The sequence below is a fragment of the Homo sapiens genome, chromosome 4, assembly GCF_000001405.40.
Source record: "Homo sapiens chromosome 4, GRCh38.p14 Primary Assembly".
NCBI lineage: Eukaryota > Metazoa > Chordata > Mammalia > Primates > Hominidae > Homo > Homo sapiens.
In genome coordinates this window covers 164,917,419-165,030,273 of record NC_000004.12, presented here as the reverse complement: position 1 = coordinate 165,030,273, position 112,855 = coordinate 164,917,419, and the positions used below count along the sequence as shown (strand labels likewise).

The 112,855-nt window shown below is 43.0% G+C and overlaps 1 protein-coding gene, 1 long non-coding RNA gene and 9 pseudogenes across 3 annotated transcripts, besides 12 other annotated features; 6 read left to right on the top strand and 5 right to left on the bottom strand.

The window, feature by feature from the left end:
- LOC100420385 (tripartite motif-containing 75 pseudogene) lies at positions 3,324 to 3,926 on the top strand (annotated as a pseudogene).
- Positions 12,771 to 13,385, bottom strand: LOC100420386 (tripartite motif-containing 75 pseudogene; annotated as a pseudogene).
- On the top strand, positions 17,389 to 17,948 carry RPL21P51 (ribosomal protein L21 pseudogene 51; annotated as a pseudogene).
- Positions 18,438 to 19,815, bottom strand: LOC391713 (tripartite motif-containing 75 pseudogene; annotated as a pseudogene).
- Positions 28,185 to 28,939: an enhancer, noted in NCBI's record as "NANOG-H3K27ac hESC enhancer chr4:165922487-165923241 (GRCh37/hg19 assembly coordinates)". NCBI's record gives its function as "activates a minimal SCP1, AML or CMV promoter by ChIP-STARR-seq in naive H9 embryonic stem cells {active_cell/tissue: H9 hESC(naive)}" and the evidence as "EXISTENCE:reporter gene assay evidence [ECO:0000049][PMID:30033119]".
- Positions 32,473 to 33,253: an enhancer, noted in NCBI's record as "H3K27ac hESC enhancer chr4:165918173-165918953 (GRCh37/hg19 assembly coordinates)". NCBI's record gives its function as "activates a minimal SCP1, AML or CMV promoter by ChIP-STARR-seq in naive H9 embryonic stem cells {active_cell/tissue: H9 hESC(naive)}" and the evidence as "EXISTENCE:reporter gene assay evidence [ECO:0000049][PMID:30033119]".
- Positions 33,254 to 34,036: an enhancer, noted in NCBI's record as "H3K27ac hESC enhancer chr4:165917390-165918172 (GRCh37/hg19 assembly coordinates)". NCBI's record gives its function as "activates a minimal SCP1, AML or CMV promoter by ChIP-STARR-seq in naive H9 embryonic stem cells {active_cell/tissue: H9 hESC(naive)}" and the evidence as "EXISTENCE:reporter gene assay evidence [ECO:0000049][PMID:30033119]".
- Positions 34,052 to 34,921: an enhancer, noted in NCBI's record as "NANOG-H3K27ac hESC enhancer chr4:165916505-165917374 (GRCh37/hg19 assembly coordinates)". NCBI's record gives its function as "activates a minimal SCP1, AML or CMV promoter by ChIP-STARR-seq in naive H9 embryonic stem cells {active_cell/tissue: H9 hESC(naive)}" and the evidence as "EXISTENCE:reporter gene assay evidence [ECO:0000049][PMID:30033119]".
- Positions 38,583 to 39,276: an enhancer, noted in NCBI's record as "H3K27ac-H3K4me1 hESC enhancer chr4:165912150-165912843 (GRCh37/hg19 assembly coordinates)". NCBI's record gives its function as "activates a minimal SCP1, AML or CMV promoter by ChIP-STARR-seq in primed H9 embryonic stem cells {active_cell/tissue: H9 hESC(primed)}" and the evidence as "EXISTENCE:reporter gene assay evidence [ECO:0000049][PMID:30033119]".
- Positions 52,339 to 52,398: an enhancer, noted in NCBI's record as "active region_22114". NCBI's record gives its function as "activates an Ori minimal core promoter by ATAC-STARR-seq in GM12878 lymphoblastoid cells {active_cell/tissue: GM12878}" and the evidence as "EXISTENCE:reporter gene assay evidence [ECO:0000049][PMID:35858748]".
- Positions 52,429 to 52,508: an enhancer, noted in NCBI's record as "active region_22113". NCBI's record gives its function as "activates an Ori minimal core promoter by ATAC-STARR-seq in GM12878 lymphoblastoid cells {active_cell/tissue: GM12878}" and the evidence as "EXISTENCE:reporter gene assay evidence [ECO:0000049][PMID:35858748]".
- On the top strand, positions 52,617 to 75,828 carry TRIM61 (tripartite motif containing 61). 2 transcript variants are annotated; one of them, NM_001012414.3, is made up of 5 exons: positions 52,617 to 52,743; positions 53,449 to 53,586; positions 59,935 to 60,796; positions 75,178 to 75,298; positions 75,506 to 75,828. In NM_001012414.3, exons 3-4 carry the CDS (start codon positions 60,272 to 60,274, stop codon positions 75,280 to 75,282), a joined length of 630 nt encoding a protein of 209 aa, NP_001012414.1. In that variant the 5' UTR covers positions 52,617 to 52,743; positions 53,449 to 53,586; positions 59,935 to 60,271; the 3' UTR covers positions 75,283 to 75,298; positions 75,506 to 75,828. The 2 variants fall into 2 exon arrangements, with proteins under 2 accessions (NP_001012414.1, NP_001401833.1); NM_001414904.1 differs by lacking the exons at positions 75,178 to 75,298; positions 75,506 to 75,828 and having other exon boundaries at positions 59,935 to 61,993.
- Positions 71,143 to 73,326, bottom strand: FAM218A (family with sequence similarity 218 member A). The gene has a single exon (NR_160935.1). It is a non-coding gene; the product is annotated as a family with sequence similarity 218 member A (long non-coding RNA).
- Positions 73,067 to 73,226: an enhancer, noted in NCBI's record as "active region_22112". NCBI's record gives its function as "activates an Ori minimal core promoter by ATAC-STARR-seq in GM12878 lymphoblastoid cells {active_cell/tissue: GM12878}" and the evidence as "EXISTENCE:reporter gene assay evidence [ECO:0000049][PMID:35858748]".
- Positions 73,527 to 73,576: an enhancer, noted in NCBI's record as "active region_22111". NCBI's record gives its function as "activates an Ori minimal core promoter by ATAC-STARR-seq in GM12878 lymphoblastoid cells {active_cell/tissue: GM12878}" and the evidence as "EXISTENCE:reporter gene assay evidence [ECO:0000049][PMID:35858748]".
- On the bottom strand, positions 80,881 to 82,180 carry LOC391711 (tripartite motif-containing protein 60-like; annotated as a pseudogene).
- Positions 86,234 to 87,023, bottom strand: NACA3P (NACA family member 3, pseudogene; annotated as a pseudogene).
- Positions 90,284 to 90,941, top strand: LOC391710 (tripartite motif-containing 75 pseudogene; annotated as a pseudogene).
- Positions 93,752 to 93,801: an enhancer, noted in NCBI's record as "active region_22110". NCBI's record gives its function as "activates an Ori minimal core promoter by ATAC-STARR-seq in GM12878 lymphoblastoid cells {active_cell/tissue: GM12878}" and the evidence as "EXISTENCE:reporter gene assay evidence [ECO:0000049][PMID:35858748]".
- Positions 93,842 to 94,151: an enhancer, noted in NCBI's record as "active region_22109". NCBI's record gives its function as "activates an Ori minimal core promoter by ATAC-STARR-seq in GM12878 lymphoblastoid cells {active_cell/tissue: GM12878}" and the evidence as "EXISTENCE:reporter gene assay evidence [ECO:0000049][PMID:35858748]".
- Positions 94,462 to 94,591: an enhancer, noted in NCBI's record as "active region_22108". NCBI's record gives its function as "activates an Ori minimal core promoter by ATAC-STARR-seq in GM12878 lymphoblastoid cells {active_cell/tissue: GM12878}" and the evidence as "EXISTENCE:reporter gene assay evidence [ECO:0000049][PMID:35858748]".
- FAM218BP (family with sequence similarity 218 member B, pseudogene) lies at positions 99,576 to 102,468 on the top strand (annotated as a pseudogene).
- On the top strand, positions 109,169 to 109,697 carry RPL26P16 (ribosomal protein L26 pseudogene 16; annotated as a pseudogene).

Genomic DNA, 112,855 nt, shown 5'->3' with positions numbered 1-112,855 from the left:
AAATGGAGAGGATTGCTTGAGGCCCGGAGTTCAAGACCAGCCTGAGTGACAGAGCGAGACTGACTCAAAACAGAAACAGAAAAGATGGATTGTATTGTGCTCCTGCTCTGGATGGAGGACCACGAATCTGTTCTGCAAGGACATAAGGAGCTCATGGTCCTCTGTGTACCCCTGACTAGTGCACACAGGGCATCTCTGAGCCTCTGCTGGGAACAGAATATCTCAGTGAGAATCACCTTAGGGGTACAGGTGAGGGAGACTCAGTAAAAGGCATGGAGCCTTCAGCAGGACCTAAGCTGGGGGTAGCCACATGGGAAAGAACCTTGCTGACTCATGTATTTTAATTTTTAGCAATACTTATGTACTTTAGAAACACATATATTTTAATATATATTTAAAATTTCATATAATTATAAATATTTTTATTGTATTATAGTAGCATGATATGTATATATTATATGTAAATATTTTACATGATATGTATATATTACCTATAAAAATTACGTATTTTATTTAATGAAAATTAAAATTTTTCTTATGGTATTATGTTAACATATGTATGTACACATAAACATGTGCAGTTCACTTTTTAACTCTTAAATCTTCAATGAGGAAGTTCTTTTATCATATGGGAATTGAAGAATTATACTTCTTGGAAGGAGCTTCACGCCAATTTACTTGTGGTCCCTCTAATTTTGTCAAAGGTGCTCTCTGTAAACAGAATATCTATCATTACAGTCAGCAGAAACATGAGAAACAAAAAAAATCTTTGGAATATCTTGAATTTGTGCCACATAAAACTCCTATTAAAAAATCTATATTCGTATTTATCCTTACATTAAATTAAAAGACATTGAGAGGCACTATTAGCAATCATTTTTGTATAATCATCAGACATCTACCTTTCCAAATTGAATTATAATATTTGATAAAAATATGTGCTTGAAATTAGAACCTAGTTAGGTGACTATTTTGTATTTGATTAGTTTGACTTTTAAATCTACATAGATCCCCAAGTTTCTCCTGCACGTTTTTATTTTCTTGCTTTTCTTGGTTGAAGAAACATGGTGGATATTCCTGTAGTTGCCAAGAGTTTGGATTTTACTAATTGATCTCTTTTTTTTTTTTTTTTTGAGACAGAGTTTCATTCTTGTTGCCCAGGCTGGAGTGCAATCGGCTCACTGCAAACTCCACCTTCTGGGTTCAAGCAATTCTTCTGCCTCAGCCTCCTGAGTAGCTGGGATTACAGGTATGCACCAGCACGCCTGGCTAATATTTTTTGTTTGTTTGTTTGTTTTAGTAGAGAAGGGGTTTCTCCATGTTGGTCAGGCTGGTCTCGAACTCCCGACCTCAGGTGATCCGCCCGCCTTGGCCTCCCAAAGTGCTGGGATTACAGGCATGAGCCACTGCACCCGGCCTGGCTTTTACTAATTGACTGCTGAGATGGTCCTTAGTAGTTTTCTCTGTCCCTGCATATCTTCTAATAGGTTATTTGACAGAGAGGCTTCTTTACATTTGAGTTCAGTTTTTTTTGGTGAAACTATTTCTCAGTGTTGTGTTCTTTCTTCAGGAGGACTATAATGTCTGTTTTACTCACTTTTTATGATGTTAGTTAACACGGTGATTTGCCTAAATCTATTAATAAATTTGGGGTTGCAAAGTTGTGATGGTTTTGTCTTCTAAATCATTTTCATTATTAGTGAAATATAGCTTTAGTAGTAACTTTTCTTATCTTTTGAAAAACCTGAAGTACTGTTCACGTCAGGAAGGAAAAAAATCTGCTTGATTGAACATCCTTTTAAACTGGGACTATCGTCTTGTCCACAGAAACAATAAAGTACCTTGCTCTTGGAGCTCTTTTCTTACCTAAAGTACTCCACAGTCAACCTTCAACTGGGGCGGACTGCTGAATACAGGAGGAGAGGGTGACAGGATGATCAATAATTGGTTGGGGTCAGTGGCTCTTGAAGCTTCTTCAGAGCCTGCAGGGAAGGAGGCAAGAGTAATCTTGAGGAGGCAGTGTCTTTAGATACCTCTAAAGATACTCCCCATCTGCCATTTCATCCATTTCACTTTCCATGATTTCAGTTACATGAGGTCAACCATGGTCTGAAAATATTAAATAGAAAGTTCCTAAATATAAGTTTTAAGTGGCTTGTCTTTTTTTTTTTGTATTTTTAGTAGAGACAGGGTTTCACTATGTTGGCCACACTGGTCTCAAACTCCCAACCTCAGGTGATTCGCCTGCTTTGGCCTCCGAAAGTGCTGGGATTACAGATATGAGCCACCGTGCCCGGCCGGCTTGTCACTTTTGAGTAGCATGATGAAATTTCCTGCCATCCTGCTCCATGCTGCCCAGGACAAAATCACCCCTTCATTCAGTGTATCCATGCTGCAGATGTTCCCCACCCATGAGTCACTTCCTGGCTATCTCAACCTAACCGTCACAATATCACAGTACTTGGATTCAAGTAACCCTTATCTTATTTAATAATGGCCCCAGTGTGCAAAAGTAGTGATGCTGGCAATTGATATATGCCAAAGAGAAGCCTTAAAGTGCTTCCTTTAAATGAAAAGATGAAAGTTCTCCATTTAATAAATGAAGAAAAAATCAAATGCCGAAGTTGCTAAGATTTGCAGTACAATGAGAGATTTGGAGAGAAAGACCACATTCACATAACTTTTATTGAATGTATTGTTATATTGTTCTATTTTATTATTATTGTTGCTAAGCTCTTACTGTGTCCAATTTATAAATTGAACTTTTTTTCTTTCTTTTTGTTTTTTGTTTTTTTGAGTCTCACTCTGTCGCCCAGGCTGGAGTGCAATGGCGCGATCACAGCTTACCGCAACCTCCGCCTCCCAGATCCAAGCGATTCTCCTGCCTCAGCCTCCTGAGTAGCTGGGTTTACAGGTGCCTGCCACCACACCCAACTAATTTTTGTGTTTTTAGTAGAGACGAGGTTTCCCCATGTTGGCCTCAAACTCTGGTCTCAAACTCTGACCTCAGGTGATCCACCTGCCTTGGCCTCCCAAAGTGCTGGGATTACAGGCATGAGCCACCGCGCCCAGCCAAATTTTTTCATAGGTAAGTATGAATAGGGAAAAACATAGTGTGCATATATAGGATTTGATACTATCCTCAGTTTGGGTGTCTTGAGACATATCCTCTGTGGCTAAATGGGGGCTACTGGCTTTCAGGAAGAAGAAGGAGAATTGAGGAGTCATCAGCTTCTAATTTTTTTTGGCTCCTAGAGAACAAGCCTTTCTAAGGGAGATTCCTAAGGCAGAAACTCTCATGGCACAATGGCCTTTGCAGCCTCCCTGGCTGCCCCATCTGCCTGGATTATCTTACAGACCCAGTCTCCACTCACTGTGGGCACCACTTCTGTGGCTCCTGCATCCACCAGGGCTGCAAAGACCTACAGGACGTCCTCCCTTGTCCTGTCTGCCTCCACCACTGCCCTGACAGGAACCTCAAGAGCAACATGCAATTGCACCACATGACTGATATTGTCCAGCAGCTTCCCACCATGAGGAACAAGAGGAAAGGGCAGGAAGAGGAGCCCCTGTCTGAGAAACACAGTCAGGGTCTGGCCCTGTTCCTTGAGAAGGGCCTGGAGCCTTTCTGTCCTTGGTGCAGGGTCTCTGACCACCAGGATCAGCCCCTGATGCCCACTGAGGAAGCTGCAGCTATGCATGGGAGGAAGTTCAAAAGCTACCTTGAGCCTCTGAAAAAGCAAGCTGAAGTTGCTGAAATGGGGTGTGAAATGCACATTTCAGAAACTTTTGAAGTGATGGGGAAGGCGGAAAAGTGGAGGAGGGACATATTCTTTGAATTTGAACAATTAAAGTATTTCTTGAGAAAAGAGCACATTGTAAGTTGTGCCAGGCTTCTTATTGAAGAGAAGGATGTTGGGAAAAACAAAACAGGCCTGGCGTCTGTAATCCCAGCACTTTGGGAGGCCGAGGCGGGCGGATCACCTGAGGTTGGGAGTTCGAGACCAGCCTGACCAACATGGAAAAACCCCGTCTCTACTAAAAATACAAAATTAGCAGGGTGTGGTGGTGCATGCCTGTAATCCCACTGTAATCCCAGCTACTCGGGAGGCCAAGGCAGGAGAATCGCTTGAACCCGGGAGGCGGAGGTTGCAGTGAGCCGAGATCATGCCGTTGCACTCCAGCCTGGGCAAGAAGAGCGAAACTCTGTCTCAAAAAACAAAACAAAACAAAACAAAAAACCCCAACCAACTGAAAACAAAAGCCAAGTTTCAGACCATATTTTCACAGTAAAAAATATGCTTTGTGTCTGGGCAGGATGTTGGGTGACCATAGTCCCAGCTACTCAGAAGGCTGAGGCGGGAGGGTCATTTGAGCACAGGAATTAGAGCCCAGCCTAGGCAATTTAGAAAGACCCTGTCCCCCACCCTCCAAAAATGCTTTATGAAATAACAGGGAAGTATTTGCAAGCTTACCCAGGGTTTCTGAGAGGTACTGAAAGTATCCATAGTAGGTATGAAAATCTGAAGACCCCTGCAGTGTTGTTCTATGACATAATGAATGAGCCGGGCATGGTGGCTCACACCTGTAATCTCAGCACTTTGGGAGGCCGAGGCGGGTGGATCACGTGAGGTCAGGAGTTCAAGACCAGCCTGGCCAACATGGCGAAACCCCGTCTCTACTAAAAATACAAAAAATTAGCCAGGCATGGTGGGGGACACTTGTAGCCCCAGCTACTTGGGAGGCTGAGGCAGGAGAATCGCTTGAACCTGGGAGGCGGAGGTTGCAGTGAGCTGAGATTGCACCATTGCACTCCAGCCTGGGTGACAGAGTGAGACGCTGTTTCAAATAAATAAATAAATAAACAAAATTTACATCTGAGCAAAGACTTGAAGAAAAAGTGAGAGGATTCTAGGCAAAAACTTGAGAGAAACATGGTCCACCCAGAGGGAGCAACGAAGAGCAAAGCTCTTCAGACTGAAGCCTGTGTGGCCTATTAGAGACCTGGGAAGGAGACCTCAAGGCTATTGAAGAGCAATCGAGGGAAAGAGACACAGCTGAGCTGAAGAGGTAGTGGGGACCAAATTGTACTGCCTGGGAGACTGCTGTAGTGAGGTGGACATTTGTTCTGATCCTCTTTTTCTCTTGCATAAATTATACATGTGCTACTTTTATAATTACTAAATCATTGTCATTGTTTACAATCTTTTCATAAGCTAGCACTTATCAAAAATGAACTGTGGGCCGGGCGCGGTTGCTCACGCCTGTAATCCCAGCACTTTGGGAGGCCGAGGCGGGCAGATCATGAGGTCAGAGATGGAGACCATCCTAGCTAACACGGCGAAACCCTGTCTCTACTAAAAATACAAAAAAATTAGACGGGGGTGGTGGCAGATGCCTGTAGTCCCAGCTACTCTGGAGGCTGAGGAAGGAGAATGGAGAATGGCGTGAATCCGGGAAGCGGAGCTTGCAGTGAGCCGAGATCGCGCCACTGCACTCCAGCCTGGGTGACAGAGCTGCACTCCAGCCTGGGTGACAGAGCTACACTCCGTCTCAAAAAAAAAAAAAAAAAAAAAAAAAAAGAACTGTATAATTTAGAAGAGAGGTAAGGTAGGAAAAATTAACATGGCGCAGATGAAAGTTTCCAAGACAACTGTGGTGGTGAACTCCTTTGATGTGTCTTTCCTGATGATAACTGATTTTAAGGATACATTCTCAAAATGATGAAATGTTTAGAGTACCTAAAAATTTACCTTATGCCTTGAATCCCTTCCCACCCCTTTTAGATGTGTGTGGACAAAAAGTGTTGTAACCTGTACTTACCCCATGGGACATGTTCTCTAGACTGTCAGTCATCCTAGAGACCTGCACAGCTACTTACTCACACAGCTACTTTGCTCTAAAAAGAGAAGTCAATGGCAGAGCTCCCAATCATATATACTTGTGGGTTTGAATCTACTACCTGCTAGGTTGATCTCACGCCTGGCTGGAAATGACTAAAATATTAACACTGTGAAGATTAGTGAGCCAATACAGAGTAAGTACTTAAAACAGTGCCTGCCCCAAAGTAAGAACAAAATATATGTTATCGAAACATTTTATTTGTTGGTGTGTGTGTGTGTGGGTGTGTGTGTGTGTGTGTAGAGACAGGGTCTTGCCATCTTGCCTAGGTTGGTCTTGCCATCAGGCGATCCTCCTGACATCAGGCGATCCTCACGCTTCAGCTTCCCAAAGTGTTGGGATTACAGGCATGAGCCATTGCTCCCAGCCCAAAATACACATTAGTTATCACTTTTTTTTTTTTTTTTTTTTGAGACGGAGTCTCACTCTGTCATCCAGGCTGGAGTGCAGTGGTGTGATCTTGGCTCATTGCAGCCTCCGCCTCCTGGGTTCAAGCAATTCTCCTGCCACAGCCTCTTGAGTAGCTGGGATTACAGGCGCCTACCACCACACCCGGCTAATTTTTGCATGTTAGTAGAGATGGGGTTTCATCATGTTGGCCGAGCTGGTCTCAAACTCCTGGCCTCAAGTGATCTGCCTGCCTTGGTCTCGCAAAATCCTGGGATCATAAGTGTGAGCCACTGTGCCCAGCCAAGTTACTACTATTTTGAATGCTGAAAATTTCCTTCGCTTCTATTGTGGCACAGAAAGTAAATCATACAGAAACCTGATTATACTACCCATAACAGTGTGTTAACAAACAAACAAACTTTGTTTGTTAACAAAGAAAAAACAAAAAGTAAGACCACAGTTACTTCCAGATTAAATATATCTTCTGGTCCAAGAAAACGAAATTATTGCCTCTTTCTCCGTCCCTCTCAAAAAGAGATGATTTGTCATTTTCTTCTATCACTGATCTAAAACTATTTTCTACTTTTATAATGATCTGGTGTCCAAGGGCATTGAAACAGTTTGTCTAAATTTAGTTTTCTTGATCTCTCAGCAATTTGATATTGCTGACTGGTCTCAGACTGTACCTTGTCGGTTTGTTTAAGATATTACTACTTTTTCCCCATTCAGTATCCTTAGATGGGAGTGATTCCCAGGTTTCTTTCTCTGGCTCTCCTTTCAGGTGACATCATTGGCTCTTTGTCCTAGACAGAACAGGCTCCACCAGATAGTTCACGCTTCATGACACTGCGCTGATATTCAAGGGAGACTTTGCTGGGGGGAACTCATTTAGGCTTTCCCATGAGTTTAGAGTCCCTGCTATCAGAAAACTGCACCCTGGTGCAATGGCTCATGTCTGTAATCCCAGCACTTTTGGGAGGCCAAGGTGGGAGGATCACTTGAACCCAGGAATTTGAGACCAGCCTGGACAACATGGCCAGACCCCATTTCTACCAAAAATGCAAAAATTAGCCTGATGTGGGGCCGGGCACGGTGGCTCACGCCTGTAATCCCAGCACTTTGGGAGGCCGAGGCAGGCAGATCACGAGATCAGGAGATTGAGACCATCCTGGCTAACACGGTGAAACCTCGTCTCTACTAAAAATACAGAAAAAAATTAGCCGGGCATGGTGGCGGGCACCTGTAGTCCCAGTTACTTGGGAGGCTGAGGCAGGAGAATGGCGTGAACCCAGGAGGTGAAGCTTGCAGTGAGCCAAGATTGTGCCACCGCACTCCAGCCTGGGCAACAGAGCGAGACTCCGTCTCAAAAAAAAAAAAAAAAAAGAAAAGAAAATTAGCCTCGTGTGATCCTGCATGCCTGCAGTCCCAGCTATTTGGGAGGCTGAGATGGGAGGATCACTTGGGCCCAGGAGGTGGAGGTTGCAGTGAGCAGAGATGGTGCTACTGCACTCCAGCCTGGGTGACAGAGTGAGACCTTGTCTCAAAAATAATAATAATAATAATAATAAAGAGAAAACTGACAGTCCAGAGAATAGAGGTAGCAAACTCTATGGTTTTTTGACTAACTACAGGTGTTATATCTGTCCTATAAGGGAGTAGGAAAAAGGTTTTCATCTGGTCAACAACACTAAAATTGGGGTTCTAATGAATATCATCTCATAGAAGTAGAATGGATCCCCATCCAAAATTTGGTTCAGATATTGAGACTGATGATGCCACACACACCCCAAAAGAGTATGTAAAAAAATCTAACTGTCTGATTAGGCTTTTAGGGAGGAGTAGGACAGGTTTTTCTATCTGGCTTGAAATGGCTTGCGAGCAGGGAAACCAGCTGGTGGTTTTTATTTTATTTACAGGGTGGGGGTGAAACTGAGTGTTTCCATGTGTGTGAAGGGGCTTGTGTGGATTGACTGCTCACCTTCACCAAGAGAGAGCACCTGAGTTTTCCTATTATGGTGCTCAGATGTGGGGCAGAAGGGAAAAGACAAAGAGTGGTAAAATTTAAAAGCTGGCAGCAGTCACACATCATAGGATGTATTCAGATTCTTTTTTTTTTTTTGAGACTGAGTCTTGCTCTATCGCCCAGGCTAGAGTGCAGTGGCGCAATCAGTGAATCCTCTGTCTCCTGAGTTCTGATTCTCCTGCCTCAGCCTCCCGAGTAGCTGGGACTACAGGCATGTGCCGCCATGCCTGGCTAATTTTTTTATTTTTAGTAGAGACGGGGTTTCACCACGTTGGCCAGGCTGGTCTCGAACTATTGACCTCAGGTGATCCACCTGCCCCCATCTCTCAATCTGCTGGGATTACAGGCATGAGCCACTGTGCCTGGCTGGGGTTCTCTATTCTAATCATAGAAATGTGTTTGTTGAGACACTAAAACATTATGATATAGATGAACTTGATATAATACACAGTGTCACCATAGGATACTGTGAAAAGCAAATTGCCCTCTCATCCCACACCCAGGTTTCTCTCCAGAGTTGCCATTCATAAGTTTCTTCCATATCATTCCGGGAAAATCTTATGGATATATCAGTATACAAGCAAAGAAACCCTTTTCAGTTTGTTTTCACACCAATGGGAGCAAGTTATATTCAGCGTTCTGCATTTTATTTTACTTCCCACCTGTGCCAGAGGGAGGAATCCTGGCTTATCAGCCAGCCTGGATGTGGAGCAGAAGAAGAGAGAGGGGTGAGGATTAAAAGTTGTCAGCAAACATCAAAAATGGAGTCACACTCTTTATTAGAAGTACCCGCCAAGAATAAAGCAAGAGAATATATCATACTCTACAGTCTTTCAGGTACGATACCATTGATCTTTGACTATTTTGATTGTAAGAGATGTTGAAAAAGGTTGAAAGCAGAAATAAAGCATACATTTTTCTATCAACATGTCAGTCAGTGAAAACAAGTATGATCCATTATTCAAATTAGAAAATAAACTACAAAATGAACCCTCTACTCTCCCTCTCCCTCTCCCGCTCCCCATGGTCTCCCTCTGATGCCGAGCCGAAGCTGGACTGTACTGCTGCCATATCGGCTCACTGCAACCTCCCTGCCTGATTCTCCTGCCTCAGCCTGCCGAGTGCCTGCGACTGCAGGCGCGCGCCGCCACGCCTGACTGGTTTTCGTATTTTTTTGGTGGAGACGAGGTTTCGCTGTGTTGGCCGGGCTGGTCTCCAGCTCCTAACCGCCAGTGATCCGCCAGCCTCGGCCTCCCGAGGTGCCGGGATTGCAGACGGAGTCTCGTTCACGCAGTGCTCAATGGTGCCCAGGCTGGAGTGCAGTGGCGTGATCTCGGCTCGCTACAACCTCCACCTCCCAGCCGCCTGCCTTGGTCTCCCAAAGTGCCGAGATTGCAGCCTCTGCCCGGCCGCTACCCCGTCTGGGAAGTGAGGAGCGTCTCTGCCTGGCCGCCCATCGTCTGGGACGTGAGGAGCCCCTCTGCCTGGCTGCCCAGTCTGGAAAGTGAGTAGCGTCTCTGCCCGGCCGCCATCCCATCTAGGAAGTGAGGAGCGCCTCTTCCCGGCAGCCATCCCATCTAGGAAGTGAGGAGCGCCTCTTCCCGGCCGCCATCCCATCTAGGAAGTGAGGAGTGTCTCTGCCCGGCCGCCCATCGTCTGAGATGTGGGGAGCGCCTCTGCCCCGCCGCCCCGGCTGGGATGTGAGGAGCGCCTCTACCCGGCTGCGACCCCGTCTGGGAGGTGAGGAGCGTCTCTGCCCGGCCGCCCCGTCTGAGAAGAGAGGAGACCCTCCGCCTGGCAGCCACCCCGTCTGGGAAGTGAGGAGTGTCTCCGCCCGGCAGCCACCCCGTCCGGGAGGGAGGTGGGGGTCAGCCCCCGCCAGGCCAGCCGCCCTGTCCGGGAGGTGAGGGGCGCCTCTGCCCGGCAGCCCCTACTGGGAAGTGAGGAGCCCCTCTGCCCGGCCAGCCGCCCCGTCCGGGAGGGAGGTGGGGGTCAGCCCCCGCCAGGCCAGCCGCCCTGTCCGGGAGGTGAGGGGCGCCTCTGCCCGGCAGCCCCTACTGGGAAGTGAGGAGCCCCCCGCCCGGCCAGCCGCCCCGTCCGGGAGGGAGGTGGGGGGGTCAGCCCCCCGCCCGGCCAGCCGCCCCGCCCGGGAGGTGAGGGGCGCCTCTGCCCGGCCGCCCCTACTGGGAAGTGAGGAGCCCCTCTGCCCGGCCACCACCCCGTCTGGGAGGTGTGCCCAGCGGCTCATTGAGAACGGGCCATGATGACAATGGCGGTTTTGTGGAGTAGAAAGGGGGGAAAGGTGGGGAAAAGATTGAGAAATCGGATGGTTGCCGTGTCTGTGTAGAGAGAGGTAGACATGGGAGACTTTTCATTTTGCTCTCTACTAAGAAAAATCTTTATCCTGTTGATCTGTGACCTTACCCCCAACCCTGTGCTCTCTGAAACATGTGCTGTGTCCACTCAGGGTTAAATGGATTAAGGGCGATGCAAGATGTGCTTTGTTAAACAGATGCTTAAAGGCAGCATGCTCGTTAAGAGTCATCACCACTCCCTAATCTCAAGTACCCAGGGACACAAACACTGCGGAAGGCCGCAGGGTCCTCTGCCTAGGAAAACCAGAGACCTTTGTTCACTTGTTTATCTGCTGACCTTCCCCCCACTATTGTCCTATGACCCTGCCAAATCCCCCTCTGCGAGAAACACCCAAGAATGAACAATAAAAAAAAAAAAAAAAAAAAAAAGTTAAAACAGAGGATACTAGAGGCTGGAAAGTATAAGAGGAAGGGAGGGATAGGGAGAGATTTGTTAAAAGATTGAAAATTAAAGCTAGATAGGAGGAATAAGTTCTAATGCTCTATACCATTATGGTATGACAATAGTTAATAATATATAGCTTCAAATAGTTAGCAAAGGATATTGAATGTTCCCAAAACAAAGAAATGATAAATGTTTGCAATGATGGATATGCTAATTACCATCACCTCATCAGGGTAATTAAATATATACACTATGAGTATTGAAACATCACTATGTACCCATAAATATGCACAATTATTATGTGCCAATTAAAAAATAAAATAAAACAAAATTATGATAATAAAAGCTTCATATTTGTGGTGTAGAAAAAAAAAATGAACCCTCTACCAACTCATTGGTCAGAGAAAGCCCAATCTGTTTGCCTGGGGCTAGATCCCATATGCTGCTTGTTTCAGTAAGTTGCTGGAATTGCCAACATCCATTCTTTTTTTTTGTTTTTTTGAGACGGAGTTTCGCTCTTGTTGCCAAGGCTGGAGTGCAGTGGTATGATCTCAGCTCACTGCAACCTCTGTCTCCTGGGTTCAAGCCATTCTCCTGCCTCAGCCTCCCAAGTAGCTGGGACTACAGGCACGCACCACCATGCCTGGCTAATTTTTGTGTTTTTATTAGAGATGGGGTTTTACCATGTTGGTCAGGCCGGTCTGGAACTCCTGACCTCAAAGTGATCCACCCGCCTCAGCCTCCCACGGTGCTGGGATTACAGGTGTGAGCCACTGCACCTGGCGCCAACATCCAATCTTGGTGATGGTGCTGTGTGAGCCTTTCTGAATAAAGACTCTTTACACACACCAAAGGATCATACAGCTGTGCCTCTTTATTCTACCTGCCAGAATTCCTGCCAGTATTAAATCCCTCAGACCCAAGACTGTGGAGAGTAAATAGCTTTGAAATTATTAGTACAGTTAAGATTCCTTGCTGCAGATGTCACACTTTCTCTATTTTCAAGAATAATAAATTTAGGGTGGGCTGGGCATGGTGGCTCATGCCAGTAGTCCCAGCACTTTGAGAGGCTGAGGCAGGAGGAATACTTGAGGCCACGAGTTTGAGACTAACCTGAGCAATGTGGCAAAACCTTATCTCTACGAAGATACATGCACGTGTATATTCACTGCAGCACTATTCACAATAGCAAAGACATGGAACCAACCCAAATGCCCATCCATGGTAGACTGGAGAAAGAAAATGTGGTACATATACACCATGGAATACTATGCAGCCATAAAAAGAACGAGATCATGTTCTTTGCAGGGACATGGATGGAGCAGGAAGCCATTATCCTGAGCAAACCAATGCAGGAACAGAAAACCAAACACCTCATGTTCTCACTTATAAGGGGGAACTGAACAATGAGAACACAGGGACACAGGGAGGGGAACAATACACACTGGGGCCTGGAAGCCAGTGGGGTAGGGAAAGGAAGAGCATTAGGACAAATAGCTAATGCATGCTGGGCTTAATACCTAGGTGATGGGTTGATAGGTGCAGCAAACCACCATGGCACATGTTTACCTATGTAGCAAACCTGCACATTCTGCACATGTACCCTGGAACTTAAAAATAAAAATAAACACTTCTCAGTATTTTTCATAAAGCACATCTTTTCATGAGAAAATGTGGTCTGAAATTTGGCTTTTGTTTTTAATTTTTCTTCAACATCCTCCTCTTCAATAAGAATTGAACTGGCACGAAGTGCAACTTGTTTCTTTGACAAGAAACACTTCACTTGTTCAAATTCAGAGAATACATCCTTGTTTCACTCTTCCCCTTTAACTTCAAGACTCTGAAGTGTGCATTTCACACCCCGTTTTAGCACCTTCGACTTACTTGTTCAGGGATGAATGTAGCTTTCGAGCTTCCTCCTGTGCCTGGCTGCCGCTTGCTCAATGGGCAAGAGAAAGTAACCCCCATAGCCAGAGCTGACTGACACACAGCTCCAGATCCTTCTCACAGAACAGGGCCAGACTCTGACTGTGCTTCCCACACAGGGGCTACTCTTCCTGCCCTTCCCTCTTGCTCCTCATGGGGGCGGAAACTGCTGGACAATATCAGTCATGTGGCACAATTGGGTGTTGCTCCTGAGGTTCTGGTCAGGGAAGTAGTGAGGACAGATGGGACAGGGGAAGATGTCCTGTAAGTCCTCCCAGCACTGTGGATGCAGAAGTGACAGGAGTGACAGAAGCTCTGCCCACAGAGTGGTCACTGTGTCTGTCAGGTAATCCAGGCAGATGTAGCAGCTGACCTTGGCTTGGAGTCGGCCCCAGGACACTGTAGAGACCCCTGTGCTGGGAAGGATGTGTCTGAGGTTTCTTTCTTAAGGAAAGCCTTGTTTTCTTCATGTAAGGAACTTGAGAAACTGATAACTCAACTTTCTCCTTTCTGGAAGTCAGTACCTATGGAGCTGGACCTTCTGAAGGGTCCTTCTGCCTCCTTTCCTTCAATTCCAGAGACAACTTCTAAGAAGAGCCCCTCTGTAGCCAGTTAGTAACTGTCTTCCGCTGTGTTCACTGGTCCTCAGGAATTGAAGGTCCACTGTGAGTCCTCTTGCTCAGGAAAGAGTCACCACTGAAAGTCCTCTATTGCTTATGGGGAGAAGATGATTCTCATTTTAAAAGGATGTTCAATCAGGCGTGTATTCTTCCTTCTAAGTTCTAAGCCTGGCTCCTGAGCTTATAACCCTGTGGAGAGTTTTCTTTCTACTTTCCAACTGGACAGACTCCAGATGCAATTAGTCTCTGGCCAATCACAGGGTCAGATGAGCATTTTCCACCTTCCTCTCTGATTCCATTTTCGGCCTGGGAAAAGGAGTGGGCAGGGCGTGAGGGGATTAGGAGTTGAAGACTGGATTTTTCTCTCATTACTCCGTTGAAACTCCTCTAAGTTAATCAGTGATTTTGTACTGGGTTAATTGAATATTGGGAAAGTTCTCATCATGGTTTTTTTTTTTTTAATTTATTTTATATTTTCAGGGAGGTAGATGCAAAATTTCTTGGCTAGTGTTGGCTTCTTTCTTCTCAGCCATTTTAATTCTTTTTTGCCCCTTGAAAGAAGTATTTTCTTTTTCTTTTTTTTTTGAGACGGAGTCTTGCTCTGTCGCCCAGGCTGGAGTGCAGTGGCGCGATCTCGGCTCACTGCAAGCTCCGCCTCCTGGGTTCACGCCATTCTCCTGCCTCAGCCTCCCAAGTAGCTGGGACTACAGGCACCCGCCACCACGCCCGGCTAATTTTTTTGTATTTTTAGTAGAGACGGGGTTTCACCTTGTCAGCCAGGATGGTCTCGATCTCTTGACTTCGTGATCTGCCCGCCGCGGCCTGTCAAAGTGCTGGGATTGCAGGCGGGAGCCACGGCGCCCGGCCAAAAGAAGTGTTTTCAGAATCAGTCCTTGCCTCTGTTTTGTGGATTCTCAAACTCATTCCAGTAGTTTTCAGCCTCCACAGCCACAGACACATGAACAACCTGCCAGTAGAGACATTTATACTTTATCTGCTCATTCTGTAGGTAGTTGCTTTGTAGAAGTGTGGAGAAAAGATAGGCTATGCCCGGGCAGCGCCAGGCAGGTGTAGGAGCAGGCTTCCCTAGGTGAGATGATTCCAAAGTTACCTTTCAGGTATCTGGGCTGTAGTTTAAAGAAGTCTCCACTGGTGACTCCGGCAGGTTGTGAGATCCTTAGCAAAATCATTCATAGCCCATGGTTTCAGCTACTAGGGACAATGTCCACCTCAGATCCCATCGCAGTCAGGACCTTTACGTTAATACGTACACTGTCTACCTGTTGTCCCATTCCTTGAGAGCTCATTCACTCCTATATCTCTGCAAGAGATTATTTGACTGCCAGCTGTCTGTGGGCTCTGACTACAAGCCTAGAACACAAAGATAACTGCACATTTCTCACCAGCAGGGAGCTGCAGTGCAGGGCAAAGAGAGAAGAGCAATGAAATAAAAGTTTGGCCCCCCCTTCATGAGAAGAGTATCTACTCAGAGAAGAGAATAAGAAAACATATATATATATATATATATATATATATATATATATATATATATAGACACACACATATATATTTGGAATTAAAGTAAAATTATTTAAAGAATAATTAAATAAATAATAAAATTGTTTAAAGAATTAAAATATATATATATATATATATATATATATATTTGTTAGGAACACAAATACCAATCTTTCCACTGCGGAAGGCTCCACTGTAAAAGGTTTCAAGGAGTAAATTTGTGTGCTGTATAGCAGAGAATACCCTACTTGGCACAAAAGTTACACAGTGACCTGCTGTCATCCATTTACCTTCCAAAAGTTAATTGCTGTTATTGGCTTCCTGTAAATGCTCCCAAATGGAGTATGCATGTACAAGGAAACATTTATATGAGTCTCAGGATTATGTACAGAAGAGTCTGCTTTTTAAAAATCTCCAAATAGGAGCTACCTGCATGTTCTTTAACTGCCTATTTATTATTTATTTTGTCCTATGTTAATATATATAAGTATACTTCAGGCTATTTTAAAATGGATTACAAAATTTGAAGAAACTCTTCTATGGGGAATACTATATGTGAGATGGATGGGTCCTGAACATACTGTAGGATATCTTGTCTTCCAGATTAGTGTTTCCCACAGTGTAGTCAGCCCTGTGGTTTTTTCCCATAGAAGAGCTAGCATTTACTGATTTACTAACCATGATACATGCATTGGGCCGAGTGCTTCACCTAAACATTCACTGGAACCGACACATCAGAACTGAAAGGTAGTTATGAGTGTCTCTTCATAAGGAAGAAGAAAGTGAGGCCTAGAATGGGTAATTCATCCAATGTCGCAGATTCTTCTATCATTTCTCCATCTTCCCATAGCACCCTCAATATTTTTTTATGTCACCATCAAATAACTTCTCACATCGTTCATCCTATTAGCCACTGACTCCACAGTTCTTATTTGAGATTACATCTTCAGTTAATATTATAAATCTGGTAGATTTTCTCATGCAATTTCTGGCTTTTGAACATTAGGAAACAAATATAGGCCGGGCATGGTGGCTCATGCCTGTAATCCCAGCACTGTGGGAGGCCAAGGCAGGCAAATCACCTGAGCTCAGAAGTGAGACCAGCTAGGGCAGCATGGTGAAACCTAAAGAAATACAAGAAATTAGCCAGGTGTGTCAGTGTACTTGGGAAACTGAGGTGTACCACATCTCTGTCTCATGAGCCTGCATCATCCACTATCCACTCTGCTGGCCTCAAATCTGCCTCCCAAACCAAACCATTTTCATCCTCATGGACTGTTGTGAGGCACCCTTGCAGGATCACTCCACAGGCCCACTGGTCTGGTGAGGTCACCTCCCACCCCCCAAACCCCACCTAAGGTTCCTGCCCCTTCCCTGAGTCCAGGCTCATCTCTACTCCAGGGGGACCTTGTTATTGATGACCCAGCCCTATATTTCTATGAGATTTACCTCTCAGAAACTCTATCAGGTTCTCGCAGTGAATATCAGAAAAACATCCTTTGTGCTTCTCACAGAGGCAAGTAGAAGTACCCTTTTTACAGCCGGGCGCGGTGGCTCACGCCTGTAATCCCAGCACTTTGGGAGGCCGAGGCGGGTGGATCACGAGGTCAGGAGATCGAGACCATCCTGGCTAACACGGTGAAACCCCGTCTCTACTAAAAATACAAAAAATGAGCCGGGCGTCGTGGCGGGCGCCTGTAGTCCCAGCTACTCCGGAGGCTGAGGCAGGAGAATGGCGTGAACCAAGGAGGCGGAGGTTGCAGTGAGCAGAGATTGCACCACTGCACTCCAGCCTGGGCGACAGAGCGAGACTCCGTCTCAAAGAAAAAAAAGTACCCTTTTTACTTTTTCTTGTATTTTCCATAAATTTTATTTTAAGATAAATTTTAGATGCACAGCAAAATTGGGCAGAATGTACAGATATAGCCCACATGTGCCCTTCCCCTACATAAGCACAGCCTCTGCCACTAACAGCATCCCATCCAGAGTGGCATACTTCTTACAACTGATGAATCTACATTGAATCATCATTATCACACAAGGTCCATAGTTTACACAGGATTTCACTTTTACATTTTGTGGCAGATGAAAAATGTATGGTGTGTATTCACTATCATAGCACCACACAGAGTAATTCACTGCATTTAGCATATCTCTGTGCTCTTCCTGTTCATCTCTCGCACCCTCCAACCCCGTCAACCACTAATTCTTTTACTGTCTTCATAGTTTTTCCATTTTAAGAATTTTATGCCTTTCGGCCAGAGCCACCATCTTCCAGTAATTCACCAAAATGATGAACACAAAGGGAAAGAGGAGAGGCGCCCGATATATGTTCTCTAGGCCCTTTAGAAAACATGGACTTGTTCCTTTGGCCACGTATATGCGAATCTATAAGAAAGATGATATTGTAGACACCAAGGGAATGGGTACTGTTCAAAAGGAATGCCCCACAAGTGTTAGCATGGCAAAACTGGAAGAGTCTACAATGTTACCCAGCATGCTGTTGGCATTGTTGTAAACAAACAAGTTAAGGGCAAGATTCTTGCCAAGAGAATTAATGTGCGTATTGAGCACATTAAACACTGTGAGCCGAGATAGCTTCCTGAAACACATGAAGGAAAATGATCAGAAAAAGAAAGAAGCCAAAGAGAAAGGTACCTGGGTTCAACTAAAGCGCCAGCCTGCTCCACCCAGAGAAGCACACTTTGTGAGAACCAATGGGAAGGAGTCTGAGCTGCTGGAACCTATTCCCTATGAATTCATGGCATAATAGGTGTTAAAACAAAAAATAAATAAAAGACCTCTGGGCTGTAAAAAAAAAAAAAAAGAATGTTACGTTGTAGGAATCATACAATATTAGCCTTTTCATAACATCTACCCACAAAAACCTCTTTGAATACATAGTCTGGAGCAATGAGTGCATTGCTCTCAACACATGCAGAAATGGGAGAGACCTTTAGAGAACTGTCTCCCACAGTCATGTCTTCTCTGCCACCTGAAATTTGTATGATACAGAAAATATTTTATTGTATGCAAAATTGATTAGACTAAAGGGATCACAATTTCATACACTCTAGTTTTAGATTTCCAGAACACTTAATAGTTTATCCTCACATCTGTTAATTTCTACAATATCTCTTGCTATTGAAACAAAATAATTTTTGAAAATAAGATAAAACAAAATGAGAAGACTAAACTTATAAAAGTACTTTATAAAACTTATGGATGCTAAATTCAGTGACAACTGTATAAATTACAGGAAGAAAATGAAGCAATGTCACAGTTCAGCCATCATAATCTGTCATTATGCAGATTCTAAGAGGTTTTGAATCATGCCCCATACAGAAATAAGGCTTCAGTACTTCTGAAAATGTATCAGTGAAGGAATGGATGTGAGACCTGTCATTCAAATTGTAAAAGGAGATCTCGCCCAACTTGTAGTCCAGATAAATGCCAATTCCTCTGGGCTTCTCCTTTAGCGGAAGGATGACAGGAACAGCGCCTCAGGCCACACACTCACCATTCTGCAGCTGGATAGCCCAGCACATGCTCTGTCCTGACAGGGGCCACTTTCCCTTCCTGGGCAGGGATTCCTTACACACCCCCACGGTCCACATTGGCTTGTCATCCACTTGCACCTCCCAGTAATGCCGGCCACACTCAAATCCCTCAGAACCCAGGACCACTGGATGGGACAACAATCTCTTTGGATTCCAGTGAACTCTCTGACTTTCCTTCACAAATGTCACACATTTCTTATCCTCAGAGACACGCAGATGAGGATGTGCACTTTCAGGATCCAGAGTAACTTCTCTAAACTTCTGTATGATTTTCTGAAGAGCCGAGTACTGCAGGGGAAGCCTGTTTCCTTCCTTCTGGAGCTGCATAGAGTGGACAGCTGGGGCCTGCAGGCCTTACACCTGTGCAGGACGGTCCTTACATCCATCAGCAGTTTCACATCTGCCATCACACTCATCTCGGCCACCTGCGTAAGCAGACCTTTCAGGGTGGAAATGTGTTCTGAAAATGCCCTTATGTTTGCACCGAGTTTCTTCTGAATGTCCGTCTTTTCCTCAGCTAATCTACAGAAAGCTGCCTGCTTTTCATGGTCAACAAACTTCGTTAGGTGCTTCAACTGAGAGGATAATTCCTGCCTTTGGCTTTCTGTCTTCTCTCTGAGCTCCAACAACTTTCTGTCCTGGGTGGCTCACAGCTTCCTAACTTCAGGGTCTCAAGGTAACTGTGGAGCCTTTCCCTGTGATGGGAGGCAGCCTCCTCTATGGGGCTCACATGGTGGCCTTGGTGGTCATGGGTCTGAGTGCACAGGGGACACAACACCACCAGGTCCTCCTTGCAGAAAACACTCAGGGGCTGGTTGTGCTTCTCCCACAGGGGCATCTTGTCCTGCCTGACGTCATTGCCTCTGGCTCTCTGGAGTAGCTTGGCAATGTCAATCATCCTTCCCAGCTGGGTGTTGCTCCTGAAGTTTCCCTCTGGGCATTGGTGACTACAGACAGGGCAAGAGAACAATTCCTGTAGATCCAGCCAAGACTGTTGGATGCAGGAATGACAGAAGTTGTGTTCACATTCAATGGGAACGGGATTGCTCAGGTAATCCAGACAGATGGAGCACTTGGCCTCTTCCTGGAGTCCTGCCAGGGCTGCTGCCTCCGCCATCAGGCTGTGAATGAAGGTCTGGACAGAGAAGCTACTCTGCCCTCAGATCTCCCTGACCTTCCTGTCCTGAAGGTCTCCCTGTCTGTTGAAGTCAGTCGTTGACGTCCTCTGGGGTCACCAGCCTCAGCTTCTGAGAGCAGCTCTGCCTTCACCTGTGGCAGGTCATAGAGCAGTTGGGCAAGTAGCTGCGAAGCAATTCTCTTGTTCAGAAAGCAAACACGACTCTAAAGTGCCTGTGAGGTCCTGGGGATGAGAAAATATTTCTTCATTTACAAAAGGCTGCCATTTTCCTGGTACCCACAGAGCCCAACCTGCTGAAGAGGGCCCACCTTAGAGTAGAACTTCCTTCTTTTTGTGCTCTGCTCAATACCACATTTGAGGCAACCACTGATTCTTCCCTTCACTCTCAGCCATCTACCCACATCCAAATAAACCACACAGGGTTGCATGGTTTTGTGGAAATGACATCATATTGTGAACTAGATGCTGTGTCCTTGGGTTAGATTCTAGTCTTAGTCACATCCTCCATGAGGTACCTGAGAAAGTAACTTAACGTATTGGACTCAAGCAGAATCAACTACAGAAGGATAAAAATGCCAACTTCAATCATTGAAATCCTGTGAAAAACCTACAATAGCATCTGGGACTTTTAGGGTTAAACCACAGATATTTCTGATAGTACTAGATTCATAATAGCCCAATGTTTACTTGGTCCATCTGAGCTTTTCATTTGCTGTATATATCAATTGTGCACATATACGGCTAGAAGTTTGGTGAGATTTGACTAACTCTGATGGGTGTCAAGTAAGAAAACTGTGATTTTTCACATAACGCTCAGAATGAAATTGGAAGTCAGGATTTCAGTGTGAAGTAGGATGGGAAACACACATTTAAAGACACACGACTTGTCTTTAAAATAATGTGTGAACTACCGTCTAGTAAAGCATTTGTACAAATGAGACCTTGAGAAGGACTGGCACTTACTCTTAGAAGCAGGTACTGATTCTGAAATGGAAGCTGAGAGCCTGAGAGGCTTACTAGAGCTTTCAGCGGACTGTCAGTGTAGAGGAAAATTCAGAGCACCCCACAGAGAACATGTTATGGTTAAATCCCGATATTTAAATTGGAATGAGTGAACAGCTACATATTAGAAGGAAGAATGAATCAAAATAATGCCAGCACTTAAATACTGTTGATTCAATTATCTCAAAACCCTTGGAGGCATAAGGGCATTCTGGGTTTGACAGCTGGAGGCCAAAAACTAAAGGTGCAGTGTGTCAGGAAGGTTCATACAGAGCTGCTGAGAATGTACATCAGCTGGGCTTGGGCGCTCATGCCTGTAATTCCACCGTTTTGAAAGGCCAAGAAGGACAGATCGCTTGAGCTCAGGAGTTCGAGACTAACCAGGTCAACATAACAAATCCCCGTCTGTATAAAAAATACAAAAGTTGTCTGGGGACCATGACTCAAGCCTGCAATCCCAGCACTTTCAGAGGCTGAGGCGGGTGGATCACCTCAGGTCAGGAGGTCAAGACCAGCATGGCAAACATGGTGAAACCCCGTCTCCACTCAAAATACAACAATTAGCAGGGCATGGTGGTGGGTGCCTGTAATCCCAACTGCTCGGGAGGCTGAGGCAGGAGAATCACTTGGACCTGGGAAGTGGAGGTTGCAGTGAGCCGAGATCGCGCCACTGCACTCCAGCCTGTGTGACAGAGCAAGACTCCGTCTCAAAAAAATAAATAAATAAATAAATAAAAAATAAATAAATAAATAAATTAGCCAGGTGTGGTGGGAAGGCAGAGGTTGCACTGAGTGGAGATCATGCCACTGCACTTCAGCCTGGGCAACAGAGGAAGATTCATTAAAAATAAAAAAATGTAAATCCTAGAAACCAGTACACAATTGGAAAAATAAAGCAGATCATTTTACATAACCCGGACACATCAGAGTGGAGAACAGCAGAGATTTTTCTTTGTGCCTCATCGGATTGGCAAGGTTAAAATGATTGCAGACTCAGGGCAGTGAAGCAGGAAGGAGAGGAAGCCTGGTGGGGTGAGAGCAGAGGCTGAGCTAGGCTTCCTGGGCCAAAATCCTAGCTCCTTTGTTTGTGGCTATGTGATACTTGACTAGCCAGGAAGGATTAATTCAGGAGAGAAGATGTTCCTTGCAGTAGAAAGGTACTCAGTGGTGTCTAATATCATACCCCGGGATGTCCACACTCAGGATCCCACTGACATGGAGCCCACCTTCGGTCATCCCCAATACCACCCTTCACAAACTACCAACTTGTCCCTCGGGATGCCTACACCTGCCCCTGACTGCCCACCCCACCTGCCCCCACTGGGGCTGCCTCTGATCCACTGTCCAGGCACAAGGCTCTGCTCATGCCCCTCTCCCACAGATCTGCTGCTCCCATCTGAGGACAGTGTGCCCCCACCTACGTCTCCTGGCCCCCGCTCTCTGCAGCTCCCACCTTCCCTAACGTTCTCCCAGCAGCTTTGTACAAGCAGATCTCCTGTGCTGTCGCCAGCTCTCAGCTCATCTGTCACTTCCTCCTGACCCAAACATCCCCTGCTCTCCATGAGAACTCACCTCCCTGACACAGTGTTATAGAGCAGCGGGGAGAGTGCCATGAGCTCTCCTACTAACCCTGCGACTGTAGTAAATGTGACCGTTTGGATATCTGCAGTCCCAGTAACTGCGACCTCCATCTTCTCCCGGTCCCGATTCTGTAGTGTCAATCCTTGGGAACCATAATAAACGGCATCTATTTTAAAATAGCCAGATGCCAGTTTGGATTCCTTCACAAGTTGCCGGCTCTCGTTAGGCAGAGCGGGCACCCAGGGAGTCAGGGGTCTTTCTAGGCTCCATCTTCCCCAGGTACTGAGTCCTACTCCCGGCTTACCTGGAGCAGATGATTCAGAATGGTCTTGGACACGGACCTCCAAGAGCGTCGACCGAGGACACTCTTGCACCAGACTGAGGTCAGCGCTGAGACCCAGATTTATATGCACCAGCAGCAAGGTCGCACTTAGGGCCCCGTCCACCGAGGACTTGCGGCCCTGCCCCTGAGGAGCCTGGGCAGGGCCAGGCTGTAAATGAGCTCCTGATGGGTGAGTGGGAATCTGTTGTGATTAAATTTCGGCAGGTAGATGCGGGTGGCGCGAATATACATGATCTAATTTACGCCTTGTTAATCCTCCTTAATTCGCTCAAAGCACTTTAATGCCATCTTTGCAGATTCGGACCCAGGACCTCTGAAAGGCTCAGTGGGGCCTCTCCAAGTGCCACCCAGCTGTGTGCAGGTTTGGAGCACAGCAGTTTCACCCTGTCTCCCTGATGCAATTTCTAGCGCTGCAGGACGAGGAATGAACTTTGGCCTTCAGTTCTGAAGGCCTGGACTGAGTCCACCTCCTGCTCCCTGCCCCTCACAACAAGCTGAACCTACTCCAGTGGCTGCAGAATTCCCCAACTAGCAGGGGGAGATATAGAGAGACCAACTCAGGGCCCTCCTGTATCTAGAAAGAGTAACTGAAAAGCCCCAAGCCAAGGAGTTATGCAGCTGTTGACGGTTTCCGTTCCGGGAATCACTGTCTCCAAGAAATGACCTGGGCACAAGGAAGCCTTGGGAGAAAAAGAGACCCCAGAACACCCGCAATGAAGCAGGAAGTCCCAGGGCCAGGAGGCAGCAGGGCCCGATGCGGAGGCCTGGCCTGACCTGGTAGGTGCGGCCGCCATTAGAATGACCTGCACTCTTTCCCATGCTCCGCCCCACCCCCATCCTGAGGCAGATCCCAGGTCCCATTTGAGTCAATTTTCCACATGACCGTCTCCACCCACCTGCACTGCATGGCCCCTTCAGGGATTTGCTCCACTTCACTCTACCTCACGCCTTTCCACTCCCTGCACGTGATGGTTTCAAATTGCAATTTTAATCATGCTCCTTCATACACTGGAGCAGCTTTTACAGCTCTTGGAAAGAATCAAGCTCTTTACCATGTCCCCAAAGGACCTAACAGTCTGGTACCCCCTAATCTCCATCTCACCCTTCACCTCTATTTCCACACTCAGCACAGGGAACTCTCCTGCCACGGGACCTTTGCATGGGGAGCTTTTGTCCATGAGAATTCTCATGCCCCAAACATTGTTTACTCCCTTATTTCCACCCACTCTTTCTTTATATCCCAACCTAATGTTACTTTCTCTGGAAAGCATTCTCTGCACTCTGAAATCTGTGACATCTTACAGTTTATTTCTGGCAGAATTTTATTAAACAAATTTGGATTCTTAAATGGTTGCTTTTTAGCAATGATTTAGCAATCATTCACACACAACCTTGTAAAAACGAATATTTAATTTTATGCTACAAATGTATAAAAAAGATTAATCTTATATAATATAAATATTTAAATATCAGGTGGGCAGATTACTCAGACTGAGTAAACATCTTGAGCTTGACAAATCTGTAAATGGCTCAATTTTTGTATGGGGCTTCACAAATCTCTCTGCTTTCAACTTTCACTGAGCAGTGAAAATGGTTTGGAAAATCTTTGAAAAGTAAATTTCATTTTTATAAAATAAACCTTCTCACTGGAGTGTAAGAAGATTTTTTTGAATATATTTTGGCTGAGATATGGAGCATTCTACAGGCAGAAGTTTGCAGATCTGCAGCTTCCTAAGAGACTCACATGGCTGAGCATGTCGGATGGAAGCCCACATTGCTGAATCTGGTGTCTTTATAGGTGTTGCTGTAGCCAGAAAGCCAGGCCCATCTGTCCTGTCTGTAAATCCCTATGTGATCAGAGTCAAGAGTTAGGCCCTCAATAAAACACGTACTTACTTTGCCCGATGCTGCATTCTGAGGTCCGGCTCTTCTACTCAACACTCCCCAGCCCATGCCCAGCCTGTTCATGTTAGAGATTCCTGGCAAGGAGAAGTCCTTAAGGTCACAAATCTCAATGAGTGGTGGATGGAAGGTGGCCAGACATGAACTATCTTAGGGGCTTTATCCACACAGTGACGGTTCTTCCCATAGTGAACCTAGAGTGAGAGGCAGGGAGAAAACCTGTTCTGGAAGTCGAGGGTGTTGAAGGAGGCTCATTCAGCGCATGAGATGAATAAGATGTGTGCTCTGCACAGAACTACACATGCTGCTTCATTGCACGCACCCTCACAGCAGTTATGGTTCCAATTCAGAGATGAGAAAATTGATGGCTAGAGATGTTAAGGGATGGAGAGTGAGATTGCAACCTCTTCAAATCCTACTTAGTTCCCAAAAACACAGTCACACTGTGTCCTGCCTCCAGTTCAGGCGCAATGAAGAACTCTGTGGTGGGGCTCTCTCGGAGCACATTGTTTCTGTGAGCAGGAGCCTGAGGTCACGTCCTGCACTCTACCTCTTCTACTTCTTCCAGAACCTGTGATCTTTTTTTTTTTTTTTTTTTGAGACGGAGTCTCCCTGTCGCCCAGGCTGGAGTGCAGTGGCACGATCTCGGCTCACTGCAGGCTCCGCCCCCCGGGGTTCACGCCATTCTCCTGCCTCAGCCTCCTGAGTAGCTGGGACTACAGGCGCCCGCCACCTCGCCCGGCTAATTTTTTGTATTTTTAGTAGGGACGGGGTTTCACTGTGTTAGCCAGGATGGTCTGGATCTCCTGACCTCGTGATCCGCCCACCTCGGCCTCCCAAAGTGTTGGGATTACAGGCGTGAGCCACCGCGCCCGGCACCTGTGATCTTTTGTAGGTCCACACTTGTCCCCATCACTACCTTCACAGGTAGCCCATGTTAAGAGATGGAGAGTGACATTGCAACCTACACAAATCCTACTCAGCTCTCAAAAGTGCAGCCAGAATATTTTCGGCCTCTCACTCAAGGGCAATGAAGAGCTCTGTGATGGGGCTTTCTGGGAGCACCTCTTTTCTGTGAGCAGGAGGCTGAGGTTACATACTGTACCCTCTTCTCCAGAAACTTGTAAATTCTTGCAGTTCCACTTGACTTGCCCCCATCACTACCCACCCAATAGCCTACAATATAAACCTAAAAATGTGTGACAGCTCAGAACACTATTTTCTGGAGAAGACTAGGGCACCTTCTGATCCTCCATCCACAAGGAGGCTGAGAAAAACAATATTTGGTTTTACTAGTCTGCCTTCTATTTTCGTGAAGAAAGGAACCATGGTTTTTATGTTCTTGTTCCAAAGAACTGGTCACAAGCTTAATATCTTGAATTAATAGAAGGTGGTTTAAAATAGTTTTGTATATAAAGTAGATCATTTTCTTCATGTAAACAAAGCGTTCTGTGTAATAGAAACCAGCAGGAATTTAAGAGTTGTTTTAGGCAGTGTTCTGCTGCTACACCAAACAAAAAACATCAAACAACTAAAATGCAATATATTGTTATTGGACAATACTGGCATATTGTAGACAAGCAAAAACAAATAATTTCTGGTCAATCACTTCTAATATACTAGATGTTTAGTACTATAAATGAAAACAACAGTCCTGTCTTTCAGGAATTTAAAAACAATTCTTAACGTGTACTTAAATTATTCACAGATGACATATTGATAAGCCACATAAAGTGGTAAAAAGTGGAGCCATCAAGCACCCATCATGACAGAGAGTAATACTTTATATTTTGCAAGGCTACATACATATTTCATAATTTGTCAAGTACCTTAGTGTGACTACCTGGATAAAACAGAATGGGAGTAAAGAATGCAGATTAAAGGGAAAACTCGAAGTCCAGAAATTAAAGTTGCATAAGCTAATAATAAAAATGGGCCAAGCAAAGTGACCCGTACCTGTAATCCCAGCACTTTGAGAGGCCAAGGCAGGAGGATCATGCTTGAGCCCAGGAGTTCAAGACCAGCCTGGGTAACACAGTGAATCTATCTGTCTATTTATCTATCATCTAATATCTATATATCTGTATGTCTATAAAATATATGGCAGTGCACCATACATTTTCTTTTCATATATAAAATGTTAACATATGGTAAACTGCCAAAGTCGCCAAAACAATCAACCTAGTAAAAATAAACCATGCCAATAAACAAAACCAGTGTGAGTAACTTTTCTGTGAATAGCCACCATGGATATAATATCACATATTGTATGGGAAGTTAGTTTGATAACCTAACATCTTAATTGGTGGTTTACCTACAGATTGCACATTTTAAATGAGTATTTTAAAACTCTGATGATACAGGTATGTACATATGATCAGTTTTTTCTCTATCTCATCCCTGCCTCAGGCAATACCGTTCCTTAAAATTCAATTGCATCACCCTGCCCAGTGTGAACTTTTTAATGTATGTTTCCGAATTATTTCTTAGTTTTTATTTAGAGACACATATAATCTCTTTATATATCTAAGTGAGATAAAATTATTAGCTATATTGTAGGGCAATATAACAATGTGTCAAAATATTCAAAATATATTGCTTTAAAAGAAAAAAAAGAAAAGAAAATATATTGTCTTTAACCCAACAATTACTCATCCAGAAATTCATTATGGAACAAAAATGTATACATAAAATGAAGGGGTGGGTTGCCCCTCCACACCTGTGGGTGTTTCCCGTTAGGTGGAATGAGAGACTTGAAAAAGAAAAAGACACATAGACAAAGTATAGAGAAAGAAATAAGGGGGCCCAGGGGACCAGCATTCAGCAAATAGAGGATCCCACCTCGGCCTCTGAGTTCCCTTAGTATTTATTGATCATTATTGGGTGTTTCTCGGAGAGGGGGATGTGGCAGGGTCATAGGATAATAGTGGTGAGGTCAGCAGATAAACACGTGAACAAAGGTCTCTGCATCATAGACAAGGTAAAGAATTAAGTGCTGTGCTTTAGATATGCATACACATAAACATCTCAATGCCTTACAGAGCAGTATTGCTGCCTGCATGTCCCACCTCCAGCCCTAAGGCAGTTTTCCCCTATCTCAGTAGATGGAACATACAATCGGGTTTTATACCGAGACATTCCATTGCCCAGGGATGGGCAGGAGACAGATGCCTTCCTCTTGTCCCAACTGCAAAGAGGCATTCCTTCCTCTTATACTAATCCTCCTCAGCACAGACCCTTTATGGGTGTCGGGCTGGGGGACGGTCAGGTCTTTCCCTTCCCACGAGGCCATATTTCAGACTATCACATGGGGAGAAACCTTGGACAATACCTGGTTTTCCTAGGCAGAGGTCCCTGCGGCCTTCTGCAGTGTTTTGTGTCCCTGGGTACTTGAGATTAGGGAGTGGTGATGACTCCTAAGGAGCATGCTGCCTTCAAGCATGTTTAACAAAGCACATCTTGCACCGCCCTTAATCCATTTAACCCTGAGTTGACACAGCATGTGTTTCAGAGAGCACAGGGTTGGGGGTAAGGTTACAGATTAACAGCATCTCAAGGCAGAAGAATTTTTCTTAGTACAGAACAAAATGGAGTCTCCTATGTCTACTTCTTTCTACACAGACACAGTAACAATCTGATCTCTTTCTTTTCCCCACATTTCCCCCTTCTCTTTTCAACAAAACCGCCATCATCATCATGGCCCGTTCTCGATGGTCGCTGTCTCTTCGGAGCTGTTGGGTACACCTGCAGACTAACAAGACAAAACAGGCACAAGGATTAATATGAAATTTATAATCGTAGTACATCCGATGGTCTTAACCCAAGTGACAGGGTTAGGATTTGCGAGGCCATCAGCAACTCCTGGGATTGCCTCAGTTCCTGGCACCAAATTTAAATAGGCTTTTGATGTTTCGAAAATTTGTTCTTTTAATTTGGAAATGTCTAAAGTGAGATTATTTTCTCTCCCCTGTAGATGGCGTCTAACCATGTCCCAGTGATGCTCTAACCATGTCCCAGTGATGCTCAGACTCATTATAAATTTGGGGTGTAATACAAAACTCTGACATATTCCAGTCACATTGTAACTGGAAACGATGTTCTAAGCTCATGAGCCTGTCTCCCATCCAAATGACAGTTTGTCTAAGATCATTAATTTGATTTGCCAATTTTTGATCAATACCAGATTGTGAATTCCACAATCTTGTAGAATTTTTTGCCAATCATGAACAAAGTTTACTGACTGAACAGAAGAGTGCAATGCAACTCCTGCCACAGCAGCCGTAGCTGTGACTGCAATTAATCCCATAATCACTGTAATTAAAGTAAAAGTGAATATTTTAGATCTATTTAAAAACACATTTTAATACTTCAGTCAAAATATGGACGGATGGTGAGGCCTCTCACGGTAGGTCCATGGACACAGGGATCCACACGCCTTCTCTTGCTCTCATCAGCAGAATATGGTGCTGCCAATTAAAAGTCAAATCAATGCAAGTAAACAATCTGCAATTTTCAGAGGTTATAGTTTGAGTCTGGTTTAATAACTATATTTCCTACAACTAGCATATAAGGGGGCTTTACACAACTTTGTAAAGGAACTGTTAGACTGGAATTTAGGTCGATAGTATAAAATGGCTTACAATCTCGTTTCTAAAGTTTGATTTCCAGACCAAATTCTATGAGGTATGAGGCCACAGTAAGCCTCCCTAATTCTGGATGTTCAGGACCAGAAACAGGACTTATTATTTTTGGTCTTGGGGTAGAGATTCCTTCTTCTCCCCATTCCCAAGGGTAGAAAGACTGTTATTTTTTATGCTTATGTTTGTCTAAACTTTCTGTTAAGTCGCTGTCAACAGCTGGACTCAACTTGTGCACTTGGACACGACTGAGTTTGTCCTGTGCAATTGTGGTAGAATTGACCTCGAGGTGCCCAATCTATAATAGTTCCGAATTCATTGTTTTGTAATATCACGGCACTATTGGCCACACATTCTTCCCAAACTAAAACTTCTGTGTCTTTTGATCCTTTGGGAATTTCCTTGCGGCAAGGTTTCCCTTTAGGTCTAAATTTTAATGATCTTTGATAAGAAAAGTCTTGTAAATAATTTACCTGAGTGGCATCCCGCTTACCATGTGTTAAGTGAATCTACTGACGGGACTGACAGTAGGTACTTCTACCAACCAACTTTGGACTGCAGGCATTAAACATCCTGGTGCTCTCCCTAGGCAAATATAGGAGAATAACGATACCCAGTGGAAATATTTATCATCATCCCTTCTTCCTCAGGTTTGGCAGGGCAACAATCATCTGTGGGGCCAGGTACCCATACTCTATCATTAACATATACTTCAATAGGATTATCCATCCATGTGGCTGGTGTTTCCATCTCCGTGGAGGCGATTTTCTTTGCATCTCTGATGGGTTCATTGTAGAACTTCAAATGTCTAGTGGGTATCCAAACAGGAAGCTGATTTTCTCCTGGTGAAATACAAGCAAAACCTCTCCCCCACATCACCACCTTCCCTATTTCCCATGTCTTATGTTTATTATCTTTCCACCAAATCAGTTTTTCTTCATGTGGGCTGTTCTTTTTACCAGTAAGATGTTGTCCTGCAGAAGTAGTAGTCTGATTTCTATAAATGTTTAAAAAATTTAAAGTATAGAGTGCTAGATTAAGTTGCATCTGAGGAGTGGTACATTCCTTACTGTCTCCCCCTTCTTTTTGTTTAACTAATTGAGTTTTGAGTGTTCTATTAGTTCTTTCAACTATGGGCTGTCCTTGGGAATTATAGAGAATTCTTGTTGTATGTGAAATTTTCCACTGATTTAAGAATTTTTGGAAAGCTTTACTACAATATCCTGGTCCATTGTCAGTTTTTTTTTTTTTTTTTTTTTTTTTTTTTGAGATGGAGTTTCGCTCTTGTTGCCCAGGCTGGAGTGCAATGGCGCGAGCTTGGCTCACTGCAACCTCCACCTCCCAGGTTCAAGCAATTCTCCTGCCTCAGCCTCCTGAGTAGCTAGGATTACAGGCATGCACCACCATGCCTGTCTAATTTTGTATTTTTAGTAGAGACGGGGTTTCTCCACGTTGAGGCTGGTCTCGAACTCCTGACCTCAGGTGATCTGCCTGCCTCAGCCTCCCAAAGTGCTGGGATTACAGGCGTGAGCCACCACACCCGGCCATTGTCAGTTTTGATTTTTTCTGGAACTCCCATTACAGCGAGACAAGATAATAAATGTTTTTTTAACATGTGAAGTACTTTCTTGATTATCTGGCCCTGAACAATGTAAAATCATAGTACTGTGATACACTTCTGAGGCTGTGCCTATGCTGACAAGTCCTGTAACAGCCTTTTGTTTAGGCCAATTTTTTGGCCACTGATTTAAAGCAATGATGGAGACATCTGCTCCAGTGTTTACTAACCCTTCAAACTGTTTTCCTTGAATAATGGCCTTACGCACAGGTCTGTTCTCTGAGACCCGACTTGCCCAATATGCAGCCTTTCCTGTCAGATCTGTGTTTCCAAACCCTGCTGTTCTTTTTATCTCACTATTTCCAACCTTAACATAAGGCAGGAGTAATAAATGAGCATTCCTGTCTCCTGGACTAGCACTCCAAGGAATTGAAGAGCTAATAACCAATTGAATTTTGCCTTTATAGTCTGAATCAACCATACCAGTATGAATTTGAATGCCCTTTAGATTTAGACTTGATCTTCCTAAGATTAGTCCTATAGTCCCCTCAGGCAGTGGGCCATATACCCCTGTGGGGATTTTTTGTGGGGGCTACCCTGGAAACAGACAAACTGCTTGCATAGTACATAAATCTACTGCTGCACTGCTGCTTGTGGCAGGGGACAATTGTTGTATTGTGGTAACTGGCTTATTTCCTGAGGTGCTTGGGACAGTGGGTGTTGTTGTCCCTGAAAACCCTGAGGAACAAAGGGCTGAATTGGGAATGCCCCAGTTTGTTGCAGGGCCTGAGGCTGGCCCCTTTGCTCGTGCCCATTTCTATCAAATTTAGAACGACATTGACTAGCCCAGTGTTTTCCTTTTTTACATCTTGGACATAAGTCAGGTGGCTCTTTACCTGTTGTTGTAGTAGCTTGAATAGTTATATTCTGTTTATTTGAGACTGGGCAATTCTTTTTTAAATGGCCAATTTGACCACAATTATAACATTTCCCTCCAAATGTTCTAACTTGCCCTCCTAAAGCAACTCCCGCTATTGCTTGAGCCATAAGCATAGCTTTATGCATAGCTCCTCCAATTCCATGACAGACTTTTACATAGTCTGAGATTACATCTGATTCGGCGGGAAACTTTCCTTTTAATGGCTTAATGGCTGATTGACACTCAGGATTGGCGTTTTCGTATGCCATCAATTCCACTATGACTTTTTGGGCATTTTCATCGGCAATTGACTTTTGAGCAGCATCTTGGAGCCTTGCCACAAATCAGGGTAGGGCTCTTTAGAGCCTTGTCTTATTGTATTAAATGAGGGGTAGGCGGTTCCTGGGTCTTGGAATTTTTCCCAGTCTCTAAGGCAAATAGCTCTAACTTGCTCAATGGCCTCATTTTGCATTACTGCTTGTTGATTAACAGTGCTCCAATTGTGACCTGTTCCTAATAGTTGATCTGCATCTATGTTAACTGGAGGATTGGCAGCCCTATTTCTTCGGACCTGTTCTTGTGTCCTATCAATCCACCAAGTCTTAAATTGTACAAATTGAGAGGGTGAGAAAGACGATTTTGCCAGAATCTCCCAATCATAAGGAATGAGTCTATGTCCATGAGCAATGGAATCTAATAATGTCCTCATGTAAGGGGAGTTGGGTCCATACTGTTTGACTCCGTCTTTCCTATCTTTTAGCATTTTTATAGAAAAAGACTTGTATCTGGCCTCAACTGTGGGAGGCTCTCCCTCTTGGGCCCCTTCTCCAGGTGGCATCAGTTCCAACATTACTGGGAATTGCCACACCTCAGTATCTCCTTGCTTTCTTGACTATAATTTTCTTGACAATAATTTTATGTAATGCACTACCCTGTCTACTAGGTGGTGCCATAGGATTAAGTCTCAAAGTGGGCGGCTGAGGGTGTGGCACCCTATTCTGTAGTGCTGGCAGCATTCCTGGATGTCCATACTGACTTTCTGGGGGTGGCTGATACTGAAGTTCAGCCAGTGGCCAGTATTGATAAGCTACTGGTGGTTGGGTCTTATTTTCTCTAACCTGCGTTTGAGGTTGTAATGTTATGGGCATCTGACCTGCTAGAAAAGGACTTGGCTCTCGTGGTTTGGACTCTGATGGCCTCACTAATTCTGGACCTTTTTCTTCTAATTTTAACGTTTCAGGATATATCACCTCCTGTAATTGTTTATAGTCAACATTTTGCATTGACTGAGCCATTACCGGCTCTGCTACATATTCGCACAATGTAAACTTTCCATTTTTTTCTGGGATTTTCTCCCTGTCTCTTCTTTACAATCTATTACACCACTTCCAGGGGCATCAGAAACTGAAATGCTATCTTCTTCTGTTTGAAATGGTTCTAAAAATGCTTTAATAATGGCCCAATCATTCCATAATGTAAGTGGGATGATTTTACCCTCCCTACCTGCTCGTTTTAGTTCTTTGCCAATTTTTTTCCAGTCTTTTAGATCTAAAGTTCCTTGTTCTGGAAACCATGGGCAAAATTGTTCTATTGTTTGAAATAGCTTGATTAGATTTTTTGTAGATACTCTAACTCCCCCTCTTTTTAAAAGAATTTTAATAAAGCTGGGATAAGAGGCATATTTACTTTTAGTTTGCCCCATTGTTACCCTGGCTTCTTCCGAGTGCACAAGCTTACCGTAAGGCTGACTGTAGACGTACTCAGGATCTCTTCGTCGACTTGTCCTCAATGACCACACTCGAGCGTACCTTCACCCTAGAGAAAAGCCTTGGGCACCAGATGAAGGGGTAGGTTGCCCCTCCACACCTGTGGGTGTTTCTCGTTAGGTGGAATGAGAGACTTGAAAAAGAAAAAGACACATAGACAAAGTATAGAGAAAGAAATAAGGGGGCCCAGGGGACCAGCATTCAGCATATAGAGGATCCCACCTCGGCCTCTGAGTTCCGTTAGTATTTATTGATCATTCTTGGGTGTTTCTCGGAGAGGGTGATGTGGCAGGGTCATAGGATAATAGTGGAGAGAAGGTCAGCAGATAAACACATGAACAAAGGTCTCTGCATCTTGAACAAGGTAAAGAATTAAGTGCTGTGCTTTAGATATGTATACACATAAACATCTCAATGCCTTAAAGAGTAGTATTGCTGCCCGCATGTCCCACCTCCAGCCCTAAGGCAGTTTCCCCCTATCTCAGTAGATGGAACATACAATCGGGTTTTATACCGAGACATTCCATTGCCCAGGGATGGGCAGGAGACAGATGCCTTCCTCTTGTCTCAACTGCAAAGAGGCATTCCTTCCTCTTTTACTAATCCTCCTCAGCACAGACCCTTTACGGGTGTCGGACTGGGGGATGGTCAGGTCTTTCCCTTCCCAGAGGCCATATTTCAGACTATCTCATGGGGAGAAACCTTGGACAATACCTGGCTTTCCTAGGCAGAGGTCCCTGCGGCCTTCCGCAGTGTTTTGTGTCCCTGGGTACTTGAGAGTAGGGAGTGGTGATGACTCTTAAGGAGCATGCTGCCCTCAAGCAGCTGTTTAACAAAGCACATCTTGCACCGCCCTTGATCCATTTAACCCTGAGTTGACACAGCACATGTTTCAGAGAGCAAGGGGTTGGGGGTAAGGTTACAGATTAACAGCATCTCAAGGCAGAAGAGTTTCTCTTAGTACAGAACAAAATGGAGTCTCCTATGTCTACTTCTTTCTACACAGACACAGTAACAATCTGATCTCTTTCTTTTCCCCACAAGAAAGCCCTACCTGGCACAACAGTTACAAAGTAACTTGCTGTCACTCATTTTCCTTCTAAAGGATAATTGCTGTTAATGGCTTTTTGTAAGTATTCCCAAATGGTCTATGCATATACAAAAATAAAACATTTATATGAATATAGGTTATGTATAGAATGGTCCCCTTTGTTTATCTCCAAATGGGAGCTACTTGCATATGCTGCAACTGCCTACTTATCATTTATTTTTGTCCTATATCACTATATATACTTCAGGCTCTTTTTTTTTTTTTTTTTTTTTTTTTTAGACGGAATCTTGCTCTGTCACCCAGGCTGGAGTGCAGTGGCGCAATCTCGGCTCACTGCAACCTCTTCCTCCTGGGTTCAAGCAATTCTCCTACCTCAGCCACTCCAGTAGCTGAGATTACAGGTGCCCACCAGGCCAGGCCAATTTTTGTATTTTTAGTAGAGACGAAGTTTCACCATGTTGGCCAGGCTGGTCTTGAACTCCTGACCTCAGGTGATCCGCCTACCTCGGCCTGTCAAAGTGCTGGTATTACAAGTGTGAGCCACCGCGCCCAGCCTTCGGGCTATTTTTTAATGGATTACCCAATTTGAGAAAAATTCTCTCTGGGAAATACTATAAATGAAATAGATGTGTTCTGAACAATCTGTAGGGTATCCAGTCTTCTAGATTAATGTTTCTCGCAATGTACTTGGCCCTCCGGTTTGTTCCCAGAGAACAGCTAGCATTTACTGAGTTATTCATCATGATACATGCACTGGATTGAGTGCTTCACCCAAACTTTCAATGGAATCTGTGTATCAGAACTGACAGGTAGTGACGATTGCATTCTCTACAAAGAAGAGGAAAGTGAGTCCTAGAATGGGTAATTCATCCAAAGTCGTAGCTTCCGCTAGCACCTTTCCATCCTCTCATAGCATCCTCTGTACCCTTTTATATCACCATCAAATCACTTTTGACATCTTTCATCCTATTAGCCACTGACTCCACAATTCTTATTTAAGATTACATCTTCGGGCCAGGCGCGGTGGCTCACGCCTGTAATCCCAGCACTTTGGGAGGCCAAGGCGGGTGGATCACGAGGTCAGGAGATCGAGACCATCCTGGCTAACACAGTGAAACCCCGTCTGTACTAAAAATACAAAAAATTAGCTGGGCGTGGTGGCGGGCGCCTGTAGTCCTGGTTACTCCGGAGGCTGAGGCAGGAGAATGGCGTGAACCCAGGAGGCAGAGGTTGCAGTGAGCCGAGATCGCGCCACTGCACTCCAGCCTGGGCAACAGAGCGAGACTGTCTCAAAAAAAATAAATAAATAAAAAAGATTACATCTTTGGTTAACGTTGTAAATCTGCTAGACTTTCTCATGCAATACTTGACTTCCAAATATTATAAAGCAAACAAACAGAACTAAGAAACTAGTTGAAGGTATATTTAAATTTTAATTTCAAAAGGGTCCCACCAAATGTCCAATTATATAGCTGCTGTGGTATTTTGGCAGTTCTTCAAACATAATCAGGTTGCATTAAATTCAGCAATTTTACTCCTTGATATGTATTTTTAAAAATTGAAAACATAGGTCAACAAAAAAACTTGTGCACAAATGTTCATAGTATAATAGCATTATTCATAATAGCCAAATAATGGAAACAAATCCAAATTTTCATTAATCTATGAATGAATAAACAAAGTAGTATAACAATACTGTGCAACATTAGTCACCCAAAAAAGGAACAAAATACTGACCCATGCTTCAACATTAGATGAACATTGCAGACAATATGCTTACTGAAAGAAACCAGATACAAAAGGCTACCATTGCATGGTTTCATTTATGTTAGTTAACCAAAATAGTTTATACAGTCAGAAAGGGGATGGATGCTTGGTTTCAAGGCCCAGAGGAAGGAGACCTCTCACTAGGCAAAGAATTCCCTTTGGGCTCATGAAAATGTTCTGGAATTGCCGGGCGCGGTGGCTCAAGCCTGTAATCCCAGCACTTTGGGAGGCTGAGGCGGGCAGATCACGAGGCCAGGAGATGGAGACCATCCTGGTTAACACAGTGAAACCCCATCTCTGGCCGGGCATGGTGGCTCACGCCTGTAATCCCAGCACTTTGGGAGGCTGGGGCGGGCGGATCACCTGACGTCGGGAGTTCGAGACCAGCCTGACCAACATGGAGAAACCCTGTCTCTACTAAAAGTACAATATTAGCCGGGCATGGTGGCGCATGCCTGTAATCCCAGCTACTTGGGAGGCTGAGGCAGGAGAATCCCTTGAACCCAGGAGGCGCAGGTTGCAGTGAGCCGAGATGGCGCCATTGCACTCCAGCCTGGGCAACAAGAGCGAAACTCTGTCTCAAAAAAAAAAAAAAAGAAAAAAAGAAACCCCGTCTCTACTAAAAATACAAAAAATTAGCTGGGCATGGTGGCAGGCGCCTGTAGTCCCAGCTACTCGGGAGGCTGAGGCAGGAGAATGGCGTGAACCCGGGAGGTGGAGCTTGCAGTGAGCCGAGATCAAGCCACTGCACTCCAGCCTGGGCGACAGAGTGAGACTCCTTCTCAAAAAAAAAAAAAAAGAAAATGTTCTGGAATTAGAAAGTGATGCTGGGCTGGCCTCAGTGGCTCATGCCTGTAATCCCAACACTTTGGGAGGATGAGGTGGGAAGATCACTTGAGGTTGGGAGTTGGAGACCAGCCTGGCAAACATGGTGAAACCTTGTCTCTACTAAAAATACAAAAATTATCCAAGTATGGTGGTGCACTCCTTTAATCCAAGCTAGTTAGGAGGCTAAGGCTGGAGTATTGCTTGAATCTGGGAGGCAGAGGTTGCAGTGCACTGAGATCATACCACTGCACTCCAGCCTGGGTGACAGAGTGAGGCTCTGTCTCAAAAGAGAAAAATGTAAACTACAATATTTGGGTTAGATTAATTTTTTTTTTTTTTTTTTTTGAGGTGGAGTCTCACTCTGTTGCCAAGGCTGGAGTGCAGTGGTGAGATCTCGGCTCACTGCAAGCTCCACCTCCTGGGTTCAAGCGATTCTTCTGCCTCAGCCTCCTGAGTAGCTGGGAATACAGGCGCACCACTACCATGCCCGGCTAATTCTTATGTTTTTTCTAGAGACTGGGTTTCACTATGTTGGCCAGGCTGACCTCAAGTGATTCACTTACCTCAGCTTCCCAAACTGCTGGGATTACAGGTGTGAGACACCGTGCCCTGCCATAATTCTTTTTTTGTTTGCTTTTTTGTTTTTGAAATGGAATTCCCTCTTGTTGCCGAGGCTAGAGTGCAATGGCACAATCTTGGCTTACTGTAACCTCCGACCCCTGGGTTCAAGAGATTCTCCTACCTCAGCCACCCGAATAGATGGAATTACAGGTGCTCGCCACCATGCCCGGCTAATTTTTTTTTTCTTTTGAGATGGAGTTTCACTCTTGGTGCCCAGGCTGGAGTACAATGGCGTGATCTCGGCTCACCTCAACCTCCGCCTCCCGGGTTCAAACGATTCTCCTGCCTCAGCCTCCTGAGTAGCTGGGATTACAGGCATGTGCCAACACGCCCAGCTAATTTTGTATTTTTAGTAAAGATGAGATTTCTCCATAATGGTCAGGCTAGTTTCAAACTCCCGAACTCAGGTGATCTGCTCTCCTCGGCCTCCCAAAGTGCTGGGATTACAGGGGCGAGCCACCACGCTCGGACAATTTTTGTATTTGTAGTAGAGTCGGGGTTTTGCCATGTTGGCCAGGCTGATCTCAAACTCCTGACCTCAGGTGATACACCAGCCTCAGCCTCCCAAAGTGCTGGGATTACAGCCCTAAGCGACTGCACCCGGCCTTGTCCTAATTCCTAAGGTGATATTTAAAGCAGTCTGAGGGCAGAATAGCAAGGTAACCTCAAGGGAACCAAAAAGAGGTTGGAGTTTGAGGGTCCCCGGCAAAGCTTCACTCAACAATGGTGCTATCAAATAATACAAAATACACAGCAAATGCTCTATTTCTGAAGTTGGGAGCAGTGCTCCATTGCCACAGGTGCTACAGCTTAGAGGAGAAGGCACCAGGTGCTCCTCCCACTCAGAGGCGGCATAGCCCTGGGACTCACCTAACCTCCCGCACCAAGTTTCCTGAACTGTGCAGTATGAATTAGAACAGGATTCATCTCACACCAAATTTAAATAAGATCCAGTCAATTAAAACAGCAACTGAAACAGTGTTGTCTGATTTTAATTTCCTAAATTTGGAGAGCAGCACTTTCCAGTGGCTTGTGTGGCATCTCCAGGAGCTATGTGGACATTTCAGAGATACCATATTGTTTTAAAGGAGTGCTGTCATGTACTTCCATTCTGAAGGGGGGGGTTGCCCCTCCACACCTGTGGGTGTTACTCCTTAGGTGGAACGAGAGACTTGGAAAATAAAAAGACACAGAGACAAAGTATAGAGAGAGAAATAAGGGGGCCCAGGGGACCAGCGTTCAGCAGATGGAGGATCCCGCCAGCCTCTGAGTTCCCTTAGTATTTATTGATCATTCTTGCATGTTTCTCGGAGAGGCAGATGTGGCAGGGTCATAGGATAATAGTGGAGAGAAGGTCAGCAGATAAACACGTGAACAAAGGTCTCTGCATCATAGACAAGGTAAAGAATTAAGTGCTGTGCTTTAGATATATATACACGTAAACATCTCAATGCCTTAAAGAGCAGTATTGCTGCCCGCATGTCGCACCTCCAGCCTTAAGGCAGTTTTCCCCTATCTCAGTAGATGGAACATACAATCGGGTTTTATACCGAGACATTCCATTGCCCAGGGATGGGCAGGAGACAGATGCCTTCCTCTTGTCTCAACTGCAAAGAGGCGGTTCCTTCCTCTTTTACTAATCCTCCTCAGCACAGACCCTTTACGGGTGTCGGGCTGGAGGACGGTCGGTCTTTCCCTTCCCATGAGGCCATATCTCAGACTATCACATGGGGAGAAACCTTGGACAATACCTGGCTTTCCTAGGCAGAGGTCCCTGCGGCCTTCTGCAGTGTTTGTGTCCCTGGGTACTTGAGAGTAGGGAGTGGTGATGACTCTTAATGAGCATGCTGCCTTCAAGCATCTGTTTAACAAAGCACATCTTGCACCGCCCTTAATCCATTTAACCCTGAGTTGACACAGCACATGTTTCAGAGAGCAAGGGGTTGGGGGTAAGGTTACAGATTAACAGCATCTCAAGGCAGAAGAATTTTTCTTAGTACAGAACAAAATGGAGTCTCCTATGTCTACTTCTTTCTACACAGACACAGTAACAATCTGATCTCTCTTGCTTTTCCCCACACCATTCCTGTGGAAATATATGGTTGTTAGAGAGGGGAAAACATCAATATAGATATATTTAAATTAACACAGCTAAGGAAACTCCGAGAATACAAGTGAGCTTTCCAGAAGTAGAAGTGATCAGACAGGAGTTTCATGAAGCTGGTGCTCAATATTCAACCCAGCCTGCTCCTCAAGCGCGGTGAGGTTTGGGACATTGGACGGTGGAGTCTGAGTTGGGAGGGAGCTGTGCTGAGCTAACAACATTCCCTTGTTATTGACTTAAAATCAAGAAATAAGATTCACCCTCAGTCTAAGTTACTTACCTTCAATAGGATCTTGAGTTTGAGGGTCTCAGTTCTCTCCAGTTAATATATAAATTTCATGTGTTTTCAAGCAAATGTTTACAAGAACTCTGGTGATGTGTATCTGGTGATAGTAAAATTCCTATGCCAAAGTAATTGTCCAGGAGGCATCGAAGCCATTCTAAATAAGGAAGTACATACAGAGAAGATGTATTTTCCTAGTTGCTATCAAGATTTATTATACCATCCTACTATTGGACCAGGAATACAGAAATAAGTCTTTGAAAACATAGAGCTCAAAGCCCCCATCTGTGCTTATACATTTTCTAAAATACAACGTGCTAAAAGTTGTGGACCGGTAGTTCAGGCAAATGAGGTAATAACTCACCCAGAGTGAATAATGGGTGAAGACTGGGAAGGTAATTTAATACCAGTGATTTTTGAGGTAGCAGCTGCTAGATCACAAGCTTTTTGCTAATATTTTTTACCCAGTGTCTTACTCAGCTTGGGCTGCTATAAAAAACTACAATAGACTTGGTGGTTTAAACAAGAGACATTTAATTATGACAATTCCAGGGGTGGACAATCCCAAGATCAGGGTGTCAGCCTGGTGGGCTTCTGGTGAGGGCCCTCTTCTGGCCTGCAGGCTGCCTTAGTGCTATAACCTTACAAGGCAGAGTGAGGTACCTGGGAATTCTTTTCCTTTTCTCAAAAAGATATTAATCCCATTATGGGGGCTCCTCCTTTAGGACCTCATCGAAACCTAATTACCTGATAAAGATTTCATCTCCTAATACAATTGCATCGAGAGTCAGGGTTTGGACATGTGAATTTTAGGGGGATGCAAACATCTAGTCCATGACTCCCAGTAATACTTTTGTTTTCAAGTAATACATATTTTTTAAAATTTACAAAATCCTACTCTTCACACTCACTGGCTGTGCTTGAGAACATTCCAAATGCACTATAGTACTTTCTCCCATTTGCACTAAGGAGCCCGGCTCCTAGAAACAGTGCTGGCCTCACAGTTGAATTAGAATTTAATGAGAAAGCAAAGACTTAGCAAATAGTAAACAGTCACAGTAGGGGTTTGGATAATATTTTTGTTAATTGACTGTGACCCAGAACTAGTAAAGTGAAAGGAAAAAGTAAAAATCACCCATCCATGATTCCACACAGATTTAGATTTATTTTGAAATCATTCTTCCATCACACAGACTTTTTCATGTATGGGTGTGTATTCACACAGTAGTATTACTACATATCCTAGACTAGCTTATATTTTTTCTCTTCACTTACATGTTACGGAAGAAGACAACTAGAGCTTATGCCTGCTGTCTCCTGGACCCTGCCCTATGTACATTTTTTCATTATTAATTTTAATCTACAGCCTTTCACCACAATAAATTGGGACTCAGAATGTACCAGTGTTTCCAAGTTCATTGAGTCCTTCTAGCATTTCACTGATTCTGAGATTAGTGTTAGAAAGCCCCCAACACAGAAATCAATTAACTTACCTTTCTGCAACAGCACAGGAGGTACAAGACTTCTCCACATATACAGATCCTGAAACTCCTACCAAGCATTAATTTCTTAAGAAGCTTCTTCTGAAGCTTCTTACATACATAACATATAGGACACATGACAATACAAAATTAGTAAACATGGTGAAATACATTTATTGGCACTGAGAATACAAAATTGGCAAGAAAAAGTTATATTTCTAGAGTCTTCCCTTTTGGAATTGCTAAACCATTTTGTAACTGATTCCCACATAATTTCTGTGAAGTAGAATATTCTGATTAGAATATTCTAATTATATTATAATTCATATATTATAACTAGTTTTTGGAACCAATGAAAAAAATAATTTTCATCTGCTTATTGACAAAAAAACACCCTAACTCTTGTAACATAATTAATCCTAACAATTAACTGAGGTTAAACAATGTCCGGAAATACTTTCAGGAACATGGAAAAAATATTAAAGAAGGCCGGGCGCGGTGGCTCACGCCTGTAATCCCAACACTTTGGGAGGCCGAGGCGGGGGGATCATGAGGTCAGGAGATCAAGACCATCCTGGCTAACACGGTGAAACCCCGTCTCTACTAAAAATACAAAAAATTAGCCGGGCAAGGTGGTGGGAGCCTGTAGTCCCAGCTACTTGGGAGGCTGAGGCAGGAGAATGGCGTGAACCTGGGAGGCGGAGCTTGCAGTGAGCCGAGATTGCGCCACTGCACTCCAGCCTGGGCAACAGTGAGACTCCGTCTCAAAAAAAAAAAAATTAAACAAGATGTGAATAGCCTTCCAGGTCATTCATCATTCATCTTAGATTCCACAGACTGTAAAATATTTGAAGTAGGTGTAGTAGTGATATAAGGCCAAAGGTTTTCTGTAAAAGTATCAGGGAAGGTATACATTTGGAGTCTATTGTTATTATTGTAGAATGAAACCTTTCCAAACGCAAAATCCAGAAAAAATGTCAACGTGCGCCAGTCCTCCCGTGTCCCTTGTGCCACATGGACTAATCTAGAGCTGAACTTGCCACTAGCCCTCACTGAGTGATGCTGATGTCAGAGCATCGCTGAAGAGACTCCCTGCACACTCCTGTAGCCCGGTGTCCTGTGTTTCTTACTTCTTCCTGCCAGTGATGCCTGCCAGCATCAAATCCTCCAGCGCTCAGGATAGTGAGGTGAGAAGAAAATCAGTATAGGTTGTAAGAAAAGTTTGGTTTCATTCTCCCATACGTCATATATTTCTCTCTTCTAATATGATAAAATTGGGGTGGGCAGTTTCAGGATCTAGTGTGAAATCTGCCTTCAATATGTTGATCATTTATGCAGGCCAACACATTGTGGAGAAAGACATCAACTCTCTTTAATTTCTTTAAAAACACTGCTGGAATTTTTAGGTTTTCGTATCTGTTGCGGATATTCTCAACACTTCTCAGGAACTCTACTTTGGACTAAACTTACTTGTCTCTTACTTAACTTAGAAGACTTTTCAGCATAAAAATATGGTGAAAAAGTAGGATGCTGCTTTCACTTGGTTTTTCTTTAACCTCCTTTCTCTTTCATAAGTAAAGTTTTTAAAATTGCACCTTACTCCATTGCCAGTAACCACCTAGTTTGTTTCAACTGAGAGTGGAATTCTAAGCTAAACTAAAACGGTCAGAAGACTTTAATAGACATCTAGCCCTAAGGAAAAATACACCCATAGCCAACAGGCATATGAAGAAAGCTAAAAATTACTGATCTTCAGGAAACATGCATATCAAAAAGATGAGGTATTACCTCACACCTGTCAGGATGGCTATCAAATAAAAAACAAAAGACAGGCTGGGAGCGGTGACTCACGCCTGTAATCCCAGCACTTTGGGAGGCCGAGGCGGGTGGATCACCTGAGGTCGCAAGTTCGAGACCAGCCTGACCAACATGGAGAAACCCTGTCTTTACCAAAAATACAAAAAATTAGCCAGGCATGGTGGTGCATGCCTGTAATCCCAGCTACTCGGGAGGCTGAGGCAGGAGAATTGCTTGAACCTGGGAGGCGGAGGTTGCGGTGAGCCGAGATCGCGCCATTGCACCCCAGCCTGGGCAACAAGAGTGAAACTCTGTCTCAAAAAAAAAAAAAAAGACAACTGTTGGTAATAATGTGGAGACATTATAACCCTTACACACTTTTTTTTTTTTTTTTTTGAGAAGAAGTCTCGCTCTGTCGCCCAGGCTGGAGTACAGTGGCATGATCTTGTCTCACTGAAACCTCCACCCCCTGGGTTCAAGCAATTCTCTTGCTTCAGCCTCCTGAGTAGCTGGGACTACAGGTGTCTGCCAACACGCCCGACTAATTTTTGTACTTTTAGTAGAGACGGGGTTTCACCATATTGGCCAGGCTGGTCTCGAACTCCTGACCTTGTGATCTGCCCACCTCAGCCTCCCAAAGTGCTGGGATTACAGGCATGAACCACTGCGCCCAGCCACCCTTACACACCTTTAATGGGAAAGAAAAATGGTGTAGCTGCTATGAAAACAATGTGGAAGTTCCTAAAAAAATCAAAATAGAATTACCATATGATCCAGCAATCTCACTTTTGAGGATTTACTCAAAAAAATTAAAATTAGGATCTGGAAGAGATACCGGGACTCCCAATGTTTACTGCAACAGTTGTCACAATACCTAAGAGGTGCGAACAACCTAAATTTCTATTGACAGATGAATGGATAAAGAAAATGTGACAGATGCATACAATGGAATGGAATACTATTCAGCCTTAAAATAGAAGAAAACTGTGTTCTATGTGAGAACATGGATGAACCTTAAGGTCATTATAATAAGGGAAATAAGTCAGTCACAAAAAAGAAATACTGCATGCTTCCACTTGTATGGGATATCTAAAATAGTTAAATTCATAAAATCTGAGGGGAATGGTGTTTGCCAAGGGTTGGGAGTAGGGGAAATGGAAAGTTACTAATCAACAGACATTCAATTTTAGGTAAACAAGATAAATAAGCTCTACAGACCTGCTGTAAGACCTTGATCTAGATCATGATCAAGAAGAGTGTATTATACACTTGAAACCTGGTTGAGTGGGTAGGTCTCATGATAAGGGTTGTTATGAAAAATATAATTTAAAAATGTATATGTGCCACATTTCACCATAATGTTACACACAATAGCAAAAAACCTGTAAATTTATTAACAATCCAACAATTGAAGTAATTTACTTTACATCCACTCTTAGAATATTATAGAAACTGTATAATCTCTTCTGCACACTCTCAGACTAGTGTTATAGAGAACAAAATCTTTTTTTTTTTTGAGTTGGAGTAGTCTGGCTCTGTCGCACAGGCTGAAGTGCAGTGGTGCAATCTCAGCTCACTGCAACCTCTGTTTCCTGGGTTCAAGCAATTCTCCTGCCTCAGCCTCCCTAGTAGCTAGGATTACAGGTGCTTGCCACCGCAACTGGCTAAGTTTTGTATTTTTAGTAGAGATGGGGTTTCACCATTTTGGTCAGGCTGGTCTTGAACTCCTCACCTCAGGTCATCTGCCCTCCTCAGCCTCCCAAAGTGCTGGGATTATGTGTGAGCCACCGCCCCCAGCCTAGAAAAAAGTCTTTCTAATCACCACTACAAGTTCAGGAGGTCCTCAAGACCACACTCAGGTTCAATAATTCACTATAAAAGCTCACAAAATTCAGCAAAGCTGATATATCATGATTTAGTCTGCTTTGGCTACCATAACAAAACACCATCATTGGGTGACCTAAAAAATAGAAATTTATTTCTCCATACTGTGGACACTGGGAAGTCCAAGATCAAAGTGCCAGCAAGACAGGTTTCATTCTGATGCCTTTTCTCTCTTGTGTGCACAGAAAGAGCTTGGTTCTCTCTTCCTCTTCTGATAAGGCCACTAATCCCATCATGGGGACCCCACCCTCATGAACTCATCTAAACCTAATGACTTTCCCAAAGGCACCGCCTTCATATTTTTTCACTGTACAAAATATAAAAGTGGCCACTTTGGGAAGTCATTAAGTTCAGATTAGGGCTTAAACATATGAATTTTGAATTTAAGAATGTAAAGACATTTTGAATTTAAGAAAATGTTGAATTAAAAAAAATTTTAATCCCAGCACTTTAGGAGGCTGAGGCAGGTGGATCTCCTGAGGTCAGGAGTTCGAGACCAGCCTGGCCAACATGGTGAAACTCCATCTCTACTAAAAATAGAAAAAAATTAGTTGGGTGTGGTGGTGCACACCTGTAATCCCATGTAATCCCAGCTACTCGGGAGGCTCAGGCCAGAGAACTGCTTGAACCTGGGTGATGGAGGTTGCAGTGAGCCGGGACCGCGCCTTTGCACACTGGCTTGGGCAACAAGAATGAAACTGTCTCAAAAGGAAAAAAAAAAAAATTTGAATGTAAGAATGTAAGCCCTAAGAATTAAGGCTTAAACATATGAATTTTGGTGAAACACACATATTCAGTGCATAACAACTCATGAGTACAGTTTAATAGAAGAAAAGAACACACTGAAATAAGCAACAGGGAAGAATTGTTGGAAGATAGAGAAGTAGGAAACATCAAGAATCTTTTTTCCTACCTAGCCAGCAATTGCGCTAACAAAATCTCTCTGATGAAACTATTGTGGAACTCTCTGGAGTCTTTTTTTTTTTTTTTTTTTTTTTTGAGATGGAGTTTCACTCTGTCACCCAGGCTGGAGGGCAGTGGCGCAATCTCAGCTCACTCCAACCTCTGCCTCCTGGGTTCAGGCAATTCTCCTGCCTCAGCTTCCCAAGTAGCTGGGATTACAGGCGTGTGCCACCACACCTGGCTAAGTTTTTTGTATTTTTAGTAGAGACGGGGTTTTACCATATTGGCTAGGCTGGTCTCAAACTCCTGATATTTTGATCCACCCACCTCAGCCTCCCAAAGTGCTGGGATTACAGGCATGACCCACCGCACGCAGCCTCTGCAGTCTTTTTTCACGCTTGGAAATTCCAGGGAAAGTCTTGGAAGATAAACTGCCATTAATGTCAGTCCATTTTAGCTTTTATCTTAGCATCAGCTCTGCATGGAAATAATGAAACAAAAATACTATACAGAATGTAGAAAACAAATAGCAAAATGACAAAAGTAAATCCCTTCTTATCAGTTATTATTTTAAATGTAAATGAATTAAATTTTTAATCAAAGACAGAATGGCAGAATTAAGTCTAAAATGATCCACATATATATAGTCTAAAGGATATTCAAAGTGAATATCCTTTAGACACAAACAGGTTGAAAGTGAATGAATGAAAAAGGTATTCCATGCAAACAGAAACTAAAAGAGAGCAGTGGTCATCATACTTGTATCAGACAAAACAGACATTAAATCAAAAAGATTCTAAGAGACAAAGAAAGGAATTATATGTTAATACAAGATTCAAAACAGAAGATGTAACAATTATAAACATTTACACACCTAATAACAAATGATCTGGTCGGGTGTGGTGGCTCACGCCTGTAATCCCAGCACTTGCAGGGGGCCGAGGCAGGAAGATCACAAGGTCACGAGTTCCAGACCAGCCTGGCCAACATGGCGAAACTCTGTCTCTACTAAAAATACAAAAATTAGCTGGGCTTGGGGGCAGGCACCTGTAATCCCAGTTACCTGGGAGGCTGAGGCAGGAGAATCACTTGAACCCAGGAGGCAGAGGTTGCCATGAGCCGAGACCACACCATTACACCCCAGCCTGGATGACAAGAATAAAACTCTGTCTCAAAAAAAAAAAAATCAAAATTTATGAATCAAAATTTGACAAAATAGAAGAGAGAAATAGACAATAACAGATGGATTTTTTTTTTTTTTTGAGACAGAGTTTTGCTCTTGTTGCCCAGGCTAGAGTGCAGTGGCATAATCTCAGCTCAATGCAATCTCCGCCTCCCGGGTTGAAGTGATTCTCCAAACTCAGCCTCCCAAGTAGCTGGGATTACAGGCACCCACCATCACGCCTGGCTAATTTTTGTATTTTTAGAAGAGATGGGGTTTTGCCATGTTGTCCAGGCTGATCTCAAACTCCTGGCCTCAGGTGATCCACCCACCTCGGCATCCCAAAGTGCTGGGATTACAGGCTTGAGCCACCGCGCCTGACCACCTCCCTCTATAATCTTACTTCTGCCCTCAGATAGAAACAGAAAAAAAAATTTCAGATTAGTTTATAGATAATCAGTATGTATTTATGTTAACAAAATATGTTTTATATGTATTTTACACTACATTTACCATACCAGACACTGTTCAAAGTGCTTTAACTCATGAAAACTCATTTAGTCTTCACAAATCTAAAAAGTAAGTTGAACTATTATTGCCCCATCCCTCCTTTTTTTAACCAGATGAGAAAGGCAGAAAAAGATAACTGCTAAGGTTACACAAGATAGAGGAGGACAGAGCATGGATATGAACTCCTGGAAACCTGGTTCTAAAGTCAAGTCTTCACCACTGCTCTTTATTTTCTTCCTCTAACCTGCAGAAGTACACAGACACACATGTGTATGCACACACATATACACATACATACACATATCAAACTACCTGTAAAAAGTCTGTTATGCGTCCTTACAGGCCTTTACATATTTTTATGGACAGGAAGAGGGAGAGTAGTCTGCTAAATCCAGATGGAATAGACATAGAGCAAAGCTACAAAGCATCTTAGAATGTAACAGGCATGAAAAATATTCTTTAGCTGAAAAACTAGATCACTGATAAACTTGGAACAGTCTCAGTGGAGGAGTAAAGATGAAAGCCCGATTGCTTCTGAACTCTTCTTTTTTTTTTTTTTTTTTTGAGACGACGGAGTTTCACTCTGTCGCCAAGGCTGGAGTGCAGTGGCACAGTGTCAGCTCACTGCAACCTCTGTCTCCTGGGTTCAAGCAATTCTCCTGCCTCACCCTCCTGAGTAGCTGGGATTACAGGAGCCCACCACCATGTCTGGCCAGTTTTTATATTTTTAGTAGACATGGGGTTTCACCATGTTGGCCGGGCTGGTCTCAAACTCCTGACCTCAGATGATCCACCCACCTCGGCCACCCAAAGTGCTGGGATTACAGGCATGAGCCACCGCACCCAGCCCTGAACTCTTGTTGTAGGGAAGAACAAAATTCTTAGGGCAACTGGTCTAGAAGAGTAATTACATCACATCTCTTTAGGTTAATTAGCATCTAGCAGGTGGGCCCCATCCAGTTAAATTATGCTGTATCCTATGAGGTATAGTCAGCCTTGCAGGATTCAGTGCCATATTGATGGGGTTCCCATATTAAGTATTTATTTGTTTATTTATTTATTTATTCACTTACTCATTTATTTTTGGGACAGAGTCTCGCTCTGTCGCCCAGGCTGGAGTGCAGTGGCGCCATCTTGGTTCACTGCAACCTCTGCCTCCCAGGTTTAAGCAATTCTCTTGCTTCAGCCTCCTGAATAGCTGGTATTACAGGCGCCCATCACCAGGCCTAGCTAATTTTTGTATTTTTAGTAGAGACAGAGTTTCACCATGTTGGCCAGGCTGGTCTCGAACTTCAGACCTCAAGTAATCACCTGCCTCGGCCTCTCAAAGTTTTGGGACTATAGTCGTTGAGCCACCATGCCTGGTCTCTTAAGTTATTTTTCTTTTTTAAAATTTTACTTTAAGTTCCGGGATACATGTGCAGAATGTGCAGGTTTGTTACATAGGTATACATGTGCCATGGTGGTCTGCTGCACCTATCAACCTGTTATCTAGGTTTTAAGCCCCGCATGCATTAGGTATTTGTCCTAATACTCTCGTCCCCTTGCCCTCCCACCCCCCAACAGGCCCTCATGTTTTGTTGCTCCCTGTGTCCATGTGTTCTCATTGTTCAACTGCCACTTTTGAGTAAGAACATGAGGTGTTTGATTTTCTGTTTCTGTGTTAATTTGCTGAGAATGATGGCTTTCAGCTTCAACTATGTCCCTGCAAAGTACTATGTCCCTCAACTATTTCCCTCATTTTTTTATGGCTGCAGAATATTCCATGGTGTATGTGTTCCACATTTTCATTTTTTTTTTTCTTTTTGAGTTGAAGTCTCGCTCTTGTCCTCCAGGCTTGAGTGCAATGGCGCCATCTCGGCTCACTACAACCTCCAGCTCCCGGGTTCAAGCGACTCTCCTGCCACAGCCTCCCGTGTAGCTGGGATTACAGGTGCTTGCCACCATGCCCGGCTAATTTTTGTATTTTTAGTAGAGACAGGGTTTCACCATGTTGGCCAGGCTGGTCTCGAACTCCTGACCTCAGGTGATCCACCTGCCTCAGCCTCCCAAAGTGCTGGGATTACAGGCGTCAGCCACCACGCCCGGCTATGTTCACATTTTCTTTATCCATTCTATCACTGATGGGCATTTGGATTGGTTCCAAATCTTTGTTATTGTAAATAGTGCTGCAATAAACATACGTGTGCATGTGTCTTTATAGTAGAATGATTTATAGTCCTTTGGGTATCTTAAATAATTTTTTTTTTGGTGACAAAGTCTCCCTCTGTCGCCCAGACGGGAGTGCAGTGGCGCGATCTCGGCCCACTACAACTTCTGCCTCACGGGTTCAAGCAGTTCCTCCCCTGAGTAGCTGGGATTACAGGCAGGCGCCACCACGCCGGCTAATTTTTGTATTTTTAGTAGAGATGGGGTTTCACCATGTTGGTCAGGCTGGTCTCGAACTCCTGACCTTGTTATCCGCCCACCTCGGCCTCCCAAAGTGCTGGGATTACAAGCGTGATTTTTAATGCCACGTACTGTGACAGGGAAAGAAACCACCCTGCTGGCTGCATAGTTTGTTTAAATAGCATAATATACAGGGTGGGTGCAGTGGCTCACACCTTTAAGTAATCCCAGCATTTTGGGAGCCCGAGGCGGGTGGATCGCTTAAGCCCAGGAGTTTGAGATCAGCCGGGCCAACACAGTGAAACCCCCGTCTGTACTGAAAGCACAAAAACTTAGCCGGGCGTGGGTGGCACGCGCCTGTAATCCCAGCTACTCTGTAGGCTGAGGCAGGAGAACTGTTTGAACCAGGGAGGCTGAACCCGCGAGGCGGAGCTTGCAGTGAGCCAAAATGGCGCCATTGTACTCCAGCCTGGGCGAAAATAACAAATAAATACCATGCACTCACCTCACTGCAAAGTAATATGGGGGAAGCTGCTGCCACTGGTATTTCTTTTCCTTTCTTTTTCAGGAGACTCTGGAATTTCAAAAGGTTTACGAACAAGGACTTTGCTTTATCGGTTGATTTGTCTAGGTCACACCTCTATTCAACTGTCCACCATACACCCTTTCTAGGATATATTAAAGGCATCGACGGGTCTTTATTCCACAATTCAAATCTTAGTACTTCATGTTTAAAATGCTTCACTGGCTTTTCTTTGCATTTGATAAAAACCAATATCCTCAATTTTGCCTAAAGGGCCTTGCAGCATTCATTCTCGCCTATCTCATCAGCCTCACAAAGCCATTTTCCATATTTTATACTTCTTGCAATTTCCCACGTTGTAGTGCCAACCAAATGACCTCTTTCAGTTCCTTTTGTACCAAGTTTTTAAAAATTATCATCTCTAGGCAGGGCGCGGTGGCTCACGCCTGTACTCCTAGCACTTTGGGAGGCCGAGGCGGGCGGATCACGAGGTCAGGAAATCGACACCATCCTGGCTAACACGGTGAAACCCCGTCTCCACTAAAAATACAAAAAATTAGCTGGGCGTGGTGGCAGGCACCTGTAGTCCCAGCTACTCTGGAGGCTGAGGCAGGAGAATGGCGTGAACCCGGGAGGCGGAGCTTGCAGTGAGCCGAGATCACGCAACTGCACTCCAGCCTGGGCCACAGAGCGAGACTCCGTCTCAAAAAAAAAATAAAAATAAAAATAAAATTATCATTTCTGGCTGGGTGAGGTGGCTCACGCCTGTAATCCTGGCACTTTTGGGAGGCCGAGGCGGGCGGATTGCCTGATCTCAGGAGTTCGAATCCAGCCTGGGCAACACGATGAAACCCCGTCTCTACTAAAAATACAACAACAAAAAATTAGCCAGGCGTGGCGGCGTGCGCCTATAGACCCAGCTACTCGGGAGACAGAGGCAGGAGAATTGCTTGAAACTGGGAGGCAGAGGTTGCAGAGAGCCAAGATCGCGCCACTGCACTCCAGCCTGGGCGAAAGAGAGATTCCGTCTCTTATTAAAAGAAAAAAAAATCATTTCTAAAATATTTTGTAGACGCAGGGTCTGGCAATGTTACCTAGGCTTGTCCTGAACTCCTGGCCTCAAGCGATCCTCCCACCTCTGCCTCTGAAAGTGCTTGGATTACAGGTGTGAGCCACTATGCCCGGCCTGTACTAAATTCTTTAAAGTTGAGAGGCTCCACATTGGCTCTTCTTCCAGCCTTGAAGACTTTGACCGTGGAATTGATCCAACGAATGCCTCTTCATCCCTCAAATTCCGCCTGAAATGTCACTTCCTCAGGTAAACCTGAGTTCATAGGGTAGGGCACAATCCCACAGGGTGGGAGAGATCCACCCACTCACCCACTGAGATGCAAACTAATCCAAAGGGGCTTCTATTCCTCTTTCAAGCATAGGGAGTGCTCAACGACTCCACCCTGCGACCCCAGGCTACGGGAAGCAGTTGACCCTGCAAAGCTCTCCACTCCCTCACCATCTGGGAGGGGACGCTGTGCTGGTGAAGCTTTTAAAACCAACTTGCAGACTTACTTGGACCCTCAAGTTTACTCATATACATAAAAAGTGATAAGAATCCGAAAAGACAGCCAGGGGAATTAAATGCCAGTTGGGGCCAACGGGGCCCTGATCACGGAAGAGGGCGCCCCCAGCTCTCAATCTTCACACAATCCCTGCACCCAGGGTCACAGAGCATGCGCAGGTCCTTCCCGCCCACTTCCGGGGCAACTGCCAACCACCGCGCAGGCTGAGCCCCAGGCAGGAAGCAGCCCACTTGGTGGGGTTGGGGTATGAGTCCTTCCTCGCGGGGGCTCGGTGGGTCCTGAGTATTCTTTGGCCGGATTTGCTGATCCGTCTGCTCCAGGTGAGCTGGGAAGGCCGCAGGAAAGGCCCAGAAGGGCCTCGCCAGGAGGCTTAACTGGACAGGGGCTTCTTGAACATTCTCTGTGCCTAAACCTCCGGGTCGCTGCCTGCCCACGACTGGATCTCCTTAGTGTCTGGCGTAGCTCTTGTGAAAAATTCAGGATTGTAGAGTTAGAATGGGGGTGTTGAGCCTGTATCAATTAAGCTTTAAATGTTATGATCTGAATTAGGGTTTATGAAGTGGCTATGTTATCTTCAAAGAGTTAATGTACGTGTTTGGGAGTGGGGGTTGGGGAGTTAAGGGAGCGAAGTGGTAGCTGCCAGTTGAGAACCCACCAGCCTACGTCGTCTGCACCCTCGACCTATGTAAGCATCCTGTAATCCTCACAAGGGTCTTACAGGTACGAATTATCATTTCAACTTTGTAGATGAGGCGCTTTAGGTGCAGGCATGTTAAGAATCAGCCAGTATGATGATGGTTGAAACTGAGAGCTTGGAATCTACCACAGGTTTTATTTATTCCTCAAACAAGCTAGAGACGTATTGCCACCAAGAAGCTTGCTGCCTGGTGAGGGGTTTTTACAGTTAGGTAAAGAATTGCAGAGTAGCTGTAAAATCACATAACTGTGATATGTGACATGATGGGAGCTAGGCAAAAAACTTGGACTAGATCTTAATGGATCTTTTTGCTTTGTTTTCCTTAAAGCATAGGTTCACAAAGTACAGTCCGCAGGCCAGCAGCATCATCTGGGAACTTAGGAAAAAACCAGCCCTACTGAGTCAGAAACTGGGGATGTGGCCCAGGCAATCTTTTACCAAGACCTCCAGGTGATTATAATGCAAGGTAAGATTTGAGAATTGCTTCCATAAAGTAATAAAGGACCAGTGGAATGTTTTCAGTTGAAATATGAAAGGATTCTGTTTGTATTTGAAAAGGTCAGTTTAGCTACAGACTTCAGAAATTGGAGGCACCATTGTGTATCTAGGAGAGAGACATAAGTGGTTTAAACTAGGGTGGTGACTGTGCCTACAGAGCTGTTCTGTTCACTTAATGTCCTGATTTTAAATAGTAGAGAAGACTGCTTTGGGTGTATGCTTGGGGAAAGGAGGGCACAATGATACCTGGAGTGAGTCCTCTTGTGTCCTTTATGAAGGGGTGGCCTGCCCCTCCACACCTGTGGGTATTTCTAGTCGGGTGGGACGAGAGACTGAGAAAAGAAATAAGACAGAGACAAAGTATAGAGAAACAACAGTGGGCCCAGGGGACCGGCGCTCAGCATACCAAGGACCTGCACCGGCACCGGCCTCTGAGTTCCCTCAGTTTTTATTGATTATTATTTTCATTATTTCAGCAAAAAGGAATGTAGTAGGAGAGCAGGGTTATAATAAGGAGAAGGTCAGCAACAAACATGTGAGCAATAGAATCTATGTCATAATTAAGTTCAAGGGAAAGTACTATGACTGGACGTGCACGTAAGCCAGATTTATGTTTCTCTCCACCCAAACATCTCAGCGGAGTAAAGAATAACAAGTCAGCATTACTGCAAACATGTCTCGCCTCCCACCATAGGGCGGTTTTTCTCCTATTTCAGAATTGAACAAAGGTACAATCAGGTTTTATACCAAGACATTCAGTTCCCAGGGGCAGGCAGCAGACCGTGGCCTTCCTCCATCTCAACTGCAAGAGGCTTTCCTCTTTTACTAATTCACCTCAGCACAGACCCTTTACGGGTGTCAGGCTGGGGACAGTCAGGTCTTTCTCATCCCACGAGGCCATATTTCAGACTATCACATGGGGAGAAACCTTGGACAATACCCCGCTTTCAAGGGCAGAGGTCCCTGTGGCTTTCCGCAGTGCATTGTGCCCCTGGTTTATTGAGACTAGAGAATGGCGATGACTTTTACCAAGCATACTGCTTGTAAACATTTTGTTAACAAGGCACGTCCTGCACAGCCCTAGATCCCTTAAACCTTGATTTTATACAACACATGTTTTTGTGAGCTCCAGGTTGAGTCAAAGTGGCTGGGGCAAAGCTACAAATTAACAACATCTCAGCAAAGCAATTGTTTAAAGTACAGGTCTTTTTCAAAATAGAGTCTCTTACGTCTTCCCTTTCTGCATAGACACACAGTGACAGTCTGATCTCTTTCTTTTCCCTGCACTTTGCACTGTGCTAGAGTCCTTTTTTGTATATGTTTTCTTAAAAGTACATTTTTTCTTCTGATTTTACCATTTTTTGCAATGATGCTCTGCAGTTTACTAACTATGTGACATTGGGCAAGATTCTTTTTTTTTTTTTTAAGATGGAGTTTTCCTCTTTTCACCCAGGCTGGAGTGCAATGGCGCCATCTCAGCTCACTGCAACCTCTGCCCCCTGGTTTGAGCCATTCTCCTGCCTTAGCTTCCCAAGTAGCTGGGACTACAGGCGCGCCACCATGCCCGGCTAATTTTTGCATTTTTAGTAGAGACAGGGTTTCACCATGTTGTCCAGGCTGGTCTCGAACACTTGACCTAAGGTAATCTGCCTGCCTTGGCCTCCCAAAGTGCTGGGATTACAAGTGTGAGCCACCGTGCGTGGCTGGGCAAGATTCTTAAAACTTTTTCAGGCTCAATTTTTCCAATCTCTGAGCACCCTATGCAACCTCACTCCCATTCCCATGCACTTTCTAACTTTCTTGTTCTGCTCAACAGTACCCATTTGAAAGTATTAAGCAAGTATTGGGAGTCACCATAGCCACGCTTAGTGTGGGCAGGTGGGAAGAGTGGTTTGTAAGAGACAGTATTCTTTTTATTTCTTTTCTTTCTTTTCCTTTTGTAGAGATGGGATTTTGCCATGTTGCTCAGGCTGGTCTTGAACTCTTGGGCTCAAGCGATCCACCCAGCTTGGCCTCCCAAAGTTCTGGGATTACAGCCCTGAAGCCACGACTCCCGGCCATTATTCTATGTTTTCTGTAGTGTTGTGTTAGAATTTTTCACAAGTTAAATGTACTCTCATCCCTGGATATACAATATACACAGGGCATTGGTTCCAGGGCACCCGAAGATACCAAAATCCATGAATGCTCAAGACCAGTGGATGCAGGTTCTGCATCCCAGGAATACTGTATTTTCGATTCTATCTGAAGTTAATTGTGTTAGTGGATGCTGAACTTGCCAATATGGAGGGCTATTTAAAATAAAGGATGTATTTTAAAATTCTAAAACTTCTGTCTTACTCCAAAATTAGTATAGGAAAATTCTCTGAAGCACACCACTACTACAGTGAGCCCTTGGAAGTTACTGCCTTTACTAATCATTTCAGGACTAGCAACCTTATAAGCCATAACAGCTTTTAGGTGAAATGTCAATGTGCTGCTTTTTTGAGACAGAGCCTTGCTCTGTTGCTCAGGCTGGAGTGCAGTGGCACGATCTCTACTCACTGCAACCTCTGCCTCCAGGGTTCAAGCAATTCTCCCGCTGCAGCCTTCCAAGTAGCTGGAATTACTGGCATGCGCCACCACTGCCAGCTAATTTTTGTATTTTCAGGAGAGACAAGGTTTTACCATGTTGGCCAGGCTGGTTCTCGAACTGCTGACCTCAAGTGATCCACTGCCTTGGCCTCCCAAAGTGCTGGGATTACAGGTGTGAGCCACCACGCCTGGCCCAATGTGTTTTATATGTAAGTAAATATAGGTTATCTCTATATATGTATGTATTACATATAATACATCAACTATAATATGCTATAATAGAAGTATGTGGATTCAGCTAAATTTGTATGACCTCTTGAGAGATTTTCTGAGATAGTCCTACAATATTTTTTATTGTACATGGGTTAAATGCCAAGGACTGTGACAGGTGTCTTAGATAATTTATTCATTTATGCTTAAAACCTGAGACAGTATTATTTCCTACTTTCTGAAAAGTGAAACTCAGAGAAATTAACTTGACCAAGTACATGTAGCTAGCTAAGTGTTAGAGTTGGATGAAAACCCAATTCTGTTAGGTATTGTTAGCTCTCAGTTTGTATTTTATCTCTTTTCTCCATTGTAGTGTTGGATCAGTAAGCCCATTTTTCCCTTTTAAAATATTTGGGATACATTATTAAATATGAACAACTGAACATATCAAATATGAAAAATCTAAGTTGATTTGATATATAGAGGGCTGCATAGGATGCCGTGCGAGTGTAAAGAAGGAGCAGTACAACTTAGTGATTATCATGCCAGTGGTTATGCCAATTAGCGTAATGTTGGATAAGCATGTTCAAATTCTTGTAGACTCCGCTTTTACAGCTCTAGGCTTTTATAGCTCTAATTGAGGATAATAGCTCCTAACTTACGGAGTTGTTCTGATGGTTTAATTGAACCTGTGACTATATGGAAGATCCTTAGCATAGTGCCTGACATATAATAAATTATCCTTGAGAACATGTGTCTTGGGCTGAGTCTCTAGAAGGACCAAAACTTAGTCCTAGGGAAGAAGTGAGGGTAGGGTAATCTAAGCAGAAAGTGGTTTGTGCAGAAGAGGGAAAGCATGATACCTGTGTTTGTTTGTTTGTTTTCGTTAAGTACTTTAGGAGACTGTAGCCAGATGAAGATAATGAAATACGAAGGGTTCTGAATGGCGAGCTAAGGGTGAAAAACTTTGTCCTGACTTGTGGGGAGTTATAAACAGATTGTTATGAGGGGAAACAACATTTAATTTGTTTAAAAAGTGAAGGCCTGAGGGACAAGTTAAATGATATCAAGAAGCAATAGACATGTCAGGTGCGGTGGCTAATGCCTGTAATCCCAGCACTTTGGGAGGCCAAGGTGGGCCGATCACTTGGAGTCCAGAGTTCAAGACCAGCCTGGACAACATGGCGAAACCCTGTCTCCACTAAAGTTACAAACCTTAGCCGGGTGTGGTGGCGCACGCCTGTAGGCCCAGCTACTCAAGAGGCTGAGGCAGGAGAATCACTTGAACCCGGGAGGTGGAGGCTGCAGTGAGCCAAGATTGTGCCACTGCACTCAAGCCTGGGCCACAGAACAAGGCTCCACACACACACACAAAGCAATAGGCAAATCTTGAATTTGGGGTAGTCTAGGACAAAGGTGGAGGCAGGGAACATTATTCTAGATTGAAAAAGATTTAAAAGAACTAATAAGCAAATGCAATACATGGCTCTTGTTTGGATCCAGATTCTAATACATCTAACAGAAAGCTCCTTTGGTCGAGAAGAATTAGCTACAACTTACATGATATTCTTATAAGAAAAAGAGGTTGTTATACTTCCCATTTTACAGGTCAAAGAAATGCGATTCAAAAAAAGACACATCGATTTTCTAAAGATACACAGTCAATAGCTGAGCCAGGATTCAAACCTGGTGTCCTCTCAATAATGTTAGTGCTTACATTGTGAAATACTGCCTCCTGTAGCATGTTGCTGTGATAGCTTTTGCTTGTGCAGTCCTAGGACACTGAATTAAAACTTTAAGTTTGGGAATAATGGATAAATGGTGACTTTCTAGGGCTACTGCATATTTTCCTATTCTGCTAGTCTAAAGAGAATGTATAGTAAAAGAACTTGCTAGGTCACCAAGACAGAGCCAGTTTCACATGTCAAAACCATGCACATACTATTACTGTCACTGTCGTTGGGTTATGAGGAAAGTGAGAGGAAGAAGAAGAGTTAAGAAAGTGTCTAGGGAAAGGAGGTGAAGGGGAAAAAATACTGTATTGATGGTTAGGTGGCTTTCAAGCTTTGATGGAGGAATTTGACTTGCTTAAAATCGGGTACCTGTGGGTGTCTTGAAAGCAAGCCAGGAAGTTTTTCTGCCTCACTTTTGTTTTGAAAGTGTCAAACTTACAGAAAGATTGAAAGGGTATGCATCCTTATACTTTTTCCCTGGATTCACCCCTGTTGTTAACTTTTGCTACATTCATGTTTTCTCTATTTACACTTTTTTTTTTTTTTTTGAGACAGAGTTTCCCTCTGTCACCCAGGCTGGAGTGCGATGGTACGATCTCCACTCACCACAACCTCCTCCTCTCGGGTTCAAGCAATTCTCCTGCCTCAGCCTCCTGAGTAGCTGGGATTATAGGCATGTGCCACCACACCCAGCTAATTCTGTGTTTTTAGTAGAGACGGGGTTTCTCCATGTTATTCAGGCTGGTCTAGAACACCTGACCTCAGGTGATCTGCCCACCTTGGCCTCCCAAAGTGCTGGGATTACAGGCGTGAGCCACCGCACTCGGCTACACATTTTTTTAATTGTTGAACCTTCTGAAAGTTTCAGATGGCTTCCCGCTGTGCATCAGTATATAGATATATCTCCTAACAACAAGGGCATTTTACTTCTTACTGTGATAATTTTATTGTGCTCAATTTAACTGGTACAACATTATGTGATACACAGTCCATACTAAGAATCTCATATTTATTTGTTCCCCATTTTTTTTGAGGGGGGAGATAGAGTTTCACTCTGTCGCTGGGGCTGGAGTGCCGTGCTGCAATCTCAGCTCACTGCCACATCTGCCTCCCGGGTTCCAGTGGTTCTCCTGCCTCAGCCTCCCAAGCAGCTGGGATTACAGGCACATGCCACCATGCCCAGCTAATTTTTTGTATCTTTAGTAGAGATAGGGTATCACCATATTGGCCAGGCTGGTCTTGAACTCCCGGCCTCAAGGGAGCTGAGCGCCTTGGCCCCCCAAAATGCTGGGATTATAGGTGTGAGCCACCACACCCAGCCTGTTCCCAGCATTTTTTTGTTTTGTTTTGTTTTGATTTCAAGATCTCAGATTCAATCAGGGGTCACACGTTGTATTTATCATGTTTGTTTCCTCTCCTTAAATGTAGAAACCTTTTTTTTTAATGCTTGTTTTTCCTGACATTGACATTTTTGAAGAATGCATACCAGTTGTCTTGTAAGAATGCTCCACAATCTGAATTAATTTTCTCTAATGGCAATATTTTTGGAAAGAATATTATATAGGCAATGTTGTATACTTGCCATAGCATCCTATCAGGAAGCACATAAGTTTGTCCCATATTTTTTAGTTTTTTTTTTTTTAATAAGTAATGTATGGCGTGAATCTCTGCAATATGAGAATCTTGTTTTTCCAAGAACTTCCACCCCATGATTTTAGCATTCATTGATGATTCTTGTGTGAACGTTTAATACATTTGTGATTATGGAATTTTAACGTGGTGTCTTTTCTTACTCATAGGAAGGATTCCCTATCTTGGACCTGAGGCTGCTTTCTTGAAGAAAACTTGACTTTATTTCATTTAGTGGGAAGAGCAGCAGCCCAGCTATTAAGTTCTAATATGCAATAGGCTGCAGGCTGTGAAGTGTTCGTGGCAGTAGACTCTGAAGCTAAGGAGCTGAGGGCTTAACAAGTTTCTAGAAGCTGCCATCAACATGCCAAGTCAGTAAAACTGATAGTTGATCAGATTTCAAGGTCTGGGGAGTATATCCACTGTGTACTGGGTCTTGAGCTCTAGAGAGCTAGGCCTTGCTAAAATAAAAGAATTACCTTACCTACCATCTTTGTTCAAGTCTCAATGGAATTTGTTACGGCCCTGGCTGACCTCCGAGCAGAGGCTAGCTGTCCCATCTGTCTGGACTACTTGAAAGACCCAGTGACCATCAGCTGTGGGCATAACTTCTGTCTCTCCTGCATCATTATGTCCTGGAAGGATCTACATGATAGTTTCCCCTGCCCCTTTTGCCACTTTTGCTGTCCAGAAAGGAAATTTATAAGCAATCCCCAGCTGGGTAGTTTGACTGAAATTGCTAAGCAACTCCAGATAAGAAGCAAGAAGAGGAAGAGGCAGGAAGAGAAGCATGTGTGTAAGAAGCATAATCAGGTTTTGACTTTCTTCTGTCAGAAAGACCTAGAGCTTTTATGTCCAAGGTGCAGTTTGTCCACTGATCACCAGCATCACTGTGTTTGGCCCATAAAGAAGGCTGCCTCCTATCATAGGAAAAAACTGGAGGAATACAATGCACCGTGGAAGGAGAGAGTGGAACTAATTGAAAAAGTCATAACTATGCAAACCAGGAAATCACTGGAACTGAAGAAAAAGGTAAAACATAGGGCAGAAGAAGTCAAGTCTGAATTTGAGCAACTTAGGTTATTTCTCCAAAATGAGCAAGAGACTGTTCTTAGGCAATTACAAGATGAAGAGATGGATATTTTAGCACAACTAAATGAAAGCCTAACAAAATTTTCAGATTATACCTCCTCATTAAAATATCTACTAAAGGAGATAGAGAGCATATATGTGAAGTCAGAACTGGAATTACTGGCAAATGTTAAGGATATCTATCACAGATATGAGAATTTAAAATTCCCTGAGCTGTTTTTATTCAAATTAAAAAAATATGGTTACCATCTGCCTCCACAATATTCTGGCCTAGACAAAATTATCAAGCGATTTCAAGTAGATGTAATTCTAGATCCTGAAACAGCACATCGTAAACTTATAGTCTCAGAAGATAGAAAAACTGTGCGCTATGGAAATACAACACAAAATGTACCTCATAACCCAAGAAGATTTTATCTCCTCCCAGCTGTTCTGGGTTCTAAGGGATATAGTTGTGGCAGGCAGTACTGGGAAGTAGAAGTGAAAGACAAGCCTGAATGGATTCTTGGTGTCTGTAATGACTGTCTTCCCAGAAGGAGGAAGAGTCAACCAATTTTAGTACAGGATGGATTATGGGGAATTTGGCGATCTAGTCAGAATAATTATATTGTATTGGGCCACAGGGAAATTATTCTGCTGCCACAAGTAATTCCTAGTAAGATTGGCATTTTTTTAGACTATGAAATGAATGAAGTTTCCTTTTATAATTTGAATGATAGATCTCTTCTCTATACTTTTAATGATAATTTTACAGGAGCACTTTGGCCTTATTTTTATACTGGAACTGACTCAAAACCTCTTAAAATTTCTACAGTAACAGATTCTGAATGAATTATTAGAAGACTCAGTTTCTTTCACCTAGTAGACATAACTGAGCCAGTGAATCTAGTTTTGGCTATTCTGTATTTTGTCCAGTTTTTCCCATAAGAAAGCAATATTTTTTTATCTCAGTTTCAGCAACTTCCAAAAAATGTGATTATGGGACCTACTTTATATTAAATTATGGGGTCAGTGACAAGGTACTTTAGAAATTCTACAGTAAAATACTTGAAACATATATTACTGAAGAAATGTATTATGTAAGAAAATCTATTACTTTTGTAATTGCCAATAAAAGCCCAGTAATTTTTTTCTGTATTTCTTATATACTTTTCCTTTAAGAAAGATTAAGTCTTTATTAAAGGCATTCATCATTACTCTTGGACTACTGCTATGTAAATACAGCCTCTTTTCTTTTTCTTTTCTTTTCTTTTTCCTCTTCTCCCCTCCCCTCCCCTTTTTTCGTTGCCCAGGCTGGAGTGCAATGGCCAGGATCTCGGCTCACTGCAACCTCCGTCTCCCAGGTTCAAGCTATTCTTCAGCCTCAGCCTCCCAAGTAGCTGGGATTACAGGTGTGTACCACCACACCCAGCTAATTTTTGTATTTTTAATAGAGACGGGGTTTCACCATGTTGGTCAGGCTGGTGTCGAACTCCTGACCTCCAGTGATTCACCTGCCTCGGCCTCCCAAAGTGCTGGGATTACAGGTGTGAGCCACCACGCCCAGCCAGGTAGCTACTTTCAGCCTTTTTTTTTTTTTAACTAAAGTTTTTATTTTTCTATTTTGCCCAGCGTGGTGTTGAACTTGTGGCCTCAAGCAATTCTCCTGCCTTAGCCTCCCAAAGCACTGGGGTTACAGGCATGAACCACCATGCCCAGTGCCACTTTCACCTTTCCTCTGTTTACCTCCATATTTCTAAGTAACTTACTTTATTTTTTATTGTGTGTGCCTTTGTTAGTATTGCCTTAGTCCTATAGAAAATGAGATGGCATTCTTACATCCTCCTCTGCCACACACACACATACTGTACATACACAACCGGTAGATAACCTGTTCTGTTCCCACTGGACAGAGTACCCTCTAGTCCTGTTCAGCTACTGTCCTTCACTTCACTTTGGGAACTGATCTCTAGTCTCAGAATCCATCTTAACTTAGTTCCATCTTTTCCTCCTTAGGTTTATTCTGTTAATTCAGGAATTAACATCTTTCAATAGATCACAGATGGGTGACATTTGGAAAACTTGTGTCAACAAAAAAGACGAGCTTTTGATGGGATTATGTTGTATCTTTTTAGATTAATACGGAGAAAATTGACAACATGTCAGTAGACATAACAGTGAATCTATTCAATGAATTTTTATGTAATTGTCTCTGAAATTTGTAGTTTTTAGTGTACGTGTTATTTAACATGTTTTGTCAGATTTGTCCTTAAGTATTTAATTTTTTATGTTGATTATTTCAATTCTAGTTGTTCATTACTAGTATACAGAAAACTAATTTTTGAATATTAATCTTATTGCCTATAGCTGGCTAAACTCATTTTTAGTAGCTCTTGTTTAGATTCCATTGGAGTTTCCGTAGAGATAGTCATGTCATGGGCAGGTAAAGACATCTGTATCTCTTCCTGTGTAATACAGATCATTTTTCTCTTTTTATTTTTTTTTTATTTTTGACATAGAGTCTCGCTCTGTCACCCACACTGTAGTGCAATGGCATTATCTCGTCTCACTGCAACCTCCGCCTCCTGGGTCCAAGCAGTTCTGGAGCCTCAGCACCGCACCCTCTCCACCCAAAGTAGCTGGGATTACAGGTGCCTGCCACCATGCCCAGCTAATTTTTGTATTTTTAGTAGAGATGGGGTTTCATCATGTTGGCCAGGCTGGTCTGGATCTCCTGACCTCAGGTGATCCACCCACTCCGGCCTCCCAAAGTGCTGGAATTACAGACATGAACCACTGCACCCAGCCCCAAAGTACAATTTTTAAAAATCTAGGTTTAATGTTTGAGTTATTGTTCACAAGATTTATTTGAATTACAACTATTGCTTTATAACCACTTTTGCCAGCTTTTTAGAGGCAGTCACTTTGAACTCCTCAGCTCTTTTGGTATTTACTTTTATAGTCACTAAATCACATTCCAATAATACCTCTGGATTTTTCAGTTTGAAGTATTATGATGTCCCACTTTGGGAGACAAGAATTTGGAACAGCCTTCACCTTGTGGCCCTCTTCTAATAGAATTTCTCATTTTTGTTTTAGAATATTTTCTCACATTTATTTTGATTATTTCAATACCATTCATTTCTGAGCCATGTATTGTCAAGTGATTGCCTTTTTGCTTTTTCTATAACAGTTTCCTGTAGTTAATACTGACCTTCAGTATGCTTTGTATTCCATGTTCTTTCCTTAATTCATTCCCAAACTGTCCCCTGCAGTTGTCTAGTTTTCTGAATTCATTTTAAGGCATCTGGCTTTATACCATTTTCATCTTGCAGAATACTCTCAAGGAGCCTTCTCATCTGCAACACAGGCACATTTGTTCACTAAGCCAGTGGCTCAGGTATCTTGGGGATATTCTTGGCATCTCTTGCATTGTTTTACCTGTCTTTATGTTTTTCCATTTCGAACTTGGTTTCTTGTTTAATTTGAGCACATCCTTCAGTAGCTTTCTAGTAAGGTTCATGGGAAATAAAGTTTTTGAGACCTTTGTATCTGAAAATGTCTTTAGTCTATCCTGATATTTAACCAGAAGTTTATCAGGGCCTGGAATTATAGTTTTAAAACAATTCACTCTTATGTATTTTTAACCTTTTAAATTGGGAAATACATTGTTATGATATTTACAATGTGTAATGAAATACATTAAGGCCGGGCACAGTGTCTCATGCCTGTAATCCCAACACTTTGGGAGGCTGAGGCAGGCAGATCATGAGGCCAGGAGTTTGAGACCATCCTGGCTAACACAGTGAAACCCCATCTCTACTAAAAATTCAAAAAATTAGCCAGGCTTGGTGGCATGCACCTGTAGTCCCAGCTACTCGGGAGGCTGAGGCAGGAGAATCACTTGAACCCAGGAGGCAGAAGGTGCAGTGAGCCGAGATCGCGCCACTGCACTCCAGCCTGGGTATCATCTCAAAAAAAAAAAAAAAAAAGCATAGGCAGAATTCTATAAGCATGAGATTTAATCAATACATTACATAGATTTGGTCATGAACTCGCACCCAAGGTCAGCTGGCGTTATAATGGATAAATTCAAGCTCCAGGTGCTATTGTAAAGCTTCAATTTAAGTTTTTTGTTTTTGTCTTTTTTTGAGATGGAGGCTCACTCTGTTGTCCAGGCTGGAGTGCAGTGGTGCAATCTCAGCTCACTGCAGCCTCCCTCTCCCGGATTCAAGCGACTCTCACGCCTTAGCCTCTGGAATAGCTGGAATTACAGACTCGCGTCACCGTGCCCGGTCAATTTTTGTATTTTTAGTAGAGACGGGGTTTCACCATGTTGGCCAGGCTGGTCTCAAACTTCTGATCTCAAGTGATCCACCCGCCTCAGCCTCCCAATGTGCTGGGATTCCAGGTGTGAGCCACTGCGCCCAGCCAGTTATTTTACACCAATTCAGAGAACATTACACATCTGGTTAAATTACAATAATTAGTAGACATCAAAAATAGGATGACGTTGGTGAAATAAGTGTTATTAGAGATACATGGATCAACTGATATATTCGAGGATCTATAAACTCAGTGGCTTCTGTGGACAAGAAAACAGTCATAGTTTAAAGACAGAATCATTTCTGTAAGTGATAAGGGTTTTGTAAATGAAAAATATATACTGATGTATTTCCAGCATCCCTACTCTGCACTCCCCTTGCCAGTTTCTGGCTACTATTTAATATTCCACCACCAACCTTATGTCCCAAAAAATCACTATAATATTCTTTTCCCCTACATAATCAGTCTTCTTCCTAATTGTTCCATCCCTTATTCATCACCCAAACTAAGGCACTGAGATAGTGGAAAGAGCATGCATTTGAAATCCCATACTAACTTGGGCAGTTCGTGGCAGTTAACAATTTATTGCCTCCATTTTTATCTTTTCAAAGAATCAGCTTTGGTTTTGTTGATTTTTCTCTCGTTTCCAATTTTCAATTTTATTGAGTTCTGCTTCAATTTTTATTTTTGTCATTCTTCTTGCTTTACATTTAAAAGCTCTCCATCTCCTTTTTTTCTCTAGTTTCTTTTCTTTTTTTTTTTTTTGAGACAGAGTCTCGCTCTGTCACCCAGGCTGGAGTGCAGTGGCAGGATCTCGGCTCACTGCAAGCTTCGCCTCCCGGGTTCATGCCATTCTCTTGCCTCAGCCTCCCAAGTAGCTGGGACTACATGCGCCCACCACCAAGCCCGGCGAATTTTTGTATTTTTAATAGAGATGGGGTTTCACTGTGTTAGCCAGGATGGTCTCGATTTCCTGACCTCGTGATCAGCCCGCCTCGGCCTCCCAAAGTGCTGAGATTACAGGCATGAGCCACCGCGCCCGGCCATTTTTCTCTAGTTTCTTAAGGTAAAGGGTTAAGTTACTGATTTTAGATTTTTTTCTAATATATTATAAATTTAATTCTATAAATTTCACTCTAAATACTGCTTTAGCTATGTTACACAAATATTGAAATATTGCATTTTTATTTTTATTTTGCTCAAAATATTTAATTTCCCTGAGACTCACTCTTTGACCCAAGAGGTATTTAGAAGTGTACTAGTTTTCACATTTTTTGTGGATTTCCCAGATATTTTTCTGTAATATCTATTATAATTTTGTATAGTCTGATAATGTAGTTTGTGTGATTTCTTTTTTTTTTTTTTTTTGAAACAGAGTTTCACTCTTGTTGCCCAGGCTGGAGTGCAATGGCACAATCTCGGCTTACTACAACCCCTGCCTACTGGGTTCAAGCGATTCTCCCATCTCAGCCTCCCAAATAGCTGGGATTACAGGTGCACACCACCACGCCTAGCTAATTTTTGTATTTTTAGTAGATACGAGGTTTCTCCATGTTGGCCAGGCTGGTCTCGAACTCCTGACCTCAGGTGATCTGCGTGCCTTGGCAGTGCTGGGATTACAGGCGTGAGCCACCGTGCCCTGTCATTTGTGTGATTTCTATTCTTTAAATGTGTGAAGGAATGTTCCATAGCCCATGATATGGTTTATCTTGGTGAGTGTCCCATAGGAGCTTGAAAAGAATGCTTATTTTGCGTTCTCTGTTTTTTGTTTTCACTGGAGACAAGATGTCACTAATGTTACCCAGGTTGGTCTCAAACTCCTGGCCCCAAGTGATCCACCCACCATGGACTTCAAAACTGCTAGGATTAAAACAGGGTCTGACTATATTGCCCAGGCTGGCATTCAGTAGCTATTCATAGGCAGAATCACAGCCCACGGCAGCCCCAAACTCCTACTCTCTGCCTCAGCCTCCTGAATAGCTGGGACTACAGGTGCACTCCACCATGCCTGGCTTCTCTGGGTTTAGTTAAGCATGTTTTATGATTACATTTTAATTTTTTCTATTAACTTATTTTATACATCTTTTAAAAACATTTTAATGGTTCTCCTAGGGTTTATAGTATATATTTTTAAATAATTTGGGGCCTCCTTTAAATGAAATTATACTGTTTCCCTTTCAGTATAAGAACCTTGTAATAGTATATTCCCAATTCTCACTGATCCTTTGTGGTCTTGTATTCATATATGGACTACTTTTACATATGCTGGAAAAACACTATATATTATTGTTTTAAACTGCTAGTTATCTTTTACAGCAATTACCTTTATTTTATTTTTATGCACTTTATTTCTTTGTGTAAACACAAGTTTCTGACATATATAATATTCCTTTGGCCCAAAGTACTTTTTTTTTTTTTTTAACATTTCTTGTAGTGTCCACTTGATGGCAATGAATTCCCTCCATTTTATTTTTTCTAAGCATTTCGACATTGATTTTGATAAATATGCTAATTGGTTATAGAATTGTGAGTTGGCAGCATTTTTTTATTTACAGAAGTAACTATTGTCAGGCCGGGCGCAGTGGCTCACGCCTGTAATCCCAGCACTTTGGGAGGCCGAGGTGGGCAGATCACGAGGTCAGGAGATCGAGACCATCCTGGCTTACACGGTGAAACCCCGTCTCTAATAAAAATACACACACACACACACACACACACACACAAATTAGCCAGGCATGGTGGCAGGCGCCTGTAGTCCCAGCTACTCGGGAGGCTGAGGCAGGAGAATGGCGTGAACCCGGGAGGCGGAGCTTGCAGTGAGCCAAGATCGCACCACTGCACTCCAGCCTGGGTGACAGAGCAACACTGTCTCAAAAAAAAAAAAAAAAAAAGAAGTAACTATTGTGTCCTTGATTTCACATTTTCTGATGAGAGGTCTGTTGTAATTCTTATCCTCCTTCCTTATCCTCCTTCTTATCCTCCTTCATGCACTGCAAAACAGTGTTTCACCCACTGACCACATACAGTACAGTGGTCCTATAAGATAATAAAACTATTTTTACGGAACTTTTTCTATGCTTGCCATTGTATTACAGTTGTCTATAGTATTCAGTACAGTAACGTGCTGTACAGGTTTATAGCCTAGAAGCATTCAGCTGTACTATGTAGCTTACAGGTACAATAAGCTACACAACTGCAATCTAGGTTCATGTAAGCATACTCTATGATGTTCACAGAATGATGAAATCATCCTATGATGTACTTCTCAGACCATATTCCTATAGTTAACGTATGCATGGCAGTCATGTATTTTTTTACTTGGACTGCCTTCAAAACTGTTTTTGATTTTAATTTTCAGCAGTTTGAATTTGATTGATATACCTATATTTGGGGATTTGCTATCATTTTTCTTGTTTTGGGGTTTTTTTGGTGTGTGTTTTTTGATATTCATCATGCTTGGTGGGCTTCTTGGTTCTGGAGTTTTCATGTCTGTAACTAAATTCTTGGCCATTTTTTTTTCAAATATTTCTTCTGCTCTTTTTTTATTTTTTAATTTTTATTTATTTTTGCCATCATTTCCTAGTGATGAGATTTCTTCTGAGATTCCAAGTATCCACAAATGACACCATTTGATACTGTCCCACAGTTCTAAGGCTCTCTTTTTTATTCTTTTCACTTTATATTTCAGTTTGGGTAATTTGTTTATATTCAAGTTCACTGATTATTTCCCTAAGTGTGTTAAGGGTACTAATGAGCCCATTGAAGGCATCTTCATCTCTTTTCTGTGGTTTTCATTGCTAGCATTTCCATTTGATTTTATAGTTTCCAACTCTCTGATAAAATTATCTATCTGACTCTGCATGTTGTCTTTATTTTCTGCCAAAGCCTTTAACATATCAATTATTGTTATTTTTCTTTCTTTTTTTTTTTTTTTTTTTTTTTTTTTTTTTTTTTTTTTTGCCTGAGAGTTCTTATTTTCTGTCATAGCTTAGTCTGGTTCTGATGTTTTGTCTCTTCAGAGTGTGGTTTATTGTCCTCTTACATTGTCTTTTTGTGTGCCTTATATTTTGATTTTTGTTTTTTGTTTCTTTTGTAAAAACCAGACATGTGTAGGAAAATATATACTGAGGTAAATATATGTATATATGTATACATTTTTTTTGAGATAGAGTCTTACTCTGCCACCCAGGTTTGAGTGCAGTGGCACCATCTTGGCTCACTACGACCTCCGCTTCCTGGTTTCAAGTGATTTTCCTGCCACAGCCTCCCAAATAGCTGGTATTATAGGCATGTGTCACCACGCCCAGCTAATTTTTGTATATTCAGTAGAGATGGGTTTTCACCACGTTGGTTAGGCTGGTCTTGAATTCCTGACCTCAGGTGATCTGCCTGCCTCAGCCTCCCAAAGTGATGGGATTATGGGCATGACCCACCACACCCAGCTGGTAAATATTTTTATACTTGTAGATTATATTAGTTTTATAGGGAATACCCTAATATGGTATCACAAACTGGGTAGTTTACATAACAGGAAATTTTTTTTCCTTTTTTTTTTTTTGAGACAGAGTCTTACTCTGTCGCCCGGATTGGAGTGCAGTGGTGCCATCTCGGCTCACTGCAACCTCCACTCCTTGGGTTCAAGCAAATCTCCTGCCTCAGCTTCCCAAGTAGCTGGGATTACAGGAGCCTGCCACCATGCCTACCTATTTTTTTTTCTTTTTTTTGTATTTTTAATAGAGATGGAGTTTCATCATCTTGGCAAGGCTGGTCTTGAACTCCTGACCTCGTGATCCACCCGCCTCGGCCTCGAAAAGTGATGGGATTACAAGCATGAACCATCGTGTCCAGCCCATAACAGGAAATTTATTGTCTCACAGTTCTGGAGGCTGGGTCCAAATTATGAGTGTTGGCAGGATTGGTTTGTTCTGAGGGCTGTGATATAGAATTTCTTCCATGCCTCCAGGTTCTGTTGTGTTGCTGCCAATCTTTGGCATTCCTTGGCTAGTAGATGCATCACTCCAATGGCATTCCCCCGTGTTTCCTCATATAATCTTCCTCTGTGCATATCTTTGTGTCAAAATTTCATCTTTTTATAAGGACTGCAGTGATACTGGATTAAGGCCCACCCTAATGACCTCATTTTGACCAATTACCTTCTAAAGACCTAATTTCCAAATAAGGTCACATCTGAAGTACTGGAGTTAGCCCTTCAACATACTTTTTCGGGAGAACACAATTCAACCAATAGCAGAGATGAACTTGTTTCCCTTCTGCTAGGCCCGTAGTGAGGGTGTGTTTGTATTAATCGAGCCAGGAGTTAGGCAGAGTTTGAAGTTTGTTATTGCTATCGTTACCATTAATACATTAAAGACTTCACACTCCCCTAGTGATATGTCTCTTTAATTTCTCAAACTGGATTCTACTGTTATTTTTACTCAACTCCTCTTAGTGTGGTTTTGGGAGTTGGGGAAGCCTGTGTTCTCTGATGTTCTGATTGAGCATGAGTCATGGGCAAGCACTCTGAACTTTGGTCTCAGGCATGTGTGGCCTTCACAAATGTTCTTCACCCTCCTCCAGATGTAATGCTGGGCCTAGCACACATTCCCACATCTCACAGCACAAGGAAAATGACTGGCACATCTTCCAAGTCCCCTTTTTCAGGGAACTACCTGGTGATACGCTCACCAAAAGAAGGGAAGAAAACTAAGAAGGAAAACAAGGGACTCAGACAACAATAGACTTAAAACCTCTGGACATAAGACAGAAGATAAAAGATAATTCTTAGGGTAAGGGAAACATGAAAGGCCTCAGAGGACAGCTGTGCATCATATCACCAAATTTCAGTTCATGCTAAGATGACAGAGGGCTTCAGGAGATTGAGCACTATAAAGAAAATGAATATAATCAACAAATTACATGTCGAGTTTAGAAAGGAACTTTAGAGATGAGCAGATATGGGGCTGAAAGAGATAAACAGAAAATGCAGCAAGTAAGAAATCAGGCAATTTTAATCACAATAAAACAAAATTTGTGTATCAAAGAAATTATAATTATAGCACCTAAGTGGCTCAGCTGTGAACAATTATATAGTCATATGAACGTATTAATCCAATTATATTACCATATTTGGATATTTGTGGGGAAAGATAGAGTATGTGCCTGGGTGGTGCGAGAGACCTAAATTCTCAGTTTATCTAATAGAATGTTAATTTAAAATGTCTAACATTAGACATATTACAGTTATGAAGAAATAGCAAGGTCACTGGAATAAATCATGCCTCTGTTTAACAGGAATTTGGTGTAGGATGGCATGACCCAGGAGGTTTTTGTTTTTATATAAGCCTGTTTTGTTGCTGGAATGAACTAATAGCTCTCTACATAATTTTGATAAAATTCATAATGTGGGAAGCATTGAATTATTGACTGTGTAATACCATCTTTCATCTTAGAATATCAAAAGTACTTTACAATTTATTCCCATTACATCTCTGAAGAGTAGGCATTTCTAATACTGTTTTATTGATAGTTGCTAAAATAATGAAAGAAAAAAACTTTCTTCTGCTTGTAAGTGGCAGACAATTCAGAATTGAAGAGCTCCTCTCCTAAATAATACAAAATAGCTTTCAAATAATTCATCCTTCATAATCTATTACTGTACAGGTTATAAGAGGTTAGAAATCATACCCAGTGTGAAACACAGCCTAAGTAGTTTCATAAAAATATCACTTGAAGAAAAGATTTCAGACCTGGCATTCAAGTCATAAGATTAAACCTCATCCCCTTCATTGTCCAGAACAAATCCTAACATTACTGGGTCTTACTTTTAATAGAACGATTGCCACTCTATGTAGTGTAATTACTTTGGCAAAGTTATTACATTTCTATAGCTGAAAACTAAAGCATGAATCCTATTGTGATGGCGTCTTTTTCCATCTCCTGGGAAGACAATTCTAACAAACAACTCTATTATATCTATCCAGTTTGATTTTGTCCTCTTTCTCTTCCTCCTGGTAATAACAGCCTTAATCTTTTTTGGATCATGAGTTTTTGTGGTGTCTTTCCAAATCGCACTGTATTCTATCTTTAGAGATACAAGATTATGACTTGCTGTTTCAGAATCTAGAGTCAGATCTATGTAAAATGAATTAAGAATGTTTTGTCGACCATAATGTTGTGGCAGAAGTCTAGAATCATCATCCCTTGTTAAAATGGAAAAGCTCATAAAGTTTTTGTCTTAATACCTGTTATTGATACATACCCTTATATCAGTTACTAATTATTTGAGTGAATAGTTTACTCTGCTATCTCACTTATTAGAGCTTTAAATAAGAAAATATGGTCTGAAAGTTTTGTTTTCATCTAGTGTGCGTATCATATCCTATTCTTTATATTTTCAGGTTTTCAGAACTGCATCTTATTCATTTTCCGAATAAAGCACAAAGTGCTCAAAATCAGAGTTTAATCTCTTCCTCTAATATTCGACTATCTTCGGTAGCATTCATGTATTTTTAGTTAACATAACGATTGGTTTAGTTTTGGCTTATTTAAAGCATTTTACACTTGCTGTTTCAGATGTCAGATGTCCCCTGTGAGCTTCTTCCTTGAGGCAGCCTGCTCTATAGGACAGGTGAGCCCAGCGGGAGCCAGCCCACTGCAGACCCAAACCCTCTAGTCCTTGTCACAAAAAGAGGCTGGGACCTGATGGTGGTTCTCTTCCTGACTTTTCCTGGTGGTCCTTCTGACTTGGAGTGGCCTGGCAATTTCGGTGGCGTGACAGCCGGAATGCTGCCACTAAAATTCCTCTCTGGGCACCATGAGCGGCTGACAGGGCACGCGGAGAAAACGATTCGCTTCTCCCAGGATTGGTGGAGCGACCGCTGTTGGACGAATGTGGTCGTCCCTGGATGTCTGAGCAAAGAGACACTGCCATGGCGGCCGCCGGTCAGCGTATAAGGTCTGTTAGGGAGACCCGAAGCCCTGCACCAGGAACGCAGTTTGGCTCGCCCAGCCCACCCTGCAGGGCTGGCTCTCCAGGCGCTGGGTCCGGGGAGAAGAGGACAGCTGCCCCGCCGCACCGCGCATCCTTCCATCCACTGTGGTACATGGCGCTGCCCCGGTCTCCAACGTCGCGCCACACCTTCACGGTCTCACCCGGAAGTCGAAGCCCAGAGACGGTGCCGGCCGCACCCAATCACTGCTCTGCCGCTCCGACTTCCGCTACGGACTCGCCCAGCCTCCTGGGAGAAACGCTGCAGTGCTTGGGGTGCTGAAGCCCCTTGAGAGCCTTGTGTTCTGTGAGAAAGTTGCATTCTGAAGGAACCTCAGCTGTTTGCTTTGCTCTTCTGCCACCCAACCCTACCTGTGCCAGACTGAGGGCTCTCCCTGCCCCGCCTTAACAGAAGAGAATTCCAGTTGCTGTTTTAATTTATTGAATCTTATTTATAACTGGTTGGAGAAAAATATGGTTATAATTCCCACTGAACAGCTTATTAAAAGTTACAGTAACACTATGATAATTGAGATATTGTCTTTTAGGGAATAAATAATGAAATTATAAGATGAAATATACAGATGAAATTATAAGATGTCTGGGAATTTACTCCATTGGCAGGAGAAGTTGCTGGGGTTATAAAGATTGTTAATTCAAATGATAGAAATTGGTTTCTTTTTATGTGTACGTTCTTCATAATGTTCTCTCTACTATTATGGATGTATGAAATACTCCACAATTTAAAAGCTTCCTTTTATACCCGGCATGGAAGCTCATGCCTGTAATCCCAGCACTTTGGTAGGCTGAGGTGGGCGGATCACATGAGCTCTGGAGTTTGAGACCAGCCAGGCCAACATGGTGAAACCCTGTCTGTACAAAAAATACAAAAATTAGCCGGACATGTTGGCCCGCCCCTGTGGTCCCAGCTACTCCGGAGGCTGAGGTGGGAGAATCGCTTGAACCTGGGGAGTTGAGGTTGCAGTGAGCCAGGATGGCGCCACTGCACCTCAGTCTGGACGACAGAACGAGAGCTTGTCTCAAAAAAATAAATAAACGAAAGATTTATTTCAAAAGGCTAATCATGTTTCAGCGTTATCAATGCCTCGTTCCAGAAAAGCTCATTTCTCTTACTCTTTTCTTTGAGCCGCCTCCCCGTTTTCAGTCCGCCTCAGGGCTCTCAGATTCTGTCTCCTTTGTCTTCCTCCTCACAGTTGTCCCTAATCTTAATCGATTTTCCATCCTCTACCAATTTCCTGTCTACACCCTCTTTAATCTCATAAAACTGCCAAATTAGTTTAAATCGGGATTGAGGAAAGAGCGAGACTAGGCATTGTGCTTCCATCTGGGTGTGTGTGTCTTGTGTGTGGATCCCAGGCCTGGTCTCAGATTACCTGAGTCATCTGGGGCTGGTCCCTGATATCCTCTCTTCATCCTTTTGTGGTCACATGAAGACAAGGAAAATCAACCTCAATTTCCCTTTAAGTTTTCTGTAAATATAAACACCAATAAAGACATATCTTCTGGAAAACTTGTTTTTTTTTTTTTTTTTTTTTTGAGACTGAATCTCTCTTAGTCACCCAGGCTGGACTGCAGTGGCAAGTTCGTAGCTCACTGTAGCCTCAAACTCTTGACCTCAAGCAATCTTCCTGCCTGGGCCTCCCACACTACTCGGGTTGCAGTCTTGAGCCATTGAGCTCAGCCTGGAAAAAATTTTTTAAAACATAGGATTTGGTGTGGCACAGAACTCAATATATTCCAAGAATGGTTTGTGTTTCTGATTCTTCTGTTGACTGTTTAATGGTAGATATGCTGATTATGCAGAACAGTTCAGACATAATTAGATGTAATTAGGGCAAACCAGCATGAGGCCCCTTATGAGAAGTCCAAATCTGTGATTGTCATACAACATACAAAAGAACTGTCTCATATACGATGTCAGAGTAAAGAGTGAACCAAATAGGTTATGTGTAGGACATGTGTATACTACTATAATACCATAATAATTTTTTTTTTTTTTTTTTTTGAGATGGAGTCTCCTTCTGTCACCAGGCTGGAGTGCAGTTGCACGATCTCGGCTCACTTCAACCTCCGCCTCCCGGGATCAAGCGATTCTTCTGCCTCTGGCTCCTGAGTAGCTGGGACTACAGGTGCCCTCCACCATGCCCAGCTAACTTCTGTATTTCTAGTAGAGACAGGGTTTCATCATGTTGGCCAGATGGTCTCGATCTCTTGACCTTGTGATCTGCCTGCCTTGGCCTCCCAAAGTGCTGGGATTACAGGCATGAGCCACTGTGCTGGGCCAATAAAATTTTAAGTAAATATAAAACAGCATATTTATATTTTATTTTTTGTAGAGATGGTTGCCCAGGCTGGTCTGGAACTCCTGACCTCAAGCGATCTTCCTGCCTTGACCTCCCAAAGTGCTGGGATTATAGCCATGCTGCCAACCATGTGTAGGGTATGTATATGTTCCTATACCATAATAAAATTTTAATTACATTTGTAAGGTATGTAATTATATGTATTTCTGTATAATATGTACATATAAATATGCTAATTAATACAAGAACATATTGAATTATAATCAATATATATAATTTTAGATGTATATTGGAATGTTTATCTTTCTAATAATACAAAACTGATGGTTAAAAAATAAAATGCACAAACTCCCCAAGGTTCCTTCCTATGTGGCTACTTTCCCCAGCTTAGGTCCAGCCAAAGGCTGCACGCCCTTTACTGAGTGTAGCTCACCTGTGCCTCCTGGTGCAATCCTCACTCAGATATTCTGCTCCCAGTAGAGGGTTAGTGTAGGGTGCGGAGCCTACCTGTATTCACTTGTCAGCAGTTCACTGGGGATTGTCAGCTTTTTCCATCCTTGCAGAGCTGTTTCTTCGTCGATCCAGGTCAGAAGACGCAACACAGTCCCTACTTCTTGTTCACCAAAATGGTGACCTCAGAACGAATTCAGTCTTAAACCCTGTAGGGAGTTTTTTTTTCCTTATGCAGTCAGCATGGGGGAAGTGACAGGTCCCAGAGGGCAGTTCTCTCTTGTTCTCTGATTGCTCCTGCAGGGTCCTGGGTTGGTGAAGGGGACAGGGGTAGGGACCTGCAGAATGGTTGTGATGGGGTGGGAGCTGCGGAAGTAACACATCATGCACTGAGTGGAGCATAAGGGCAAGTGCTGGGTTTTTTTGTTTCACTTTTTTTTGGACACAGGATGTTGCTCTGTCACCCTGTTGTGCAGTGATGCAGTCATGGTTCACTGTAACCTGGAACTCCTGGGCTCAAGCAATCCTCCAGCCTCAACCTTCCAAATAGCTAGGACTGCAGGCACACATCACCATGCCCAGCTAATTTTTAAAAATTATTCTTTTTGAAGAAACGGTGTCTCACTATGTAGGCCAGGCTAGTTTGGAACTCCTGGCCTTATCCTCCTTTCTTGACCTCCCAAAGTGCTGGCATTACAGCCATGGCTCCCAGCCAGTCTTTTGTTATTCATAATGAGCCCCTTTGGATCAACTGGATTTATGCTAATGAGGTGGGTTGGGTTGGGGCCCCAGGGTAGCCTCAGGATAGGGCTACTCACAGAAGACCAAGTGATTAGAACTTTCAGTAGGATGGTGGGGGGACCTGGAAAATAAACTTTATACAAATTCTTGAAGAAAGTAATATGAGGAGCTTTGAGATTTGTGAACACCTTGAGGTGCGGGGAGGGTGGACCACCCAGAGAGGGAATGAAACTATATTTAAATATTAAATGTGATACCTATACTGCACTTACACTTTTAAAATCGTTCTTTTAGTGATTTATTTTAAGATATAGATAAAATGATATGATGTATGAATACTGCATTAAAATGATTTGGGGAAGGTAGAGCATGATCTTGATAAAATAAAATTGACCATAATAATTATTGAAATTGTGTAATGGATCTATGGGGGTTGGGGTGATCTATTGTACAATTATGTCTCTCTTTCTGCATGTTGGGACTTTTCCATAATATCCCAATAATTAAACTGAGATCATACAGCATCCTAATTATTGTTGTGTCAACCCCACATGGGAAAAATTGAACACCCATCAAATTTAGTCCAGATATAAAGACTGATTATGCCACACACCCACACACACACTAGAAGGATAGGAACAGGTTTGTTTCTCACATGCTGGGGTGTTGAAGGAGAGCAGCACAGGCCTGTAGGTGGTCTGTAAATGGACTGTGAGAGCAGAGAAAGAAGACGGGCTTGGTGTTTTTCTTCAGGTTAAGGTGTGGGCAGGGTGAGGGATCACTCATTCACAATGAAAGTTGCCTGGTTTGAATCTCTTTCCTGCCCTGAAGGAGGGAGCACCTGGGCTTTCTTGGCAGGTTGCCCAAATGTGCGGCCAAAGAAAAAAATGGAGGAGTGACGATTAAAAGTTATCAAGGGTGAAAAACTGTAAAAATGGATTTGAACTATTTTGTAGGATTCCCCCACACCCTGATGTTTAACTGTTGATTAGATGCACCATGTTTCATTTCATTGAATTTGAACTTGTTTGAGTAAGCCTTTATGGTGCTTAATGAAGCTGACAGCTTAATCTAGTAAGGGAAGTTACAATTCCATTGAATGCCTTCTTCAGGACCCCAGCATTGCATATTCTGGGAAGTGAAATGAGTCTTTGGTCCCTCTCAGTAATGTCTGGAACTCCAAAGGAGTTCCAGATCCTGTTGAGGTTTCGTATTGTGGCCTTAGTGTATATAGAGAAATGTGTGACCTTGAGTTAGATTTTGGATATTTGTGAGGCAAGAATTCTTTACTCTGAAGCAGGTAACTCCAAGGCTATGGCTCCATAGTTAGTAAAACTGCATATTGGGCTGATCATTGGTCAGGGGCTCCAATTCTGAGAAGATGGCCTGAAGTTCCATCCATTGACTGACCTTGGAGTCCTTTTGCTTGTTAAGAATGTCCTGATTAATAAATGAAAAGTAGTAAATCCCTACTGAGCTCATCATGCATGGCAATGGTTATGCCATCCTTACAGTGTATAAACCCCCACTGCTGTTTATCATTTGATCCCGGAGGTGTGAGGGGGAGGTCTCTCAGGTAGCCAAAGGACCTAAGAGAGGAGCCATCTCCTAAACCCAGTGGCATGTGGCAGGGACTAAGGACAAGGTAGGCAGGCTACCCCTTCCTGTGGATGAAATATGGCAGAGGGCCTGCGTCTGGCTCTATGATGTAACAAGGATTCCTCCTATACCTGTGCTGAACTAGCAGGGTGCTGCTTCTAGAATCCAAGGCATGCTGAGCAACTGAGTATGAAGAGTTAGAGGCTCAGTGCCTGTGAGAGCTTAATGTACTACAATTTAGAGTCTGTAGGCCTTTCGTGGAGGGGGCCCCATTAAAGATGGGTGGATTTGGAAGTAACAGCATAAGTGACCTTAAGCAAAATTTATAAATGATGAGTATGTTTCCTCCAGAATCCAAAAAGTGTTAAAGATACTGGGCTTGTTTTCACATTGTGGGCATTGAAAGGTTTTATAGCTGTTTCTCCACAGTGTCAGAGATGGAGTTGCTTTCAGTTTACCAAATAATTTTCAGGCAATTAATCGAATAAGAGGCTTGCACTGTATGGGGGAAATGACCCATTCCCTTTGTGTAAACTCTTTTGTGAGTATTTTCATGGCTTGAATGAGTGTTTCAAATGGATCACCATGGAGGAGAATGTCATCCATGTAAATCATACCTGCTGTTCTGGAAGAAGTTGAATGAAGTTGGAATCTTCCCTACAAGGTCTGTGTGCAAAGGCAAGACTGCTGAGGTGCCCACGATTAGTGGGTAGAGATGCATAAAATTCCTTTGAGGTAAAGGGAAAGCATGGCCAGGAAGCTGTAGAAATAGGCCTGAAAAAAACTAGCCAAATCTTTAGTAGCCAGATATTTACCACTTGCTGATTGGATGGAGTAAATCATGTCAATAACATTGGGAGAGATCATCCGATTAAAGCTGTTATCAATTCACTCTGAGATGTCATACTTGTTTCAAAGTGTAACAACACACAAAATTGGGGTTGAACCCAGAAACAGTGAGATAATCACTCCTAGGTCTTGTATCATGGGTTTCAATTCTTGAGTATCCTATTTTAGCTAATATTTAGTCATATTATCTTTTTTTCACTGGGGTCAGGAACATCCTTTGGATCCCATTTTGTAAAGCTAGTTTGAAAATTCAGAAGACTTAATGTAATTGCATTTATTACTTATCCTATCTCTTTTTTTCTCTTTGATATATCATCCCAGTGTGTGCTCTGATCATGGAAAATTTAGGGAAACCAGTGATTCTCATAGTTAAGGGATACCTCTTTTATCTCCATTTTATGTTCAGTAACATCACTAAGGTAATAGAGGCTTCATCATTTAAAATCAGAGGGATCCCTGGTTAACTAATTAGAGGCAAAGGATTACATCTATGAGTTTTCCAACTGATTCATTTCAACAGATGCTGAGGTTCAATCACCATCCAAGTTATAGAGAAGGAAAAGTCAACCAGCACCATTAAATCTTCTGTGTTGTGCAGATTCTTTTGATAAATTTTGCATATTCAACTGGAAATTGCAAATTAGGAACTTCTGTTCCAGTTTTTTTTTTTTTTTTTTGATCCTCTCCTTGAATCTATAGTTTGGTTTTATCTTTCTTTCTCTTTATTCCTGATTTCTCTGACTTTCATGTCCATTATTTTTTATTCTTTTTTTGTAGACATGCAATACACTTTATGGGTTGTTCCTTTTAATGTGATTATGCTTTGACAATACATAATAATCATTTAACGTGATTATTGTCCATGACAATACCGATTGTAACAGCTTGTGAAGAAGTTTCAATAGATAAATAACTTTTCTGTAAACATATCAGTGAAAGTATACACACAGAATTTGTTTTTTAAATTATAAAAGACACAGCAATATGTCTGGACTGAGATGCATGACTCAGGGAGACATTAAAAGGGATCTGAGTCCATATTCCTGTTCTTAAATACCAAAATATTATCTAAATTACTGACCTAGGTCAGAGAAATCTCTCAAAGAGCCTCAGCCGAACTCAATAAAAGCAGCACAAAGCAGCTGAGCTGAAAGTTCAGGCTTGTCATGGGGCACAGAGCCAGTGAGCAAAGCAAAGCTAAAACAGCAATTCCCTGAAGGTGGCAGCCAACATCTGGATAATCCTGCTCACAATGCCCATTGTAGGGGTCAGTTTGCATACAATTTGGTTCAGTGTTGAGACTGCTAATGCTAATGCCACACCTCCAAGATTGTGTGAAATGGATTCTTACTCATGTAATGAGGTTTATGGGGAGAGCAGGGTGTCTACACAGTTGGTCCAAAAATGACTTGAGAAAGCAGGGAAAGGAGACAGGTTTGGGGTTGTGATGGTGGTCATGGGTGGGGCTACTGAGAGGGTCCTTCACTACCAGGGGCTTGCTAGGTCTGAACTTCCCACCTGCACCAACAGAGGGAGCACCCAAGGCTTTCTCATCAGCTTGCCCAGGGTGGGCAGAAGGGAAGAGAGAAGAGTGAGTCCCCCCAAAAATACCAGCAGTCAAACATACACATAGAATAAGAAGCTTCATTTACAAATGCCCTCTAAGAACACAGGAAGAAAAGATAGCCACATACAAAGGGTGCTCTAAGTAGTTCATCATTAGCCTATGACAATATGATTATAACAGCTTGTGAAAAAGGTGCAATAGAGAAATAAAGCATAAGCTTTTCTGTAAACGTAGTGAAAGTGTAAACATATGATCTGGTTTTTAAATTATAAAATGAAACTTCTCCCAATTCATAGTCCAGAAAAACGCCAATTTGCAGGACTTCCGTATTCCTTGTACTACATGAACTACAGAATGGTCAAATTTGCCAGCACCCCATCTGTGGAGTTGGTGATGTAAGACCATCTCTGGGAAATGTTTCTTTACACCCACCAAGGGAGCATGCACCTGTGCCTCTCACTTCTACTTGCCAAAAGTGTCTCCCAGCATCAAAGCCCTCACAGCTCCAGACAGCTGGGTAAAAACTAAATGACGGAGGATTATCAGTAAAGTGTGGCTTCCTCATCCTAAATATCACATTTTTTCTATCTCTTGAGATAATAAGACTAGGGTGGGCTGTTTCTGGATCTAGCATCAAATCTTCTTGAAATGTGCTTATAATTCTTTGCAGGCCAAAATAATGTGGAGGGAAACTCAAACTCTCCTTCTTTAATTTGTATGAGAAGACTGCAGGGGTTTTCAGGTTGTCATATGTGTTGTAGGTGTTCTCAACACCTGTCAGCACATCCAGGTCTGCCCGAAAACACTTCTCTGTTACTTCATTTAAGAGATTCTGTAGTGTGGATAAGTGGTCTGAAATTTGTCTTCGGTTTTCAGTGAGTTTTTCTTTATCATCCTTCTCTTCAGTAAGTAATCTTGCATGAACTGCAGCTTGTTTCTTTACCAAGAAATATTTAATTTCTTTAAATTCAGATTGTAATTCCTTCCTCCATGTTGCCATCTTCCTTTTCACATTAAGAGAACTCAAAATTGGGACTTCACACCGCATCTTGGCATGTTCAGTTTCCTTCTTTAGTGGCTTAATGTAGCTTTCGAGCTTTCTCCTGTTTCTGGCTGCAGCTTGCTCAATGGGCATCAGGCGGTGATACTGGTGGTCAGAGGAGACCCTGCACTGGGGACACAACAGCTCCAGGCCCTTCTCACAGAACAGAGCCAGACGCTGACTGTGCTTCCCACACAGGGGCTCCTCTTCCTGCCATTTCCTCTTGCTTCTCATGGTAAGAAGCTGCTGAACCATATCAGTCATGTGGCACAACTGGGTGTTGCTCCTGAGGTTCTCATCAGGGCAGTGACGGAGGCAGACAGGACAGGGGAGGACATCTTGTAGGTCTTCCCAGCACTTGTGGATGCAGGAGCGACAGAAGTTGTGCCCACAATGAGTGGTCCTTCATGTAATCCAGGCAGATGGGGCAGCTGGCCTCTGCTTGGAGCTCAGCCAGAGAGGCTGCAAAGGCCATGGTGCAGGGAGGGATCTGTGTGGGGAGACTCCCTGCAGAAGGTGTGATTCTCCAGGAAGGAGGGAAAGTGAGAAGCTGGTGCCTCCTCAGCGTTCTGTCTCCTGCAAGCACTTCACAAGCCTGTGTCTGCTTCTTTCCCTTTGGCTCTAGAAGCAGCTCCAGGGGGAGGCAGGTCACAGGGCACCTGCCGACCCCTTGGCACCAGATCCTCCTTTACTCAAATTCAAGCTGGACTCTTTCTTTGTCTTTCTCAGCAAGGGCCACAATTACAAGAGGTGATGGAAACTAATGACCATGTAAAATACTCCCAACTGAGACTTTCAACAGAACAATAAAGCAGTTTTCTTCAACTTCAAAAGGAGAAAAAAGAATAAGATACTAAAGCACTGAAGAGCATGTATATCAATGAAAATAACTACCTAATAATTTTCCTTATTTCTATATAAACACTTCTAAAAATAAAGTCCATTGAGATAGAGGCAATCTCGTAAGTATTCACTAGTTATGATTTCTGATAATGATATTATGAGCTTAATATTTGAAAGAGGCTCTATATTTCAGACACTCGTAGTACAGTATTTACCCATAAGATTATATGTGATCCTGGGTTTGCTTCAAACTATTGCAAAGTATAGGGATTGGGATATAAATTTATAAGTGGATACACAGTGTTTGTTGCACTAATTTTGCTACTATTTTATATACTTTAGATGTTCTCCAGTAGAAAACGATATTGAAAAGGCTGATAGCCTGGACAAAATGGCGACACTCCATGTCTATGAAAAAAAAAAAAATTAGCCAGGCATAGTGGCACACACCTGTAGTCCAAGCTACTAGGGAGGCTCTGGTAGGAGGATCAATTGAGACCGTGAGGTTGAGGCTGCAGTGAGCGGTTAGTGTGCCACTGGACTCTAGCCTTGACAACAGAGCATGATCCTGTCTAAAATAGAATGAAATAAAATAAAATAAAATAAAACAAAAAGCTGAGTCTTATTGTCTCTCTGTCATTGTCCCCAAGCCAGACCAGCTTCTCTCTTACTCTCATTTTTGAACCTCATCTTTCACTTCTGCTATATCTAGAAACTCTAAAATCCCTTGTGGGCAGGGCACAGTGGCTCACGCCTGTAATCCCAGAACTTGGCAGGCCGAGGTGGGAAGATCACCTGAGGTCGGAAGTTTGAGACCAGCCTGGCCAACATGGTGAAACCGGGTCTCTACTAAAAATACAAAAATTAGCTAGGAGTGGTGGCAGGCACCTGTAATCCCATCTACTTGGGAGGCTGAGGCAGGAGGATCACTTGAACCTGGGAAGCAGAGCTTGCAGTGAGCTGAGAGGCTGCCATTGTGCTACAGCCTGGGCAACAAGAGTGAAACTGCATTTATTTATAAATAAATAAATAAAATCCCTTGTGTCCTCCTCTTTCTTCTTCACACTTCACACAAATCTCCCCCACATTCTTTTTCTACTCCAACTCCATCTGGCTTCCAGGCCTGACTCCTCTATGGCCACACAAATCTCCCAAGTTCAGACGAACTAAATTAGTGGCAAGAGCAAGGCCAGGCATTATGGTTTCAAGTTCTAATATTTTGGGGTCGCTGACCACAAGCACAACTGGTCCTTCCCCCTCGCTCTCAACTATTGCATCCTCCTCTGACCTCGCCTACCTTATCTACTCCACTGGCTAGGTCTCTGCAAAGTGAATTTCCTAAGCACTTCCTCAATATAGCCTCCTATTCCACCCTGGTGTGTCGGAGTGTCGCCATTTTGTCCAGGGTGTCCAATGTAGCCTCCTATTCCACCCATTTTCGTCCTCATGGACTGTGAGGAGAAGTCCTCGCAGGATTGCTCCATGCGCAGCCTGAGCCTCCGAGGTCTTCCCCAACGCATAACGTGGCCCACGGCGCCTGCTCCTTCCCCGAGTCTCTGCTCACCTGCACCTGTGGTCGGAGGGGCGCTTTCCTGATATCAAATCCCCACTTGGGTCCAGACTCTGTGAGTATTCAGGAGCAGCCCTTAAATTTCCAGATGTTGGGGTGATTCTCTCAGCACCACTGCCAACTAAGAATGGCTGCTCCTGTCTTGCAGGTCAGTCGTGTCCGTCTTGGTCCAGGTCAGAACAGCAACACAGCACAGCCTCTCCATCCACCCGAGAGTTCTGAATCTGGCGCCTTCAGAGCTTATAAGCCTGTGGAGAGTTTCCTTTCTGTTCCCTTATTGGACAGACTCTGGATGCAATTAGCGTCTGGCCAACGACCGGCTCTGATGAACATTTCCCACCTTCTTCTCTGATTGCATTTTCAGCCTGGGAGATGTGGTGAGTGAGGAGAACGTGAGGAGACTAAAAGTGGAAGATTGGATTTCCTTGTCTCTCAGTAGTCCATTGAAACTCCTCTAACTTAATCAGTGATTTGGTCCTGGGTTAATTGAATATTGGAAATATTTTCGTCTTGTTTTTCTCAGGCAGGCAGATGTAGGATTTGTTGGCTAACGTTGGCCTTTTCCTTCTCAGGCAGTTTTAATTCTCTTTGTCCCTTGAAGGAAGTGCTTCCAGAGTCGGTCCTTGCCTCTTTGTTTTCTGTATTCCCAAACTCATTCCAGCATTTTCAGCCTCCACAGTCTCAGACATAGCAGACAAACTGCTGGCAGAGACATTTATATGCTATCTGCTCATTCTGTAGGTGGGGGCTTTGTAGGAGTGTGGAGAGTGGAGGCGCTATGTCTGGGCAGTGCCGGGCAGCTGTAGAGTAGGCTTCCCTAGGTGGGATGATTCAGACGTTTCCTGTGCGGTACCTGGGTTATAGTTAAAAGAAATCTCCCTGGTGACTCTGGCAGTTTGTGAGATCCTTGGCAATGTCATCCATAGCAAATGGTTTCAGCTACTATCTGCATGGGGACAATGTCCAAGTCAGACCCCATCTGAGTTAGGATCTTTGTATTAATATACACAGTGTCTGCCTGTCATCCCATTCACTGACAGATATTTGCTCACATATTCTTCGAGTGCTAGCTGTCTATGGACTCTGACGGAAAGCCTGGCACACAGGGATATGGTACCCTCCTCAGCGGCAGGAAGCTGCAGTGCAGAGGAAAGAGAGAAAAGCAATGCAATGATGGCGTGGCCTCCTCTTCATGGGACTCCATTTACTAAAAGGAGAGAATACGAATATTCTTTTGTCAGGAGCACAAACACATACACTGCAGAAGGATTTGATGGAAATATTTTAAAGAGTAAATATGTGTGCTGTATAGGAGAGAACACCCTACTTGGCAAAATAGTTACACAGTGCCTTGCTGTCATCTATTTGCCTTCCAAATGATAATTGCTCTCAATGGCTTCTTGTAAATGTTCCCAAATGGTCTAGGCATATACAACCCCTCCCCCACCCCGCCGGGCATTTATATGAGTAGGGGTTATGTATAGAACACTCCTTGTTAACCTACAAATAGAAGCTACTTGCATATTCTACAGCTGCCCGCCATTCGTTTTTGTCCTATATCACTATATATACTTCAGGCTACTTTAAAATGGATTACCAAATTTAAGGAAAATCTTCTACAGGAAGTACTATAAATGAAATGGATGTTCTGAACCACCTGTAGGGCATCCAGTCTTCTAGGTTGTTTCCCACAATATACTTGGCCCTCTGGTTTGTTCCTAGAGAACAGCTAGCATTACTTCATTATTAACCATGATTCATGCACTACTTCACCTAAACATTCAATGGAACCTATGCATTAGAACTGAGAAGTAGTGATAATTGCCTCCTATACAAAGCAGAAGAAAGTGAGTCCTAGAATGGGTAATTCATCCAAAGTTGTTGACTCTTCTATCACTTCTCCATCCTCCCATAGCATCCTGTATACCCTTTTGTGTCACCATCAAAACACTTCTGATAACTTTCTTTCTTTCTTTTCTTTAATTTTATTTTACTTTAAGTTCCGGGTTACAAGTGCAAAATATGCAGGTTTGTTACATAGGTGTACACGTGCTATGGTGGTTTCCTACACCTATCAACCCATCATCTAGGTTTTTTTTTTCCAACAAGAAGCCATAACTTTATTTATGATAGAAACAGTACAAATTTCAAACCAAGCTGCAGTTACTCCTTTGAGACACCAAGAAAAGTTGCTTTCAGATGGTTACATTGTTAATTCCATAATGGCACTTACAATATCATTACTGTTGTTCTTCAGGGCATGGACTGCCTTTGCTCTCCACACATTTGCTTGTGACATGACCAATTCTATGTCCTTAACTTCTACACCTGTTTCATCGACCTCTTCTTCTTCACTCTCCTTTTGTACAGTTGGAGTTTGTGTGTTTTCTTGAATGTTTGAGACAGCTTCACCTTGAACATTGAATTTCTCAGCAGCTGCTAGTTGTGCTTGCTCAGATAAATCTTCGATCTTGGCTTCCCCAGAAACTATGTAGGTATCCAAAGCAGGGCTCTTGCAGACATTTGGTTTTGTGATGACAAAAAGGATATTCTTAGATTTCCGGATAGCGACTCTAGTGACTCCTGTAACCTGTCGAAGACCCAGTTTGGACATAGCCTTCTGTGCCTTCTTTTCACTCCAAATCTGTTTTGCTTTACTGACTGGCTCTTCATCAATTTCAGCTGCTGCCACCAGCTGGGCTTCTTGTGTGGACGTCTGGGTGGAATCCTGTTCTTCAGGCTCTGGTACTGATTCATCACTGTCAGATTCTGTTCCAGACCCTGTCTCAGCCTGCGGCTGCGGCAACTCCTGCTCTGTAGCAGGGACGGTTTCTGTGGCTTCACAGGGCATTTTGTGCAGGGAACGAGGAACCAAGATGGTGGCAGAAAGAGAGTGAGCCAATCATCTAGGTTTTAAGCCCCGTATGAATTAGGTATTTGTCCTAATGTTCTCCCTTTGCTTGCCCCTCACCCCCTGACTGGCCCTGATGTGTGTTGTTCCCCTCCTGTGTCCATGTGTTCTCATTGTTCAACTCCCACTTTTGATTGAGAATATGTGGTGTTTGGTTTTCTGTTCCTGTGTTAGTTTGCTGAGGATGATGGCTTCTAGCTTCATCCATGTCCCTGCAAAGGACATGATCCCATTCCTTTTAATGGCTGCATAGTATTCCATTGTGTATATGTAGCGCATTTTCTTTCTTTTCTTTTTTTATTTTTTTTTACGGATTTTCACTCTTTCGCCCAGGCTGGAGTGCAGTGTCGTGATTTCTGCTCACTGCAAACTCTGCATTCTGGGTTCAAGCGATTCTCCTGCCTCAGCCTTCAGAGTAGCTGGGATTACGGGCACCCGCCACCACACCTGGCTAATTTTTGTACTTTTAGCAGAGACGTGGTTTCACCATGTTGGCCAGGCTGGTCTCGAACTCCTCACCTCATGATCCACCCACCTCGGCCTCCCGAAGTGCTAGTATTATAGGTGTGAGCCACCGCACCCAGCAATATACCACATTTTCTTTGTCCAGTCTATCATTGATGGGTATTTGGGTTGGTTCCATGTCTTTGCTATTGTAAATAGTGCTGCAATAAACATATGCGTGCATGTATCTTTATAATAGAATGATTTCTATTTTTCTGGGTATATGCCCACTAATGGGATTGATGAGTCAAATGGTATTTCTAGTACTAGATCCTTGAAGATCTAGTCTACACTGTCTTCCACAATGGTTGAACTAATTTACATTCCAACCAACAGTGTAAAAGCATTCCTATTTCTCCATAGCCTTGCCAGCATCTATTATTTCTTTTTAAATGGGCCATTCTGACTGGTGTGAGATGGTATCTCATTGTGGTTTTGATTTGGATTTCTCTAATGACCAGTGATGTTGAGCTTTTTTTCATATGTTTGTTGGTGGCATAAATGTCTTCTTTTGAGAAGTGTCTATTCATATTCTTCGCCCAATTTTTGATGGGGTTGTGTTTTTCTTGTAAATTTGTTTAAGTTCCTCATAGATTCTGGATATTAGACCTTTGTCAGTGGGTAGATTGCAGAAATTTTCTCCCATTCTGTAGGTCATCTGTTCGCTCTGATAATAGTTTTTGTTGTTGTTGTTTATTCTGTGCAGAAGCTCTTTAGTTTAATTAGATCCCATTTGTCAATTTTGGCTTTTGTTGCAATTGCTTTTGGCATTTTTGTCATGAAGTCTTTGTCCGTGCCTATGTTCTGAATGTTATTGCTTAGGTTTTTTTTTTTTTTAAGGGTTTTTATAGTTTGGGGTGTCACATTTAAGCCTTTAACCCATCTTGAGTTAATTTTTGTATAAGGTATAAGAAAGGGGTCCAGTTTCAGTTTTCTGCATATGGTTAGCCAGTTTTCCCAGCACCATTTATTTTTATTTTTATTTTTGAGATGGAGTTTCACTCTTGTTGCTGAGACTGGAGTGCAGTGGCACGATCTCGGCTCACTGCAAACTTCATCTCCCAGTTTCAAGCGATTCTCCTGCCTCAGCCTCCCAAGTACCTGGGACTACAGGCACGCACCCCCATGCCTGGCTAATTTTTGTATTTTTAGTAGAGACGGAATTTCACCGTGTTGGCCAGGCTGGTCTCGAACTCCTGACCTCAGGTGATCCACCCACCTTGGCCTCCCAAAGTACTGGGATTACAGGCATGAGCCACTGTGCCCAGCCACCATTTATTAAATAGAGGATCCTTTTCCCGTTGCTTGTTTTTGTCAGGTTTGTCAAAGATCAGATGGTTGTAGATTTGTGGTATTATTTCTGAGGTCTCTGTCCTGTTCCATTGGTCTATATGTCTGTTTTGGTACCAGTACCGTGCTATTTTGATTACTGTAGGCCTCCTGGGTTCAAGCGATCCTCCTGCTTCAGCCTCCCAAGTAGATGGGATTACAGGCGCCCACCACCATGTCCAGCTAATTTTTGTATTTTTAGTAGACTGGGTTTCACCATGTTGGCCAGGCTGGCCTCAAGCTTCTGACTTCAGGTGATCCACTCACCTCGGCCTGCCAAAGTGCTGGCATTAGAGGCGTGAGCCACCATGCCCTGCCCACAAGGGATTTTAGAGCTTTGAGATGTAGCAGAAGTGAAAGATGAGGCTCAGAAAAGAGAGTAAGAGAGAAGAGGGTCTGGCTTGAAGACAGTGACACAGAGACAATAAGGCTCAGCTTTTTATTTCATTTCATTTCATTTTAGACAGAATCTTGCTCTGTTGCCTAGGCTAGAGTCCAGTGGCACACGAACTGCTCATTTCTGCCTCAACCTCACAGGGTCAATTGATCCTCCTACCAGAGCCTCCCCAGTAGCTTGGACCACAGGTGTGTGCCACTATGCCTGGCTACTTTTTGCATTATTTTCATAGAGATAGCATGTCACCATGTTGTCCAGGCTGTCAGCCTTTTCAATAATGTTTTCTACTTGAGAACATCTAAAGTGTATAGAATAGTAGCAAAATTAGTACAACAAACCCTGTGTATCCACTTACAGATTTATATCCTTATCCCTATACTTTGCAATACTTTGAAGCAAACACAGGATCACATATAATCTTATGGGTAAATACTGCACTATGAATGTCTAAAATATAGAGCCTCTTTTAAATAGTAAGCTCATAATATCATTATCAGAAATCATAACTAGTGAATACTTATGAGATTTCTTCTAGTTCAATGGACTTTATTTTTAGAAGTGTTTATGTAGAAGTAAGGAAAATTATTAGGCAGTTATTTTCATTGATATACATGCTCTTCAGTGCTTTAGTATCTTATTCTTTTTTCTCCTTTTGTAGTTGAAGAAACTGCCTTACTGTTCTGTTGAAAGTCTCACAGTCTGGAGTATTTTACATGGTCATTAGTTCCCATCACCTCTTGTAATTGTGGCCCTTCCTGAGAAACACGACAAAAGAGCGTAGCTTGAATTTGAGTAAAGGAGGATCCAGGGTCACGGGATCAGCCAGTGCCCTGGGACCTGCCTCCCCCTGGAGCTGCTTCTGGAGCCAAAGGGAAAGAAGCAGACACAAGCTTGTGAAGTGCTTGCAGGAGACAGAACGCTGAGGAGGCACCAGCTTCTCACTTTCCCTCCTTCCTGGAGAATCACACCTTCTGCAGGGAGTCTCCCCACACAGATCCCTCCCTGCACCATGGCCTTTGCAGCCTCTCTGGCTGAGCTCCAAGCAGAGGCCAGCTGCCCCATGTGCCTGGATTACATGAAGGACCCAGTCACCACTCACTGTGGGCACAACTTCTGTCGCTCCTGCATCCACCAGTGCTGGGAAGACTTACAGGATGTCCTCCCCTGTCCTGTCTGCCTCCGTCACTGCCCTGATGAGAACCTCAGGAGCAAACACCCAGTTGCGCCACATGACTGATATGGTTCAGCAGCTTCTCACCGTGACGAGCAAGAGGGAATGGCAGGAAGAGGAGCCCCTCTGTGAGAAGCACAGTCAGGGTCTAGTCCTGCTCTGTGAGAAGGACCTGGAGCTATTGTGTCCCCAGTGCAAGGTCTCCTCTGACCATCAGGATCATCCCTTGTTGCCCATTGAGCAAGCTGCAGCTACACACAGAAGGAAGCTCAAAAGCTACATTAAGCCACTAAAGAAGGAAACTGAACATGCCAAGATGCGGTGTGAAGTCCCAATTTTGAGATCACTTAATGTGAAAAGGAAGATGGCAACATGGAGGAAGGAATTACAATTTGAATTTAAAGAAATTAAGTCTTTCTTGGTAAAGGAACGAGCTGTAATTCATGCCAGGCTACTTATTGAAGAGAAGGATGCTAAAGAAAAACTCACTGAAAACCAAAGACAAATTTCAGGCCACTTATCCACACTACAGAATCTGTTTTTTTTTTTTTTTTTTTTTTTGAGACGGAGTCTCGCTATGTCGCCCAGGCTGGAGTGCAGTGGCTCAATCTTGGCTCACTGCAAGCTCCGCCTCCAGGGTTCACGCCATTCTCCTGCCTCAGCCTCCCGAGTAGCTGGGACTATAGGCGCCCGCCACCCTGCCCGGCTAATTTTTGGTATTTTTAGTAGAGACGGGGTTTCACTGTGTTAGCCAGGCTGGTCTCGATCTCCTGACCTCATGATCTGCCCGCCTCTGCCTCCCAAAGTGCTTGGATTACAGGCGTGAGCCACCGCGCCCAGCCTACAGAATCTCTTAAATGAAGTAACAGAGAAGAGTTTTCAGGCAGACCTGGATATGCTGACAGGTATTGAGAACAGCTACAACACATATGACCACCTGAAAACCCCTGCAGTCTTCTCATAGGAATCAAGGAAGGAGAGTTTGAGTCTCTCTCCACCTTATTTTGGCCTGAAAAAAATGATGAGCCCATTTCAGGAAGATTTGACACTAGATCCAGAAACAGCCCACCCTAGTCTTATTATCTCAAGAGACAGAAAGTGTGATATTTAGAATGATGAACCCACACTTTACTGATAATCTTCAGTCATTTAGTTTTTACCCAGCTGTCTGAAGCTGTGAGGGATTTGATGCTGGGAGACACTTTTGGCAAGTAGAAGTGAGAGCAAAGGTACATGGTTCCTTGGTGTGTGTAAAGAAATGTTTCCCAGAGATGGTCTTACATCACCAACTCCACAGATGGGGTGCTGGCAAATTCAGCCATTCCGTAGTTCATGCAGTACAAGGAACACAGAAGTCCTGCAAGTTGGCATTTTTCTGGACTATGAGTTGGGAGAAGTTTCCTTTTATAATTTAAATACCAGATCATATGTGTATACTTTCACTGGTAAGTTTACAGAAAAGCTTATGCCTTATTTCTCTATTGCACCTTCTTCACAAGCTGTTACAATCACATTGTCATAGACCAATGATGAACTACTTAGAGCACCCTTTGTATGTAGCTATATTTTCTTCCTGTGTTCTTGGAGGGCATTTGTAATAAAAGTTCTGATTCCATGTTTATGTTTGACTGCTGATATTATTGGGGGACTCACTCTTCTCTCTTCCCTTCTGCCCTCCCTGGACAAGCTGATGAGAAAGCCTGGGTGCTCCCTCTGTTGGTGTAGGTGGGAGGTTCAGACCTAGCAAGCCTCTGGTAGTGCAGGACCCTTTCAGCAGCCCCACCCATGACCACCATCACAACCCCAAACCAGTCTCCTTTCCCTGCTTTCTCAAGTCACTTTTGCATCAACTCTGTAGACACCCTTCTCTCCTCATAAACCTCATTACAGGAGTAGGAGTCCATTTCATACAATCTTGGATTGTGTGGCATCAGCAGTCTCAACACTGAACCAGTTGTCAGGGAGGGTGCAAACTGACCCCTTCAATGCAAACTATCTATGCAAACTGACCCCTTCAAAGGCCATTGTGAGCAGGATTATCCAGATGTTGGCTGCCACCTTCAGGGAATTGCTGTTCTAGCTTTGCTTTGCTCACTGGCTCTGTGCCACATGATGAGCCTGCACTTTCAGCTCAGCTGCTTTGTGCTGCTTTTACTGAGTTTGGCTGAGACTCTTTGAGAGAATTCTCTGACCTAGGTCAGTAATTTAGATAATATTTTGTTAGTTAAGTATAGGAACATGGACTCAGGTCCCTTTTACTGTCTCCTTGAGTGGTGCATCTCCGTCCAGACATATTGCTGTGTCTTTTATAATTTAAAAAACAGATCCTCTGTGTATAATTCCACTGATAAGTTTACAGAAAAGTTTATGCCTTATTTCTCTATTGAACCTTCTTCACAAGCTGTTACAATCAGTATTGTCCTAGACAATAATCACGTTAAATTATTATGTATTGTCAAAGCATAATCACATTAAAAGGAATAACCCCTAAAATGTATTGAATGTCTCCAAAAAAAAAAAAAAAAGAATAAAAAACAATGGACATGAACGTCAGAGAGACAGGGAATAAAAAGAAAAATAAAACCAAATCACAGATTCAAGGAGAGGAACAACAACAAAAACTGCAACAGAAATTCCTAATTTGCAATTACCAGTTGAATATGCAAAATTCACCAAAAGAATCTGTACAACACAAAAGCTTAAAAGGTGCTAATTGACTTTTCTGTTTCTGTAACCTGGATGGTGACTGAACTTCAACATCTGTTGAAATGCATCAATTGGAAAACCTTCGCAGACTTAATCCTTTGCCTCCAATTAGGTAACCAGGGATCCCTCTGATTTTAAATGAAGAGCCCTCTATTACCTTAGTGACATTACTAATCATAAAATGAAGGTAAAAGAGGTATCCCTTATCTTAACTATAAGAATCACTGCCTTTCCTAAATTTTCCATGGTGTGTTTCTAGATTCTAACATAAGCTGTGACTGATGTAAGTTCAGGGGGAACTCTAATTTGTGACCAATTGTTCGTGTGTCTCACCTCCAAACTGGTGCCTGTTCTATAGAGCACATAGGGGAAAAATTGTATCCTGTGCCATATACGGGCTCATTTGGTGGTCACTTGTGTGAAGCAAGAAGTCACTATTTGGAGATTGAGCATTAGTTGAAAATTACAATTACTTATGTTAATCCATTTTGTTCTGATTTGAGAGAATGCCTGAGATTTGGTAATCTATAAAGAAGAGAAATTAATTTCTCACCGTTCTGGAAGTTGGGAAGCTCAAGATCAAGGCAGTGACAGGTTTGGTGTCAGGTGAGTGCCTGGTCTCTGCTTCCAAGATGGTGCCTTCAATGCTGCAGCCTCTGGAGGGAGAAACGCTGTTCCTGACATGGCTAAAGAGCAGAGGTGGAGCTGCTGAGTGCAGTGGCTCATGCCTGTAATCTCAGCACTTTGGGAGGCCTAGGCAGGCAGATCACTTGAGGCCAGGAGTTGAAGACCAGCTTGGCCAAAATGGCAATTAGGGAAGAGAGAGACCCTCTCATATTGTTTTATATTGTTTTATACTCAGTACCTGTTTTAAGAAAAAACAACAAGGAAGTAAAACCAAAGACAGGCAACCCGAGGCCAGGCCCAAAACCAGGCCTGGGCCTGCCTGGCCTAAACCCAGTAGTTAAAAATCAACTCATAACTTAGAAACTGATGTTATTTATAGATTCCAGACATTGTATAGAAGAACGTTGTGAAACTCCCTGCCCTGTTCTGGTTCTCTCTGACCACCGGTGCATGCAGCCCCTGTCACGTACTGCCTTGCTTGCTCAAATCAATCACGACCCTTTCATGTGAAATCTTTAGTGTGGTGAGCCCTTAAAAGGGATAGAAATTGGGCATTTGGGGAGCTCGGATTTTAAGGCAGTAGCTTGCTGATGCTCCCAGCTGAATAAAGCCCTTCCTTCTACAACTCGGTGTCTGAGAGGTTTTGTCTGTGGCTCGTCCTGCTACAGCAAAACCCTATCTCGACTAAAAGTACAAAACTTAGCTGGGCATGATGGCATGCAGCTGTAGTCTCACCTACTCGGGAGGCTGAAGTGGGAGGATCATTTGAACTCCAGAGGCAGAGATGGCAGAGCCAAGATTGTGTCATTGCACTCCAGCCTGGGTGACAGAGCAAGACTCCATCTCAAAGAAAAGAAAAAGAGAGCAGAGTGGGTGTATATACCCTGGAAAGCTCTTTTTTAGCATGGCATGAATCCATGAGGGGGAGCCCTTGAGACCTAAACCCCTCTCATTAGGTTCCACCTCTCAGTGGAATCACATGGGTGATTGTTTATAATACAAGAGGTTTGTGGAGACAAACATTTAAACAATAGCTATTGAGGCTCACACTCATAAGAGCAGATGGCTAATTAGGACCCTAGAAATATCTTTGCTTTCTGCTGCTGTCTAGGCCTTTGTTACAACAAAGATTCTGATCTTCAGAATTATAGGGAGATAGCTGGGAACAGTATCTCACACCTGTAATGATCGCTTGAGCTCAGGAGCTTGACAACAGCCTGGGCAACATAATGTGACTTTGTTTCAAAAAAAAAAAAAAAAAAAAAAGAGAAAGAAAGAAAAGAAAAAGAAAAAGAAAAAGAATTATGGGGAGAAACCAGTGACCCCTGTGGCTCACCGAAGTGGTCAATTTCAACCAAACTTACAACCAGGGTTCCTAAACTCTGTAACCCTCCAGTGCCCATAGAACTGTGATGGTACTAATAGAAGGTTTTCTGGAGTCAGAAACTTCAAAACATAATAACATGAAAAGGAACAGCCCCTAAAGTATATTGCACGTTTACCAAAAAAAAAAAAGAATAAAAAACAATAGACATGAAAAGTCAGGGAGATGGGGAAGAAAGAGAAAGAAAAATAACACCAAATTCTAGATTCAAGGAGAGGACAAAAAAAAAAGCACCAAAACAAAACAAAACAAAAAAACTGGAGGAAGCTTCCTAATTTGCAATTTCAAGTTGAAAATGCAAAATTTACCAAAAGAATCTAAACAACACAAAAGATTAAAAGGTACTGGTTGACTTTTCTGTCTCTGTAACCTAGATGATGATTGAACCTAAGCATCTGTTGAAATGCATCATTGGAAAACCTTTATAGACTTTATTATTTCCCTCTAATTAGTTTACCAGGGATCCCTCTGATTTTAAATGAAGAATCCTCTATTACCTTAGTGATGTTACTGAACATAAAATGGAGGCAAAGAGGTATTCTTTACCTTAACTATGAGAATCACTGGCTTCCCTAAATTTTCCAGGGTGAGAACACACACTGGGATGAAATATTAAAGAGAAAAGAGAAATACAATAAGTAATAAATACAAAATTAAATTACGTCTTCTGCATTTTCAAATTAGCTTTACAAAATGGGATCCATGGATGTTCCTGACCCCAGTGAGAAAAGATAATATGATTAAATATTAGTTAAAATAGATACTCAAGATTTGAAACCCATGATGCAAGACCTAGGCGTGATTATCTCACCGTTTCTGGGTTCAACCCCAATTTTGTGTGTTCTTATACTTTGAAAGAAGTATGACATCTCAGAGGGAACTGATGACAGCTTTAATGGGATGATCTCTCCCAATGTTATTGACATGACTTACTCCATCCAATCAGGAAATGGTAAATAACTGGCTGCTACAGATTTGACTAGGTTTTTTCAGGCTTATTTCGACAGCTTCCTGGCCATGCTTTCCCTTTGCCTCAAAGGAATGTTATGCATCTCTACCCACCAATCATGGTAATTTGAAAAAATTAGCTGGGCATGGTGACGTGTGCCTGCAATCCTGGCTATTTGGAAGGTTGAGGCTGGAGGATCCCTTGAGCTCAGGCGTTCCAGGTTACAGTGAACCATGACTGCCCACTGCACTACACGGTGACAGAGCAACATCCTGAGTCCAAAAAAATATATGAAATTAAAAAACCCAGCCCGCCAGGCTCGGTAGCTCATGCTTGTAATCCCAGCACTTTGGGAGGCCAAGGTGGGCAGATCACCTGAGGTCGGGAGTTCGAGACCAGCCTGGCCAACACGGTGAAACCGCGTCTCTACTAAAAATACAAAAATTAGCTGGGCGTGGTGCCGGGCGCCTGTAATCTCAGCTACTCCGGAAGCAGAGGCAGAAGAATGGCTTGAACCCGGGAGGCAGAGGTTACAGCGAGTGGAGATCTTGCTATTCCACTCCAGCCTGGGGTACAAGAGCGAAACTCCATCTCTCCATCTCAAATGAACAAACAAACACAACCCAGCCCTTGCCCTTATGTTCCACCCAGCACATGATGTGTCACTTCCGCAGTTCCCACCCCACCATGACCATCCTGCACGAACCCGGTAACCTGGCAGAGCTCAGGTTCTGAGATCTTCACTTTCGACCTCTCCCGGAGCCCACAGAGGGCCCAGCCTCACCCCAGCGCCTCTCATGGGCACCGAATGTGGAGCCGCAGAGTCCTCCACCCTCCAGGGGCGAGTGCCAGCTGCCAGTCAAGGAACTGAACCCTGCTAAAGAGGCTTCTCTTTCCCTGCTCACTTCATCTTCTGCCAGATTCCGATGGCTGAAGAGGGTGTGCCGGCGCCCCTGCCTCTGCAGGACACCCCCATCTCTGCGCCCCCGTCCTCAAGCCCTTAATCTGACTTGGGAGCCCTGGGACTCTGCGCTGGACCTCAGAACTTTTTTCCAGCACCACCAGGCCGACTTCTAACCCTGACTCCCGCAATCCCCCAAAAAGAATCAGAAAAACCAAAGAAAACACCGGGCGTATCTGGTGCTGGAGAGCGTATTTCAAACTGGGACTTCCCAGGGAACTCAGACTCAGAACATTACAGCAGAAAGGCCAGCTGGTGCTTGTGGGGAGACCGAATAACAGAAGACTGAGGCACAGACACCGCAGGGCTACGCCCGGTGGGAAAAACCCGGAGAGCGTCATTAATTTATTTCTCATTGCTCCTAATTAATATTTACTTGTATTCCCATATGTCCACCTAGGTGATGGAGGAGTGTGCGTAATATTTGTTTTAACTTATACAAGGGTGTGAGATGTCCCCCCTGCTATAAATGGAGACCTCTCAGTATTTGAGTTTTGTGGGACTGGTGGAGGGGGGACACTTGGAACTACAGCAGAGTAGGAGAAGAAAAGGGGAGGACTCCAGTTAGGGAGGCCTTCCTGGCTGGAATCAAGTCTGGTGGTGGTGAGGCAGGAAAATAGAGTCTGGAGGCAGAGAACATAAGGCCAATTCACACTTCAGCTATAACAGGAAATATCCTCTCCACAAGGCATAGGCTGTAAATGACTTTGTCATTTTACTTCATTCCCTCCATTTACATAGGGTGTACCCCCAAGTAACCAATGGAATCCTCTAGGGGCTATTTAAACTCCCAACAATTCTGTTAACGGGGCCTTTGAGCCCCTATGCTCAGGCCTGCTCCCACACTGCAGAGGGTACTTTCATTTTCAAGAAAACCCTTCCTTCCTTCCTTCCTTGCTTTGTTTGTGCACTTTGTCCAATTCTTCATTCAAGAAGGCAAGAACCTGGACACCCTCCACCGTTAACAGTGGGTTGTAGGTCTAGGGATGATGTTCCATCCTCCAGCATCTCAGCTCTGTCCACTGTATGAGGCATCTGCGGACCTCAGGAATGATCTTCTGGATCTTCTGGAATTTGCCCTTTATGGGAGCAGCTGCAGGGTTAGGGGTTGGAGGGCTGTCACCTGGCAGCTGTCAAGATCGCCTGGTATGTTCTGTGAATACAAATAAACTTGAAATGCTGTACAAAAATTAAAAAATAAATAAAATAAACCAAAAATACAACTGGGGACATTTCAAGGGACTTGAGGAGCTCCACAAAAGGAAAAGGAACAAAGACCAAATGTATTTCTTATATCCCACACAGAGACTGACAACATATCAGATTCACCACAGGGACTTATTTAAACTACATGCCCATGTTCCCCCAAAGCAAAGTTCTGATACATTCCTCCCGGGTGAGCTGGCTACAATAGGAGCTTTGACGCTGCTCATAGCCCCATTCTCTCTACCACAACTACAGAGCTACCACCTCCAGAAGGAGCAGGGAGGAGCCAGTGAGTTTTTTCCTGGGAGGCTGTCTGCTGCATGAGACTGCCCAGTTGGAGAGCTGCCTGAGAGTGTGAGAATCCAGAAAACACAGTTGAGGACTCTAGAAATAAGCCTCTTAGGGGGCAGACAATATTACAACAGGCTCTTGCAGAAAGAGCCTGGCAAGATTTCTTAGTACAGGGGTCCCCAAACCCTGGCCGCAGACTGGGACCTGATGGTGGCCTGTTAAGAGCTGGGCTACACAGCAGGAGGTGAGCCTAGAGAGTGAGCATTACCACCAGAGCTCCACCTCCTGTAAGATCAGCAATGGTATTAGATTCTCATAGGAGCTCCAACCCTGTTTTGTTTTTTTGGTTTTCTTTTCTTTTCATTGTTTATTTAGTTCTTTGTCTTCAATTGGTTGATCTAAGTTAAAAGGAAGCTTTTAAATTGTAGAGTATTTCATACATCCATAAGAGTAGAGAGAACAGTATGAAGAACCTACGCATAAAAAGAAACCAATTTCTATCATTTGAATTAACAATCTTTGTAACCCCACCAGCTTCTCCTGCCAATGGAGCAAATTCCCAGACATCGTACAATTTCATCTGTATATTTCATCTGTACATTATATTTCATCTTATAATTTCATTATTTATTTCCTAAAATACAATATTTCAATTATAGTGTTACTGTGACTTTTAATAAGCTCTACAGTGTGAATTATAACCACATTTTTCTCCCACCAGTTACAAATAACATTCAGTAAATTAAAACAGCAACTGGAATCCTGTTCTGTTAGGGTGGGGCAGGGAGTGCCCTCAATCTGGCACAGGTAGAGGTGGGTGGCAGAAGAGCAAACCAAACAGCTGAGGTTCCTTGAGAATGCAAACTTCTCACAGAATACAAAGTTCTCAGGAGGCCTAGGTGTCCTGCAGGGCTTCCTGCAGGTGGCTGGGCGACACCTCCAGCAAGTCTGTACAGAAGTCGGGGCAGCTGAGCAGTGATTGTGCATGGCCGGCACCGCCTCTGGACTTCAACTTCTGGGTGAGACCATGGAGGTCGATGATGTTGGAGACCAGGGGCAGCGCCAGGTACCACAGTGGATGGAAGGATGTGCCGTGTGGCAGGGCAGCTGTCCTCTTGAGAGGTGAAGCCAACTGAACTTCCTGGGTCCAGTCGGGACTTGGAGAACTTTTCTGTCTAGCTGAAGGATTGTAAACACACCAATCAGCACTCTGTAAAAACACACCAATCAGCACTCTGTGTCTAGCTAAAGGTTTGTAAACGGACCAATCAGCGCTCTGTAAAATGGACCAGTCAGTAGGATGTGGGCAGGGCCAAATAAGGGAATAAAAGCTGGCCACCCTAGCCAGTAGCGGCAACCACTCGGGTCCCCTTCCACACTGTGGGAGCTTTGTTCTTTTGCTCTTCACAGTAAATCTTGCTGTGCTCACTCTGGGTCCGCACTACCTTTATGAGCTGTAACACTCACCACAAGGATCTGCAGCTTCATTCTTGAAGTCAGCAAGACCACGAACCCACCGGGAGGAACAAACAACTCTGAACGTGCCACCTTTAAGAGCTGTAACACTCACTGCGAAAGTCTGCAGCTTCACTCCTGAAGTCAGCGAGACCATGAACCCACCAGAAGGAAGAAACTCCGGACACATCTGAACATTGCAAGGAACACACTCCGGACACACCATCTTTAAGAACTATAACACTCACCGCGAAGAAGGTCCGTGACTTCATTCTTGAAGTCAGCGAGACCAAGAACCCACCGGAAGGAACCAATTCCGGACACGCTTTTCTCACTGGACCCAGCGCCTGGAAAGCCATCCCTGCAGGGTGGGCTAAGCGAGCACTGCGTTCCTGGCACAGGGCTTCAGGTCTCCCTAACAGACCTTACGCTGAACCGCAGCCGCTTCGACAGTCTCTTTGCAGAGATCCAGCGACGACTATACTTGTCCAACAGCGGTGGCTTCACCAATCCTGGGAGAAGCTAATCGTTTTCTCCCCGTGCCCTGTCAGCCGCTCATGCAGCCCAGGGAGGAATTTTAGTAGCAACACTCCGGTTGTCACACCACTGAAATTACCAAGCAACTCCAACTCAGAAGGACCACCAGGAAAAGGCAGGAAGATAATCACCATCAGGTCCCAGCCCCTTTTTGTGACAAGGACTAGAGGGTTTGGCTCTGCAGTGGGCTGGCTCCCGCTGGGCTCACCTGTCCTATAGAGCAGGCTGCTTCAAGGAAGAAGCTCACAGGGGATGTCTGACCTCTGAAAAAGCAAGTATAAAATGTTTTAAATAAGCCAAAACTAAACTAATAGTTATGTTAACTAAAAATACATGAATGCTACCGAAGATAGTTGAATGCTACCGAAGATAGTTGAATATTAGAGGAAGAGATTAAACTCTGATTTTGAGCACTTTATACTCTATTTGGAAAATGAATAAGATGCAGTTCTGAAACCCGAAAATACAAAGGATAGGATATGATACACACATTAGATGAAAACAAAACTTTCAGACCATATTTTCTTATTAAAAGCTCTAATAAGTGGGATAGCAAACTCTTCACTCAAATAGACAACCAGTAACTGATATAAGTGTATGTATCAATAACATGTTTTAAGATAAAACCTTCATGAGCTTTTGCATTTTAACTACGGAATGATGATTCTAGACTTCTGCCACAACATTATAGTCGACAAAAGATTCTTCATTTTACATAGATTTCGCTCTAGATCCTGAAACAGCATGTCATAATCTTGTATATCTGAAGACAGAATACAGTGAGATTTGGAAAGATACCACAAAAACTCATGATCCAAAAAGATTAAGACTGGTATTACTAGGAGGAAGGGAAAGAAGACAAAATCAAACGGGATAGATAGAACAGTGTTGTTTGTTAGAATTGTATTCTGAGGAGATGGAAAAAGACACCATCACAATAGGATTCATGCTTTAGTATTCAGCTACAGAAATGTAATAACTTTGCTGAAGTCATTACAGTAGGTAGAGTGGCAATCGTTCTGCTATTAAAAGTAAAACCCAGTAATATTAGGATTTTTCTGGACAATGAAGTGGGTGACGTTTAATCTTATAACTTGAATGCCAGATCTCATATTTTTTCTTCAAGTGATATTTTTATGAAACTACTTAGGCTGTGTTTCACACTGGGTATGATTTCTAACCTCTTATAATCTGTACAGTGATAGATTATGAAGGATGAATTATTTGAAAATGATTTTGTATTTTTATTTAGGAGAGGAGCTCCACAATTCTGAATTCTGTGTTTACCTCTTATAAGCAGAGGAAAGGTTTTTTTCTTCCATTATTTTAGCAGCTGTCAATAAAATAGTATTAGAAATGCATACTCTTCAGAGATGTAATGGGAGTAAATTGTAAAGTATTTTTGATATTCTAAGATGAAAGATGGTATTACTTGTATAGTCATTAATTCAATGCGTTCCACATTATGAATTAAAATTCCACATTATGAATTTTATAAAAATTATGTCAAAAGAAAAAAATTATATAGAAAGTTATTAGTTCAGTCCAGCAACAAAAGTCTTTTATAAAAACGAAAATCTCCTGGGTCATGCCATCCTATGTGAAATTCCTGTTAAACAGAGGCATGATTTATTCTAGTGACCTTGCTATTTCTCCATTACTGTAATATGTCTAATATTAGACATTTCAAATTAAAATTCTATTAGGTAAACTGAGAATTTAGGTCTCTCGCACCACCCAGGCACATACTCTCTTTCCCCACAAATATCCAAATATGGTAATGTAATTGGATTAATATGTTCATACGACTATATAATTGTTCACAGCTGAGCCACTTAGGTGCTATAATTTGATACACAAATTTTGTTTTATTGTGATTAAAATTGCCTGATATCTTACTTGCTGCACTTTCTGTTTCTCTTTCAGCCCCATATCTGCTAATCTCTAAAGTTCCTCTCTAAACTCGACATGTAATTTGTTGATTATATTCATTTTCTTTGTAGTGCTCGATCTCCTGAAGCCCTCTGTCATCTTAGCATGAACTGAAATTTGGTGATATGATGCACAGCTGTCCTCTGAGGCCTTTCATGTTTCCCTTACCCTAAGAATTATCTTTTATCTTCTGTCTTATGTCCAGAGGTTTTAAGTCTATTGTTGTCTGAGTCCCTTGTTTTCCTTCTTAGTTTTCTTCCCTTCTTTTGGTGAGCGTATCACCAGGTAGTTCCCTGAAAAAGGGGACTTGGAAGATGTGCCAGTCATTTTCCTTGTGCTGTGAGATGTGGGAATGTGTGCTAGGCCCAGCATTACATCTGGAGGAGGGTGAAGAACATTTGTGAAGGCCACACATACCTGAGACCAGAGTTCAGAGTGCCTGCCCATGACTCATGCTCAATCAGAATATTGGAAAACATGGGCTTCCCCAACTCCCAAAACCACACTAAGAGGAGTTGAGTAAAAATAACAGTAGAATCCAGTTTGAGAAATGAAAGACAGCACTAGGGGAGTGTGAAGCCTTTAATGCACTAAGGCTAACCATAGCAATAACAAACTTCAAACTCTGCCTAACTCCTGGCTCGATTAATACAAACACACCCTCACTACGGGCCTAGCAGAAGGGAAACAAGTTCATCTCTGCTATTGGTTGAATTGTGTTCTGCCAAAAACATCTATTGAAGTGCTAACCCCAGTACTTCAGATGTGACCTCATTTGGAAATTAGGTCTTTACCAAGGTAATCTGTTAAGGCTGGGGGCGGTGGCTCACGCCTGTAATTCCAGCACTTTGGGAGGCTGAGGCAGGTGGATCACCAGAGGTCAGGAAATTGAGACCAACCTGGCCAACATGGTGAAACCCCACCTCTAGTAAAAATACACAGATTAGCTGGGCATGGTGGTGGGCGCCTGCAATCCCAGCTACTCGGGAGGCTGAGGCAGGAGAATCGTTTGAACTTGGGAGGCGGAGGTTGCAGTGAGCCGAGATTGTGCCATTGTACTCCAGCCTGGGCAACAACAGTGAAACTCCATCTCAAAAAAAAAACAAAAAGGTAATCAGTTCAAATGAGGCCATTAGGGTGGGCCTTAATCCAATATGACTGCTGTCCTTATAAAAAGACGAAATTTTTTGACACAAAGATATGCACAGAGGAAGGTTATGTGAGGAAACATGGGGAGAATGCCACTGGAGTGATGCATCTACTAGCCAAGGAATGACAAATTGGCAGCAACCCACCAGAGCCTGGAGGCATGGAAGAAATTTTGTGTCACAGCCCTCAGAAAGAACCAATCCTGCCAACACCCATATTTTGGACTCGGCCTCCAGAACTGTGAGACAATAAATTTCCTGTTATGTAAACCATCCAGTTTGTGATACCTTATTAGGGTATTCCCTCCAAAACTAATATAATCTACAAGTATAAAAATGTTTACCTTAGTATGTATTTTTCTATATATGTCTGGTTTTTACCAAAAACAAAAAAAAACAAGGCATACAAAAAAAAATGTAAAAGGAAAATAAACCACACTCTGAAGAGACAAAATGAACATCGGAACCATACTAAGCTATGACACACATGTAGGAACTCTCATGCAAAAAAATGAAAATAATTGTAATTGATATGTTAAAGGCTTTAGTGGAAAATAAAGACAACATGCGGGATCAGATAGATAATTTTATCAGAGTTGGAAACTATAAAATCAAATGGAAAAGCTGGGCACGGTGGCTCACGCCTGTAATCCTAGCACTTTGGGAGGCTGAGGCAGGCAGATCACTTGAGGTCAGGAGTTCCAAACTAGGCTGACCAACATGGTGAAACCCTGTCTGTACTAAAAATACAAAAAAAAATTTGCCCGGTGTGGTGGCGGGTGCCTGTAATCCCAGCTACTCTGGAGGCTGAGGGAGGAGAATTACTTGAACCCGAGAGGTGGAGGTTGCAGTGAGCTGAGATCGTGCCACTGCATTCCAGCCTCGGTGAGCAAGTGAGACTCTGTCTCAAAAAAAAAAAAAAAAAAAATCAAATGGAAATGCTAGCAATGAAAACCACAGAAAAGAGTTGAAGATGCCTTCAATGGGCTCATTAGTACCCTCAACACACTGAGGGAAATAATCAGTGAACTTGAAGATAGATAAACAAACTACCCAAACTGAAATATAAAGTGAAAAGAACAAAAAACAAAAACTAAGAACTGTGGGACAGTATCAAACAGTGTCATTTATGGATACTTGGAATCTCAGAAAGAAGAAATCTCATCACTAGGAAATGAAGGCAAAAATAAATAAAAATTTAAAAAGAAAAACCGAGGAGATATTCAAAAAAATCATGGCCAAGAATTTAGTTACAGACACTAAAACTCCAGAACCAAGAAGCCCAGAGCATACCAAGCATGATGACTATCAAAACACACAAACCAAAACAAGAAAAAAATGACAACATATCTCCAAACATATCAATATATCAATCAAATTCAAACTGCTGAAAATTAAAATCAAAAACACAATTTTGAAGGCAGCCCAAGTAAAAAACTACATTACTGCCTTGCATACATTAACTATGGGAATATGTTCTGAGAAGTACATCATGGGATGATTTCATCATTCTGTGAACATCATAGAGTATGTGTACACAAACCTAGATAGTAATTTTGTAGCTTATTATGCCTGTAAGCTATATGGTACAGCCGAATGCTCCTAGGCTAGTAAACCTGTACAGCAAGTTACTGTGCTGAATACTATAGAAATTGTAACACAAAGGCAACTATTTTTGTATCTAGGTATACGTAACCACAGAAAATTTCCATAAAAATGCAGGTTTATAATCTTATAGGACCACTGTCATGTATGTGGTCAGTGGTTGAAACACTGTTATGCAGTGCATGACCACTGACAAAGGAAGGAGGATAAGAATTACAACAGACCTCTCATCAGAAAATGTGAAATCCAGGACACAATAGTTACTTCTGTAAATAAAAAAAATCTTGCCAACTCACAATTCTATAACCGATTAGCACATTTCTCAAAAGCAATGGAGAAATACTTAGAAAAATAAAATGGAGGGAATTTGTTGCCATCAAGCAGACACTAAGAGGAATGTTAAAGTACTTCAGGCCAAAGGAATATTATAGATGTCAGAAACTTGTGTTTACACAAAGAAATAAAGTGCATAAAATAAAGGTAATTGCTCTAAAAGATAACTAGCTGTTTAAAACAATAATAAGTGTTTTTCCAGCATATGTAAAAGTATTGTATGAATACAAGACCACAAAGAATCAGTGAGAATTGGGAATACACTATTACAAGGTTCTTATACTGAAAAGGAAACAGTATAATTTCATTTAAAGGAGGCCTCAAATTTTTTTAAAATGTATACTGTAAACCCCTGGGAGAACCACTAAAAAATGTTTTTAAAAGATGTATACAATAAGGCCAGGCACGGTGGCTCATGCCTATAATCCCAGCACTTTGGGAGGCTGAGGTGGGTGGATGACGAGGTCAAGAGCGAGATCATCCTGGCCAACATGGTGAAACCCAGTTTCTATTAAAAGTACAAAAATTAGGCTGGATGTGGTGACTCATGCCTGTAATCCCAGCACTTTGGGCAGCCGAGGCAGACAGATCATGAGGTCAAGAGATCAAGACCATCCTGGCCAACATGGTGAAACCTCGTCTCTACTAAAAATACAAAAATTAGCTGGGCATGGTGGCATGCGCCTGTAGTCCCAGCTACTTGGGAGGCTGAGGCAGGAGAATCGTTTGAACCTGGGAGGTGGAGGTTGCAGCGAGCCGAGATTGCACCACTGCACTCCAGCCTGGTGACAGAGCGAGACTCCAACTCAAAAAAAAAAAAAAAAAAAAAAAAATTAGCCGGGCATGGTGGCATGTGCCTGTAGTCCCAGCTACTCAGGAGGCTGAGGCAGGAGAATCGCTTGAACTCGGGAGGCGGAAGTTGCAATGAGTCGATATTGTGCTACTGCACTCCAGCCTGGTGACACAGTGAGACTCTGTCTCAAAAAATAAATAAATAAAATAAAAAGTTAATAGAAGAGATTAAAATGTAATCATAAAACATGCTTGATGAAACCCAGAGAAGCAAGGCATGGTGATGTGCACCTGTGGTCCCAGCTGTCCTGGAGGCTGAGGCAGGAGGATCTCCTGAGCCCAGGAGTTTGGGGATGCAGTGGGCTATGATTGTGCCTGTGAATAGCTATTGAATGCTAGCCTGGACAATATAGCCAGACCCTGTCTTAATCCTAGCACTTTTGAAGTCCAAGGTGGGCGGATCACTTGGGGCCAGGAGTTTTGAATCCAACCTGGGCAACATTAGTTAAGATCTTGTCTCCAATAAAAACAAAAAACAGAGAAGTCAAAATCAGCCTTCTTTTCAAGTTTCTGAGTCACTCACCAAGATAAACCACATCATAGGCTATGAAACATACCTTCACACATTTAAAGAATAGAAATAATACAAAATTAAAGTTGATATTGTAGAAAAATCTCTGAGAAATCCACAAACATGTGAAAATTAGTACCCTTCTAAATACCCCTTAGGTCAAAGAGTAAGTCTCAGGAAAATTAAATATTTGGAGCAAAATACAAATACAAATACAAATACAATATTTCAATGTTGGTGTAACATAGCTAAAGCAGTATTTACAGGGAAATTTATAGCATTAAATTTATAACATATTAGAAAAGAAGATCTAAAATCAGCAACTTAACCCTTTACCTTAAGAAACTAGACAGAACAAAAGCAAATGTAAAGCTTTTCAATGTAAAGCATGCAGAAGGACAAAAATAAAAATTAGAGCAGAAATCAATAAAATTGAAATTGGAAACAAGACAGAAAATCAACAAAACCAAAGCTGATTCTTTGAAAAGATAAAGTTAGAGGCAATATATTGATAACTGCCACAAACTGTCCAACCTAGTATGGGATTTCAAATGCATGCTCTTTTCAGTATCTCAGTGCCTTAGTTTCGGCAATGAGTAAGGGATAGAACAATTAGGAAGAAGGCTGATTATGTAGGGGAAATGGGGAAAAGAATATTATAGTGATGATTTCTTGGGGCATAAGGTTGGTAGTGGAATATTAAGTAGCCAGAAACTGGCAAGCGGAGTGCAGAGTAGGGATGCTGGAAATACACAATTATATTTTTCGTTTATGAAACTCTTATCACTTACAAGAACGATTCTGTCTTTAAACTATGATTGTTTTCTTGTCCAAGGAAGCCACTGTATTTACAGATCCTCAAATATTTCAGTCAATCCATGTATCTCTAATAGCACATTTCACCCCAATGTCATCCTATTTTTGATGTCTACTATAATTCATTATTGTAATTTAACGAGATGTGTAATTTTCTCTGGATTGGTGTAAGATTAAGATAACTGGCCAGGTGTGGTGGCTCACGGCTATAATTCCAGCAATTTGGAGGCTGAGGCAGGTGGATCACTTGAGGTCAGGAGTTCAAGACCAGCCTGACCAACATGGTGAAACCCTGTCTCTACTAAAAAATACAAAAGTTGACCATGTGTGGTGGCATGCGTCTGTAATTCCAGCTACTTGGGAGGCTGAGGTGCGAGAATTGCTTGAACCCAGGAGGCAGAGGCTGCAGTTAGCAGAGATCACGCCACTGCACTCCAGCCTGGGCGACAGAGCTAGACTCCATCTCAAAAAAATAAAAATAACTGAAGCATTACAATAGTACTTGGAGCTTAAATTTATCCATTATAATGCCAGCTGACCTTGGGTACGAGTTCCTGACCAAATTTGTGTAGCTGACTAAATGTCATGCTTATAGAACATTTGTTTATGTTAATGTATTTCATAATACATTGTAGATATCATAACTATATATTTCTCAATTTAAAAGATTAAAATACGTAAGAGTAAATTGTTTCAAAACTATAATTTCAGACCCTGAAAAACTTCTGATTAAATATCAGGATAGACTAAAGACATTTTCAGAGGTCAGGTGTGGTGGCTCATGCCTGTAATCCCAGCACTTTGGGAAGCTGAGGCGGGTGGATCACAAGGTCAGGAGATCGAGACCATCCTGGCTAACATGATGAAACCCTGACTCTACTGAAAATACAAAAAAATTAGCCAGGTGTGGTGGTGGGCACCTGTAGTCCCAGCTACTCGGGAGGCTGAGGCAGGAGAATGGCGTGAACCTGGGAGCCAGAGCTTGCAGTGAGCCAAGATCACGCCACTGCACTCGAGCCTGGGCGACAGAGCAAGACTCTGTCTCAAAAAAAAAAAAAAAAAAAAAAGACATTTTCAGATACAAAGGTATCAAAAGGTATCAAAAACTTTATTTCCCATGAACCTTACTAGAAAGCTACTGAAGGATGTGCTCCAATTAAACAAGAAACCAACTTCCAAATGGAAAAACATAAAAACAGGTAAAACAATTCAAGAGATGCTAAGAATATCTCCAAGATACCTGAGCAGCTGGCTTAGTGAACAAATGTGCCTGTGTTGCAGATTAGAGGGCTCCTTGAGAGTATTCTGCAAGATGAAAATGGCATAAAGCCAGATGCCTTAAAATGAATTCAGGCAATCAGACAAGTGCAGGGGACAGTTTGGAAATGAATTAAGAGTAAGAACATGGAGCTCTTTCCTTTTGCAGCCATCACTGAAGTGGGAGCAGCCAAAATGAAGTTCAATCCCTTTGTGACTTCTGACAGAAGCAAGAACCACAAAAGTCATTTCAGTGCACCTTCCCACATTCGCAGGAAGATTTTGTCTTCCTCTCTTTCCAAAGAGCTGAGACAGAAGTACGAAGTACGACGTTTGATCCATGCCCATCCAAAAGGATGATGAAGTTCAGGTTGTACGAGGACACTATAAAGGTCAGCAACTTGGCAAAGTAGTTCAGGTTTACAGGAAAGAAATATGTCATCTACATTGAACAGGTGCAGTGGGAAAAGGCTAATGGCACAACTGTCCATGTAGGCATTCACCCCAATAAGGTAGTTATCACTAGGCTAAAACTGGACAAAGACTGCAAAAAGATCCTTGAAAAGGAAGCCAAATCTCGCCAAGTAGGAAAAGAAAAGGGCAAATACAAGGAAGAAACAATTGAGAAGATGCAGGAATAAAGTAATCTTATATACAAGCTTTGGTTAAAACTTGAAAAAAAAAAGAATAAGAACATGGAAAACAAAGCATATTGAAAATGAGATTATTTACTACAGGAAACGTTTATAGAAAAAACAAAATGGCAGCCGGGCACGGTGGCTCACGCCTGTAATCCCAGCACTTTGGGAGGCCAAGGCAGGCGGATCATGAGGTCAGGAGATCGAGACCATCCTGGCTAACACGGTGAAACCCTGTCTCTACTAAAAATACAAAAAATTAGCCGGGCGTGGTGGCGGCCGCCTGTAATCCCAGCTATTCGGGAGGCTGAGGCAGGAGAATGGCGTGAACCTGGGAGGCGGAGCTGGTAGTGAGCCGGGGTGGAGCCACTGCATTCCAGCCTGGGCGACAGAGCGTTAAAAAAAACCACAAAAAAACAGAAAACAAAATGGCAATTACTATACAATACACGGCTCAGAAATGAATGTTACTGAAATAGTCAAATAAATGTGAGAAAATATTCTAAAACAAAAATGGTAAATTCTATTCTATTTCAATGGTATTGAAATAATCAAAATAAATGTGAGAAAATATCCTAAAACAAAAATGATAAATTCTATTAGAAGGGCCACTGGGTGAAGGCTGTTCCAAATTCTTATCTTCCAAAGTGGGATATGATAATACTTCAAACTAAAAAATCCAAAAGTATTATTAGAATGTGATTTCGTGACTATAAAAGAGCTGAAAAGTTCAAAGTGGCTGCCTCTGAAAAGCTGGCAGGGGTAGTCATAAAGGAATATTTGTAAATTAATTTTATAAACAAATAATTGAAACTTTAAACCTAGATTTTTAAAAATTGTGCTTTTGGGCTGGGTGCAGTGACTCACATCTGTAATCCCAGCACTTTGGGAGGCCGAGGTGGGCAGAACACCCGAGGTCGGGAGTTCGAGACCAGATTGGCCAACATGGTGAAACTCCGTCTCTACTAAAAACACAAAAATTAGCCAGGTGTGGTGGTGGGAGACTATAATCCTGGCTACACGGGAGGCTGAAGCACGAGAATCGCTTCAACCCAGGAGGCAGAGTTTGCAGTGAGCCAAGATTGCGCCATTGTACTCCAGCCTGGGCAACAGAGTGAGACTCCATCTCAAAAAAAAAAGAAGATAGAAAAATGATCTAGCTTACACAGGAAGAAATACCGATGTCTCTACTTGCCCATGACATGACTATCTCTGCAGAAAATCCAATGGAATCTACATAAAAGCTCCTAGAAGTAAGTTTAGCAAGCTTATAGGAAATAAGATTAATACACGAAAATCAATTTTCCATATTCTAGTAATGAAGAATTAGAATTGAAATAATCAACATAAAAATATCAAATGCTTAAGGACAAATCTGACAAAAGATGTTAAACACATGTACATTGAAAACTACAAATTTCCGACAAGTTAATGACATAAAAATTGATGGAACAGACTAGATTCACTGTCTCAGTTATGTCTACTGGCTGACATGTTAAGATGTCAGTTTTCTCCACATTAATCTAAAAAGATACAACATAATCCCATCAAAAGCTCACCAGTCTTTTTTGTTGACACAAGTTTTTCCAAATGTTACATATCTGTGATCTACTGAACGATATTAATCTCTGAATTAACAGAATAAACCTAAAGAGGAAAACATGGAACTAAGTTAATAAGGATTCTGAGCCTAGAGATCAGTTCCCAAAGTGAAGTGAAGGACAGTAGCTGAACAGCACTAGAGGGTACTCTGTGGGAACAGAACAGATTATCTACTGGTGGTGTGTATACGTGTCTGTGGTAGAGGAGGATGTAAGAGTGCCATCTCATTTTCTTTCCTTTCTTTTTGTTTTTGAGATGGAGTTTCGCTCGTCATCCAGGCTAGAGTGCAATGGCCCAATCTCAGCTCACTGCAACCTCCGCCTCCCGGGTTCAAGAGATTCTCCTGCCTCAGCCTCCTGAGTAGCTGGGATTACAGGCATGTGCCACTATGTGTGGTTTTTTTTTTTCAGACGGAGTCTCACTCTGTTGCCCAGGCTGGAGTGCAGTGGCGCGATCTCGGCTTACTGCAAACTCCACCTCCCGGGTTCACGCCATTCTCCTGCCTCAGCCTCCCAAGTAGCTGGGACTACAGGTGCCCAACACCACACCCGACTAATTTTTGTTGTATTTTTAGTAGAGACAGGGTTTCACTGTTAGCCAGGATGGTCTTGATCTCCTGACCTCATGATCCGCCTGCCTCGGCCTCTCAACAATTTTTTCGTATTTTTAGTAGAGACAGGTTTCACCATTTTGGCCAGTCTGGTCTCGAACTCCTGACCTCAGGTTATCTGCCCACCTCGGCCTCCCAAAGTGCTAGGATTACAGGCGTGAACCAACGCACCCAACCGACATCTCATTTTCTATAGGACTAAGGCAGTACTGACAAAGATGCACAGAATAAAAAATAAAGTTACTTAGGAATACTGAGGTAAACAGATGAAAGGGAAAAGTGGCACTGGGCATGGTGGTTAATGCCTGTAATCCCAGTGCTTTGGGAGGCTGAAGCAGGAGAACTGCTGGAGGCCACAAGTTCAAGACCAGCCTGGGCAAAACAGAAAAAAAAAAATTGATAGTGGCTATCTTTACCTACCAGGTAGTCCAAGAGTAATGATGAATGCCTTTAATAAAGACTTAATCTTGGCCGAGTGCAGTGGCTCACGCCTGTAATCCCAGCACTTTGGGAGGCCAAGGCAGGCGGATCACCTGAGGTTGGGAGTTCGAGACCAGCCTGACCAACATGGAGAAACCACGTCTCTACTAAAAATACAAAATTAGTCAGGCATGGTGGTGCATGCCTATAATCCCAGCTACTCGGGAGGCTGAGGCAGGAGAATCACTTGAACCCAAGGGGCAGAGGTTCTATTGAGCTGAGATTGCACCACTGCACTCCAGCTGGGTGACAGAGCGAGACTCCATCTTAAAAAAAAGACTTAATCTTTCTTAAAGGAAAAATATATAGGCAACACAGAAAAAACATTATTGGGCTTCTATTGGCAATTACAGGAGTAATACACTTTTCTTACATAATACATTCCTTCAGTAATGTATTTTTCAGGTATTTTGTCTTAGAATTTCTAAGGTAGTTTGTCATTGACCCCATAATTTTTTTTTTTTTTTTCTTGAAAGGGAGTTTCACTCTTGTTGCCCAGGCTGCAGGCTG

Bases quoted from the DNA above. Each gene is read 5' to 3' on its own strand.
- TRIM61 (NM_001414904.1), top strand. From the start codon at position 60,272: ATGGAATTTGTTACGGCCCTGGCTGACCTCCGAGCAGAGGCTAGCTGT.